We start from the raw sequence: 142,608 nt of genomic DNA, 5'->3' as shown, positions 1-142,608 counted from the left end.
GGTGTTGTTAATTGGCAGTCTTCTCTAGAAAACTTCTTTTATTTTTTTATTTTATTTTTATTTCCTGCTTCAAGAAAACTTTAGTTTTACTAAGCTAGTGAAGCCCCCTGTGCATACAGAAGGAACGTTCCTTGAGTCTAATATCCACCCAACTATACATACCCAAAAAAAAAAAAAAAAAAAAAGTCATAGTGGGCATATATGCAAACATATATATATATATATATATATGGGGAAGGAAATTGTTCATCTTCCATATGGAAAATGTATTTTTCAATGTTTTTAGCTAATAATTTCGATGAATAAATTTTCTTACGGAATATTCCATTTAGATTTCAATTTTGTTGTAATTATATTTAGATATTATATTTATGAAAAATCTATCATTTTTTTCCATTTATCAGTTTTTAATAGTTAAGTTTAATATTTAAAAGCTATAATTATATTTTTATAACATTATTTAATCATATCATATTAATTTTTAATATTTTTGTGATTTTTAACTATAAAAATTAATTACAAAATAGAAAATGAGCTTATTTCTATACAAATAGAAAATTAAAATAATGTTAATGATATTTAAAAAAAAAATTTAAATGAACTTATTATAAAATTGAAGGGGTCTAATTTTTGATGAAGTGGCCTAATCTAACTTGAATAAAAAGTTCACAAGTTAAAAACCTTACATCCACAGCCGATTTTAAATTCTCACTTAATTTCTATAGACTGTAGGATTAGATATTTTTAATGACAGATGATTTGACAAAACATACTGGTATATGAGACAGGCCACATATAAATTATATAAGTGTACATATGCAGGCATGCCGCATTTTATGTATCGTGTTCCTTTGGCATCAAATAAAAATAGGGTTGAAAATTGTGTACCGTCCTTTGAAGATGTTAGGTGTTTACTAGGGGCATCAAACAAAAAGAGTTGAAAATTGTGGATCTGATTTGGAACATACAAGATGTTTACTAGGAGCGAGTTTTGGTGCTTCCCCACATCACTTCTTCCTCTTCTCACAAAGAGATGTGATCCACATATTGATCCTATCTATGGCCCCACCTCATGCAGTGTTTTTTGGAAACACTTAAATTTTTTTATTAACCGGAGACATCAATTTTTTTTAAAATAAAAATATTACTAAATTATGAAATATGAAATGTACATCTTTTTTAAAACATTACTAAATTATGAAATATGAAATGTTATTATTTTACTCATTGAAAAATTAATATAAGTTAGAAAGTTTTAATGTAGATGGCTACTTAGTTTATTGTACAGTGCATGATATTAATATGACAAATTACTAAGTTGAATAATAAAGAAAGTGCAAAAGAAAAATTCGATGTTATTTATACATAATGTAACAAATTAATTGATTGTCATAAAAGGGTTTTTTTTCCTTATCAGATTTTTAGTATTAAAACATAAAAATTAAATATAAATGTTGTAAATTTATATTACAAATACATTATTTACCAATTCTATTCTTGATAGTTGACCATAAGGTGGATTAAGTAACTCATTAAATTATAACTAATAATTTAGATATGACTATATAAACTTTTTAAATAATAAATGTAACTAAATATAAATGAATCAACTGTTCAAAATATTTATATACACATATATAATGTTATACTCAAATTAGATCCTTAAAATAAAAAAATAATGTCATAATTTCATTTTTTAGCAACTTGATCATATTAATGGAAGAGATTAAGAATATATTTATTGATTAGCGCTCCAATATGGTTTACTTTTTTTAAATAAAATTTTAATATATCACTAAAGAGAGTGACTATGCTTCGGACATCCGGATGGGAGGAAAAAATGGGTGAAAAACATGCTGCAAATGTTGACCGTTGGATATCAATAAATTACAATGGATGGTCACGATTAGAGCATGTTTTTCCCTCCCATTCATTCTCCTTCCTCTCCCACCCCTTTCCACCCGACACCATCTCTATTTCAGTCAAAATTAGAAAGAAAAAAAAAATTTGCCTCCCATCTCCTTCCTCTCCCACCCCTTTTCCACCCATTCAACACCATCTGCCACTCTCTTCTCTTCCATTTTCGGCAGCCATCACCCACTATGAGCCCAATCGCCCACATTGCCAAGAAATTTTGCCTCCCATTTCCTTCCTCTTCCACTCCATTCAACACCAATTGCCATCGTCTTCTCTCCTATTTTCGGCAACCATCAGCCCCTGTGAGCCCATACATACCGACGAGCAAGAAGGAGCCACGGCCCAGGTCATCGCTCAGAGATCATCGACGTTCCCAAATCCGAACGAGCTAGGGTTTGATCTTGCTTTATTTGATTTGTTTCAATTTTATTTTTTGAATTTTTTTTTTCTTGGGTTTGGATCGATTTCTTTGTCTATGTATATATATATATAGTTTATATATTTAGGGTTTGTGATGGTGTGGTTTTGGAGGAGAAGTTTTGTATTTGTTTAAAATTTATTGTTTTTGTACTGTGGCATGAGGACCTTGATGACTGGGAAGCCTAATTCATTTACTGGTTAGATCAAGTCCTTGGTATAGGTTGCATTTTGGATGAAAATGTCATGAACATTTTGATTCTATCTGATGCAATTCTGATCTCAAATAGAGATTAAGAGGTACATTTCCTGGGGGCTTTGATTTAAAGGTTAATATTTATGCTTTATAGGTGTTTGCTATGCTATTTATTCGTGTATTACCATGAATTGTTCGAATTCAGCTATTAAAAAAACCACATGGTATACCGTAAAGTTCAAAGTTCAAGCCACGGACAATGAAGTATCAGTTGCACCACTCTTAATTAATACTAGTGTCATTATGAAAAGAACACTCTTAATTAGTGCCAAACTGGAGCCTTGGCCATTTATTATTCACTTACAAATTAACCAAAGTTAATTACCAAACAAGGAAATTGACAAATAAAATGGGAGAGCTTAATTTCCTAGTTGTTAAGAGTAGAAATATTTCAGTAGAAAGGTTGTTGTTCTTGTTGCATTTTCTTACATTGTGTAAAATTTAATAGATTATTTAATCTTGTATTGTCTTCTTTAGAACTTACAAGTGGAGATTAATTGTGTAAGAATGTCATCAAGTACTAGTGAGGTACAACCGATGCATGTTTGCTCTTGTGGACAATATATGCATTTAAAAACTTCAAGGACATATAAGAATCCAAATCGTCAATTTTGGAAATGCTTAGATGGAGAACAGGTCTTACATAATTGTAAATTTTTAGAATTTTCATTTGTTTTCACCTATAAAATAATTTAATTATATATGTTTAATTGTCACAGGAAAAAAATGTGGTAAATTCATTTGGGCGAAAGAAGGAGAAGCTAAAGTTGACAAAATGGATGTACTTATCAGTGAAGTTCGTCGTTTATCTTTGCAAGTTGAAAAATCAAATTGTACTCTTGAAGTAATTTAAAATAACACTAAGAGGTGTAATCAAAATGAACTTAAAATTGTTATAGTTGTTGTAATTTTATTATTTATTTTGTTTAAAATATTTGGCTAGTGACCATATATGGGGCTATTATTAAACTAAACATGTACTAAATTCTACTTTATCCCAGTTAAATACTTTATTACTTGTTTTGTTGGAATTGGCTGGTGAACTTCTGCTTTGTCATTGCAACATTTTATTTTTAATTACCTTCCTCACTACTTGTATGTGGTAGTGTACTCTTTTCTCACTTAAACTCTATCTCATACATATGTGCTACTTGGTAAGAGGGACTTGACCTACTTTGCAGCTATTTGCAATGAGAAAAGAGCTCCTAACTTGATGACATTCATTTGGAAAAAGTATAGGAACCAAACAGAAAGGTATGACTTTTTTTCAATTGCTGTTTTTTTCAATCGAAAAAAGCGATTTGAATTGCTGTTTCATATAATTTGTTTGTGATGTGATATATTTATTTATCTTAGCCTTGTTGTACGGGATAAATATTGAGATAAGGGTGGTAGTTTGGGTAGCAGTTTTTTTACGGTAAAATAGTATCGCTAGAAGTAGAGTTTTGTGGCTGTGCGAACATGATGGATAAACTATATAATTTATTTGATTCTTGTGCTTATCATATGTTACTAGAGATAAAGTTTCATAGCTTACTTTTGGGTTTAATGTATCTGTCTAGGTTGGAACTGAGATTTCCTTCAAGCTTCCTCTAGCATCTTCATTGTCCTTTACAATTGTGTTCCAACTTCTAATTCTTGCTGTTGTTTTGGTTCTTGGTCTCATTTTGCTCAAGCTCAAGCCACATCCTGATCAGCAGTCTGTGACCTTTACAACCTCAATTTTTAATCCTCTATTAAGTGGTGGTGGTGGTGGTGGCGGTCCAGTGGTGGTGGTCCAATTCCTTTTAACTTATCCTGGCCAATTGCAAAGGAGGTTTGTCAACCATTAATTATTTACTTCAACAAGGAGCCTATGAAGCCAGCACTTTGAAGGATGCTGCAGATATATCAATTCGGTTATGTAGCAGTTCCTATCAATTTGTTTGCAACCCTAGGCCATTTGATTTAGTACTCTATAGCTAAATGGTCATTTGATTTGTGCCCTTATGTCAATAGAGTTTGTAACATTTTTTTAAGTATTCATTTGCAACTGTGAACTAAAATTATTCAACACTAGCTACTTGTTGATACTCTTCTATAGCCATGGATTTTATTGTATTTTATTTTATTATTTTTTAATGAAGATCCTTTATTACATTCATTCAAGGTTTAACTTTTCTAACAATTCACCCTGTTAATAACTATCTATTGGCAAAGACTCCTGTAAGAAAAGCCATGAAAGCAGAAAAGCACCATATGCAATTGGTTCTAAAAATCTTTACCCAAAAAAAAAAAAAAGTTTCTAAAAACATCTTTACAATTGCTAGTATAGCTAAAATGACCACTACAACCAAAGTTTTTTTTCTCTATATCAAGCAGACATAAAATGTTCTTCAGAAATGAAACATACTATGTTGTAAAACTAAAGAAACTAAGTACTAGATATAGAGAAGATTCATCGATGTATATGAAAAAATTTGCTCTCCAAAGCAAACTGAACAATAAAATCTCTAACCCTCAAAAAAATATTATTTCCAACATGATTAGAATTGCTTTTTTCAATTAACTGAAACCTCAGCAGACAGGTAACTTGGATGAAGTGCATATTGGCCAGGTACTTCAGTGACTCCAATAAATGCAGCAATTCGAAGTTGTCCATCTCCAGAAGCATCCTGGTAATTTTTGCATCCAGATCAGGCTGCAGACAAGATTAAATTAAATGAAATTAATACTTCTGGCAAATCAATTGCTCATGAGCATCCATGAAAAAAAAAGAATGAAACTATATTAGAATCTGGCCAATAGTTTGTTGACGGAAATGACAAACTAGTTTTAGTATAAAATTATCAGAATGCAACAAGTGAGATACAATTTCACTTTCAAATCCTATGCTAAATGCACAATGAAAACAGAATGATTGAGTGGTTTTTTCTATTCAAATTTGATAATCCATTCCCAACCTGAAGTATATACTCTCTTTGTGTTTCTTATGTTTTAAAATGTGCCAGAATAGGAGTCTTAATACATGAAAATGAAAATGAGAGTGCCAAAAACAAAATATTCAATTTATCTATCAAAACGAAAGTGCCAGAAACTAGAAACCAGACATATAGAGCCAGTGGCTCGATGAGTTACTTGTTGACAACACAAAGTGGAATGCCAATTTGCAACCAAAACAAAATAATACATAAGGGAAAAAAAAATAGTTTCTACATATTTTTAACTTCATTTATTTATTCTAAATCAGAAAGTGAAAACTTCAAAAACAAAGCTTTCAGTTTGATCAAATAATATGATATCTCAAGGCACATTGCATCGGCTTCAGGTTAAAATATAGCTTTCAACAACCATGATCTGAATGCTCAACTCCTCCAATATCCTCTTGTAAGAGGCTAGAGAACTGTAATGCCAACCTAAAAAGCTGTTCGCAAAAAGAACTAGAATAACAAATCCACCATAATATCATAGATAGCTTACTAATGCAGATCATTTATCACACACACCCAAGAGGTCATCCCTCATGAAACTAATGCAAACCTACCACAACAAAACAAATTTTAGCTGACTTGCAAGTTCAAAAGCAAGTTGTCAGTTCAAAAAAATGTTGAATACTATATGAAAACTACTTTTGACAAATGTATCAACCATAAAGACAAGATTAAGTTAGTTTCATACCTCCAGAATTAAAACTATCAGCTTCAGATTCAAATTCCGAGGCTTGTCCTCAATTTGTGAGGACCTACATAAAAGTACAAAATAGTTTGTATATTAGCACATCATTATAATTCCATAAAATAATGATTGGACAGTTTCTTATTATCAAATAAATGTATACTTTTCTTATTGATTGTTAAGGGCTAGGTAGTTTCTTTTGTCGTGCGATTGACCAATTTTTCCACATCCATTGCAACGTCGACCCATATACTTTGCAGCACTTGTTGCCTTCTCTTTTCCCCCCTTTAATCTTCTTCCACATCCTTTTGCCCTCACTTGAGATAGGTCTTTCAATGCTGTCTCATGTACGTTACTACCTTTTTCATAAATGCCTCCACTCTTTGTGCTACGAACTACGGATGTAATCTTATCACAAAAAGTTTGAAGATCATCCTTCACAATTACACTTGCATCTTCATTTATTATGGCTTCATCAATAACTTCTACAGCAAGTTGGAATAGTTTAGTTCGCCACATAAACATTGAACTACCTTTTCCATTTGTCTCAACACCATGCTTATCAACTACTACTTGAGATTTTGCAACTTTAGTCCACCTTTTCATTATATATTGATTTGGCAATGGAATATTACTAAAGAATCGCAAATATGACAAAAATGTCTACATGGAATTCCTTGACTCTCAAACTTTTTACAACTACAAGATGCAACAACTACAAGATGCAAAGTCCAAACCTTTATCATAAGCAATTTTTCATACTATTGGGACCCCTTCAGTTGGACTACTATCGATCTTATACATTTATGAGTGTCATTTTCATGCATAAATTGTACGTTTGTTACTAAGCTATGCCACAACTCATCTTGGAACTTGTAAAAAATCTTGGGTGTGTAAATTTCAGCCATCTGTTTTTCCATTTCCAATGGTAGTTTCAAAATAGGCTTCTCATTAACATCGACATGATCAGCACTTAACTCTTCGTGACGTTGATGTATAAGTGCCCTATTAAATCGAAGTATAAAATCCATCAAAAAGTTTTTCGTCGAAACATACTTCTTGAAAAATGCATGAGAGCTTTTTGCACGTTGGCTACTTAATATTCCAGTTGAGAATATATGATTAACATATGCAGGCACCCATCTTGAACGTATATCAAATATCGATTTTAACCAATTATTCTCACATAAGTTTGCCTTGTCAATGATACTCACCCACCTTCTTTCAAATTCTTCTGAATATTCTGATTCTCATATGCATTTCTGGAAGTCCTTGTAAAAATCTCCATAAGTGATTGCATCTATCTATATAGAGAACTTCCCAAGTATATGTCAACTACAATACTTATGAAATGTATTCGGTAGGCTATGAGCTATAATATTTGTCATTGCAGGATCTTAATCGGTGATAACCATCTTTGGACTATTAGTAGGCATGGTCTTCTTTAAGAGCTCAAATAAACAAATAAAAGATTCGATTCTTTCATCACTTAAGAATGCACATGCAAATAGGATTGTTTGACCATGATTGTTAACCCCAACCAATGGTGCAAATATCATGCCATATTTATTAATGTTGTAGGTTGTATCAAATACAATTACATCACCATAATATCCATAAGCTTTTCTAGAATCTGAATCAGCCCAAAAACACCACTTTAGTTTACATTCGTCATTTACATCAATTTCAAAAACAAATGATGGATCCTTTTCTTGCTCTATTAGGAAATATTCCTTTAACAATTCTGCATCTTGTCCTCTCATTTCATTACACAACTTGGTTTCATGGTTGTAGATATCCTTCTTCGTACACTTGATATTTTCTATACCTCCAACTTGAAATTCTAGAATACTTATTTGCTGGTAGGTTGGTATATTTGCTGCTGAAAACTGCTAAGTTAGCGATTTTTTTGCTTCAAACACGTACGATGTTACCTCAATAAATGTACTTTCTTAGGGGTTGACAATACATGACTATGTCCTTCAATAAATACACTGACACCATATTTCCCCGATTTTGATCTCACCACAGCAAGCTTTGCCTTACAACTTTCTCTTGTCATCCCCCAACACCTTTTTTTCTCACCAGCTTTAGTAGAAGATATTCCTTCTTTATAGCACACAATTTTTTTCTTAACAAATTTATTAGTATCCTTATATCTTTTACTAGAATTAGTACGAACATCAAACCCCGCCTTTTTTGAATATTTATTGTAAAACGCATGAACCTCATCTATCGATCCAAACTCTTATCCAACCCTTGGTTTGCAATCTTCTGACACTTGGGGAATGTAAACATTATCAATGGAATTCAAACATGACAGCAGTGTTATTTCTTCAACTCCTATATGATGATCATTTGCTTCTAACTCTAAATCATTCTTATTGCCATCTAATATCAAAATAACATAATTATCAAAACAACAACCAGCAGTGTCTAAATAATATACATTTGTATAATAACATAACAACAGATCAACATAACAATATAGCATAGGTGTCCAATATCTATCAAAGTTTGCATAGAATTCCAAATTGCCAAGCATGGCATATGTTTGTATGTATAGTTGGTAATTTCAATCACATAGCCAGAAAGCATAGAATTCCACATTACTTTTCCAGAAAGCATACAGTTTAGTATCGATCAATGAATGATATCAATAAGTCATTTCTTGTATCTAGCTAAGTTCAACTCAATAAATTATTTCTTCTATACCAAACAACTCGACACACCTAAAGTGACTTATATACCAAACTACTAGGCCAACAGCAAACTTGGAAGCAATAAAATTAAATCAAACTACTCTGCACACCTAAAGTGACTTATAAGACCCAGTCATATAATTAAATAAATTTCACTTTGTGAATCTTTTTGGCAACAAATACCTTTGTTTTCCGACATTGAAGCTTCCTCTATTCCATTCATTTCCTATGTTGGATATTTCCTCTTCTCCACTGTCTCCCTGTTTAAACTTTTTTTTTTTTTTTTAACTATAGCCGGGATGGCAATGTGGTATATTGCTCACAGGGGCTGATGGTTGCTGAAAATGGGAGAGAAGACGATGGCAACTGGTGTTGAATGGGGTGGAAGAGGGGTGGGAGAGGAAGGAAATGGGAGGCAAAATTTCTTGGCAATGTGGGTGGTTGGGCCCACAGTGGGTGATGGCTGTCGAAAATGGGAGAGAAAAGAGTGACAGATGGTGTTGAATGAGGTGGAAGAGGAGTGGGAGAGGAAGGAAATGGGAGGCAATTTTTTTTTCTATTTTTGACCGAGCTAACAGGTGGTGTCGGGTGGAAGATGAAGGAAATGGGAGGGAAATTATTATTATAATTTTTTTTTATACAGGTACAATCTGTATCATAATAGCTGGTGGCTGGTGGCTGTTTTAATCACAGTGGATGATGGCTGCCGAAAATGGGAGAGAAGATGGTGGCATGTGGTGTTGAATGAGGTGGAAAAGGGGTGGGAGATGAAGGAAATGGGAGGGAATTTTTTTTTTTCTAATTTTGACCGAAACAGAGGTGGTGTGGGGTGGAGAGGGGTGGGAGAGGAAGGAGAATGAATGGGAGGGAAAAACAAGCTTTAATCGTGACCGTCCATTTAATTTGTTGATATCCAACGGTTAACATTTGCAGCTTGTTTTTCACCCGTTTTTTCCTCCCATCCGGATATCTGGAGCATAGTCACTCTCTATCATTAAATTCATATTTGTTCATTTTGAATTTCAAATTTCAAATTTTGATTTAATCCAAAAGCTAATAAAAGAAATTTTGGTGTTAAAATCGTCAAAGTTGTCATGATATAAGCCTTACTATATATATATATATATATATGTATAAGTGAATCAAATAATGACATATAATCATTTAGTAAATATTTTGGTAAATTTATTGATTCCTTAACTTTATTATGAAAAATTATATTTGTCTCCTAAATAATGTTAGAGATATTATCTAATCTACTATAATGTTTATAAAATTTATGATACTATTATTTAATTATTTATATTTAATTACACTTATTTCTTCAAAAATTCATTTACTATATATGGATTATATTAATATATTAACCAATAAAATAATGACATAATATATTGAATAGATATCTTGGTAGACTAAATATTATCTTTAGTATTATCCTTGTCACCACTAGTAATGGAATACTAATAAATTCATAAATTATGTGAAATTTAATTAACTGTTTCAAAAATGTTCTTTTTCCCATATTAAATTTTTAAAATTAAAAATCAATACATAATTAAATATATACCCATTAATTGTACAAATTAGCATAGACTCACTTCCATAGGGTAGTGTGAGGTATAGCACGAGTTTAATTAAGAAATATATGAAATATCAGTTTCTTTTACAGCGTCACATGAATATTCAAAAATTGAATTAAACACAACTTTTTAATTTGGGTAAATTTCATAGTGTTCCTAATCTCTTTTTCTTTTTTCCTTTTTTTCTTTTTTTATTGGTTGGATTTGATATTCTCGGGTCAAAAAGTTCGGTATTAATGTATTATTAGATCAAATTGGTAAAAATCACTGAGATTATAGAGCTTCAAATCTAGAGTTCAAACCTTGGCTGAGTAAAATCTTCCCTTCCCAATTTTAGTAAGTTTAATATTGACCAAAAAAAAAACAAAAAGTAGGTATTGCTGATAAAATCGCTTAATGCTAACGGAATCCTAACAATTCATCCATTTTAAACCCTAAATTTATTTTTTCATGTTTTTGAAATTTATGATATATATATTTTTTGGTAAAAAAATTTCTGATATTTTAACTCATTCCAAATAATTCCTAAACTCATAATTTTTTTGGGGAAAAAAAAAGAGAAGGAAATGATTTAAGGTTAAAAATGGAGATCTATTATCATTGAGTGATTTTGTAACCAATACTTAACTTCTTGAAACTGGAGAATATCAAATGCAAAATAAATAAACAAATTTAGAGATCTGAAATGAAATTTACCCAAATTAAAGGATAATAAAATGTATTTAACCCTTCATTTTAATCATGAGTAGTACAAATCACAAAGTCCAGCAAAAAAATTAAAACATAAAAGTACAAATCACAAAGAATGAATTGAGCTATTTGAAACGATGTCGTATTGGATAAATCATAATGGGAAGATGAGATGCTACTTTTCAAAGAAATCATCACACGCAAACAGTTTTCCAAAAAGTAAAACTAAATAAACGGCACAGCATCCGCTGAGAGTTATCCATAAATTTGTCGACGGATACGCATGCTAAATTTTCAATTTCATCATTATTGTTTTTCTTCGGTGCTTTCTTTCACTTCAATATTTATACAAGCATCTTTACCATACATGTAGCGTGACAATATACTTATACACTTCCAATTTTCTCTCATTTACCATTTTTTTTTTCACATGGTACATTTTGCATCACAAAACTCAAACTCAGAAACGGTATGTATTTGCTAAAATATTATTTTTATATTGAAAAATGTCAATAAATGTATGATTTCTTTTTCATATTTTCTTTCCGTATATATAAAATAATATATATATATATATATATTTTGGTACAGATCCACATACGAACCGATAACAACCTAATCTTTTTCTATATATATATATTTTCCTCTCTTCTACAAACTACGAAATCTTGCAAAATCTTTATAAGGTTAAAATGATAAACTCTACATCAACATTGCATTCTGCAATTTTTCAATCAAATATAATATGCTAGTGGGGAAAAAAAAAAAAAAAAGAAGATTAATCAACAACCATAGAGGAAAAAGGGTAGAAAGCCACCAAAGCCTTTCCAAACCAAATAGCCTGTCGATATTGAAAGAGAAGAGAAGCATGGAAAATAGATTCCACAAAATGCATAGTTGATGGAAATTAATCAATATTATTTATATAAAATGCTGTATGTTTAAAAGGTTCCATTTTTTTCTCTGTCTAAGGCTTCAAATGAAGTTTGACCTGCCTTGCAAATATGTAAACCTGCTAGAGTTTTTGAACGACAACTGAATTTGCTATGCCAGCCTGCTCTATCGTCTGGTCCAGATCATTGAGCTGCTTGGGAGGAAACCCCATTGCCTGCAGTTGGTAACTTCTTGGCCCACCAGGCCTTGATGCATCAATGAAAGAACGGACATCTCGGATTGTATGATAGTAGTTGAAGCGAGAAACCATGCGTGTTCCATCTGCCAATCTTAGCTGAACAGAGGTCAATGGTGACGACTCGTCTACAACTAAACCCATTGATGGTAATGGAGCAGTGTTCAATGAAATGGCAGCAGCAGTTGGCTCGGAGGAAGCCGAGGATGTGCTACTGGTGCTACCTAAAGTTCTTCCCAAACCCTGAAAAGGGGTGTGTTGCTTCACTGGTTTCTGGAAGCAAAGGTAAAACACCATCAGAAATAAGGAACCAAGAATTTGGATAAAGAACAAATATACAGAGAGACAGCTGTGGAAGAACAAACAGGGTAGTCTTCATCCCGCCTCATCAACCGAACATGGACGGCTGTCCTCCTATCTGCTGGTTCAAGCTCTTGTGGACACTCGGAATTTTTTATGCTCTACATTCAGATATCACTGATAATAAGCACATAACATTTATGCTACAAGAAGATGATGTAATTTAAACCTGCACATGTTGTGGCAAGTAGGGAGAAGCCATTCACTCATTCAGTAATGCTAATAAAAAGTTCAACTATTGGTGAATGGAATGTATATCAATATGAATTTCTAGAAGTGTCTACACCTCGAAGGTAGATAAATAATCCAAACACTACCGAATTAGATTCTGACTACATGGAAAATACTTCAAAAACTTCAATAATCCAAGAAAAAGAAGCAATTTATTGATATATGAATAAAACGAGCAATTAAGTGGAAAGCATTAGCTGGGGAACTTCAAAGGTAGGAAGAATATGTCATCCCTGAGACTTATAGTCTCCTTTTCAACATGCCAACCCTCCCAGTTGCATGCTTTGAAGTAAAAATTATACCTTAGAGCCTCAATTCAACAACATGGTGACACAAAGGTTGGGTAGGCCGGATTATAAATGCTCTCATAGACACAACCAAAATACAAATACAAATTCTAAATCACAGTGTATAAAGGGCAAAAGAACAATTAAAAAACCACTCTGCAAGGACATCATTAAAAAGTACCTCCAAGAAGGGGGCATTTTCTGGATCATCCAACCTCCGCAACGGACCATCGTCTACGGAAAATCCATTCCTCCAGAAAGTAATGGTGTGGGTTACTTCATCAGGTGGTGGAGGGGCAGCCGAGACCGTCTCTCCTGAGAGCAGCCTTGCTGTTCCAGTAAAGCTTTTTGTACTGGAAGAAGGATGAAAGTGCTCAGCAGGTCCTGGTACAGCTCCAGACCGACTAGCTTGATTAAAAAGTGCATCTACATCATCACCTTTGGTAGGATCCTGGACAAGCATTCCACTGCCATAGGCAATTAAACAAAAATAGCTAGCTTAAGTACTTCATTAAGCTGATAAAGTAAGTGTGTTGCAAATAATATAAACCATCACACACGGTGAACCTATAAATTTTAAATGGGATTGAAAAACTAGATTTTTCCAATCATAGAAAGCATTGTGATGCATTGTTTGTGATTTTGAGCATACCAACAAGCAACTAAGGCAGTCAAAGAATAAATATAAAGAAAAAACTGCTAAATGATTATTTTCACGAATTGCTAGGTACCCAAACGCTAAAATAAGGGAAACCGCAAATAATTAGGGCTGTATTTGAATTAAAAAAACAAAAATTTTGCCAAAAAACAAAAATATCTTCTCAATTTTCCACTACATTCTTGGCAAACAAACAAGTAACATCAATAAACAAATACAAGAAGAATTCAAAAAGAAACAAGAGCGAGAGAGAGAGAAAGAGAGGATACCTTTTCTCACCGCCCGTGTAATATTCCTGAGGCTCATCCGAGTCACTTCCGGAACCATCATGGGCCGGCAGGTTAAGATCGGCAAGCGTACGTATTCCACGGGAACGGGTACCGGACGGCATTTTATCGGCCTTGTTGTCGGTCCCACCGGCGGCGCGTCTGGAACGCAGCTCGTAGGGAAGCCGAGAAGGAGAGGGTGAAACGGAGCGAGAGCGCGACGGAGAACGCGAAGGGGTGTAATCGGGGGATTGGGACGGGGACGGAGAGCCAGAGGTAGGGATCGGGGGGACGACGGTGCCGGAGACGGCGATGGACGTGTTGGTGGTGGTGGTGGTGGTGTTGACGTCGTTGTTGTTGATGTTGTTGTCCAAGAAAGTCGAAACGGCGGCGTCGAGATCCCAATTGTGGGATTCCAAGAAGAAACTGGCTTCTTGCTTGGAAGAGGAGGTGATCTCGCTGAAGGAATTGATTAGGGATTCTTGCAACGCTTCGGTTTCCATGCTTTTCTTGCACACTCGGTTTTTTTATGCCCCAGATTCCGTTTAAACTCCTACTACTACTACCCCTCTGCTACCTCTCTCTTTTGGCTTACCATTCTCTCCCTGGCATTATTATATTTGACCCTCTGATTACATAAAACGGCACCGTTTTTCTCTATTGGCTTATCGCTTCCCATTGGATACATATCGTTTTGTTTTTGTTCTACTATTTAATTTATTAGATAGGGAAAATTCTCACAATTAAATTTGACCCAAAAAACAAAAAAAAAAAATCTTCATAGTATATATGTATATATATATTTTGTTAACGAAAATCCTCATAATAAGAAATCATATTTTTTTAAAGATTAGAAATTCTCAGAATGTCAATACCATTGCTATGGTTCATTAACAACTCTTTGAAAATAGTTTTATGTGTACTTTTTTTTTTTTTAATGATTATACATATTTAATTACATGAAGATTGTTAATCTCACTTACTAGTTATTATTGGCTGAATGTCATGGAGTATAAACTATGGAATTGAGTAGATTATTATTATTTGTTTTTTTAACATGAAATTGAGTATAATTAAAGGATGAGAGTGAGGGTGAAAGTGCCTATTAGTTAACATAAATAGTTTATTATTGATATTAAATTAAAATGAAATAGAAATGTTGACACTTGAATTAATATCTAAAATGAAATAAATAAATAAATAAAAAAGAATCAGTATCTATAATTTAGTAAAATTTGTAAGAAATACCGAGCACAAATTTATCATTCCAAAGGGCAATGCTCATTTTGAAAAAAAGATATAATGTTCTACATTCAAAGCTTAACACTATTTTTTTTCAACCAATGTTGCTAGAATCTTTGTATTCTCGAAGCACTCTTTGTTTTCTATTAGTGGTATTATTATTATTAATTTTTTTATCATAATTATGGATATAGCAATTCAAATTCTGGAGTGAGTACAATACTTATTTACAAGAGAATGAGAAAGAGAGAGGTAAAAGAAAAGTTGGAAACAAATAAGAAAAATAAAAGAAAGAAATTCAAATAGCAACCTATACAATTAAAAACCAAAAAAAAAAAAAAAAAAAAAAAAAAAAAAAAAAGCAAATATTTGATGGCTCAGTAATTATCAGGACCATGCGGATATCTTTAATTTGATTTATTTATTTATTTATTTTTTTCAGTTGTTAATTGGGATATAATAGAACTAAATACCCAATAGAACTCATTTAGGCTATTGCAGCATTAATTCCTAACTTCCAGCTTGGCTAGGTTTGTGCTCCAAGCTCCAGCAACAGTCTCATTGACCAAATTAGCCGTTAGGCCCACAAATTGAACGGGACGTGATAAAAAATACAGAGAGATCAAAGGCTTTTCCATGATCAGATTCATCAAAATACTTTATAGTAGTTCCAAAGAACAGATTGAAATTTGCACCTAATCACATCAAAAAAGAGAAAAAGGACAAAAAAAAATATTTAAGTGCTAAGTGGTGCCCATGTTATGCTACTCTATCTGCAGCACCTGGAAAACATGTTTAATTACCATCTATCAAGTTTAAATCCCAAACGAATTTCATCAGAGACAATAAATTGAAGGTAATACATGAATTACCTTCAAACTTTCTTAATCACAGGCTCGAACTTTTCTGCAAAATTTGAAATCTCAGAAGTTGGAAAATGAGAGAGAGATGAAGGTCAACTTATTTTCTAGTAGTCTAATGTTTATTACCACGTTCAATATCATGATTAGGTACCCAAAAAGGTAAGTGAAAACAGTAAAAAGAGAAAACAACATAAAGTTCCATGGATATGATGAAAAGGGCAGCTGAGGGTGTACCATGTCTTTTGTCCACGTCCATTAAAGAAGTCATTGTTATGCCACCTACCATCCATTCGTCAAATGGAGAAGCCAGATTTCCCACCTGGATGCTCAAAAAATGAGGACTAAAAAGATTACGATCCCTGCAACTTTATCGAACGGAACTTGTACATACTTGAATTCACAAAAGAATGATTTGTAGAATGGTTAGTATAAAGAAACAAACCGAGGAAATTAACCAGTCTTTCCATAACCCAATGCATAGCAGTAGTTTGCATTGATATTTGAAGGCAAACCGCATCTTCCCTTATAACTGAAAAGTAAAACTCATCAAGTTACAAGTAAGTAAACATGTATTATAGGTCAAAAAAAAAAAAAAAACGTTACATGTTCTAGGAAGAAAATAGACACTATAATATACTATATTGCCTCCTGTCTAAATCTAGATGCATTTAGATATTACATTATATTTGGAACATAAGAGCTATAGGGAATTGAAAACATGAAGAGATAAAAAATCTTCACTTGTTTTCCCATAACATATGATTTTAAGAATATATATTTTCTCATTTTTTTCCTCGCAATTTTTTTTTAACCAAATAATGAACTTAAATCTTCATATATATATATATATACTATTTTCCTCACCAAAGATTATAAACTAAAAATGTGACATAAATGAATGTTTGTTTCTACATGAAAAAGTGGAACTGTCCATGGAACTGACCATTATATTTATCCTATTTTCTATCTTTATCTTTAGAGTTTGGATTCTGAGATAATGAAAATGAGCACATTTTCATTGATATCTTTGTGTGTGTGTGTGTGTGTGTATACACATTATAGAATAACGATTTACATTCTATATAAGGAATTTAAATTCGTGTAAATGAAATCTATAGTAATATAAGAATCAATATGAGATTATTAACTTTCATATCCCTGCAAGATTGAGCTTCAATCATGGATGCCCACCTTGGAAGGATTTACTTAAAATAGTTGACAAGCTAGAGTTTTTGTCAAAGCGTTTGCAAGTTGATCAAAAGTGTGAACATGAGTGACTCGAAATCTATAGTAATGTCCTTTGTTTGAGAGTGAGACATTGGATTGGCACATAGATAAGTTGCTCCGACATTGTCACAATCGATTATGAGGGAGTAGAGAGTACAACCCAAAGTTCTTGAAGGAGATTCTGAATTCAATCGAGTTAAGCACAAATGGAGGTGACAGCCTAATACTTGGCTTCAGTGGAGGAGTGGACAATTGTCTTTTGCTTCTTTGAACTTCATTTAATAGGATTGGGGCCAAGGAATATAATATAGACGGTTATAGAAGAGCGATCATCAATGTTACTCACCTAATTAGCATCAACAAAGGTGTGAAGTTGGAGTTAGTTGACTTCTGCAAATGAAGACCAAACTTTGTAATACCAAGTAGATACCGTAAAATATGCTTCATAGCAGTAGAATGAGCGACTATTAGAAGATGCATGAAATGAGATAGTTTGTTAACTGCAAAAGAGATGTCCGGTCAAGTTAAAGCCAAATATTGCACAGAGCCTAATACTTACCATTATTTAGTTGCCGATGTCCTAATCTGATTCGAATGCAACAAGAAATAGAGTTTTTAGTTTAAACACATTATTCTTAAACCTAATAATCATGGGGTAAATGTTTTATTTTGGCATGAGAGAAGTGGAAATAGAATTAGATGAAGAAGAGGGAGGTACCTATGATGGCGTTGAGGAAAAGGCATTCTTAGTGTTTGGCATTGCTTTGGAATTGGGTTCATGACTCAATGGAGGTGCAGTAATGGAGTTCAGAGGTAGGGATTGATTGGATGATGAAAAAAAGGTATTTGGCGTGGGAACATTGCATGGTCCATGCAATCTTAAGATGTAGGCAGAGTGGGTAGATATGGAACGAGAGTAATTTAAGTCGATGGGGGAGCATTTGAGACAAATGGTTTAATAGGTGTAGGAGATATGAGATTGGAGATGGGATAAGTCCAATATGTGAATGTGTCTTGTGCAACAGAGTTTTATGACAATTGGGAAGCTTTGCATGGAAATTGATCCTCAACAAATACAACACGATGAGTGACATACATTTTAAATGTGTTGGGATTGAGACATTTGTACGCATTATGTTTTGTTAAGTAGCCTATAAAAATAAATGGTTGAGATCTAGGTTCTAGTTTGTGTGAGAAGTAAGGTTGTAAATAAAGTTAGTAATAGCAACCAAAGACACAAAATTTGTTGTAATTGGGAGTGAGACCAAACAAGGATGCAAAGGGTGAGTTGTTATTAAAGACAAGAGTGAGAATTTTGTTGATTAAATGTGTGGCAATTTGGAAAATAAGTGTGTAGAATTTAAATGGCATGAAAGAATGATGAATAAGTGCATGCTCCATCTCAACAATGTTATGGTGCTTGCATTCAATTGTGCCTACAAGTGAAGAGTGTATAGTGGGGATTTTATATGTTAGATGCCATCCGAAATCTTTTGAATTCACCACGTCCATTGGCATAAAAAGTCTTGATTTTAGTTTTAGAACAATTCTCTACGAGTGGTTTAAATACAGACACGACACTTGATTTCTTTTGCAAAGAATAAAACCATGTGTATTTGGTAAAATAGTATACAAAAATCACAGAGTATTAAATTTATCAAAAGACCAAATGGGAGTAGGGCATCAAATATCTTAATACAGAATTTTAAAAGGTTTAGAGCAAGAGATTAGAGACACATTAACAAACAATGATTTTTATTGCATAAACATGAATTATACAAATTATTCAAAATTTCAGACTCATAAATAGGTAAACAACATTGAGAACTAAGTTTGTTAAAAGTTGCTAAGGATTGAGGTTGCAGTATTGATTAGCATAGATGGAGAGGTATGTGGAGTATTAGGAAAAATTGGCTGCTCGTAGATATGGCCATTATTCTAGTCTTGCCCCAAGGATGCATGTATTCATATCCTTCACATGAAAAGAATCATGAAAAAATTCAATGGAGACATTATTTTAATTGCTACTCAAAGCAAATTTTTAGTAATGTAAGGGGCATATAGAACATTATGCAATTGCAAAGTGTGAGTGGGTGATTTAAGTGAAGTTGAACCAACATGTATGATAGGAATTTTTTTACCATTGCTAGTGACAATATCATCGTTACCATTATAATAAAAGTGACCAGATAAATTCTAAAGATCAGAGTAATGTAGTGTGAAGCACCAGAGTTAACAATCTAGTAACTAGACCGACCATTAGAGTTTTTATTCATGTAATTCGCTTGTGGAAGAAAGGTTCAATTGTTTTATGGTTTCAAATTCTACCATGTAGAGTTAGGATTTTGAGAAAAGAAAAATGAGTACGCTTTCATTGAATTCTTTATGGGTGTGTGTATGTTTATATATATTATGAAATAATGTTTGTGATTTTCTATATAAGAAACCTACATTTGTGAAAATGAAAATATATAGTAATTATAAATACACCAAATATATATATATATATATATAAGAAGTATGAGGTCAAATCAATTATAAGATTTTGAAGGGTATTAGATGATATTGTTTGACATATGTGATGTAAAAATTTATACAAGAAATAAAAAACAACCTATAAATTCCCATGTGGATCCCTTTTCAAAAGTAGCCACTCTTAAATTACTTCAGGTAAAAACTCAAAAGATTATAAGATTGGCTGTGAAGTTTTTTATTTTTATTTTTTTCCCCACAACCTTTCTTCATCAACAACATCTTGATCTAAGATGTCATTAAGCTCTGTGTTAATTGCTGTAATGCAATTACAAAGTGAAAAAAGAGAAAGAAAGACAAAACATAAAACAAAAATATTGCATCACACTATCAATATTAAAAGTTTTCATGATATAAATAGTCAAATTACATTTGCACTCCATTCAAGAAAAAAGATAGTAATGGACTAGAAATTGGGAATTTTGTTTTCGTTCCAAAGGTTGTGTTTTAAGTTATAAATATGTTAAACATCTTATTTTGATTATTCCATACATTTTTCCCGATGCTTCTGATTTCTTATTTGACAAGATTGTATTTTTATCACAGGTTGCTACCATCAAGTAGACATTCAAAAGTAGACCTGGCAATTTAGGTCATGACACGGTGACACGACTCGAAAACGACACGGAATAAATGGGTTTGGGTTTAGTATAAATGGGTTCGGGTCATAATCGGGTCAACCCGTTTAACACGATTATTAATCGTGTCATTTTCGGGTTGACCTGTTTAACTCGAAATTGACCCGTTACGATCCATTTATTAAACGGGTCAGTTTCAACCCGACACGATTATACACCTATTACAACCCATTTAAATTTAATATTAAATTAATATTTTATTACTAATATAATATTTAATAATTAAAAAATATTAGAAATTAAAAATTTTATACAAATAATTTTCTATTATTAATTTTTTAAAAACAAAAAATATATTTTTAATAAAAAAAAAATTCAGATCTAAAACTCAAAAGTCGAGAGTCAAGCCCTATTTTTCAATTTTGCATCTTATTCTCCAGCACACAACGCAGCCACCACAGACCACACCAGCCAGCCCCATCTCCAATCTCCATCAGCCATCAAAGCCTCCTTCCTCTACCCCTGCTTCTTCTCTCTGCCTCACCAGCCAGCCCCATCTCTAAACTCCATCAGCCATCAGCCATCTCCACTGGGAATTGGACGACCTTAAGCTCCTGGAAAAGCCAGGGGAAGGAGTTGGGCTTGGAGTTGCTGGGCTTTAAGGAGAAGGCGAGATATTTGGCTCGAGACAAAGGTGATAATGGAAAGGCTGCTCTTTTGGAAAGTGCTGTTGGATTGAATCTCTCTTTGGCTATGAACGTTGCAAGGTATCTTTCCGCTGAATCGCTTCCGGGTCTTGTTGATAAGGTAAGAGCAAAAGCAAGAAAGAATTCGCTATATTGTTATTATTATTTTTTTTTTTTTTGGGGGGGGGGGGGGGGAAAGAAAAAAAAAGGGGCATTTTTATGGAGATTTTTCAGTTATGGTTTCATTTCCATCAGGGAATTGTAGTATGTTGTTAATGGTAGTACTCAAATACCAAACATAAGTAAGTACAAATTATTCTGAGAGGAAAAAAAAAAAGTAAGAAGAAATTTAATCAATATTTGTAATTGCTTAATTAAGTAAGACAATTTAAAAACTTTTAGAGATATTCAGTCTTGGAGATAAATTTTAGGCCATGACCCACTTGGTTTTGTGATGGTGTATGCTCTGCTAATAAGCTCAGGCACTACATCAATATCTAATGCTATATAGGTTCTAATGCTTTTCTTTCTATCTGTTGCGGATCTGTCGCTTATTATGCATTTGGCTTGTACAGGTTAAGTATATGAAGGAAATATTCTTTTCTGGCAGTAATGGTAGGGGGCTTGTAGGCAAAAACGCTCACCAAATGATGATGCAGCTGTCAATTCCAATTAGTGAAGATTTGCAACAAAATTTGTCATTTTTCGAAAAGGTCTGGTATACCTATTCCAAAATTGAATAATCTATGTTTTTTTTTTTTTTTTTGTGAAACTGCAATTTTCTTTACCTTAGTAGGTTTATGGTGACTTTATCACAACCTTTTGCTACTGGGGTCAGAAATATATTTATATATATATATATATTATAGCTACATATATCTCGGGGATTAATTATTTGCTTCTTTGTTTTTCTTTTTTCTGACATTGAATTATTAATCGCTTCCTTTTTTTTAATCTTTTCCAAGCATCAACATGGAATGGGACCATATACTATGACTTCCAATAATTTGGATAAATAATGAAAAAAGGGATAGGACGATTGGTTCTCTGAACCCAAGTAGACAAGGCATGCAGCATACTTTCTAAGTGTTTGGATAATAGATCAACAAAAATTCTTCTTTTTTCTTAAAATCTTATTTTTGTTTGCCATAATTTTTTCTTGTTTTTTAATTTGTTAGGATATGTAAAAGGATAAAGTTCCGTTCCCTTGTACCTTCTCTCTCTTTTTCCCATGCAAACTTTCCAACTTCTCTAACTATTGGTTGTAATGTAACACTTCCAACAAACTTCTATATTTAATTTTTCCAACAAGTCTCTATGTGCATTTGCTTGCTAACTCCTCCAACTCCAGTGATGATAAAGGAAAAGTTATTCAGAATATATATACGAAATAATTAAAATTAGATAAGGTTGAGTTTCTGGGATGTGCTAATTCTTTTTTTGTAAAGAAGGTTATTACCTGTGGATTTCTTCCACTGGAGGACAGAGAGAAGTCACTCAAGGTGCTTGCTGGATATGGCTTTTTTGGTGGTTGTATACTAACAAAAGAGTACCTATCAATTATTTACTGACATTCAGCACAGTTAAAACATCAGTGATTCATTTTCTGGAGATATTTGAACTTATTGAATACTATTTGCTGATGCTTCCTATACACTTATCATAGCTTAGACTTGCGGGTTTGGAAAAGAAAGCATTTAATGATATGTTGTCATATTCTCTGATGTGTGGCTGGACAATGAAGAGGTGATTCATTTCAGATTCCTTCTATCTTCCAGTAATTTTTTTTCTCGGGAGTAGTCCTGCTGCCTGCGTAACTCAGATGCTATTCTTTCTATAGAGAAGGCTTTCTTGGTGTTTTTAAGAATGGATGAGGTGGTTCCTTGTTTGTGTGTTCATGGGGAATTTTTGTTCCCACCTGTGCAACCTTTAATTTCACTCTTTCTTTAATTTCACTCTTTTTCAAGTCTCAGGTGAGCAAGACATTGAATATCTCTAGCATATTTTTAATTGATCTCTTAATAATATTTCCGTTGTTCCATATACAAAAACAATAGTAATCAACCTGGTTGTGTAGATCACAATTTGGCAAGCTTGGCCAAATGATCGGAAACCATCCATGGCCGAAAGAGCGACAGTTTCTATTTGTCCCATGATAGCAATAATATAAGTCTCAATAAAAGATTAGATGACATTTATGAAGAGTTACTATTTCTTGCTTCTTCTTCAATTAATTAGTATTAATCTTATAAATTTGCTCTATATATTTGTGGTTCTAAATGGACAGATATGGTTTTTAGATAATTTTCTTTTCCTTACTCTCCAATTAATTAATGTTACTTTTACATATTTATTCTTAATATTTGTGGTTATAAAATGAATGTAATATGATTTTTTTGGTCTTTTTATTTAATCTATCTCCTATATATGTAAATGCTTATGTTAGAGTTGGTATTTATCAAGAAACAATTTGAGGATCTTACTGAAGATGTTTTGAGCTGTGATATATCAATAAAGAAGAATCTTCAAGTCAATGCTCTAATTATGCTAATACTCAAGCATAAGGTAATATCAATGTTAAAATTTATTTAATTTATTTTATTTTATTTTAACATTTTAACTTTTGTATTATATTTAATTGATTTTTTATTTATTTATTTTGATATTATGATCCCAGGCTGGATTGTTGAGCACCAAAGATCGACATATTTGGTTTGGAATCTGGACATCGATAAATAAATTTGGAGCATAATGATAGTTATGTCCTTTTTTCTTTGGTTTTATATGTATTATGATAACAATTTGATACCATTTATTTTATTTTGTATTGGTGTTTTACTATTATTAGGACATTAAATTTTATGTTGGTGTATTGAATTTGTCTTTTTTAGCACATATTAAGACTTATGTATTGTGAATTATAATTTTTGGCATTTTAAATAATTTATTTTAATAAATAGGTTAGTTTTCGGGTTAATAGGTTAATTTTCGGGTTAACGGGTTAATCGATTAGTTTTCGGGTTAATAGGTCAATTTTCGGGTTAACGGGTTAATAGGTTAATTTTCGGGTTAATAGGTCAATTTCAGGTTAACGGGTTAATAGATCAACACGACCCGTTAAAATAATCGTGTTAAACGGGTCGTGTCGTGTTGACCTGTTTATAAACAGGTCGGGTTAGTGTTTTGGATACCTGACACGATTAATAAATGGGTCGTGTTCGGGTTAGGCATTTTTGACACGATTATTAAACGGGTTGACACGAACACGACCCACGAACCCGAATTGCCAGGTATATTCAAAAGTATTGCAGGTTATATTAATCTATAAACATTCAGAATTTGGTTATCGTATGGTGTTAACTTACCAAATGGCTTGGTCGATTTCATTCTCTAAGTGTGATAATGAAATAAATAGGTTTTCTTAAGCTCATAATAGCTCTTAGATTATATTTCCTTCTCTCAATCTACCAATTAGGTTTACCCAAACACTAATTCTTCACTTTAGACAATGCTTAACCAAATGCTCAATCTAATTAGGTATATTCTTCAATTAACCCAAGAAAAATATAAATAATTGGATAGAAATTATACTATTAATAAACCAAATCAATCTATCACAAACATAATCCGAGATCCATTAAGGTTATAAATAAAAGATTTAGCCTCTAATAAAAGTAAAAACAAAAAAAAAAAAAACTCCATAGATTTAAATTTTATCTCAACACAAAACAAGAATTCTATTATAAAATATATATAAAAAAAAATTTAAGAAGAGATGAAAAGATTAAGAGATGCTCAATAAATGATGGCTTTCTTAAAGTAACCTAAAGTCTTAGGTTCTTTAAGAACTCTAAACTCTAAAATTTCTCTTTCTATAAAAACCTTTCTCTTTCTAAATTGTGTTGTCTCTCCAACCTTCCTCTTTTTTTCATCCCCAAGTCTTGCACCTTTAAGTAAATATATATAGCCATTTCTTAAGAGTTTTCTTTAATCTTTACCCTAGATATCTAAATCTCCACCATTTGATCTTGATTACTAAGCTATCTCCAAAATTAGTTACATCCAAATCTCATGATCCTTTAATGATTTAGCCTTGAACAATTAAAATCAACATTTAAGCTTCACAAATGCTCCGCATGTAAAAATAAACTTAAATTGGCATGTTCATGCGCAAAGGATGCTGGGCACACCATGCATTCTTTCTCTTCCTCAACTATAGTTGGCATGTGCACTAAATTGAATGAGTGAGCACGCCATTGCTTCCTCCTTCCCTTGATAAAGGTGGCATTGTACACCTTCTAGAATGAGTGGGCACGCCAAGCTCATTGAGTTTTCCCTCTTTGAGACTTCATTTTGGGGTGTACACCTCTTCAAATCTAGTGAGCATGTCAAGCTAGCTTCCATAAAGCTTTGTCTTCATGTCTCGATCTTAACACTCTAAAGAAGCTAAAAATGTTCAATAATTTGTAAATAATCTTAAAAAAACTATAATTGAAGCTTTTCCTATGTAAGAAAATGAAACTCCTAAAAGCAACAAAAAGCTTGATAAATCAAACAAATAATTAAGTTTACATAGCTAGATTAGTGAGTAAAATGCCTACTGATCGCACCTCCAAACTTAAACATTTGCTTATCTTTAAGTAAACAAGTACTTATTCAAATTTAAAAACAACCAAACATCTAGCACAACTTATAACATAACAAACAAAATTAATGACTTAGAACTTAAAAACAAATCAACTTAACTACAACTTTAAAAACAACTACATTTTAAAAACAAACTTAAAGGTTAGAATTTCAAAAACAAATAAAATATTTTATTCAAAATTTGAAAAATTTTGAGAACAAGTAAATAATGCGATATGGTGACCTCGAAATTTACTCTTTCTGTCAATTGTAATCTCAAAAATAACTTCAAAGTATAATTGCAATCTGAAACTTATCTTCCATTCAACATATCTTTGCTTCCACATGTGTATGTGAATATAGCCAAACAAATATATTAAATGTCATGCTCATGAATAAACTCACATTAGCTAAGGCCTTAAAATTTAAGAATTTGAACTTTATATTCTCATATAACCTAATGATCTCTACCAGTGTACATTACTAAATGACATGCTCATGAATAAACTCACATTAGCTAAGGCCTTAAAATTTAAGAATTTGAACTTTATATGCTCATATAACCTAATGATCTCTACTAGTGTACACTTTATGCAATGCCTTAACTCAATGCCTTGTAATGTACATGCTCAAGTATGGGTGAGATTTTATGAATTGAACTGTGTTTATTAGCATCGATAGATATTATCTAATCTTGCAAGGGGATATGGTGTCCCTTTAAAATTTTCTCATGCAACTCTGAATGGGGATGTTGGTCTCTATGCCAGAATTTTTACTAATGTTGATTTATCAAGTCAATTTCCAACTTTGATAACGCTGGATAAGAAGTGTGCTTGTTTGCTAGTCTCAGTCTACAATGAAAACTTGCCTAAATTTTGCTCTGCATGGGAATGCCTCGCTCATGATACATCTTATTGCAGGTCTCCAGAGAAATGAAAAGATCCTTCAATTTTAGAAGATGAAACCAAATAGCAGAAGTTGATACAAACCTAGAGCGACTTTGCCTCTAAACCCGTAACAAAGATTGAATTGGACCATTTAATTACAAATTATCAATGGAAGACCTCGACTCTTTACCTATATTTGAGATAAGAACCTTGGTATGGTGAAAATGCCACAATAGGGTGCGGAATAACCTATTGATAAGTCAGTTTTGAACTCCACAAGTAAAGCTTAAAAAGTTCGATATAGTTCTCAGAGTACCCAGAGAATCACTCTCACCTTTAATCAAAATTGTAATCTGATTTTTATTCATGACTTTTGTGCTTTTAAATAGGCAAAATAAAATACAAAGCTTTCCTAAAGTTGCTAAAAATAATGATGGACGAAAATTAGGTTTAGAAAACTTAATTTGGTTAGGTTTAGAAAACCTAATGTGGTTCCTCGTTTCCTAATTTGAATGGCCTTTAATTTTTTGACCAATTCAACTCTAATAAAATTAGGAAAGTAATTTAAAAACCTAATAAAAACTAAATTAGGAAAGTAAATAGGTAACGTGCCAAAATCCAATCAAGACATAAATAAAAAATTAATGTTTTCCTAATTATAAAATTCGGCCAAGCTTAGTTGGAAGCCATGTAGACGCATATCACCCTCCATATGGCAAAAGTGTCATGTCACCATAAGATGCCACATCACCATCCATATCATCAAAACGTGCCACATCACCATGTTGTAGGATTCCTTGCGTTAAGCTCTCTTTCATGTTGGCATTCACCGTCCCAATCATATGGACCAATTTTGGTTCATCTTCAGTAATGAACCTGCTTCTTTGATATGTGAATACCGCCTGGATTAAACAATTTAATGCTTCTTTAAACCTCTTTGCTCTTGCCCTGGTTATTGGTCCCATAGAGATTTGAGTGGGTTTGGACTCCATAGCTTCTGAAAAGTGCTCCTATAGTAATGGCTAGGTACAAAACACTTCCTCATCAAAGCCTTCATCTCCTCCTATGTATCTATAGGTCTTTGACCCATTTGCCTCCTAGAAAGTGTCTCTTTGTCCCACCATCCAATAGCATAATCTCTTTGTCCCACCATCCAATAGCATAGTCTGTGAATTCAACAGCGGCTAATTTAACCTTTTTAGCCTCCGAATAGTTCTGACAATCAAATACTATCTCAATCCTCTTCTCCCATTCAAGATAAGCTTTTGGATCACTTTTACCTTGGAACGATGGTATTTTCATCTTAATTCCTCCATAGTCATTGCCTCGATCTAATCTTTTTCTCCCACGAAATTAATTGGTACAGGAACCAACATCTTCTTCCTCCTCATAGTCATTTCCAATTCGCTCCAAATCTTCCCCTCTTGGAGAATGTCTTCCTTTACCACGACCATGAGTGAATCTTTGTGGTGGCCGTTGCTGCAGCGTTTGGATTAATGATTCCATCATATCCAACCTATCATGGATCTACCCAATCTCCAACCGTAGTGCTCCTTGGAGTTCTCCTACCAAAGCTTGAATGTATAACTTCGGATCAGCCACACTTGGAGTTCCTTCCATGCTTTCTTTGCTTTTGTCTTGTGACATGATTTTTTTCCAAAACTTGTTAGTAAAAAAAAGACCTCACAACACTCCCTCACGTGTTTCGCTCAAATTCAAGGTCTCAATTTACTCATGTTTGTACTCTAGTTATAGTTTGGCTTTACCCTCTATATTCTCACCTCTCTTGCCTTTTACCACTCTAGTAATTCTATTTGGTTCTTTGCAAACTAATTTCAAACTAAATCAAACTAGCAAGTAACAATCCAAATAGACCTACCAAACAATTATGAAAATAAGGCTAAGAAGACAAGTAGAATGAAAAGTAACAAGAAAAAAAGGCAACGGTGATAGATTCGGTTTTCAACAAGAAATTTGGCACAAACACAAGAAACTAGAATGTTAAGAACAAATTGGAATTAGATTTGCAAAGTGAAATTAGTGAATATTCAACAACCCTTATTTTCGGTATTGATTTTGTCTTATTTTTGGTGCTCCTCAAATCAACCAAAAAAAAATTTCACTACCTGTTTTCTCTTGAAATATCAATAATACAACACCACAAACCACGAGAATAAGAAAAATTTTAAGAATGATTTTTTTTTTTTTGGGGTTCAAGCAACAATAACAATCTTTATTAAACTATAGTAATACCAATTGCACCAAAATTCAATGAAAACACACTAAGTCGTCAACCACAAAGGTTAGGATGCAAAGAAGAACAAAGAATTTTTTTTTTTTGTTTTTTTTTTTAATATATGTAAGGTATGATCGGATGAATGAAGAAGAACAAAAAAAAAGAAAAGATGCAAAGAAGAACGCAGTGACCAAATGGATAAGACAACCAAAGAAATCAAAAATGCAATTTCTAACCTAATGCTAAAATCACAGAAAGCCAAGAACAAAGAAAAACAATAAAAATAAAGATAGATAGATCAAACCTGTAATTAGAAACTAGCTCTGATACCAAATGATACGAACCTAGGATGACCTACGCCTAAACTCGTATTATACTAACCCGGATCTAATTATATTCAAGTTTAAATGGTCACCTTAACCCCTAACCAACCTGTGATTAGAAACCTTGGTATAGTGAAGATGCCAAAATAGGTGATGGATATCCTATTGATAAGTCAAACTAAAACACTCATTCACTAATGGTGTTTTAGGTGTTCAAAAGAACAAAGAGAAATTCAATCTCACAAAATAAATTCTTAATATTATTAAAGGTTTGTTCTTCCTTAAAAAAAAAAAGCCATTTTATAGGCTAAAAGAAAACAAAATAAAACCCTAAAAACAAAAGGAAAAACCGGCCAATAGGATTAGGAAACTAAGCATGGCCGAATGTTCTCTCTCCTTTTCTAAACTAATTTTGATTAATTAATTTATTTATTTTGAATTAGGAATTAAATAATTTATAATGAAGAGAATAAAATAATAACTTTCCTAAACTTATTTTTCCAACAAATAAATAAATAAAAACCAAAAGTAAAGGTAATTTCCTAAAACAAAAAGTAGAAATCAAATTAGGAAACTAAAATACTATACTTTTGACTAAGATGGCTTTGATCAATCTTTGACCAATTTAAGCTCCAAATCAGCTTCCATATGCTTTGTAGGATGACAAATAAGCTGATCATGAAGTCCCACATGTTACCCTTGCTTGGAGGAAAGAGAAAAAGGCAACTAAGCAAAATAGAGTAAAGTTAGCGGGTAATACAACAAAACCGGCCAAATTGTCATGTTGTGTGCACAGCCCCTTTTTGGATGTCTTGACTTGATTCCATGAGATCTTAGAATATGTATTGAATCCATGAGCAATTGGAACCATTTCATGCTGCTCGAACTCCATAAATGCACCAAAACTGTTACCCAGGTCCGTATCGGTTTCCGCCACTTGTATGCTCAAAACAGGTTTTGGATCTTTGGATATGGACAAACCCTCTTGAGTATGAATTACTCCCTAGAAAAAGGCAACAAGGTTGTCCCTAAACCTCTTAGCTTGAGTCCTAGTGATCGATCCAGTCTTCATCCATATCGGGTTAGCACCCCAACAGGTTATTGGTTGTGTGGGCACGGGTGGATTCGCATCAGATGTAGATCTATGTGGCTAAATCAGTCAAAGAGAAAGTTTCTTCTAATATCTCAATTTTTGAAGAAACAACTAAAGAAAAGTCTCTTCTCCTGCACATGAAGGGACAAGTCAAATTAAGCAGACTCCTGATGATAATTCTATGGACTTTTTTGAAGTTCTTTCTCACCTTAAAACTGTAAAGAGTTGAGTGGATGTTTCTGAAGGAATTAAGAGTGATGATGATATTTCATTGCTAGAATCTCATAACTCTCCAACTAAAGAAAATGAACCATAGCCTTCTTCAACTCTTCCTTCTCCTCTAAATCTTCATAAATCCTTCTTAAATCCTGTTTTCTCTCATGAAATCATAGGATTCTTCTGTAGCGATTGATATCTTACATCTTTCTTCTTCTCTTGATCATGAAAATCTCCAATTAGTTGCCACTTTTTAGGGTGTTCATGAATTTCCTAGTCCTTTTCGGTCTTTAATGAAATGGAAAGTGGGACTGCATATGAAATTTAAATAGTAACAATGGGAAATTTGGGAAAAATAATTTGATGATAAATTCAAACCTACTCATAAATTGGTAACTTGGTCCTTTCACACTTCTACTTAATGAATTTAATTTTCCAAAATTGTAGAGCCATTGGGAACTCTAGTTCTAAATGTGCCTTACAATTTTTTTGTCACCAGCATCATTCCCAAATTTTATGCTTAGCTGAACTTTTAGTTGCTTTTCAATCAGTTCCCACAAATGTTTGGCTCTCTCTTAATAAGGGATTGGTTGTTGTCAATGTGAAACCAAGTGTTCTCCATACCATTTAGTTGTTTGTTTCTTCTCTTATTCTTCATTATAAGATTTTAGCAATTCACAAGCAATTTTTTTCAATAGAAATCGTTTCTATCATTGGACATCATGCCTTTATGCTAATGTCTTGCATGTTTCCAAGCGCAGTCTCTGGTTTCCCTTAGTTAATTTTGCTTGTGATTTATCTATGCCATGGCTAGTTGTTGAAGCCTTCAATGCCTTGTTTGCACATAAAAAAATTGGTCCATCCCTTTCTCACATCTCATGTAAGGCATTTATGGATGTTATTTCTGCTTTTCAATTACTTCCTAATGTTACTTAAGGATCTTTTTTTGCTTAGGCAAAAAAGGGTGCTTGTAGCTATATGGAGTGTAAGTTGGATTGTGCTTTCTATTCTTCTATTTGTTTTGAAACTTGGAGAAAAAACGTTAAGCTAACTTTAATGATAGTATAATTCAATTGAGCCTCATTTAAAGTCCTATTAGAATAGTAGATAGCTCTAATCAATATCGCCTTGCATATTTAAAACCTAGTGTATATCTTATAACTTTATGTCTTGTAACCTAGGTTATATGTCATAGAATTGAAACAAGTTTATCATAAACCAAAATTGTTTGTATTTAAATCATCTTACCATAGATCGATATTTTACTCTTTGAATTAGGGAGTAGATAAATGTTGCCATCTCAAAGGGGTGGGGTGGGAGTAGGGCAAGGGCCCACCATACGGCTGTTTCTCTTACAATTTCTTAATTTAATACCTTTCTTACCTATCATCAAGTGTTTTCTTTATTTTATTTTTCCTTTTTCTTTTGTTTATCCTATACATATATTTACAATATTTAATATAGTTGAAATATTTGTATATAATTTTTTTAGCAAAATCTTAATTACTCTTTTTAATATATAATTTGTTATTTTCTATTGTTAGGCTATATAAATACATGCTAATTGTAAGAATTCCAAACAATGAGAAGGCATTATCTTATGCATTTAAACCCCAATAAAAGTTTGTTTAGAACTCAGGAAAGAAAAAAAAAAAAAAAGATAAAAAAAAGGGTGAGTTTGGACAGAATTCAATGTTGGAGTTTGGTATGGTTTTTGGTTCACTTGGCAAAGAGTGTTGTACACAAGGTATTAGTCTTGTGCACAACACTTAATCCGATTTTTGGTTTGGTGTTTAGATGATTTTTGTGTTTGTTTTTTGTATGGTGATAGTGAGGTTGTTTAGAGTTTTTGTGTGAAAGAAAGAAGAAGAAGATAAAAAAGAAGAGAATATACTAAGAGTAGGCCACACAAACTAGACAGCATAATTCATCATTTCATTTCGTTCATTTGTTGCATTATATGGTTACAAAACCTGCTCACATATGTGAAGTTTGTGTGAGACCAAATGAAAGTCTTTAATATTCAAAAATTATACATTTCCCACTCAAAATTCTTATACATCACAATTCAACCACCAGCTCACATGTGAGTGCATAAATGTGGCAAAGATTGGTGAGATTTTGAATTTTAAAAGATTGTCTCCACCAAATCGAATAGTGCTAATTTGACCAAATAGAAGGCTAGGATATCTTCATCCAAATTGCTCGAATTTTGACATGTGGTATGTTGAAATATTAAAGATGAAATTTGGAGAAGACCAGTCCAAAAGAATTGGGTAAGGCCTCCAATTCATCTCAAACATGTGAGCCGCTGGAAATCTCAGCAGTAATGCCAACTTTCAACATGCATGTCTTGGGTTTCTCAAGTCTTTTTTGAGTTGTTCTTTTTGCTATATTTTCTTTTATATGTCTATTACAACAAATCAAAAAATCATTACCTGGTTCAAATAACCCAAAATATGTCAGCCCCCACAATAGACCTATATTGGTAGAAACATAATTTCCAGCACATGATCATTTTATAAAACAAAATCAATACCCAATAAACAGATAATTTCTAAGCTAAATACAACAAAATTTAGACATTCAAAAGACGTTAAAAGGAACATAAAACATAGACATAAATATATATTGCATTAAGTCATTCAACAAAATATTTCTTATAAAGAAGGAAAGAGAGTGCAAACCTTGGTAGACTTTGGCTTGTACAAGATAGCAAGATTACCACATTTTCAACATTCAACTCCTTTATCCAATCAAGAAAAAAAAAAAAAATATATATATATATAGTGTCCATTACCACCCTTTTAGTAAACCATATCCACGTGTATAAGTTATCATAAAACAACCAATCGAAAAAGTAAACTAAAATAAATTATCATAGAACAACCAATTTAAAAGAAAAACTAATATAAGTTATCATAGAACAACAAGAGGAAAAGAGAAACTGACATAAGTTATCCTAAAACAAATTTAAAGGAGAAAATAACACAGCTATCGTAAAACAACCAGTTTAAAAACCTAAAGTAAAAGGAAACCTAATTAAACTAGCAAACTAATATCTTCCTTCCTCAATCTTCATAGTAGGATGATGTGAATAATTTTTTATGATAAACTTCTTCCTTGCTTGAATTCCATATTAAATTGGTTACTTAGATTAACACAACATGTATCTTAATTAATATTGAAAATTTTAATTTGGAATTGGATAACCGCAAAAGAGAGAGCTCAAGGCTTGAGGATTTAGGAATTTTATGAAGGAATATTTAATTTTTATTAAGGACTCATAGATTCTAATTTCACTTTGGAAAAAGAAATTAGATTTGATAAAAAATTCTCTGGGTTAGATATTGGATAGAATTTGATATTTTGTCACCTTATTTGAGTAAATATAGGAAGTGTAGAAGGTATATCAAAATCATATGCTTCTAGGTTCCTTATAATTCCATTTTAAATTTTTAAATTGTGCGTTTATGACCTGGATTTCTTTTCTCTTGTCATTTACTTGGATCTAGTTTACAATTCTATTGTTTAATTTCTTGTCTTGTTTTTAATTTTAATTGTCTCATTTCAATTGTGTGTATATATAAAAATAATTAATCAAAATTTTGATAATTAGTTAAATATTAAAATCAATCTTTTTGGTGCAATACTTTCTCATCATTTTATTACTTTATATGACTTCGTATGCTTATGGAAATCGTGCTTCAAGTAAGAAGAGATGGCATGTAGTCTGTTTCAGCATGTTCAGCCAGCATAATAAATAAATAAATAAATGAATTTTTAAAAAAAGGGGCAATAACTTCAAATACTTATTATCAAAACGTTAACTTATTCTAATGAAATTTCCATTCCACGGTCAAAACTCCCCAGAAAAAAACAAGAAAAAAAAGGGCATACCTTTTTACGATTAATTGAAGGTACAACCTGTAAACCTTTTCGTTCTCTTTTTTTTTTTTTTTGGAGGCAATAACATTTTCATTGTTTTCGAAGCTGGCCATGAACTCTTCCACCATTGCCGTTCGATTAATTGCACGACCAATTTTCGCTTGGGCTCCCAAGAGAGAGAAAGCAAGAAGTAAATGTTCAACATTTACAAATGGGTGACCATACTTTTCCTTATATTGGATGGCTCGTTGAATAAGTTTTTCCAAACAAGGTCCAACTTCAGCTGATTGGTCATCACCAACAACCTACCAATGCCAACCAAAAATCTTTAAAATTTGTTTACAAGAAATATAAGATACTTTTGGGCATAAAAAAGAATTAAAACATATGCAATATTGATACAAATATTACCTTGGCCTTGGGTTGGAATTGGATGAATTTATCGGTGGCCTCAAGCAGATAGATTTTATCTTTATTGTTGACTCCAGCTTTAGAGAATATACCCAAGGATAAAAAATAAAAAAAAATAAAAAAAAAAAAAAAAAACCGTTCCAAGAGGGCCTTCATCAGATGCCCAGTCTCCACCATCTGATACTGTTTCTTTTCTGCCACTTGAGCACAAAAAGCAATTGCTTGAAGCCGCCACTGTAAATTCCTTCTAAGTAATCTGGCTTTGCAATAATTGCAAAATTCAGCAAAAACACTATATCAATTATTAAAATGTAGAATTATAGAAAAATAAATGTACATTATATATATACAGTTTAACTATGGTCCATATTATGTATGCACCATAATATGCACGTCTAACATCAGTAAGCATGTTGCAGACACGCATATTATGGTACACACTTGTAAAATTATATATATAGTGGAGACTAAGCTTCTGTTTTAAGGCAATATATATATATATATACTATCTGTAGCCTGTATTCGTGTTTGGAAGAGGACATAACAATTGCTTGCCAAAACGGGCCCGCAAGTTCTCTAGCGCCATCTATTTTTCTATGCTGCCATGTAACCTTGGAAAAAGGAAATCAATTTTCGTTATATAAATCATTTTGTAACGACCAAAGACTAAAGCGAACTTCAAAACAAAATCAAAAAAGATTTTATTTGCTTATATATATATATATATATATATAAGCATATAGCGTATAATAAAGCTGTACATACCTTTGGAGTTACAGACGAAGCTTTGCAACAGAAAACAAACCGTCTCGAACTCGGGAACAAATCTGGGGAACCCATTTGCCAAGTCATTGTTTGGCTTCAACTGCACTAATGACTTAGCCATGAAGGATTTGGATTTGGAATTAAAGCTCTGCCGGCGAGAACTTGCATGAAACCTGTCATAACAAAGGGGTGGCTGCAGAACACTAGAGACCACTGCTCCCAGCTGTAGCAAACGATGTCGCAGAGGCCATCATTTGCTGCCGGAGGACACAAGCTGTTACTTGTTTCTGTTCTTTGAGTAAACAGTACTAGTACTTAGGGTATGACTAATTAGCCGAACTTCATCTTCAATATATAAAGAAAAATATAAATAATAACATAATTATATGATCAATTATAATTATAATAGCAATAATCATAATAAATGTACGTAGCAACTTTACGTGCCAATCAAGCAACGAGAATAAAGACTGGACTCTTGCCAGTCAAGCAATGTAGTAACTCTTGCCGGTTATATGGACACTTGAATAAGTCAAACTTCTCAATCAATCAAGTAAACCTGGAAATCAGAGATTTGGGATAGTTTTTAATCATTTAATGAGAATCAATAGGACCGTATGAAGCCTAAAGACTGGACTGTGTATCGGCGTGTGTTTAGTTTAGGAGTAAAGGAGTGTTGACAATAAAAGCCTTCTTTATTTTTTTATATTAAACATGGGGTTGTCAATGCAACGAACTTGCACACCATGTTGCTGGGACTCACGATTCAAAGCAGCGTTTCTTGAAGCTCCTGATGTTGGTGGGTTAAATTTCACCATTTGCTCTGGTGATTATTGTTTCAATGGACAAGTATATCATAATTGATGTTTGTGGATGGTTAAAATTTGTGGCAGAAAATTAGGAGAAGAGTGAGGTTGAGTTGACTACTTACCTGCATGCCAGGAATTAACACTTGAGCAACTTAGAAATTTTTTTTTTTTATATTTTTAATGAATATACATATTTAATTACATGAAGACTGTAAATCTCAATTATTAATTATTGTTGGCTGAAGTTACGGAGTATTATTGTATTACTGTCAAATTGAGTAGTTTTTTTTTTTTTTTTTGTTTTTTTTTGTTTTTTGGACATGAAATTGAGTAGTATTAAAGGATGACATTTAGGGTGAAAGTGTCAATTAGTTATGATAAATAGTTTATTATTGATATTAGATTAAAATGACAGGAATATTGACACCTGAATTTAATAACTAAAAGATATCTATAATTTCATAGAATTGGTACGAAACACTCCATTCCAAAGGGCAGTGCTCATTTTGAGACAAAGATACCATGTTGCAGAATTGGAGCTCAAACATTCGTTTTTCGCCATTGGAGCTTGCTTCTTCCTACTCTTGAAGCACTCTTTGTTCTCATTTATTATTTTTATTATCATTATCATTATTAATTTTTGTTTCATATTATAAATATATTGCCACTCAAATTAAGGATTATTGCCCAATAAAATAGTGAATACAATAATTATTTGAGAGAGAGAGAGAGAGAGAGAGAAGTTGGCAACAAATAGGAAAAATAAAAGAAAGAAATTCAAGTATCAACCTATACAATTCTTATTGAGAGATAGAAAAGTTAAAATCAAAAAGGCAATGAAAAACTTGCAAAAATTTGATGCGTCACTAATTATTAATACCGTATACGGATATCTTTAATTTGAAAGAAAACCGAATATCCAATAGAACTCGTTTTGGCATTCCAGCATAATTCCTAATTCCCAGCTTCGCTAGGCTTGTGCTCCCAGCTCCAGCAAGAGAGTCTGATTGATCATATTTGCTGTCGGGCCCACAAATTGAACTGGACCTGATCAAAAAAACACAGAGAGATCAAAGGCTTTTCCATGATCAGATTTGTCAAAATACTTGATGGTAGTTCCAGAGAACAACTTGAATATATTCTCCTTATCTTTGTCATAATCCAATTCTCATCTTAACCAATATACCAAAAGGTGTCTAGATGAATTGAAGATGCAGTATGACCACCAAAACAGGTTCAGAAAAAACCTGGACTGAGATATCGATTCATCAGCGCCCAATCATCCCGCAAAGATGCAAACTTTTTAAATGGTGCACCTGATCATGTATCAAAAAGAAAAAGAACAAAAAGTTTAAGTGCTAAGTAGTGCCCATCATATGCTACTGTATATGCAGCACGAGCATAACATGTCAAATTACCGTTTAAATCGGATAAAAAAGATTAAAGCCAATAAAAAAGTCAAAACACAATTGATTGTACTAAATGTGACAATATATTGAAGGTAATAAGTGAATTACCTTCAAGCTCCACCAATGCTTTCTTAATCACAGGCTTGAACTTTCCTGAAAAATTGGAAATCTAAAAAGTTAGACAGTGAGAGAGAGAAAAATTGTAACTTATTTTCTAGTAGTCTAATGTTTACCACGTTCTGTATCATGATTAGGTACCTAGAAAGGTGAGTGAAAACAGTAAAAGGAGAAACAAAAAAAGTTCCATCGATATGATGAAAAGCAACACTGAGCGTATACCATGTCTTCTCTCAACATCCATTAAAGAAGTCAATGCTGTTCCACCAACTGTCCATTCTTCAACTGGAGCAGCCAGATTTCCCACCTGGGCGCTCAGAAAAATTAGTACTAAAATATGATGAACCATGCAACTGTATCAAACAGAAAGTGGACAGACTTGAATACCCCAACGAATGATTTGCAGCATGGTTAGTATGAAAGAAACAAACCGAGGAAATTAATCCAGTCTTTCCAGATTGAAGGAGTGCTCCAGCAGCAAAACCCAATGCATAGCAGTAGTTTGCATCAAAATTTGAAGGCAAACCGCATCTTCCCTCATAACTTTAAAGTAAAATTCAAGTTACTAGTTAACATGCAATATGGGCTGAAGGGAGGGAAAAAAAAACAAAAAAAAAAAAAAAAAAGAAGCAAGATACATGTACTAGGAAGAAAATAGACACTATAATAGCCTCCGTTGCCTCCTGTCTTGAGGATCAAGATGCAACATAAGACCTATGAGGAAAAGAAAATATGAAGAGAAATAAAAATTCTTACTTGTTTTCCCCAAAACATATGTTTTTTAGAATATACTTCTCATTCTTTTGTTCTACTTTTCTCCTTGCAATTTTCTTTTAACCAAATAATGAAACTAAATGCTTCATGTATATGTGTATATATATATATATATATAATTTCCTTAATAAAGATTATAAACAACAAACATGACATAAGTGAAACAGATAAATGAATATGTTTGTACCCGAAGAAGTGGGACTGTCCACGGAACTGACCATTATATTTATACTCTTGTTTCCTTTCATTCAGTTCATTTTCAACCATTTGAATAAGCATGTTTTCTGTCTCTATCTTGGCAACCTAGAAGTATGAGATCAAACCAATTATAAGATTTCGAAGGATATTAGACAATACTGTTCAACATGACTGACACAAAGATTCACATAAGAAATAAAAAACAACCTGTACATTCCCATGTGGGTCCCTTTCAAGAAGCAGCTGCTCCTGAATTGCTTCAGGTAAAAACTCAAACAGCTCATGAGATTGTCTGCGGAGCTTCTTTTTCCACAATCCTTCTTTATCAACAACATCTTGAGCTAAGATCTCATTAAGCTCTGCGATCAGTTGCTGTACCTGCAATTGCACATAAAAAATAAAAATAAAAATAAAATAAAATAAAAAGAAGAAGAAGAAGAAGAAGAAGAAGAAAGAAAGAAAAAATACAGAGAAAAAATGTTGACTCAAACTCTCAGCATATGAAGGTTTGTGTGATACAATCTATAGTCAAACTATACTTGCACTCCATCAAAAAAAAAAAAAAAAAGAAAAAAAAAAAGGAAAGACAGAGTGATGAACTAGTAAAGAAGTAGGACATAGATTGTGTTCTTTCTTATATTATTCATTATCACACCTCAGGAATGAAATCAATCAAGCCCTCTGGTATAAGTATCACACCGTAATTGTAACCAAGTTCTGAACGTTTGCAGATTATATCTGTAATATAACCTGTAACACTCTTGAGTGTCTGTTTGTTGGCAGCAACCTGCAGCAAAATACAAGCATGTCAAATAACAAATCAGAAGCATCGCGGAAGATCAAAGGGATTAATCAAAATAAGATGTTCGACATATTTATAACTTAAGGGACAACCTTTGTCATGAAAACAGAATTCCCAATTTCTGTTACACGTATGATAAAAAGACCATAAAGCCTATGCATATAGCTAAAGCTCACTCCATCACATTTTCTGCCACTATATCATATATCACCGGGACATTTTAAGATTCAGAAAAAGGCAACATAAAGAAAGATCACTTATGCCAAAGAACATAAATACCACACAAAAAGGATTACCTATCTACCTTTTTTAGTGATATCAGCAGTATGACTCTTTTTGCTAAAAAAGCAGCACATGACTTTTATCTATCAACTTACCTACTATACTTTCTTACTAAGCAAAATACTTTAACAAAAACACAAGTAGGATAAAATTCAATATCGAGAGTAAGTTTGGTTTTATGTAACTAATATGAGGGAGATGAGTTTTATTCAGTTTGGTTTTATGTAATTAATATGAGGGAGATGAGTTTTATTCTAATAAAGAATACAAGATCAGAAATCACCTCTTCTCCAATAATTGCAATGTTTGGATGAGTCTCCAAAGCACACTCCAATGTTATATGAGAAGCTGCACGACCCATAAGCCTTACAACTGCATAAACAAACAATTGGGATTATAAGCAACAATGATGTAAATGTAATAAAATATGCTAAAACTGTAAAAGTATGTTCATTCACAAATAAGGCATTTTCTAGACTTGTCCCTAGATATATACATATATATATATATATATTTCTTTTTATAATGGTTGATGTTCAGGAACAGATGCTTCAAGTTATAGAAACCAGGATACCCTGCTTGAAAATTTCACAAATTCAGAAGTAATTTTGGCTGTTTTAACCAATGCCGAAATTATGAGAAAATAGCTTAAATGACAGTGTCCAGGATTTGGCTTCAAGAAGTGAATGCTTCTGCTTCTATTTATATCTTCCAAAATGATACTGGATATGTCTTTAGAAAACAGTCGATGAGTTTGCAACAGTCGTATCATTAGAGAAGTATAAAAAATATAATGATCCAATCTATTATTTTATAACAAGAGAGCTTATAAAAAATATAATGATCCAATCTATTATTTTATAACAAGAGAGCTTACAGTGGTAGTATTTTCCAGTTGAACGGGCATCTTTCATCACATTTCCGATCATTTCTGCATATAGCTTTCAGTTTGAAGTATGACAGTCATTAAAAAAATATTCACTGTATTTGTTAATAAGTTCAAAAATAAGAATTAAGGAATCTTCTTTCCATAACACAAACTAATTTGAGCTCAAGCTGTACAATTAGAGAAATTATTATAAGCTCAAGCTATATGATGAAGAAAAACAAAATCACTGTAAGGTCAAAAGAGGGATGAAACTACCTTGCCTGCATGTGAAATCTAAAAGAAAACTCAGGGAAACCAAAAAACTTGAAATCGACTAGCAGATAGAATGCTAAGAGTTGAAATAGAAACACAGAGAAATAGAGAAACAAAGAGATGTATCCAAAGTATGTTGTACAATTCAACCATACCACAGGGTAAGACGACATATCCATACAAATCAAAAACCACAGAAAAAATGTATAGAATTTACCTTGCATGCAGTGTCAAATCCAAAACTTGCAGGAACCTCTTTGCATTTCAAATCACCATCAATGGTCTTTGGACATCCAATAACCCGTGTTTTCATATTTTTAGCCCTAGGTAGAATTAACAAAAGAAATAAAAAGTATACATGTAAGACCTCCACATGATTACCCATTTAATTACGATGAAAGTCACCACACAATTTGGAGAAATTGCAGAAATTGACACACTAGAATTATATGAACTTGGAACATATATATATATATATATTTATATATAAACTGTACCTGAAGTTTTGTGCAAGAAGGCAAGCATTAGTATTTGAGTCATCTCCACCAATGACTACAAGTCCATCCAAATCAAGCTTCCTTACAGTTTCTTCAGCTTGCTTGAACTGAAATTCATTACTTCACCAGCTCAGTTCCTATTACTAAGAATTGCATGGAAGACAATCTATGTATACATGGGGTCTAATGAAAAATATAAATAATTAAAAAAAAAATTAACAATTCTTTAGGAGAAGTTGATTGAATTAACCTGTTCGGGAGTCTCAATCTTGTCTCGGCCACTACAAATCATGTCAAAACCACCCTATCAAAAGAGTTCATGTCATACACAAATCCATGGTAGATAAGTTGTTAAACATGCTGCAAAATGAAAGCTAATTAATTTGATAAGCATGCAGGTTGATATACATGCAGCAAAGTAATGCAGGTTGATAAACATGCAGCAAAGTAATGTTTCTTAATAATTTTGTTCTTTCTAGGTTCACTACTACCAAAATTAGACAAATAAATATCCATGGAAAGATACACATTTTAAAAAGAAAAATTGCTTACAATGCTATCTTTGATGTACTGAAGCACAAAGAAATTAAAAACTGAAGTTGATTGAAAGCACTACTTCATTAAATTATCTTTTGCTAAGTCACTTATTCAAGAGCATTCTATTGGATTCTTACCACAAAAACACAGAGAGGGATAAGAAAATTCGTCATGATGATTATATATAAAATAAATAAAAATCATATATACCTGATTTCTATAAGGATAGATAAAGTCTTCTGTAAGCTCTACATATTTACACTTCATGATCCCAATCGGACCACCCCTAAATCCATATAACTTGCTTTTTCCCTTCGTGCGTCGCTGCAAGAAATCTAAACCAACCCAAAAATTAAAAAAAATATAAAAATTCTGAAAAATGAAAAAGTTTAAAAGTCAATTTAAAAGTATTTAAAAAAAAAATACCAAAAATGCCAGAAATGACATTGTGGCCACCAGGAGCCTGCCCTCCAGAAAGAACAACACCAATCCTCAAACCCTTATCCAGTCTTTCAGAAGAATCACCAGGCATTAGCATTGCCGATGGCTGCCCAAATAGGTTCGGAAACAATTTGGCAATCTCTTCTGCAATAAAAATATCAAAAACAAAATCAGCAATATCATGAAAATTGATGACAAATCCATTTTTTGAGAAATAATTTACCTGGATTTCCAGCAGTGAAGCTTGGAGGCCCATCGACAACGTCGAAGGGGTTCTTGAGGACGGAAGGCAGGGGAAGCGAAATATGGAGGCGACTGGTTTGGACCTCACTGTACTCCGAAGCAAAACGCCCTGGAACAGCAGCCGGAACCGGAAAAACCCTGCCATTGCCGTTGGCCTTTGTGTACGCCATGGAAATGGAAGTGGAAGTAAAATGTTTGTGAGAGTCTGATAGTGAGCGAGTGAGTGAGTGAGGGGAGTGGTGGTTCTGGTTCTGGTTCTGGCTTCCGAAGCGGATGGTTAGTTACATGCAAAAATCCCCAAAACACCGCTTTTCCACTCCCGCCTAATAAATTCATTCTCGGCTTAACAATTTGTATTTCGTGTGAAATCGTTATATAATAGAAAAAATGATTTTAAAATGTTTTTCGTATTACCTAAATCACCCTCGTGATACATTCAAAATTTCATTTGTATCCATTATGCGCTTTATACCCTAAAACCTCTTATCGGCTGCCCCAGAGCGGCCTCTCTGGCTCTCTTTCCCTTGTCAGTAGCCACCTCACTCCACCTGCAACGCATCCGCAGCCAAAACCTTCGGACCACCGGCAATCCGAGCTCCGTTGAGATCAGAATCTCTCTGTAAAAGTATGCCTTCTCTTCTCCTCTCATCCCTCTCTCTCTCTCTCTCTCTCTCTCTCTTCTCTCTCTCTCTATATATATAGATATATATATATATCAATATATATCTCTTTTGCTCATTCCCTTTCGTAATATTATACAAGTATTTTGAAATCATGGGTTCTTCCTGAAATTGATATCGGGAGCTTCACAATTTAGAGTTTTCGATTCCTTTTAAGCGAACAAAATCATCACTATTCTATTACACCTATTTGTGGATCTGACTAATTGCAAAAATCAGTTAGGTTACCATTCACTCGCCTAGGTGGGTTAATCAAAGTTCAGAAATTTATAATTTTTTTATTTAAACTTGAGCTTTAGTAGGTTCTGTACTAATTTTTACATAATCTGAGCTTCATGGGATGATTGGCTTTTGAAATGGGTTTTATCAGAATTATTCTGAATCTTAGTATGTATTTTTGTTCTAGTTGGGTCTCGTAATTTCTCTGTCGTTATCAGATTTTTATTAGTGAATGAATTGTTTTGGGAAATGGGTGTTTTTACCGTACATATACTTGAAATTCATAGTGCAATATGCAGGGCTATCACTAATGTTTAAAACAGAGTGTGCTTTACTTGTTGTTATGAATTATATATATAAATAGATGATAAATTTTATAAAAAAAATCCAGCTAAGTTATGCTTTTTCTCATGGTGTTTATTGCTATCTATGCTCACTCCTGTTCATTAAAACATAGCATAGACATTTCGTAGATCACATTATTTTCTAATGAGTAAGAGTTGTTGAAACAGTTGTTATGTTGTTTGTATTTGTGTACAATCATGAGTTGAGAGAATTTTCTTTCTTTCTAATGGTAGCTTTTTCTTGTGGTTTTAGTGGATAATGTGCGCCATACTTGTGATAGTTTAGAATATATTGAAGATTATACCCTTCTATTGTATCTGTAGGTTCCAAGGAAAAGAGAAATGAACGCCTTCAAGGCTTTCAAAACTTCTGTCCCAATTACATGGAGCCCTAATCTATATATCACTTTGGTGAGGGGCATTCCAGGAACGAGGAGACTTCATAGGCGTACCTTAGAGGCATTACGTCTACGCAAGTGCAATAGGACTGTAATGCGATGGAATACTCCTACTGTTCGGGGAATGGTTCAGCAGGTTTTGCCATAAGCTTGCATTTATTGCTTGAAATATCTTGTCAATATGTGGTTGCTAATATTTAAGATGTTGTTATCATCACTCAGGTCAAAAGATTAGTTGTGGTTGAGACAGAAGAAATGTATAAGGCTCGTAAAGATAAGGAAGCAAAACACCGTGCTTTACGTCCTCCCTTGGTCGTAGATCACCATCCTGCTCCTCCTGCAAGTGATTCTCCTCAGTAGCCTATGTAATTGTTACTGGGAGATCAGGTCTGAGCTTGTTATAGATGTAGGTCAAGACAATTCTTCCAATAGTATAATTCTTTTTGAGTTCCAAATTTTGATCAAGACGATTTGTGCCTGCTTTTAAGATCTAAAGTTTTGACAAAATCTTTCACCTAGCTCTTTTTATGGTACTAGGAATTTGTTTCTTGAACTGTAAACTATGGCCTAGATGCCCCATTATGCATATGCAATTGGTGGTTGATTGTGTTTATGATGGAACTCCTGGTTCTCATATTTGCATCATGAATCTGTCATTTTGTAGTAAAATACTTTTTGGATATTCCATTATTGCATTGCAGCTTAAATAATAACTCATCTAATCAAACAGACAAAAGAAAAGAATGAACAAATACAAAGCGACAAATGAACACCGGGGTCGTAATCTCTGTCTCTGTCACTGTCTCTGTCTCTGTCTCTCTCTCTCTCTCTCTCTCTCTCTCTGTCTCTCTCTCTGTATATATATATATATATAAACTATTAGGATTTATTAAATTAAGCATACTAGGGCCCCTCCACTGCTTCAATGCTTATTTTCTCTTCTATCTTTTCTACCGCTAACTCATTTTTACTCTTAAGTTCCTTTTCACTGCCATCAAGGCTTATATTGTGTTTGGTTTTGTACTGGTGACCAATTGCGAAGACAAGAAAAATCAAGAAGTTCACAAATCCTAACACAGCGAGCAGCCAATAAAAATTTTCCAACTTCCCTTTGTTCAAATTGCTCCTGAGCCATCTTTTCTTGGTCACTTTATCGACAAGAGACACCAACAAACTGCTTACGAAGAACCCCATAGATATTGTGCTAAGGAAAAGCCCTGTACTCATAGACTTCATCCTCTCTGGTCCTTCTCGGATGAAAAATTCAAGTTGTCCAACATATACAAAAGCTTCCCCAGCTCCAACAATAAAGAACTGAGGGACTAGCCAGAAAGCTGATATCATGCCATTTCGTTGAACGGCAAACTCCCTTCTTTTTCTTTCAATTGCTGCAGCAGCCACCATAGCAACCGCCGAGAAAATAAGTCCAATTCCAACTCTCTGGAGGCTTGTGAGTCCTTGGGCGTTGCGGGTGATTTTTCGAGCAAGAGGGACAACGAGTTTCTCATTTAGGGAAGTAAAGAGGAGAATGGTGATGAACAAAAAAGTAGAGAAAGAGCCAGAGGGGACAACAAGGGACCCAACCTTCCTATTCATGAAAGTGGCTTGCTCAACTGTAAAAGTAGTCATTTGGGAGTAGACGGTCCAAAAGAGGATACAAGTGGACCATATGGGGATAAGCTTAAGTACCATTTTTACTTCTTCCACTTGGGTCACAGTTGATACTATCCAAGGATTGTTTTTGTTTACACCAATACCAGCTTGATCATCTATAATTGCAGCTTTGTCAAGACACCTATGAATTTCACAAGCAGAGGTAAATATAAAACTTGTGAGTGTCAAGACTTAATGTGAAAATAAGAAAATAAAAAATAAAATAAAAATAAAAAAAGATTTATCAGATGTGATAGGGAAACAATTGTGTGTCCATCAATTTTCTTTTTTGGAATTTTGAAATTTTGATTTTGAAATTGTTTTAAAAAAATTTATATTTTTGTTTGCTTGTTTCTGAAAAAGGAGAAAGTTTTGAAACTATAAACCAAAAGGGTTCAGAATAAATCAAACGATAGAAGAAATTCTCTGATCTTCAAATAGTGGTTCAAAATTCCCTTGAAGCTAACACTTACTTGAATCCCTGTGTGTGGGGGACCTTGGCGTCATGGTAGTCATTCAAAAGGCTAGGATGAGAAGGATAAGGCTGATTTCTCTTCTTCCAAGCCAACAGTATCACCCTCCATATCACTGTCAAAGGGCTTCCTTGTGGTTTCCTGAATCTATAAAGCGTTGTCCCGCTGAGCAGCACAAGAAGTGCAATAATCATCGTTCCAGCCGATATACCATAACCCCATCCTCTGCCCACATTATCTTGTATATAAACCAGCACAACCACAGCAAACAATGACCCAACGCTTATACCAAAATAGAACCTGTTGAAGAAGAAGATCATGGCCTTTTCCTCCTTCGGGTCCGAGTCATCAAACTGATCAGACCCGAAACCAGAGACATTAGATTTGATCCCACCTCCACCAAGCGCTATGGTGTATAAAGCTGCATAGAGAAGGGCAAGTTGGTTGCCGTTTGCTTCAATGCATTGATGATGTTGATTTCTGTAGTTGTCACATTTAGGGGGCCTCATGGAAGGGATGGTTGTAGCCAATGTTAGCAAAGTAACACCCTGGTGAAAGAGATGAAGAGCATAGATGATAAGTGGTTGAGTTAAACTCTTTTTTTTTTTTTTTCTTTTTTCTTTTTTTAATTTGGTTCTATTTTTGGTTTTTAGGTCTAGAAGAACTTACTAGAGTAGTTATTGCTGCAAAGATGGAAACAGTTAGGTACCTCCCTAGTTTAGCATCTGCTAAGAAACCTCCAAGCAGGCCTAGAAGATTGAGAGTGCCCATGAAGTTGGTCACTATTGTTGCAGATTTTGCTGATGGAATATGCAAAATTTGAACCAAGTAAGTCACCAGATTCATTGATATTCCCATCACGCATATCCTCTCCGAGAGTTCTATTCCTGCGCATATATATATATATATATTTGTGATATACGCACAAAAATTCTCAGGTCATGGCCGTCCTAATAGAAAATTTTTAGCCAGGAGTCAAGCAGGTAAAATTAGAAAGTACCTAAAATGAGCCCTGCAGCAAGCCATCCACCAGTCTTGGACTTATCCGGAGAGTTTCCATGAAAATCAACCACAACTCCATCATTTTCACTACTTTTTCCATCATTTGATGCAGCCAAAACCTGTCAAAAGTTGAGAGAAAAAATTGGGAGCAAAAAAGGGAAAAAGAAGTCATTAAATAAGTACAAAAGTTAATTGCATCATTTAGTATTTTAGCAGCTTGAAAAAGTATAGAATGCTACCATGTTTGGAGCTAGAGAGGAAGAGAAATCTACTAAAAGGTTGTTGCTGGCTCTATGGCTTACAACGGCTCAGCAATATTTGTGAAGGCCACAAAGATGAGTTGGGTTGGAAAATGAGAAGAGCAATATAAAGGGAAGGCCATGGCATCCACAATTTCTAGTGGTCAAGAATGGTTTCAATATGTACTACAACTTCAAGTGAGACATTTTTGGAAATACAAAAATCAAAGCCTTTGGTTTTGATGGTTTGTATCCACAACAAAACCAATTATTGAGAATGACAACTTGCTTTTAAAACTTTTCTTTCTCTTGTTTCTTTCTCTCCCTTTATTATTACGAAAGTTGATAAATAGGAGAAGAGGTTATTACTGTTAGGTGCATGACATGTGGACAGGAAGATTACAAAGGATTGTGAGTGAGAATAATGAGATTCAGCTCCAAAAACTTAATCAAAGGCTAAACATGTCGGGTGATAGGAACTTGATGGGTATCCCTTTGAGAGATTTGGACGATGGTCCATGGGAAAGCAAATGGCATACAGAAATCTGCCTTATGTGTTATGGTGGGGTCGTAAACATTAGTCTGTTACGTGCTTAATTTGAACATCCTGATTAGCCACTGTTCCAATCTTCATGCATGGCGGTACTTGATCTGTCATAATCATTTATATCACTCAACAAGACAAAAAGGCAGAGTAAAATAAAATACATACATACTTTTGCAACCGGATCCTCCCCTCATAACCTCATCTAAACTCTATTTAAGCTTTGGAGAATAGAGTGATATATGGCTGCTATTAAATAGATGATCAAGATTTATTTATTATTTATTATTATTTTGTTTTTCTATTTACATAATTTAGTGACATGGGGCAGCTACCAAATTAAGGGCCAAAATTTATTCTTTTATTTATTTATTTATTTTGTTTCTTTTAACTTTAAGATTTTTTTACCTTGGGAGACTTGTTTTAATGAATTGGGCTTCTCTTCATCTTTGATTTTCATTTTTTCATGTGAGTTTTCTACCTAACTTCAATAACATATTTGTAAAAGAAAATCTATAGTTAAATACAATCAAAATTTCAATAAAAAATTTAGCTGCTGGAGATTTATTTTACTTTTCTTTTGTATTTCAAAGTTTTTAAAATTTCACATTAATGGATATCGATATTATGAAAAAAACTCTAACAAATATTTTATGTATTGAGGTTTAAACTATACTGTTATATCAATTAATTCGTTATTTGTTTTTTCACTCATATATATATATATATATAAATCATGTTCAAATCAGATTGATTTGATAGTTTTATTATCAAGTTTTTCATTGTGAGATGTTGGAATTTAAAAATAAAAAAAATAATTAAATATAAATTTCGTAATATATTAAAATTCTATTTAGGAAAAATAAACTAGAAAATTGTTAGTGAACCATATTAAAATCACAAACTAAATTGATTTTACATATGTCATCAGATTTTCAAAAGCTTAGATTAGATTAATTTTTCATCTTATATTAGACACCTAGATTAGATTAATTTTCATCTTATATTAGGCACATATTAATATGACAATTACTAAAATTATTACTTACCTAGTTAAGATTTTAGTTTTAAAGCATTAATTGATATAACATTTTTAAGATTTAGCATATTAATATATTCCCAACTTATATTGAAATTGTGAATAAAAAAAACTGTCGGAAGGATAAAATTTGAGTACTCTTGCAACCCCAAATGATAGATCCACTCGGATGGACCAAACAATCTATGTACACATACAAAAAACACAAGGTCAGAAATGATTAATATGCGATTAGGGTTTCTCTTTTCTACCGTTGATAAGCGATCAATGGGTCTATCAGTCCGGTGATGGGGATGCTTGCAATACCTTCGTTAATGGGCAATGGTTAATTATGGTCGGCTGATTCAATTAATTAGGTGTCGGTAGCTTTCAAAGATGGATATATTTCTTTCAATTACCCAAGTTACATGAAATCTTCTTTCTTTTCTCTCTCTCTCTCTCTCTCTCTCTCTTCTTTTTTTTTTTTTTTTTCCAAAACATAAACTATAATGCATATATATATATATATAGATATCAAATTTAAACAAATATTCTTTTTAGAAAAATATTATTTATCATCGTTGACAAATGATTATCAACAAAATCTACATATCACATAGCAATTTAAATAATATTAAAGGGTTCATTTTTAGGATTTTATAGCATTTTAAATGTTAAATATGTAAATATGAATTTCTACTTTTGTAATAAAGAAATTGACATCATCTAAATCTAAAAAAAATGTACATTCAATTTTAAAATCAATTTTTAATTGTAATTTGCATAAAAACTATATATGTATATTAATTAATTAAATTTTTTACAATGTATTTTCTTTTCTTGAAAGAATTGAATTTAAAAAAAAAATTATATTTTAAGAAATTTTAAAATATTTGATAGATCCTCTACTCATGAGAAAGATTTTTTTTTTTTTTTAATAATGATTATAGAGTTATTAGAAATTTTGTTACTATAAAAGAAATAAGAGTAGATTTCCAAACTATGATAGTGATAGTTATCAATAGTAAAAATAGCAATACTCTTCTTTTGATACATTTTTTTGTTATTTTTCAATAAAAGCTCCTATTGATCAATGGATACATATGAAAAGTTACTACAAATTCTTTATTAAGTATTTTCCACAAAAAAATACACTTCCACGTTTCATATTTAATCTTTGATCATGGTTAAAAATCTCTCTTCCCCTAGTCATCAAAAAAATAAAATAAAATAAAATAAAGTATATCATGATTAAGATTAAGTGATCTCTCTCTCTCTCTCTCTCTCTCTCTCTCTCTCTCTCTCTTCACACACACATGCACACACGTACTGATACTCTCTCTCTGCGCCCAAACACACGTGCACGCGAGTATCAAGCCTAATTTTGTTTCAATGATCTTATACTGTTTTGTAATTTCATCTTATTTTAGGGTTTTAGATGCAAAAGTACGTTGATTTAAAGTAAATTAAAAAAAAAAATTATATTTGTTATCATTTGTGAATGGTCATAAGTAAAATCTACAGGGTAAATGACAATTTATTTTTCATATATTAAAATAATAAATAATAAAAATTAAATGTTTATATATATGTACAGCGGGCATAATGTAGAACCTCATATATGGCCATTTTCATGTAGATATAGAATCAATCATAACAATTCTATCATTATATCATAGAAATTCTATCATTAGTTATAATATATTACCAAAATTTTTATTTTCAAAGTTCGTTGTTATTCAACAAAATTTGGCCAAACAAATACTAATTGTGAAATTTTTAAGTTATTCAAAACTAGTAATAATTTGGAGTACCATCCATATCATGATTGCTGAGTAATAATTCATGTAGAAAATATACTGTTTTTGGAAATAAATATGTACCTTATCAAATTAAAACCAAAATGACAAAAATATGTAATGTAGGATCATTCAGAGGAAGTTTTCATCATAGTTTAGAAAAACTTGTCATTAATTTGGTGTTGCGTCTACCTCTTGCCCAACTTTGAATTGGTGGGAAAATTAATGGAACACTGTCTTGTCGTTTTAAGTCCATGAAAGAAAGAAAATGGGCAAGAGTAGGTCAATAAATTACGTCACATGGAGAGTACTGATATTAAAAAATAAATCAATCTTTTATGTTTTGTAATGTCACACTAATGTGAAAATTTCAGAGAAAAAATAAACAAGCAAATATATAAATAAAACTATAATAATAATAGAACCGATACCCTATGATTTTTTTTATTTTTTTATTTTTAAAAAAGATAGTTCTTCCTTTCTATGAAATCGAATTGGTGTAAAAATGTATTTATTATTTATTTGTTGAGTGTTGTTATTTTGTCATTAATAATAATTATTAATTTGATTATATTTAAAACTAAAAGCAAATACTGAAAAAGTGAAATGCTTTCATGCTGTCAACAAAAAATTTATGTCAGGATAAATTAAACATTCTAGAATTAATGAAACCAGAACGTAGTTGAATAGGTTCTAACAGTGAAAAAAAGAAATAAAAAATAAAAATAACAGTAAATGCTGATAAACACATACATCAATGTCAATTGTCAAAGTGTTAGGCTAGTAGCATATTATCGTTGTTTAATTTCGCTCTTTTTTTCTGTCCAAGCTCGAAAAAGTTAATAAAGTTGAGAAGGCAACTTTATTTGATTTTATGGAAAGGAAACAAAAGTGAGAAGGGACGAAGAGAGACACAAATTAACACTTCCAACACCACACTACTTCTGTTGTTTTTCCCTAGAAAATAAATAAATAATAAAAAATGGAAGTTGCCCAAAAAAAAAAAAAGAATAAATAAATAAATCCATGAAAGTTGCATTTTCAAACTGTAAAACATGCATATTGTACCACATCTTCATAAGTTAATCTTCAATATTTCACACAATAATAATGACTGCCTACCTATTAAAAACCAAAAAAAAAAAAAAAAAAAAAGCAACAACAACAATAAAAAAGAAAAAATGACTGCCTACAGTAATTCTCTTTAAAATGGGCCAGCCCTCATGCTATTGGGCCTCACTACATTAGCTTTTTAGATGTTTATTGGGCTTCAATTCTATATTTGTGAACGGGAGGACTACTTTTTATACAACCAAATTTAATGAAGAATGTTATTTTTGAAAATTTATATGACATGCAATAGAAAAAATAAATTTAAAAAAAAAAAAAACAGTTGTATAAAATGAGTGCCTCATATAAAATAGTATTTAGTACAATTGAATAATATTTGCCTCTTTATTACAGGGATTAAAAAAAAATTCTGCTCAAAAATCAATCTCTAGAAACAAAAAATTAAACGAAGATAAAAGAAAGCTCCATAATAGATGACCAAGTAAAACCCATACAACTAAAAACATCAACAGAAAAATAAAAAATAAAAAATAACAAAAAGAAACATTTAAAAAGCCAATAATTTCATTGGAGAATAAATTAAATTAAAGCTTTGATCAAGAATTGCAAAAAAAAATTAGAAAAAGAAAAGAAAAATTCGAAGCAGATTAAAGCTCATAAAAAAGAAAAAAACTCTTCCAAGTCAAACTCAAATCAGATCTAGTAGTGGGGTAATGTCGCGGTAGATCAAGATTGGAGGTAGCATTTCCATGTTTGAGTCCTTTTTCTTTCTTTCTTTCTTTCTTTTTTTTTTTTTTTTCTGGGATAATGTGTTTTAGACTTTTTTGTCTTTGGTATCCTAACTTCATCCTTGAAGAGAAAAAACGTTCTAAGGAGGAAGGAATGACACGTGTCACAGTAGTAGAAGAGACATTGTGGGTCTTAGTCTAATATATATTTTAGTTTATTAATGAGTAAGTTGTATTGTAGTCGGTTAATCTGTTGGTAGGCATTATGGTTATAATTACATAAAGTTGTAGCTGTATATGTAATCTGAACGAGTTCAATAGGGTTGATCAGTTAATTGCCCAATCAACTCTCTTTCCTCCTCCTTCCCTTTAATTCAAATTCTCCCGTATTACAAGAAGTCTACTAATATATTTATAAAGATGATGTAGCAATATAACATGTCAGTGTTTTTTCAGTTGAGAAATTAATATAAATTTTTTTTTTAGATAAAAGATATATTAATATAATTTTAATATAGATAAGTGAACATTTAAAAAAATAAATATAAATAAATTTATAAGCCAATTAAATATGACAATTCATCATTTGATATACAAGTTGGTAATGTTTGTTTGGAAAGGTGATGTAAATAAGTAAGGTTTTTTCTTATAGAAATTCTCACAATGAATCCTTTTTGAAAAAGAGTTTTTATTTAAAAAACTAATGACCTTTTAATTATCAATTTAGAAAATGTTTTTGCCAAAAAAGCTTTTCATATTAAATTTTATGGCACTATAACATAAAAAGTGCTTTTGACCACACTTAAATGCTCATAAATAAAATAGTAAGGACCAAAATTGGTATTTAGCTCTCTTTTACTTCACATATAAGCTCAAACTATAGCTTTTTAAAAGAAATGAAAATTTTGCATTTCTCTAAAATGACTTTAAAAAAACATTTTCTTAGTCAATTGGTACGTATGAAATTTTAATCAAACACTTATTATTTTGAACAAAATCGCTTACGACCATCTAAAAGAGCTTTTTGCTTATGACCGTCTAAAAGAGCTTTTTGCCAAACATTTAAAAATAAATAAATAAAAAAATAAAATAAATAAAAAAATAAAAAAACTATACCAATCAGAGGGATAAACTTCTTAGTATTTCTAATGTTATTCAAAAATACATTAAGAAAAAATATTTTGTTTTATATTGAATATATACAATGTATATTTTCATTTCAAGTTTATTTTCATATTGTATATATATATAATATATATTTTCTATCAACATTAAATACATTACAATTATAAAAAAAGAAATTTATTCACATCAAAATATAGTTTTAACCTGATCTGAATATGTATTTTCAATAGTTTTTACCACTTGGTCTAGCCTACAAATAATATACAAAGTCATTCATAACTTTTTTTACTCCCAATTCCCCGTTCATTAACCCTTTCTTTTGTTTTTCTTGTTTTTTTTTAGGTTAAAGCAAATAAATCGAAAACTATGAGCCAAACGCATTAAAATGGACATTCTTTTCTCCTTTTTATTTTATTATTAAGCTACATCAGAAGGATACCTCCCACTCGACAGAGGTACTTAAGAAGTGGGTTTGAGTGGTCCTTGCTGTAAAAATACAGGAAGCAACATAAAGGCATTAAATATTATTCATAATTTGCAAAGGTAAAGTAAAGGATAAAGAATAAAGCAACAAATTTTGAGCTTTATACTTTACTATATATATTATGAACACATAAAACAATAAAAAATACATATATAGGGGGAGGGGCTACAACTTGTTTCAGCCACCAATAGAAAAATGCTTACAAAGATATAAACACCCGTTTTCTCAAAAAGAAGCAACCAAAAGAGATTTATGGTTCTCTTCTAACTTTTGGCCCTCCAATTCTAACAATTTAGCAAAAAGTCCTATCAAAGGTGCTGTATTATAAGTGCATGCCTCAGTTTGCATATAATTATCCCTTTGGTCCATAAAATCATCTTGAGAATCTGGTCCTCCAACCAAAGCTCCCACTAGAACATTAGGGTTAGCTTCATCCCTGCCATACCAATTATCATAGCCTTGGGTGCAACCTATAAACCCCTTATTCTCTCTATATGAAACAATTGAGGCTCCTCTATGGTGCACCCTTTTGGGATAATTTGAACCATAGCCCACTAAGTAACTCATGTTTAGTGGGTTAGAGCCTAAAATGTAATCAACTTGTGATTTAGCAAAACTGAAGATTTCCTCATGACTCACAGTTCCTCCATGGCAGGTTATTAGCTTTTGGTTTGAGCTTTTGAGGAAATCAGAATAGAGTGTGAGAAGGAACGCGGAGGTTGAAACATATTGCATGTTGTTCCATTGCCGGATATATAAAAGCCCTGCCGCAGTACGTTCCACATTATTGCTGCCATTGTTCTTGTTAAGGCATGAGCAGATGTAGTACTCAGCTTTTGAACGATATTGTTCAAGTATTTGAGCATGCTCCTGATGTTTTTCTTCCACCAACAACTGCCAAAAAAAAAAAATTAGAAAAATTGCTAAAAAAATATTTTTCTATAAAGTAAAATTATAATTAATCAGAGATTCGATATGCTCTAAACAACATCTCAATTCATAATTAAAGATATGTGAATGACCAATGTTAAATTTTGTTACACTTCTAATTTTTAGTTTTAAATCATTAATTAAAATATTATTTGTACATTTTACCATGTTATCATATTATTTATCATAAATACAAAGGTGATTCCAGGAAGAATAATTTTCTCCAAATAATCAATTGTAATCATCCACTATACTATATGCCAGCCATGTAATGTTTATGTTCAGGGGAATATTCTACATATATATTAAATATATATATATATATATATATATATATATATATATAACTATTGGGTTTTGATGCATATTTCTTTACTATCCTAGAGAGCATGTAACATTACCAAAAAAAAATATATATATATATATATCCTAGATAACATGAAGAAGAAAAATGATAAAAAGGTATATCCAAGCTCCATATGATGAACTCATTATGGGCTTTCTCTATATCCATAAACAATCCAATAATGACCCAAATTGGAAAAGTTGGATTAACAGTGACAAATTTGTGGGGTTGATGATGCGTTCATGATGACCATGTTACCGAGATTTGAATGATATATGTAATACATATCCATGAATCCCAGAGTGTATATGTACCCCACTTTACCAAATTTCAAAATTCCCATTAGAATAATCAAGCGGTGGACTCCTTTAACAAGCCCAGGGAAATTTCACTGCAATGATTATCCAACATATGTGGGTCTTCCCTAATAAACAAGCTTGTGAAGTTGTGCCTGATCCAACAGCCTAAAACCCTTTTTTTTTCTTTTTTTCTGTTTTTTTTTTGGGTAAAACAGCCTAGCACCGTTAAATGAAAAAAGAATTGCATCCATCCACTCACTGTGTTTAGTAAGTAGGCCACGCCTTAAATGTAACATCATCAGGGTCCCACTTGAAAGTTGAGACAAAAACCTATCAGATTATCACTGCCTTGCTGGTTCATGATGACACTACATGCACAATACCAGTTCCCATATCTACTGGCACAAACTCAGGTACAATGCTGAACGACTTTAAAGACGGTCTTTGACCGCTTATAATTTTTTACAAGTAGCATATTTTTTCCACTCTACAGAGCATAAGTTAGAAAGGTACTAAAATTATATGTTAATCGATCATGCAAATAATAAATTTTCTTTATGCCTCTATAAACCCTAGCGATGAATCTTAACTAGAACTTGCTCAATTGTTTGAATCTTGCAAAGCATAAAGCTGATTTTCAAAGTTTTGAGTCATTATTCCATCTTTGAATTTAGTAAAAAGCAAAATCCTGAAAAGATCTGCTAAAGTCTCCTATTCCATAAAATAAAAGGAAGAAAATTTTTTTAAAAAAACTTAGATATTTTTTTATAGATGGTGATCTTTTATTCCATTTTTATTATGTTTATTTATGTTGAAAAGTAATGTTTTAAAAACCATTTTTATTGTTCCTATTTATTTTTTACTGATAATAAAATTTCACCTTTATTTTTAAAAAAATACTTTTTTATTTACTTATTTATTTTTTCTCTTTGCTATTTTTAGAAGGAAATGAAATTATATTAATAATTAGACATAAAAGGAGACCTAAAAATAGAATAGAAAGATTGGAATCCCTCATAATTTGTATACTTTCATAATTTAAACCCAACAATTTTGTAAAATATGGTAAAAAGAAAAAAAGCAACTTTATTTAATTACCTTGGAGGCCATGAGTTGAAGACCAGCATACTTAACGTCCCAACTGAACTCCGTCATGGCCCAGCCGGTTCCACCAAAGCTATGAGCTTTGTTTATGACGTACTTGAAATACTCTTCATTGTCGGTGGCTTTGTACAGCCACAAAGCTGCCCACAACAACTCATCCATGTATCCACTCACCGACGCATAGTAGCTCTTTACTACGCCAACACTCCCATCATATTTTCCCTTATATTTGTCCCCAAATTCAAACAACTACACCATACCCAAATAAAAAAAAAAAAACCACTAATTAGAAATATATATATTTATTAGGTTTGAACTAAACCTTGTCCCACAAAAAACCAATACAAATGGAAAAAAAAAATAATAATAATAATAATAGTTTAGCATAAGTTGAGGTATTAGTTAAGATGTAGAAGTTCCGAGGTTAAGGAATAAATATATTAGTTTAGTATTAAGAGTATTCCTACTTTTACACTTTAAATTTGTAGTATTAGGGAGATATTTAGGTTGACATATTATGAAGTTTCCTTTAGTTATATGTGCGACAACTTTTTTAGCAGAAAACAATACAAAAAACTTCTAAATTCTTGAACAACCCCATCTAATCTCAAAAAGCAAATTCAAAAAATTAAAAAATCTTGTTTGTTTTAATGGAAATTAACCTGTTGGGCATGGTGTAGGAGTAGATGAGAGTAATGTGGGTTCGTTGTCTTGAACACTATGGAAGCGGCAGCCATGGCGGCGGCGGTTTCTCCGGCGAGATCCGACCCTGGATTGTTCTCATCAATCTTGTAAGCTTGTCTTGAAGTGGTCATGTCCTCCGGTCGCTGCCAACAATAATGGTCGGTGTCACCATCACCCACCTTGATTTGGGACAACAAAATTCAATGTATGAATAAATTAGAACCGTATGGTTGTTGTAACATATATAGTTAATTAAATTAAGAAAAGCATATTATAGTGGAAAAAATAAATAAATAAATAAAATACCTCTGCCCATAACACATTTGGGCTGGTGTGAGCTTTGATGAAATAATCTGTACCCCATTTGATTGCTTCCATGGCATGCTCTAATTCGCCGGCGGCAGAAATCTGTTGCCGGAATTCAATTACACCCCATGAAAGCATTGTCATTGTAAAAGCCATTGGTAGACCAAATTTTACATGGTCACCGGCATCGTAGTATCCTCCAACCAAATCCACCTATAGACCCAAAAAAAAATAATAATAATAATAATTAAGTTAAATTAAATTAAGCTAAAAAAACACAAAAATAATATGCAATTAAGTACCACATTTTAGTAGAAATTTAATTTTTGGGCAATTGGGTATTGTGAAATGGGATCATACTCCTTGTTCTAGACCATCAGTGAGACCGGAATGGTCACGCCAAGTGACCCTTTGATTGTATGGTAATCGACCAGAACGCTGTGATTCAAAGTAAAGAAGACTCTTTGAGAGAGCGTCCACGTAATCAAAAGCTCTAGCGGTGGTGAAAATGGTGAAGATATAGAGAAGAAGAAGAAGAAGAATAGTACTCCATTGCCCAAAAGTGAGGAATTTTGAAGCTCCATAATGTTGTAGATTCTTCTTCTCTCCCTCCATTTCCCTTCCCTCCTAAAGAACTTTTATCTTCTATAGGAGTGAAGGGAATAGGAAAAAAGTGATCATGAAACTCTCTTATTTCCTTCACTTGGGAAGAGGGAAAAAAAAAAAAAAAAGAAAAAAAAAAGAAATATATCTGTGTCTATTATGGGTCTGTTATTGATAACTGGTGTTTCTTACTTGTACATGTGAGTTTCACATGAGAGTGAAAAAAAACAAATGAAAGCTCTTTACTTTTAGCATCCCTTAGAAGCGTGATTTTTGCAACGGTTTGTTTACTTTTGTTGTGCTAAATGTGGAAAATTGTGTGGACCATGGAACAAAATTAGTGAGAGAGAGAGAGAGAGAGACAGAGACAGAGTATCAAGAGCACCATGTGTTATAGATTTTGCATCTCGGATCAATGAAAATGGATCGCCTATTTATGATATTTTTCTAATTCAAGGCTGATAAATAAAATACCCCAAATGCCCATGATTTTTTTCTAAAATTGCTTTAATTAGAGGATTACATATATAAATCCCAAAAGGGTATAACGGACTCAAATGGATGTGTAGCTTAGAAGTTTCCACAACTAGGTTTATATGGTTGATCTTGAACGAGATTTTGCCAAGTTGTCTTAATAAATGCTTCAGGAATTGGTTTTATATTTCTTTAGTGTTTTAAATAATATTGTTTTAAGATTGAGGTTTTATAGGTAAAAATTATATTATACGGTTATGGTATCAAATAACCAAAGTGTTTTAGGATTCTAAATAACATGTTAGACACTTTTTTTTTTTTTTTTTTTTTGGGGGGATGAATTTGATAAGTCTGGTTTTTCAGCATCGAAAACTGGGTATTAGAAAAATGCCAAAGCCTCATTTTTATTTTTATTTTTATTTTTGGATTTTGGGAATCTGAAGAATTTGATATTCTTGCGGGATTAGGAATAATTTCATAAATGCTGTAAAAAATATTTAGATAGTTCCTGCATAGGGTTTTTATTTTAATCTAGATATTATTTCTTAATCTGTAGAGATAAATTGAAGATACTTGCATTTAATTGTCGCTCTTACTTCTTATGAATCTTCTTTCTTATTCAATCAACATGAAATCTCCAATGAGTCAATGACAAAGCATTTTTTTAGTCAAACTATCTCAGATCAAACCCCTCTATCAATAATAACATAAAAATAAAAAAAATAAAAAAAATCTTCCTATTTTTCACTAGCAGAATTTATTAACATAATTATTATTCATTGATTGTATTTAATTATGTAATAATTTTTTTCTTTTTAAAAATCTAATTAAAAGACAGTAACTTGCTTAATATTATGTGGTGACATCTAAAATAATATAATAATAATACTAATATAAAACCTGAAATACCCTGATCTCCACCTCAATACAAAATTGAAAATCCTAGTATTAATCAGCTTATCAATTATAATTTAAAAAATCATGAATAAGGACCCACCAAATGAACAAAAACAATAAATTCAAGATTGTCATACAAGATCTCGGCCATGGATCACAAGATTTGGATGTGATCATCAAGGGGCCAACATCCTATCATGTCATAATCATTCATTTTTTTTTCTAACAAAGCAGCACATTCGATTACCATATCAGATCAAAGTGATTACGTGAAAATATTTCAAAAGTTGAAAGAGAGCATGTCCTTGAAAAAGCATACAAGACCAAATTAATCTATAAATCTATTACATAGTGCTCCTAATGATAATCACACCCAAGTCATCTGAGACAATGTTTATCTCCTTTTTAATGGGTTTGCATGAGTGGCATTGTTTTTTTTTTTTTACCCAAAAAAGAACCTCAAACCATCATTACATTAATTCAACTACCCCTTTGCCAACCCCAAGACCAACTTTATCTCGACAAATAAAACAACAGTCTTCCATTTTATATATTTATTTTTTAGTATGCTTTATCGAATACTGAAGATTTCCATCTTATCTAGATTTAAGTTTGACCAATGAACTCAATTTAAAAGGAAAAAAAAAAAAACTGTTTTTTTAATAAAAAATGATGTATTCTATTATTGGTAGTACGCAAAAAATAAAAAAGAAGATCTTCATATATTTATTTTAATTATAGTTAAGTATCTCATATCCTTTCTTTAAAAAAAATTCAACAGAAATCAAACAAAAATTAATTTTAGAAAAATGTAATGCTTTTTTTTTTTTTCCATTTTAATCTATTTACACCAAATGTTAATGGAGGTGGATTTTTGCTCCATGCTTCATGTGAGATCGATCAAATGAGTTTGCAAGTCAAAAAAGTATATACTTTCAGCCAAAAAAAAAAAAAAGTCAAAAAAGTATATATTCCAAATCAATAAAATATAACATCTTTAGCTGAATAAAAATATAATTTTGTTAACATTTGTTGGGGCAAGCGCAATTGATCGAACAATAATATGAATAAATATATTCGCTATTATTATTATTATTATTATTATTATTATTATGTGGAAGTAAAATACCCACTGTATAATGGGTATTTACTTTTTTGTACTGAAAGGTGTAAGTGTATATATGGAGGGAGAGAGAGAGAGAGAGAGAGAGCATGTGGCTTTTATTTCGATGTCGTAGGTTCGGCTAGGACTTACACAGTGTCGGTGTAGAGACTCCACGTGTAAGAAAAAAGAGCAGTGTGGTTTGTTGGACGTGGACGTAAGGTCCTGCATTTGCGGTGAGTGGCCTGTCAAAAGCGAGTCAAGAGGAAGCACCGACTCCCGGTGGACCTGCCCTTGTTCCCCTCGCCGACATCCCCTACTCCACCCCTTCACTTTTTTCCACTCCCTTAAAATTTTAACATTTCCCTCCAAAAAATTATACCGATTTCAAAAGTTTTTTTTTTTTTTTTTTTAATTTTGAATTTATTACCACCAAAAAAAAATGTATATGATTACTAAAAGTTAAAATTTTTAATTTATGTATTTTCCTTTAGAACCGTTTGATTTTGTGTCAAATTTCGTGGAAATATAAATTTTTAGAAAAAAAGTGAAGTTTTCCATATGTTTGAGTAATAGAGTACCGGGTTTATACTTTATAGAAATTCTTTTACCAAAAAAATAAAAAAATAAAAAGAAAAATAGGTTTATAGAAATTAGATTTGTAATAATAAGAAAATTTGGCTGTAAAGTATATTTTTTGAAAAACGTGTTGATCCCTTATCTTTAAAAGATTAAAAATTAGTTTATATATATATATATTGAAGATAGAATTTGAAATTTAAATTAGGATCATTATTTAAAAAATAATATTTTTTATTAAAATTTTTTAAAATAATTTTATTAGTACTTCTAATATGCATATTTTTAATTACATTTAACTCTCTCTCTCTCTCTCTCTCTCTGTCTCTATATATATATATATATTTTTTTTTTCTTACAGCTAATCAAGCATTAAGAAATGAGCAGACTAGGAAATTACGTATTTATAATTCAAAAAAAAAAAATTAGGTGATATTTTTTATACCACTTCCTAGAGAAAAAAAAAAATCTATTCAGCATTTTATAGAATCATATTTCATACAGGGTTTTAAATTGATTTGATTAAAGTTTAAAATAATTAAAATATTTCTTCTGATTACAATGTAGAAGATGAAATTTTTTTACATAGGTTAAAGTTTTTAACTATAAATTTTAAGATGTATCATTAATAATTTTACTACTGAACCATGTCTAAAGTTTTCAAAATTGATAAACTATTTAAATCTTTTAATTGAATAATAAAAATCACAGCAAAAAACTTATACATGTAAATTTTTCATCTGTTAGAATTTAAAACAATAAATTTTGAGAAGTTTGAAATTCAAATACAATAATTAACTGTTAAGTGAATTAAACTTAATAGTAAACTGCTTATATTAATCATATCGAAAAGTTATGAATTTGAAATATAAAAAATAAAAAAAAATTATTGTAAATACAAAAGAAATATTATTATAAATGAAAAAAAAAATTACAATAATGAGCTGATGTTGAGTGGAACTATTTTGATGAGCGGTGGAGGAATTGGTTGATTTTATTCCAACTACTAAATGTCAGAAGCATCCCCACAAATTTGCTCTTGGCCCTCTCCTTTAGGACTTGAGCTTGCAATGAATAAACCACTTTTTACATAACAAGCTACTTACTTAATAGATGAAAAAGATTAGTTTTAGTGGTTGAATATCTCTATTTATATCCATGAGATATAAATTCGAATCATAAAAATAGAAAAGATTAGTTCTAGTGGTTGAGTATCTCTATTTATATCTATGAGAATATAAATTCGAATCATAAAAAATAAAAAATTTTAGATAATTTATAATTTAAGTAAAATTATTCCAAAAAAAAAAAAACTACTTAGTAGCATTTTTGTGGACACGTCAACCAATAGTATGTCAAAGTAATTAACGGATAGCATAATTAAATTTCCACAAAAGAAAATTCACAAGAATTTCTTATTCGTTCCATCTCTTTCATCTCTCACAGCATTATTATATGCAGGCTTTATGCGTGCAAATATATTACATATATATATATATATATATTTAATCTAGGAAAAGAAATGTCTTCTTAAATAAGAGACTCAGAGAGAGATTGGTAGCAACTGCTCATGCACATGGACGCATAGCACATGGACCAAAAACCTCGATTTAAATTTATGATTTCGATTTTCAGTGGCAAAATTAGTAGCTTATAAAATTTTTCCCTTTAAAAGTTTTTATGTCCTTTTTCTTCTTTTTTTTTTTTAATGATTGTAAGATTGTAAGTTCGTATCTCCTTGGTATTTCCGTTAGAAGAAATAAAAAAACAACAAACCTTCATAATTAAAATAAAGAAATATAAAAACATTTATAATTATATTATACAAGGAAAAAAAAAACATATTTTTAAAGTATATATTTCAATTGTTATTATATTGTACTTTTATTACAGTAAAAAAAATAAAAATATATGTATTTTGTTAGAATGTTTAAATCCTAATTCTTATTGGCTGAATTTTTAATACTCAGTATTTGTCTTCTTCATTTTTTTTTTTTTATAAATATTTGTTGCTTTATTTGTAATTTGAATTATTAATATTCCTTTTGAGTCGGATTCTCAAATTTTAAAAAATGGATATCAAAGCTAGATCGAATCCAATCCAACAGTGGTGGCTAAAGAATTTGACCGACAATAATATATCTATATATATATATATATTTTTTTGAATTATTCATATTAAGATTTGATACTTGGAAACGCCAAAATTAAAAAGTTTATATTGTTTCCCTTCATAAAAATAATAATAATAATAATAATGCAGCTGGCAGAGTGGAGGTGGTGGGACCTGCACTTATCAATTCGAAATCAGAAGTACACGAAATTAGGAGTACACGTGGTACTCAAAGATGTAGCTGAAAAACACTACTCATTTTAACTTTGTACGGTCGTGGATCCCATATCACCCTTTGGCCAATCACGTGGACATCACGATCTTTCTCAAATCCGATCCTTACTAGTCCTTGGGAAACGTACCAAAACACACACACACACACACACACACACACACACACACACACGCACACACACTGTTTCTCTCTCTCTCTCTCTCTCTCGCTGTCTCTCTGATGACTGAACGAAGACTGATCCGATGTGGGTGGCTACCGTACTCCACCAACCGGTAGGTCCGCTTTCGGCGGTCCACGTCTCTTGTCCAAGTCCCAAACTTTTTGCTCCCTCGCTACGCAAAGTCGACACGTTTCGTTTTCGTACTCGATACCCGTTTCGCAATTTCAAAGTTTCAGCGGCAAAGAAGCAGCTGACTCGGACTCGGAAAACAGGTCCTCAACTCACCTTAACAAATAACGATGCTTGTTGTAATTATTATTATTATTATTATTATTATTATATGATATAGAATTATGGGTTGGTGGTGTTGCAGAGAGTGAAAAATTATCAGCACGAGAAGAGGACGATGGAGGTTTCGATATCGGGTGGTTGCCTTCTTTCCCTCATGTATTGGTGGCTTCCATGTCCAATTTTCTCTTTGGGTATCACATTGGGTAAGTGTTTCTATTGGGCTACAATGGATTATGAAATTGACAATTTTGCCATGTAAAGGCGTGAGAGTGGAGCTTTGTTGAATTTGCTGAATTGGGTTTTTATTTATTTATTTATCTTTTTGTTGGGTACAGAGTGATGAATGGTCCTATTGTTTCTGTTGCCCGAGAACTTGGTTTTGAAGGGAACCCAATTCTGGAGGGACTTGTGGTCAGTATATTTATTGTTGGTGCGTTTCTTGGAAGTATATGCTCTGGGTCAATAGTGGATAAAATTGGCTGTAGACGGACCTTTCAAATTGACACCATTCCTTTAATTCTCGGTGCATTAATAAGGTAAGGACTAATAGGAATATTTTATATTGTTATTAATGTATGTCAGGATACTCCCTTAGAATAATGTCGTTGATTTTTTTCTTTTTTGGCTCTGTTATGTTAAAAGTTTTTTATTAAATGAAGCTTGAATGACGACGTATCTGCATTTTAAAGATTATTGAATTAGAATTTAGACGACTTCCCCTTTGCTGGTGCAAAATACTTGTTTTGCATTCGCGGTTTATGGCTTCTGTATTTGATTTAAAGCTTTTTTGGTTATTGACTGCTTTCGTTTTGTAATAGTGCACAAGCCCATTCCTTGGATGAAGTAATTTGGGGAAGGTTTCTTGTTGGCCTTGGTATAGGTGTGAATGCAGTTCTTGTACCAATTTATATCTCGGAGGTACTAGTTCATAACATGTTGCTGCATTTCAAAAATTCTATCAGCTATCAAGCACAAGTTTCCATTACATTCTACTCAAAAACTATGCTCAACATTTTAGTTCCTCTAAGATGAAACTTTCAATCTTGGAGAGACTACAAGAGGAGGGGTGATTGGAGTTTTAACTTGTGTATTTGCAATTGCAACCACATAAGTTATTGGTCAGTTTGGGCGGGTAATAAAAAAGGACAGGGAATTGGTTATGAACCTACGATCAGTATAACAATGTTACAAAGAAAACAGTGATAGAAGTGGTCAGAATTCTTAAAAAAAAGTGAACTGCCAGGGATTTTATATCCTGTATGCAAATTGTTGCATTTAAGTCAATCAAAGTTTCACACTACTGATGGACAGCTATTCCTTCAACAATTGGTGCTTAGAATTTAAACAACTTTTTCTAAAAGCAGTTGACTTCTGAATTTCATAACATGAGATTGGTATCACATCTACTGTGGATCTGGAGTGAATATAACTGAACTTATCGTTACTCGTCTATTTCATATGGTATATATTACAGATTGCTCCAACCAAATATCGGGGTTCACTGGGAAGCTTGTGTCAAATTGGTACATGCCTTGGAATTATTGCGTCACTTTTTCTTGGCATTCCCTCTGAATCTGATCCACACTGGTGAGTTTCTTTCCTAACCTCCTTGTTGGTATGTAGTGGTGAATGACAATTGATGTCAACGATCAATCTTCCATTTTGCCCACTTTTATGCACACCTGCATGTCTAATCATCTTTTTTTGTAATCCCATGGTAAAGATGTCATTTGTTAGTAATTTTTAGAAGTTACAAAAAATAAGTTGGGAGGGATTTGGTGCTGAAGAAGGTAGCTTTCATGGTGGCTAATTTGTTACCGTGCATTTATTTTCTAGCCTGCTAGTATATAGGACTTTGTTCTTGTATGTTATGCTTCAAGTATAAACCTTTTCTTCTGTTCAATAATAGGAGGATTTTGATGCTTACAAGGATGGATTAGTGTCCTGTAACTGTTGGTTGAACTTTGATGGATCATGTTTCTTAGGTGGAGGTTGATGCTTTACACTGCAAGCGTCCCAGGATTTATTCTTGCACTTGGTATGCAGTTTGCAGTGGACAGTCCCCGTTGGCTATGTAAAGTAGGTTTCTATTTGATTTGTTAGCATAGAAGCTGTTAGGTTATGTTTCTTGTCGTGTTGTCATGTGCCTTTCATATGTTGATATTGCAGGTTGGGAGGATGAGTGATGCTAAAGCAGTTATCCAAAGCCTTTGGGGAGAATCTGAAGTTGAAAGAGCAATTGAAGACTTCCAGTCGGTAATCAAGGATGATGGAAGTGATATGGAGAGCAGATGGTTGGAACTCTTGCAGGAACCGCATTCTAGAGGTTGTATAAAGGTGGTTCAGATATGTCATGTTTAAAAGGGAATTCCATGTTGGACTGCATATTTCTTATAAGTCAGCCTTTGTTCATCATTGGAATTCATTACAACTAGAGTTGAAAAGCTTTCTTTATCTTCTTATAGATTTAAGAGCTATAAAGAAATAAGCATTTCTAATATGATTGGCATTCTCCTTCCCTTGATGATGTACAGATGGAAAGTTCTTCTTTCAATTATAGTACTTGTTTCCAATCTAGTTTCGTAATGCATGCAATAAACCCCATATAAATTGTAACATTTGGTCTATATTCTTTTATGGTTGCAGCTGCGTTTATTGGAGGTGCCCTCTTTATACTTCAACAGTTTTCAGGTATAAATGCGGTTCTTTACTTTTCTTCTTTGACCTTTCAAGATGTTGGAATTACAAGTAGTGCTTCAGCAAGTGTGCTTGTCGGTATTACCAACTTTGCAGGTTTGGATCTGAAACCTTTGTTTATTTCTTATATGGAACATGATTTTTGATTAAATTCTGATCCTTACCACTCTGTATTCATTCCAGGTGCACTGGGTGCTTTATACTTGATTGATAGACAAGGGAGACAGAAACTCTTAATTGGAAGTTATTTAGGAATGGTGAGTTGCAGTAGGAATTCCTAATTATGCAGTACACACACATAGAAAGGGGTGTTGAGAGAAGATATCATTTGAACATATCACCATGCAAACTTGGAAAAGAGGAGGAAGTGAAAAATGAGAGAGGTTCTGGGTTTCTTGATATTGCACGCTTTCATGCCAGTTCTTTCTCTATGCAGGGAGTTTCTATGTTGCTTGTGGTCTTTGCTATAACTTTTCCATTAGATGGGGAACTCGGTCATAATTTATCAATACTGGGAACTCTTTTGTAAGTTGCAGCATTTGTTTAGTTTATAGCATATACAAATACTTCTTCTTTTTTTTTTTTTTTTTTTTTTTCAAAAGAAAAAGGAAAAGCTCATGGTTAAGTCTTTGTATGAAAGGTACTTACTATCTAAGTTAACCAGCTTGCAAAATTTAACGGCGAGAAAGCTTCTATATTAATTCCCTTCAGGATGAGTGGAATTTCATATGCTCTGGATGATGATGTGAATAAGAGATTTTTTTTTTTTTATGATTGCGAATTAGTTCTGCTTTGATGTTATAATGTCTTTTCCTCTTTCACAATTCTTTTTGTAGGTATATATTCACCTTTGCAGTAGGAGCTGGCCCAGTTACTGGTCTTATCATACCAGAAATCAGCAGCAGCAGGACACGTGGGAAGATTATGGGGTTCAGTTTTTCTACACATTGGGTATGTATGAAACAGATGTTCTATGATTTACCGTTTAAAACAACCCGGTCTATTCAAAATTTCCAATTGGTATATGTACTACCATTGGTTTTAGCAGCATGGTTGTTTCTAGTCGTGTTAGCATTTGAATTATTTAAAAAAAAAAAGAAAAAAAAAATAAGTTGAGCGAATTTGACATTTCCTCTGCTTCTTGCACACCTTATATGTTTTGGCTTATTTTGATGCTCTAATGTTATGTCCTTTGCTTTGCTCTATTGATGTGCTTCGTGGAGCTCTTGTTTGAATTCAGTTTGAAATTGAAACCTACTCATCCGATTTTATATGGACTAGGTTTGCAATTTCTTGGTGGGTTTGTTCTTTCTTGAATTGGTGGAGAAATTTGGAGTTGCTCCAGTTTATGCTTGCTTTGGTGGAACCTCCTTGTTGGCAGCAGTATTTGCTACATACTTCGTAGTTGAAACTAAAGGCCGCTCACTTGAGGAAATTGAGATGTCGCTGAACCCCAACACCATTACTAGAGAAAAGTGAACCTTTTTGTGCCCAAAATGAAGCAGAGTTTAGAGAAGATGAACTGCCATGATTGATCAAATTGCCAACATGTTTTTTGTAGGAAGAACACCGGCTTTCATGTGCATATAAAGTATAATCTTTTGCTCACCAACCCGATTCTGTAAATGGCTTTTTTTCTTTTTTTCTTTTTTTTTTTTTGTGAAAATTTATAAAATCAAAATTCATTGTTGAATTGGGATTTTTAGATTGATTGGAACCAGCTCTATATCTCAATACAATTTGATCATTAAAAAAAAAAAAAAAAAGCAATCAATGAAACAGTTTGCATAAAGAGGAAAAAAAAATTGGTTTTTTTAGTTAAATTTTCTGCAATGGTGTCCATTATTGGCTCTCCATGTGCATGGTAGAAACATCACCAAGACCCACTGGCTAAGTAAAATGAAGCATTTTAATTAATCAATTAAAATTTAAAAAAGAGTGTGATACAATTTGGTAAAATGTCACTTTTCTTATGTATTTATGAGTTTGGATCGTAACCGGCAAGTTCAATAAAATATTTCACGTGTTGTTAGATTAAGGTCAGTATCAGCGTCATAATATGGAAAGCAAATGTTGCTTTTGTTTTCATTTCTGTATTTCGATAAAAATTGACTTGGCAAATTTTTGGCACAAAAATTCTGAAAAAAAAAAAATTATATATTAAAAATTTTAAAATTATTACGGTAAAAAAAAATTAAAAATGAACCAAAAAAATTGTCAAAAAATAATTAATTTAGATGATAAAAACTTATTTTTGAAATTAAAAAAAAAAGGAGGATAAAAACTAATTTGAAAAGCTAATTCAAAAGATTAAATAGAAGTAATTAATATTTTCGTTAAATTTTTAAAAGATTAGTTCGAAGATATGACAAAACATAGAAACGTTTATTGCAAGGAACAAAACGACAATTAGCCCAATTAATATGAATGAAATCATTAAGCAGAGCAGAGTGAAAACTGAAAACGACGATTTTTAGCATTTGAAATTAGTCAACAAAAACGTAAAACTCTTAAAAATCAAAGGGTGGGGGGGTTTTAGATTAGACAATGGGGGCATAAAATAGGTTTCGGTTGGGTCAAAGTCCAGAGAGCACACACGCCAAACTTGACCGTTTACGCGTCACTTTCCAACGAACAACACTGTAAAATTGGGTTTTTTTTTTTTTTTTTTTTTTTTTTTTTTTTGTGGGGTTGTGTCCTCTGAAAACAGTTTGAAGCTGCTGTTTTGGGGTGTAGGGGTTTTTGTGAAATTTCCGTTTCCGCGATAATGGCGTCGACGGAGATGGGCGGCGGCGACCATACGGTGGAGCTGATTGTACGCGATGTGTCGGCATCGGAAGCTGATGCTGTTGGGGTGTCGGATGAGATAGCCCCTCTTCTAACGCAGGCTGAGAAGCCCAAGATTAACATTTTCACTGTCTCTTATCCCAGGAGAAAAGCTGGGGTACAATTCTAACCCCAATTTCACTGCCCTTTCACAACTTTGATATTAACTCTCTTTTTCTTTTTTTTCTTTTTTTGGCATCTCTAATTCGTTCCCTTTTGTTGGTTCTCATTATTAATTGTTTTTTATCACTGATTTACTGGTGTGTGTGTGTGTATATATATATATATGTGTGTGTATATGTGTATGTATTTATAGAGTGTGAGAGTGGTTATGTCAAGAGTTATAATGTTGGATGATTTGTTGGAATGCTTTCATTAAATCCCAATCTGCTTGCTGGACTAAATAATTTGAGGAGCTGCTAGTTTTGGTTCTAAACATGTAAGCTTTTGAATGAGATAAAATTTTGGAAAAAAAAAAAAAAACAAAAATGCTTTGACTGGGTTTGATTTGCCTCTATTTGATTAATACAATTATAGGGGGTTTAGAATGATCAAAGAGCTCGTATTAACTATCTACCAGTTGGGTAAAGTTGAGTTAATTGATTGAGAGCTAAATTAGAATATTGTATTGCCTTAAGAGAGATATGAAAGGTTGCATATGTGCTTGATCACGATGCTTAGAAACAATAGAGAAAGGAGCAAGAAAGAATATAATAATAATAAATTTGAATTGGCTAAGGTACCAGTGGTTTGGTTTATTTTAATTTATGTTGGCTATCTTATTGCAGGAACAATTAGCAAGATTACCCGAAGTCGAGACGTTTACAGTTTCTCAATTGATATTGTGGGTATGGAGTGGTTCTAGATACTCTGGCCTACTGTGTATGGCGTTGTCATCTACCATTTACTTTGTCATGGGAGTTCTTTCTGATGTTTTCTCTGGTTAGTAAGTCCCGTACTTTACATTGACCATATTGAGTGTGATGTGGCTCCTGTCTCATAAACATGTTTGTTGAACTTAAAGGTGTGATGTAATTTTTTATTTTATTTTTTTCCTTCTGACATTTTGTTCACTAATTAGACAAAACTATCTCTTCATTTTCCAATTCATTTCTATGATCAATCATTCATTTAATGACTTCCACAGACCAAACTTAAATATTTTTTCTCACCTGAAAAACAATTTATCTTATTTCTATTTGACTTTTTGTTTTGTTGTGACAGTTCAGTCAATTCCTTTGTTTGAGACTGCATTTGTAAGGTGTACAATTATCTTAGTATCGTCATATTTTTGGTTAAGAAGGAGCGGACAGCCAATATTTGGGCAGCCAAATGTTAAAAATCTCTTGATTTTAAGAGCTTTCATGGGATATCTCTCGTTGATGAGTTTTATCTATAGGTAAGGTGCCTCGTTACTTCATTTTCCATTATAAGTGGATGCTTGTAACGTGTTGAAACAATCCCCATGCTCTTGTGGTAGCTTTTTTATGGTATGTCTCTTGGATAGCAGCAGTTTCATGTACTTTCCGAGGGATTTGCAACCTATATGCATGTAGTTTCTTGACTTTGTATGATTTTGTCGAAATGTGGTTATTTTCTCTATGAGAGGTGGGGAAGGAAAAAATGAAGTACCATATTTTATATGGCCCTAAAACTTAACATAATGTCATCCATATCAAATATCTGTGGACTGTTCTCTCCAGCGAAACAACGGTTGCTTTGCTGCATTATATACTGTTTCCAAGTTTGACTTGCTTATACTTTTCGTTTTGGTTTTTCATTTCAGCATTCAAAGATTGCCTTTATCTCAGGCTATTGTTTTAAGCTTTACTACTCCGATTATGGCTTCAATTGTGGCAAGAATCATTTTACATGAAAAGTTGAGAATTGCAGACATTGGAGGTATGTTGCATTATATACTTATGATTATTGCTTCTTTCTCTGATATTTTATTCAATTACTTTGTACAAATAAATTACTGCTCTGGTTTTTTTGTGATGGATCAGAGCATTGAAGAACAAAAAGAAAAATAAAATAAAATAAAATAAAATATGACAGCTTATATATATACCATCTTCCACCTTTATGCATTGGAGGAAATGCATCCCATGTGTTATGTTTAAATTCTCACCATGTTGGAATGGAGGACAGGAAAGAGTCAGTTTCTCCATTTCCACCTTTAATTTATTGAACCATCAGTCCTAGAATGAAAAGATAACCCCATAAAATTGTGGCTGAATCTGTAAATACCTTAAATGAAAAGGAAGCATTTGAGCTCCGACTATTAAATTTCAGTTAAAGCTAAGAAAGTGGAAAGAAATTTAACTAGATCTAAGACTAAGAAGAAATTATTGGTGACCCTCAAAGGCAATATGGCTGATGAAAACCTTGAAGCTTCCTTTATGAAGCTTAAAGGTGATTGATGTCCCAATATACAGATGCAGACTACTATAATGAGGACTGAGTGTAACTAAATCACTTCAAGCCTAAATTTAGCCCCATCAATCACAATCACAAGAAAGTAACAGTTGAAACAATAAGTAGGTAAAAAGGACAAGGCATTTCAAAGGAGATAGCAGAAATCTGCATAATAAGAAATGAGGGATACAAGTTAGGAAGAGAGGGGCCAGGGCCCGAATCCAACCAAGGAGGAGGTGCAGACTGGAAGAGCTGCTAGGATAATGAGACCAGAAATGAAAACTGCTAAAAGCAGAACAAATGTGCAATACAAACATGATACCTTGTTATATCTTACATTTCAAAGTGCGATGATGTTCCCTAGCACATGTGAGTCATGTGACTAACATGCAAGATACCATGTAGGCATGTCAAATCCATAAATGCTTACACACCATCTGTTGACATTGAAGGTGTATGGTAGTTAATATTCACTCCTCCACAATTTTGTTTACTTATGTGCAATGCAATTCAATGTGCTACTTTCATACTCATGCCCCAGGTGTTAATGTATCTAGCTGTTGACTAGTTTATTTTATTTTTGTTTTCTTTATGGGGGAAAAAGATTAATGCTGGGGCTTAGTTCTTCCATCCAGCTATGATTTTCCAATTAATAATCCTTTACTTTCCAAGTAAAAACCTTTTATACATCCCTTTCCTCATCTCAAAAGGAAAAAGAACAATTAAAGAAAGGAACTAAAACTAGAATCTAAGCTACATTTTTCATCCCTTAAAGATGGTTTTTCTTTGTCTAGATTACATTTCAGATTCATTGATCTAATTATGAGTATGGCCTTATCCTTCTGCTTTTCTAGTTGGTCGTGGTTGTCTTGTTTCTGCTCTGTCTTGATATATAGAAATTTACTAACTTTCTTAGGCAGGGATTAATTTTTTTTCAACTGTTATTATTTTCCAGGTCTTGCTTGCAGTTTCTTTGGTGTGCTCTTCATTTTTCGGCAAGTACTGACTACACAAGGTATGGAAAATAAGTAACATCAATAATCTACATTAGAAACTGTATATGTATGGGTGGTAAGACTGGTCAAAATCCTACAAGTTGTACCCTAAAAGAAAATAACAGAACATTAACGTGTATAATATCATATACATCTGTATGCCTTTAAAATGCTTGTTCTACTTCAATTTATGCAAGAATGCTTTTATTAAGATAATAATCCAATAAGTTGTGCAAGGTTTCTCATTCTCTTATGATGGAGCATCATTTGATTTAAGTACCAAAAATTTTCTTTCTGAATTTATTTGCACTTATACTCATCATGGTAATTTGAGTGCAACTTCTACTAATATTGTTAAGAAGGCGAGAACTATATTATTTTAATGGATAACTACATTTTACCGCCCTCAGCTATTCTACTTTTTGCAATTTGCCCCCTATATTACAAAACCCTCACATTGCCCCCTAAACTATTACATTCCTGTTGGTTAAGTTGAATGATGCATTTTGATAGATGAATTTGATGAAATTAATAAACTCATATAACTGTGTTTAGAAACTGACTATTTCCATTTTATTATACTTTTGGACATAATCAATGGCTAATTTTGCCAAAATTATTCGGAATATTGCATTATTGGACTAAACTGAGAGGAAAATAATAGTCAGGGGCCAACATGAGGGGTTTTGTAGTTTGGAGGCAAAGTGCAAAAGGTGATATGGTTGAGTGGGGTACAATGAAGAAGGTGTCTGGTGATGATATTTATAGGACTTTTCAGCTAGTCCAGAATTACTGCCAGTTAGAACTAACCAGATTGATGCTTGTTAGAGAAATATCATAGAATTTGTATTTGGTCTACTGCAGAAACTCTCAATTTTTTCCTCTGTGGCCTCTATTTGGAGCTCATGTATTCTTTTTGAAGTCTATTCCAATTTATCTTCTGCATGCTTTTGTGGAAAGGATGGGTGTCTGTATTTACCTTGTTGATGGTGGATGCATACAGGAGGGTTAGTTAAAAGTGGGGGAGGGATCAATGCATTTGTGAAGGGAAGCAACCAGTTATATGCAGTATTGCTTGGATTATTGTCAGCAATATCTGGTGGAATAAGCTACTGCCTTATAAGGGCTGGGGCAAAGGCATCTGATCAACCTATGTAAGATCACTATTTATGTCCTTATTAGTCCTACTTTTCAATGAACAGAAATTAAGTGTACTTTTTAGCATGTTGACCTACGGTTATCCTTCTTTTGATAATTGTCATGACCTATATCCTTTTCTACTTAATTTGTAATTGTAATTTTTTACTGTTTCATCCTCGATCAAAATAAAGTCATGATATGCAATTATGTTTTAGAAACTTGATGTAGTCTCTTCTTCTCCTTTTTTGATATATGGTATTTTTTCTTTTTCTTTTTCTTTTTTAATTTTCATGCTCTTATGGTTCTTAAAAAGCATTCTGTAGGAAGTTAAAATGAACCATCTGGTTCATTTATTGATTATCTGGGGGACAAGGGAATCTTAGAGAATATATGTTGCATTACTAAGAGAAGAATAATTAATGCACATTTTTTGTTCAAAGTATTCCAGTCATGGTACTTTTATGCAACTGTTCCTCAGTGAATTATCTACTCAATTTTCAGGGCTACAGTTTTTTCATTTGGCATACTTGCTAGTCCTGCTGCAGGAATTTGTTCCTTTGCCTTTGAGGTAAGCCGATTATATGGCCATACTATTTTCTTTTATGTTTTGGACATCTTCATGATATTTCGACTCAGACTACCTAATTACTTTTGTTTTGGACATTTCTGCATTGCAGGATTTTGTTATTCCAAGCTTCTATTCGTTTCCACTTATGCTTGTACTTGGTGTCCTGGCTTTTTTCGCTGAGGTTTCCTGCTGAAACATATATATATATATATTTAGCCACACTATAATGCAACTAGTACTTAATGAAAGCATAGTTTTTTTTTTGTTTTTTTTTATTTTTTTATTTCCTAACCAAGCACCTGCATAACTGGGCTTTTAAATGTCCACCTCAGGTGTTTTTAGCACGTGGACTTCAGCTTGAAAAAACTAGCAAAGTTGCGAATGTTCAATATATTGAGGTACAGTTAATCTGCTATCTATTTGAGATCTAGAATTTAGTTGCTTGTAATCTTTCAACTGAAAGCATGGAGAATTAGGACTGGTATATGTAGCATTCCTGTATGGCAACTGTTGCTTTACATTTAACTTTTTCCCCATGTTCTTCACTGGGAGTTGAGATAGGAAACTAGGATGTAATATAACCATGTAGCATCAGAAAATAACATGCATGCCTGTGTGGTTCGAGTCGGTTGGCGTCCCAGCAAACTATTCACCTGCATATTGATTGCACACAATTTCTGTGCATGGATTTCTCAAGATAGTATCGAGCAAGGCAATCTCCTTGTTTTCATGTTGACTTTTCTGCCAGTTGCTTCTTTCAAAGTCTATACCATATCTAAACATAACTGGAGCAGAGAGGCCAGAATGATGGTCTTTGTTTAGTTCTCCCATACCTGGGGATCAAAAGAACTTGGTTGTTTGAATGGTCGTAAATCCAAATGTAAACAATCAACTTTTCTGCCAGATGGTTCCTTCCTTAACTGGTAAGAAGGAGTCCTGAATAATAATCTCGTTTAGTTTGCATGTCATAATGATTTCCTTGTAATTTTTTTCTTTGCATGTACTCTAAATTATACCTGGTATATCAATGCAATGATGGGGATTTGTAGATATCTGCTTCTTTCATATGAATAGTTGCACCTCTATGCAATATCTTTCTCAGTGTCGATTAAAATCTTGATGTTTTTTTTTTTTTTTTTTAACCATATCTTTCAGGCTGTTCTATCACAGTTGTGGGCGATGAGTTTGTTGAGGATAGCTCCATCATTTGGTCGACTTGTAGGATGCCTGCTTATTGTAGTTTCAGTGTGTTGCACTATGTATATTGGACCTGATAAAGAAATCGAATAAAAGAAAGATATACGGTTTTTTTTGTTTTGTTTGATAGGCATGCATCGAATTTGGTGCACTCATTCTTTGTTGTACTCAAACTTGTTAATCTATAAATCTGAAATGTATCTACTAGCTTATATGCATTCTCCAAATGGCAGATGTTCAAGTATTGGTTTGATCCTAATATATCCATTTTATATACCTTGCGAGACGGTGGCGTGAGCTCCCCGAGTATGTTGTAATGCCATGTTGAGCAATAAGCAGCATGATATTTTTTGGTCCTACTCTGCCGTAGATTAAGGAAAACACAATGTACAAAAGTACCAAATGTGAACTGGGTGGGGTTGGCCTGGTTTATATGTATTTAACAGTAAGAATAGTAGAATGCCTAGTGGCAATGCATACTTCAAAAGGGTTGTATAAACCCACTTGGATGAACAACTTTTGGTCTTGTTCAGATGTTCAATCTATGCAGTCCAACGTTCCAAACAAGTCAGTATTTATCAAAAAGTTTTACTGAATGGGCTTATAAATGGGCGTGGATACTGATCTTATGCTTTGAGAGCAATGGATGTGGTTGAAAATCTATAATGGCTCATGCCTAGATTTAAGAATTTTTTAGGGATTTCTTCAAGTTCATTGAAGCTTTTTCCTGTTAAATTCTTTTCAAAAGAAATCTCTATACACTTTCTTTTTAAATTTTTAGAAATCTAAGGAAGTACAGAATCCCAGATTATCATTATTTTTTCAAAATCTCATTTAGATTTTTCTTTCTTTTTGGTGAATAAAATCTCATTTAGTTTGAATATCAATTGGGACTCATCAATTTAATCTTTCCTTATATTGCTATATATAGCATTGGATTTGAAATTCAAAACCTCAAAAATGGAGAATGGTGTGTTGGGCAAAGGTTGATATGTCGTTGTTGATTCATTAATAGAAAGAGAGCGACAACTCCATGTCAAAAAGCAAATATTTTTTAAAGCCGAAAACCATCAGATGCTCCTCAGCTAGGCTGCCTGACTTTATTCCATTTCCACCTAATAAATTAAACCATATCTTATTCCACAAATTGCCATCATAGTTTTTATATATATAAAATGCCACGTGTCAACCAGCAGAAGAGTGTTCACTTTGCATACTCATTGTTGGATTAGGGTACGAAATAGTTTTTTTGGGGAAAAGGATTAGAGGTTTAGTTTCATTAAGATGTAGCATTTATTCCCATTGGAACAATTGCTGCAAATTATTATTATTTTTTTTAAATGTTTTTTACACAAAAAATTGGGGTCAAAGGACCCAATTGCTGCATTTGATGCACTACACAAAAACATTATGAGTGGTATCAACTACCCAAAAAAAAAAAATAATAAAATAAAAAAAAATTAATAAAAAGATAAAAATTGCCAGTCTCATTATATTCTACACATTCATGTATGATTTTACTTTTACTTTATACACTAATAAAAAATACTTATTTTTTTTACTTTAATAAAAGAAAATTGATAAGAAGATAAGACCTTGTATGCAAAATTCGGAACCCAATCTCTAATCCAGATTTCACCGACCGAATTTGCTGCCTGCATCCCGCTTTTATATACCGAACCAATAAGATTTGTTTTCTAAAAAAATTATTAAATTTGTATGGTTTTCATGTACCACATCTCTTCTTTGGTTCTTCTATTGTTCGTGACATTTCGTATGGACTGTGAGTACCATAATTTAGTTTTTCTCTGGTGTATATACCAAGTTTCTTTAATTGCTTTGGAATAAAAAAATATAATTAGAAATATAATGGAGTTAGCAAATATTGTAATATAATATATATATATATATATATATTAAACTTGTAATATAGTAGAACCACACAAACATTAGTAAAAGTATTTATAAGCTTGGCTTAATGGTTAAACTATTGAGAATATATTTTTAACTTCTGAATTTGGTTAGGTTTAGATGAAATCATTTTCAACCTGAAAAACAAAAATACTCAGCATTGGCAAACACATGACTAGGTTTTGGAATATGCCTCATATATTAGAGCTTATCACACAATTATCAATTCCAATGTTAAGGGATAATTAGGTAATTAACCGTGAAGAACAGGGATTTTGTGGAAAAATGTGAAGGCTTCTAACTTGTTGGGTCAGGCAATGAATGCATTTAAAGAGGTGGTTTGGATGGTGGTCTTTGGAGGCTGACCAAAGTTATTCCAAATTCCAATATATTAAAACAAGTGAGACTTTATTTGTTTAATTAGTTTTTGGCTCACATGCTGAGGGACAATATACATATATATATATATATATATAGTTTTAATGTCCTCTTTGCAGGGCATTTTGACTTGGATGGAAGAGATTTCTTCTTCTTCATCTTATTCTCTTTATTGTTATTTTATGAATTGGGTGGATAGATTTCTTAGAAGTGGGTTAATTCCTTTTTCCTTTTGAAAAATCAAAAGTTGCAGAGAAAACCTATTACATTGGATTTTACTTTACTTTATTTGGAACTTACCAAGTAGTTTTATTTACTTCAAATCATGATTCCTACCCACTTTTTTAAATTTTGAAAGAGAAACAGCATTCAAATAATCACCTATAACATTTGTGTGACGTCAAAATAAACTACTTGATTACCATCATCTTGTTGCACCACAAGCTTTATTCATATTACTGTTACATACACGTTTTAATCATTTCAAATGTGATAATTTAGCTTTGTTTTCTTGAAGGGAAAAATATAAAAATTGCAAAAGCCCTTGTTGTTTACTCAAAAGGTTCAAACTCCCACATTTTTAGGCTAGGAGTGCATGCAAAGCTGCAAACAAAACAAAACCAGATGTGTTGTGTGAGAGAGAGAGAGAGAGAGAGATTCTTATCTTGTGAGGTTTGAAAATGAGAGAAGGAAGCACGTAAGAAATGGGTTGGGTTTGTTTTTAGTATTCCATGGGAATCGGGTTTTGTGTGGAGGGGTTGGATAATGTCATGGTCGTGGTTTGGGGAATAAGGACTACCAAGGCAGTAATAGCAGAAAGCTCTCTCTCTCTCTCTCTCTATATATATATATATACATGCCTCGCACGTGCAAGCAAACTCATCTCCCTTACCCTTCTCTTCCTCTCTATTTGACCTTCCCTATGTCTCTTTCACCATTTGGTCCTCCCTTCTCACACATTTTATCACTTTTGCCCCTCTTCCCAAAAAATTTCAAAAAAGCAACCAACCCCCCCAATCATACTGCCAAAGAACATATTCTTCCTCCCCTTTTTCCACACCAAAAAAGAAACATAAGAAAAAGAAAAAAAAATCCAAGGTAAGAATAATAAATGTGACAACGAGTGCCCCCACTGTTTCATTTAATGTCCCCATCAACTTCTATCACTAAGTATTCACATTTGGTATGAACAATAACATAAGGACCTCTGAAACAGCATTCAATATACCCTTCTCACTTGTCATTCTTTCTGTTTCATCAATATTAATTCTTTTCTCTTCCTTTAATCAATAACTCTATTCAAACAATCCATTTGTCACACCTCATGATGATTAGGTGAGATTAAAATCCATTGTTAGCACAGTAACTATTAATTTGCTAAATTTATTTTATTTTTAAAATTAAAAATCTAATATCCAAAAGTGATCAAATCAATACTTAAAAAGTAACCGCCGGTGACAGTGGTGACATAATGGATAAAAGCTAAATAGAATTTCACCTACTCAAAACTATATGGTGCAGAATTGGTTTTTTTTTTTTTTTTTTTTTTTTTAAACAAAAAATTTAATTAATTTTTTATTTTTTTATTTTTATTTTCAACCTTTAGATGTTGAGATTAACACTCTGGCCAGTGGGGACTACTGCAGTACTCAAGAAGGGTCCCACACTTGCATCACAGGTGGATCAGCCAAGTGGGAGATATAGAAAAGATTTCTTGGTACTAACATTTTGTACAACCATGACCACCATAGACCTCACAATATTGTATCTATGTCTAAACTCCTTATAGGATTTTTTTTTTTTTTTGGGGGTAAAACTGATTACATTAATATTAAAAAACACCTTACAGGGTTGTGCAGCTTTTGGTTATATTGAAAGATGCTTAAAAAGAAGTTGAAAAAAGAAAAAAAAGTTATATTAGTGATGAATTGATAAAATATTAAAAAAAAAAAAAAACACACACACACACACAAGGTAAAATCCATGTACTTCAATCTTAATCAAAAAGATTTTGCCGTACGATGAACGAGGAGGACAAAGTGGTAATTGTATTATATTATTCTGTTGCAAAAATGTGGGGCTGGAAGGGCTATTTCGTTGTTAAAGAAATAAATGGAGGGTAATAATGTAATATGGAGCCCACTGATACAACTACAGGCTAGTCGACGATAGCAGAGGTGCTTCACAGAGAGGCCTTTGCTTTGCATATTGTTCTTTCTTTCCCTTTATATATATATATCTATATATTAATTTTATTTTATTTTTCTTCCTTACTTGCTTTTATTGTTCACTTTATATCTGTACTTTACTTTGATCCAAGTTCTTCTTCTTCTTCTTCTTCTTCTTCTTTGGCTCTCTGTTTCACACTAGCTCTCTGAAGCTTCAACAATGGCAGACATTATCCACCCTCCCATGGAACAACTACAAGACCTCGAATACTGTATAGACTCCAACCCACCTTGGGGTATGCTCTGTCTTTTTCTCGCTTGGTGTTGTTTTTGTTATCTTAAAGTTATTTGAATGAGAAATGGGGTAATGGGCTTCAAGTGGTCTTCAAGGAGAGTCTCTCTGCATTTTTCTGTTTTCCTTAATGGGCGTTGTGTGGGAAAAAAAAAAAAAAAAAGGGTTTGTGGTTTTTGATGAGTTTTAAAAACTGAATACTTTGAGCCTTGAGAAGCAGTTGTTTTTGTTTCAGGGCGTTTAAGTTTGAAGCACTGTCATTTACAGACTAACAGACCAGTAGAAGAAGAATAATATATATATATATATATATATATATATATATATATATTATTATTATTTCCATTTGAAGAAAAATGTTGTGGTTTTAGATTCTTTTTCGCCTTTTTTTGGTTGATACCAGACGGGCGACAGAGACAAATGGATGATGATACCGTAACTTTAAGTTTTATGATTATTGTGAAAATTTTGAATTTTGAATTTCTATTATTTTGAGACCAGTGAAACTCTCCTATAAAGCGCTTTTGTTTATTTATTGAGAAATTATATAGCATAACAAATGGGAATATAAATCACAATAATGGGTGGTTTTGAAGTTTCAAAGTTTCTTTCAGTTATCTTTCGTATATGAAACAGAGCTTTTGTAGCCATCAGACTTTGTATTGTACAAGACTTGTTAATGGCGTTTTTTATTTACTATTCTACGGTCCAAAGCAAAGCTTCTTCGTTTGCTTGTGGAATTTCTCTCATTCTGTATCAAGGTTTATGTTTTATGTTTTAACCTCAAATGACTGGTGTGGTTTTGTTGTTTGCTTGGAATAATTTGAAGGATTTTCAATTTAAAACAGGCCATTCACCCAGTTTATGCTGCTTGATTTGTTGAATTCTCATTGCTATACCTTTAAATTTGTGTTGCAGCTGAAACCATACTTTTAGCATTTCAAAACTACATCATGATGCTGGGAACAAGTGTAATGATACCCTCAGTTCTTGTCCCTGCAATGGGAGGAAGCGATGTAAGCTTGTTTTCCACTAAACTACCTCCACTTTCCACCGAATTTTATGTCTTGTCTGATTCATACTTGGTTTAGAGATTTGCTATCCATACCCCTTTTTTTCCTCACGTACTTAAGTGAGATAATGAAGATCTTTGGACCAGCAACACCTTAGTACTGATTATGATACTCTATATTAAATTTTCACTGTTTCAAAATTTTGTAGTTCCTTGAGCCTCTTTTGCTTTTTTGTTTTCTCTGAGAAAAGTTCCCTAGCAATGCTGTAGGTTGCATGTTTGTCAGTTTGTTCCAAATTTCTTTTCTGAATACATCTTTTCAACGATTTTGCTGCTGACAACCAGGGTGACAAGGCACGAGTTATACAGACTCTACTCTTTGTAGCTGGAATTAATACTCTTCTTCAAGCCCTTTTTGGAACCAGATTGCCAGCGGTTGTTGGAGGCTCCTTTGCTTATGTCATTCCCATAGCTTACATAGTAAACGACTCCTCATTGCAACGGATTAGTGATCCTCATGAAGTAAGTCATTTTCATGGTTTAACATGTCAGAAAGAAAAAATCAGTTTCGTTATTCTCCCACTATTTCTATTATTAATGTTTTTGAGAATTGCATGGAATTAGAATATGAGACATATATCAAAAACTTTCTATCTAGATAGTATTTTGAATTAAAAAAAAAAATCTTTAAGAAGATTTGACAAAGAAGATTTGACAGGCTGAAAATAGATACTTTAGAAGACCAGAATTCTACCTCTTATCCACATCTTCTACTAAGGAATTTCTTGCAAGCTTAATATTTCTAAAAGTTGATTGATGTATGAGCCTTAAAAATATCAGCCTTCAAAAGGAATGTGTAGAAGGGTGCTTAATTGCAAGGGTACTTGCAAAAATTAAGTGAATGCTGGTGTTTCTGGAGTCATTGAAACACAGAATATTAGATAGATCAACGAGATTTCTCGCACAAACAAATTATCTATCTATATTTAGACATCTATATAAGCCTCGATTTTCCTGTCCAATGTAATATATATGAGACCCCTACAATAGGATATGGAATGATTAATTCACGTATATTGTGAATGGTATTACTTCTATGTCAATGTGAACCTAAGTCCCATAAGATTATGTGAAATCTATTCCCTTTCAGCTGTCGTACTTAAGTATGTTTTCTATTTGGTAGGGTATTGAAAGAGATCTTCCCATGTCATTGGTTTGCAGAGATTTATACAAACAATGCGAGCTATACAAGGAGCACTAATTGTAGCTTCAAGCATACAAATCATCCTAGGTTACAGCCAACTTTGGGGTCTCTTTTCGCGGTATGTTGATGGCATGAGAAATTAGTTAAGATTATAATACAAACAGCTGAGTGATTCATTATTCTATTCTTGGTTTTTACTTGTGCAGTTTCTTCAGTCCTCTTGGTATGGCACCTGTGGTTGGATTGGTAGGCTTGGGATTGTTTCAACGAGGGTTTCCCACTGTAAGTTTTATTATAAGATGCAATTTATTTTATCCTTTGGTCAACCCACCCTTGTGCAGCTTCCATTTGATGTGGTAAATGTGTCTTTGGAGCTGAATATTTGTTCTGGAGTCTAGCATCAGAAAACCAGACACCTGAGGCCTCGTAATTTTGTTCTCAATATCTACCTTAAGGCATTTTGAAATATATTTTATGGATGTCCAGATTACTATATTTTCAATATTAGCTATTCTCTTTAATAATATTGAAGTTTTTTGTCCTCACTATGTTTGTTTCAGTTGGGAAATTGTGTGGAAATTGGAATTCCAATGCTGTTGTTGGTCATTGGATTATCACAGGTAGGTGATTTTATCTTGTGCTTGGGAGTAAAGCCTTTTACTCTATCTAAAATTCCATTATTTTACACAAGAATGAATTTTTGATAAAATGCAGTATTTGAAGAATGTGAGACCATTTAGAGATGTTCCCATTTTTGAAAGATTTCCAGTATTGATCTGTGTCACAATTGTATGGATCTATTCCCTCATCTTGACTGCCAGTGGGGCCTACCGAAACAAGTCTGGTAAAACCCAAATCAGCTGCCGTACAGACAGAGCAAATCTCATATCTACTGCCCCATGGTATATAAAAGAGCAACTTTACTTCAATACAATTGCCTTTTTTACCTGGTTCAGAAATCTCAATATGTTACATTATTTTAGGTTCAAGTTTCCATATCCTCTGCAATGGGGGCCTCCTACATTTTCTGCAGGTCATTCTTTTGCAATGATGTCAGCTGTCCTTGTTTCAATGGTCGAGGTATGTAGCCAAATTTAATAGTTCCACATAATTGCTATTTGTTGTTGGTATGCTGTATTTTGTATCTCCAAAATTATGTAATATGAACAACTCTTTCTGTCCATCATGGCATGTCATCTGTTTGTGTCTTTGATCTCCAATTACTTAAGTTGCTTTTATATCATGACTATGGAGTAGTAGATTTCAAGTTCAATGATTCAGTTATGCCTTAACAAAAACAAGTCCTGACCAGAAATTTTATGCTTCAGTCAACTGGCGCATACAAGGCCGCATCAAGACTGGCAATTGCCACTCCTCCTCCTGCTTATGTATTGAGCCGGGGTATTGGCTGGCAGGTGAGTTAGTCAAAATATATAGAGAATGTAATTTCTTTCTCAGATTACTTAGACATGGTGGTGCTTATGAAGTATATGAAATGATATGCTTGCTTTGCTGCTAAGTATGATAGAAAAAAACTGTTCCCTGCATATCATTGAAGGTTAAATATCAGCATTGCCTACAACTGTGAACAGCCTTATATTGAGCATGCAAAAATACGTTGTACCACAATTATAGCTTGAATGCAGATCATAATATGCACAGTTTCTAGTCACGTTTATGTTTTCCATATATAATGCTAATTTTCACTAGTCATTTTATAATTAAATGTGCTAAATTGTTTTTAAATGTGTTTGCAGGGAATTGGTATCATGCTTGATGGTCTTTTTGGAACAGGGACTGGTTCAACTGTTTCTGTGTAAGATGAACAATTAATTTTGGCTTCAGAAGCTTTGTAGTACGGTGTATTATTCTGAGTTTGACAGGAGAATCTTGGTTTGTATTCAAGGGAGAATGTGGGACTTCTTGGATTGACCCGAGTAGGAAGCCGTAGAGTTGTCCAAATTTCTGCTGGCTTCATGATATTCTTCTCTACCTTAGGTTGTTATAAACTTTTTCAAGACTTGAGGGTCATTTGTAATTCAAAAATATCATACATGGTTAATTTCCTTCTGTCAATTGCAGGTAAATTTGGAGCTGTATTTGCATCAATACCCTTCCCTATATTTGCTGCACTATACTGCATTCTCTTCGGTCTTGTGGGTATGTCATGGCTTATGAGCTTAAGCAATTAAAATAAGAAATTAAATTATTCTTTGCTTAACTTCACAACAATTCCTTGCTTATTTTCAGCTTCAGTGGGTATATCATTTCTTCAATTCACAAACATGAATTCTATGAGAAACCTCATCATTGTTGGACTTTCACTGTTCCTTGGTATATCTGTCCCACAATTTTTCAATGAATATTGGACGCCATCACGTGATGGTCTGGTTCATACTAATGCTGGTTGGGTGAGTACAAATACTATTATTTTAAGTTTTAAACTATGAAATGGATTTACTTTGTGATATTTCCTATTAACTTAGTTCAATTTTCATATTATAAGTTCATATTACCGTGTGTTCTTTTGCAGTTTAATGCATTTTTGAATACCATATTCTCGTCTCCTCCAACTGTGGGTTTGATCGTTGCCGTATTTCTCGACAACACATTGGAGGTGGAAAAATCAAAGAAAGATAGGGGAATGCCATGGTGGGTGAAGTTCAGATCATTTAAAGGAGATAACAGAAATGAAGAGTTCTACACTTTGCCATTCAACCTCAACAGGTTTTTTCCACCTACATAGCAAGTTTCATCAGAGGCAGCAAAAGCTACTCAAACCCTTCTGCATTCCAACTCCGAGGTTCTAACATAATGATGAGTTTTTCCTTAGAATAGATAAAACCAAAGATCAAGCTAAACATCCTAGAAGAGTTACAAAGTTCAAGCATCAAAGTCATTATTCAGCAGCATTTCATTATTATTTTTTTTTTTGTGGACCTGTGTTTAAATGGGTCTGAATACTAGGATTGTAAAGCATTTGATCCTTGCTTTTGTAGATCCAATAATAATGTAGGCATATCAGTTCTCTCCTTCAATCTCTCTCTCTCTTGCAATGTTTGATGTGACAATGATCTCTTGTTGCTAAGCCAAAGCTTTTCATATTTTATATGCAAGAATATACAAGAATATTGAAGCAATGAACATATTTTCAAACAGAAAAACTCCCCCGCAAAGGAGGAAATCAAATATATTTTTCTATTCAAACAATACTAATTCATTAATATACATATAAAAGATTGACCTGAGTACAATTCTCAAAAGATAATTTTTTTTTTTTAATATCAGATTCTGTATGGTTAAAGAGATAACAAACAAGATATCAATTTATTATTTGAATAGTTATTCAAAAACAAATTTATAGAAAATTGTTTCTTTGATCATTCAAAAATTTTTTTTAAAAAAATAAAATTTGCTTATCAAACATTTAAAAAAAAATAAAATTGCTTATCATACAGTTTTGGTACAGATTCTAGCGAAGTCTCTTTTGAAATATCTTCCACTATTTTGACAATTTTATTAATTTTTTTAATTAAATTATTAAACTTTCTGTTGTGTAATAGAAAGTATATAGAAAGTATAGTTCATAGAAACAATGAAGCCTCAGAAAGCAGTCTGCATTTGACATCAAAGAATTCAGCCGGTAATTCCAACTATTAAGCAAAACTAATCCTCATTGGCTTCATAAAAATTCAATCTTTATTTACAATTAAATTTATTTTAAAAAAACAAAATTTCGAAAAAAAATATTTATCAAATTTAATATGTAATCGCACAAAACGGCTCCGTGGAAAACCAGTAAAAAAGATCCACAGGTTCCTATCAAGATGCGAAACACAGAAATCGATCTTGGCCCAATCATAGCATCGCCGGTCAATGCTCTTTGAGCTACCGGCGACGTGGCATTGAGCCCAAAAAATCTTTAAAAAAAAAGAAAAAAGAAAAAACGGTAATTGAATAGCGAAACCCTCAGAGACCCGTGTCAAATCACACACACAGAGGAACACCGAATCCACGGCATTCCCGGCCAATCAGCAAAGACTCATAACCGAGGCCGTGCCGAGGTGGAACGACGCCGGAGAGCTTCGTGATTGGTGGATGGGAATTTGAGTGGTTCCTGAAGCGTTAAAACCCCTGGCTGTTTAAAGTGTCATACGGCACTTCCTATCAATTTTTTGGGATGTCTTCCTCATTGGATTTTTCTTTTTAAAAAAAAAAACCACTAAACCCTAAACCCAAAATTTTCATCGCCCACTCCTTCAAACTGAAAAGCGATTTGGAGGAAGAGAAATGGCGGAGGCATTTTATAGAGACGAAAGCCATTCGCAACCCTAATTCGCGAGCCATTTTATTATTATTATTATTTATTATTTATTATTTTTAATTTTTCACTTGTATAGAATATGGGCTTGCGTTTGGTGGGCTGGGCCCACAGTACAAAAACCCGGTCTTTTGAATGGGTCCAAATAGTTTCATCGCATCTTCTTCTTTCCCTGCCGGCCCGGGCGGTGCGACTGGTGAGTACGGTAGCTGCTGCTTTCGAAAGTAGTTAAGAGGTTTTTGGCGATTCCGAGTAGCCGAGAGAGAGAGAGGAGCGAGGGAGTGCCAAAAACGACAATTGGTTTGAATTTGGTCTTTCGGAGCACCGAGAATGTCGATGGGGAGTGACACTTCTTGGGTGGGGAAGAAGCCTCTGCGCCGCATCGGAGGCATGTCGGATGCTCTGTCTATCGCTTCGGATCTTGGTTTCTCTGTCGCGCCTCCTCCTACCCAGGTCACACCCAACTCTGTTTTTATATGCATTTTCTTTATAGAATTCTTTTTTTTCGTGATTTTGAATACCCAATTATCATGGAGGAGAAAGTTTGGTGGTATGGATTGCTCAGTTTTAGGTGGTGGAAATGAGCTTATGGAGGGCTTGTGAAGGAGATTTTGTTGTGAATTCTGAGTTTGATTTCGAGAACAGAAGATGGTTTGTAATAATTGTAAATAATAATAGAAAACGTTTATTTTTTCATGTCTGAGATTAAAAACAGCATTCTTTTTGCAAATAAGCTTATATGAATTTGACAAAATGTGAAAAGATTGCAATCCAAGTGTTAAAGGAGGTTTCCAATTGGTAAATGGTACCCATAATTTCTGTGATTAATGATGTGAAATTATATATAGCATACAAACTTAAGTCGCCAAGACTTAAAAATAAAAAATAAAAAATCCTGGCGGTAGTTTGTAGTTTTATATTCGTAGCTGCTTTTTGCCCTAGATCTAGCATGCTACATTTCTTAAACTTGGGATTGCCTTTTTGTGTTTAGACTATATAATCATTGATAATTTTGGTAGTGATAATATGTATGTAAGGTTAACTATAGCGAATACTTAAGTGCCTGATATGATCGTTCAGTTTCTTTATTTTTTGGATTATCTTGTAGTATTATGTAAATGTTGAACTACCAGGAAATGGTCCAGATGGTAGGAAATTACTTCAACTTTTCTTTCAGATTTGCTGATGTGTTTCCATGACATATTTGTTTCATCATGCTGTTGTTGTTTCATTGTCTACTTGTAGGTTAGTTGCTAGAATACAAATTTTGTGCCGTAGCGCTTTTAAAATATCTGGTCAATTATGTAATGGACGCTTGAAATGTCAAATAAGCTCATATTTTTCTCCAATAGGAAGAACTTCAAAATTTATCCACTACCACTGGTGAAAAGGGTGATGACTTAATAAGGGTTTTGAGAGAACTTACCACCGTACAGAGAAAAATAGCAGATTTGCAAGTGGAACTTCAAGGAAGAAAGGTGGGACTGCAGTTTCCTTTTTTTTTTTTTTTTTCCCTGTTTGAGTTGCGATGTAGCGTATGTAAGAAAAAGAAATGAAATCAATGCTTATGTAAGAAAAAGAAATGAAATTAATGCTTAGGAGCACACTTGCATTGTATTTGATCTTAATGTACCTGCTAATAACATTTTCAGGACGACAAAAACGTTGCACATTTGACGCATGTGAGTGAAATGGAAAAGAAATGTGAAACTTTGGCAAGGATTACTACTATTTTGAAAGATGTCATTCAGAATAAGGTAGTTTATTTGGTTTCAATTTTGACATCACTGTCTTACTAGAATGGATGTCCATTGAATTTTTTGTACTTTATGGTTGGAACTTTTCATGTTCTCTCCATTTTTGTTTTGGGAGGGGCGAATAGAAGAGGAAGACATCAATGGATTTGTTCTATACAATGGATTTGTGTATTCTTCCTAAAACTACTCTTTATCTCTGACAGGATCGCATCATAGCTCGTCTCCAACAACCATATTCACTAGATTGCATTCCAGTGGAGGCAGAGTATCAGGTTGGTTTACACCAGATTAAGAATTGTAAAATCTCATAAGTCATAGGAAATTTTACTTGTTAACATTATGTCAAAAGAGAATCAGTTTACTGTGCTGTGAATATCTGTCGTATTATCTAATATAATCAGTTTATGGACTTGAGAAGTTACTCAGATTATGACTGTATGAAAGGAATGATGATAGATTAATTTTCATCTAGGTCTATTGAGAGCTATTCATAATTATCTGTTGATCTTAGAATAAAAGTAGTTTATTATCTCACTGAATGGAAAATCAGTATTCAGCTTTTTTTGTTAATCATTTTACACTGAGTGTTTTATCTTGTTCTCAATTCTTGAAATGCTGAATGTTGATGATCGTTGTTACTAAATCCCATGCTCTGAATATCAGTAGTGTTATCTAGTATAATCAGATTATGGACTTGAGAAGTTAACTTAGATTATAACCTGCAAGAGGAATGATGACAGATTAATATTTCATCTAGATCTCTTGAGAGTTATTCACAAATCACAATTATCTATTAATCTGAGAACAATAGTAGTTTATTCATCTCATCGACTGGAAGATCAGCATTCACATAGTCTTAAAGTAATCCTTCTACACCATGTGTAATCTTGTTCTCAATTCTTGAAATGCTGAACCTTGATGATCTTTGTTACTTAATCTGTGGAATTGTAAGAAAGTAGGTTTAGCAGTTGGCCTTCATGTTTGCAGTAGATTGGATTGATTCTAATTTCAACAAGGACAAAATATGATGGAATTGAGGTCTATAATTCCATCTACAACTTTAATAACAAAGTTCGGTTCCACAATCACATTTAACTGTGTTATAACTAGTTACACAAAGGGTTAAATGGAATAACATAATAAATAATATCTTCTAGCTACAGTTTAGATATTCTTGCAAAATGAATAGTGGTTTTTTATTTTTATTTTTTTCCCTTAATATTAAAAGGATGTAATCAAAATACTTATGGCATCTTTTGCTTGGGTTTGAACAGAAACAATTCTCTGAATTACTGATGAAGGCTGCTAGTGATTATGGGGCTTTGACAGCATCAGTTGCAGATTTCCAGTGGAGTCAGACCTTTAAGGAGCCTCCAGCAGTATGGGGGGTATGGCTGCAGAAGCATTGCATCTGTTTCTAGTTCAATCCATTGTTCATTGACTAGCATCTTAATGTTCTTTTCCAATCTTCATTTATTTTATTCGTCTTCTCTGCTTTTCTTTCTAAGCTCTGAGCTACTTTTTCCCTGTTCTTGGTTTAGAATATATAGTTGGTGGCAATAGCCTGTAAAAGACTGCATTTTGCCTTCTGCATTGTCTAGAGAAACAATCTAAGCAATATCTAGAGAAACAATCTCTCGTTTGGATGGGTTTTGCCTTTCAGAAAGATAGTTAGAATAATAGTGAAAGGTGAACTTCAATAATCACTTTAAGGTTGCCTGAAAAAGCTCCGATCTTGTAATAAAGTATATGTATTAGCAGAATGTTAGGAATTGAGGACAAAGTTTTGTGAAATGCATGATGATGAAGTTATAAATGCTAAAACTTTTTGAGTTTTGGGACATGGTATGTTGGATAAAATTATTTCAATTCCACCATTTTCATTTGTCTTCTTGCTTTGCAACTAAATACAATGAATAATACCTCAAAACTAGGTTAAGAAGTTTTTTCTTGGTAAATAGGAATGGACTGCTCCATGATATGATCTTAATTTTGTTTAAATGATGCAGGAAATGCTTCGCCCAATTCCTGTTGCTTTAGCATCATGCACCCGATTTTTTGAAGCAATGTCAGCAATGAGGGAATCATTTGCAACGCTACAAAATCTGAGAGTGGGCCATTCAGATTCAAGTTTGCCCATGACACCAGCCAATGATCACTCCCAAAGAGTACCAGGGGATTCCGAATGTGTTACTCCAGCTCCTTGGAGAACTGAACCAAGCTTTGATGACTTGGCTATCAGAAGCTCAAGGAGACAAGATATCGAGCAGCAAGAAATTGAAGACGAAAGCGTTGCAGATGGAACAGGCCACAGGAGATTGTCTTGGCCTCCAATTAAAAAGAATGGCACTTAGTCAACAAACTTGGTTTCATTCTTTGTATGTTACTGGATGTACGCTGTTCCAAATTTGTTTGTGTGAAATAGTGACTGACTAATTGCACTTATGCAATGGAATTGTTTACCTTCCGTTAGCATGATCATACTAGCTGAGACTCATCCCTTGTGTAGTATATAAATATACGTCTGTATGTATACTGGCTTTTATCCTTGGAAAATTTTAGGTGATGCCTTCATTCTCTCTCCCACTCTTTCACATTTCCCTTATCAATGGAAAAACTCTTACATGCAATTGTTGTACAGATGATATGGTGTAATAAACTATTAGACTCAAAACATTTCTACTCTTTGATTTGACATTGCACAAGACTATAAATTGTTTAGTTTATGTTGCGGTGATAATGATAAGTTGGAAATCATATGGGAGATATAGCATGATCATTACAGGGAATGCTTTTTACACTTTCTTTTATCAATGAGCTTAGCTGGCCAAAGCTTAAATACCAAAAAGAAGTTAAAAGAAAAGTAGTTACATTTATTGTTTACATAGTGGGTGCGTTGAATGTTTCCGTTTGTTAGATGATGGGTTACATTCAAGCAGGCCTCATCGTAATATGATATGGTGAAAAAGGGTGCAAAGCAAAAGTCCTTCTTTTTCGATAAACAAAACTTAAACGCAATTAATAATCATAAAGTTTAGATGCTTCCTGTTTTATCCTTTTTCTTTCTTTACCTTTCCTAGGAAACAAACAATGCAATAAGGTGTGGGATCCTAATGCATCTATATGGCCCACCTTCTTCACCTTCAACATTGTCTTTATTTCGCATTTCAAAACATGATCAAACTTAGCTTTTGGATACATCTTAGCTGTAAAATCAGCGCATTTTCTGAATTCTAGACGTCCAAACAGAAAAGAAGAGCCGAAGCTTTCACACCTTTTCATTTAAAAAAGCTTGCCTGGTAGACTTCACCTATTTTTTTGGTAATGTGGACTTAACCTATTGAGTAAGCTTGAATTCATAGCTGATAGTTTAATTTCATAGCTAATAGTATAATTATAAAGCCTAACAATAACATAGGCCAAATTTTTTTATTTTTTTTCTTGGGATAAAAAGAATGTAATTTGACCAAAAAATCAAAAGCATGTATCCCAAATTTAAGAGCCTGTTTTTTTCATGGGTGTGCATTTATTTTTGGCCCGTTGGGCAGTGATTGCTCAGAATGCAATAAATTCAGCCTATTTTATGGTTGCTGTGCCCACACAGTTCAATGATTTTACTTCTTCAAGGCTAAATATAATCTAGTCTGGACTCCAAGTCCTAGGCGGTCTGGGCATGGATGTTTTGTGGTAAATGGTTTAGGGATGCATGTTCTGTAAATGCTCTTTAAGTCGGGTTGGATATCTCCATTTAATATCATGGCCTGTTTTAAATTTTGAGTAAGCCAATTCTTTTTTTCTTTTGATTGGTTCTCAAAATAAAGGCCTTAAGTAGCATCCCTTTGAGCAAATCACGTTTGATAAGAAACTCAAAATGCTGTGTTTAAACGTGTGATCTTTAAAATACATATATATATATATATATATATATAAATATATATAGCTTTGATATATTAAAATATAATTATCATTTTATGCAGGGTATTTAGTAATATGATAAATGTTAAAGATTATTATTTTTTCAATTAAAATTTCAGTATTAACTAATTAATTATGGTGATATATTTAGCATTTAATATGTTATTAGGTATATTTTTTATATTGAAAATATGTTCCTAATGAAATTGCTACATATATAAAATGACAATTTTTTTTACCAACATAAATTTATAAAGTAACAATTTTTTTTCTCTCCTAGACTTTGTAGCCCAAGTTATAACAGGCTCCAATAATTTTTTTTTTTAATTTATATGAAATTGTGATATATGATAAAGAAAAAGATCGTTCATGAGTAATAATATTGGAAAAGTCCAACAAAAATCATTTGGTTTTAATTGGAGTCCATTGTAGCATGGACTCTAGAATGGAGGAGAAAAAATTGAGTAAAACAAATCTATGTATATGGTAAATTGATTTTAGTATATATAGTGTATCTATTCATTTATTATTTTGTATCTTGAAAATGAAGAGATATAAATTTAATTTTAATTAAAAAAAAATAGATTTTGACTAGGCTATCTCCAAAAAAACCTCTAATGTATTATCTTTTGATTTATCTGGTGCTTTTGCTTAATGAATTGATCCCTTCATTGCATGCAAACCAAAAAAAAAAAAAAAAATACATATATTAGGGTAGCATTCCTCTAAATTTTAGTCAATGATGATTAATTTAGTCAAAACAACCTTATTAATACAACATTCCAAATATGATTTATAAAGTTAACTTATAGAAAAATATTATTTATCACAATTAATAAATAATCACTTAAATAATAATTTAAATAGCTAACATTAAAAGATCAATTTTTATGGTTTTAAAATAATAAATAATAAATTTAAATATCTCAATTTAAATTTGATTTATAAAATAGTGGTTATTATCAATAATAACAAATAATAAAATTCTAATTTATATCCTTATATGATCATTTAAGCATAAGCAACTAATAAATCGATCTTCCCTAAATATCTATTTCACAAAGAATTTATTTTTATATGTTGGATATATTTCTATGTTTTTCCTTATCACCACTTGTGTCCAATCAATAATTTTATATCATGAATAATTTTCAATTTAAGGCATTTCTTTACCTACTAATAGATTCTCTCAAACAACAAATTTGCCTTGTTGGCAAAGAAATCAACTACTTTTTTTTTATTTATTTTCCGTTAGTGTTCGTTTCCCCTTTTATGAATTGACCTCTAGTATTGTTACTTCACCCCCCTTGTTTGTCACTTAAAGGGCGAAGTCGCTGAAGCGAGTCTAAAGGCCAAAGAGTGCTCTTTGAACTTTTACTAAACCATGGGGAGCCCCGGAGTAGTTAAATCCGAAGGTTTCATCTCTTTAAGAAGGAAGGAGATAATGAAACCTCGAAGATAAGGAAGCGAAAGCTCACTCTGCCAAGCCACAATTATAATGGATAGTCATTGTGACCCCGAGGCTTGGTGTACATAGCAAGAACCCGCTCAAAGTGCGGAGGACTAAGGGATATATTTACTCACACAGCCGGAAAGGGTCAACAACAAAGTGGAGTACGGGGGGGGGGATCCATAACGGACTACTACTTCAATTTCCCAATTCAAACAAAGTTTTACACAAATCACTATCAAAAATCCAACCCCAATACAGCTAGCTTCCAGCTAATATTTATTTTTCAAAAAAAAGGTTAAATTTTTTCAAATATTATTACTGGATATATATATATATATATTATTAGTGTAAAGTTAGCCTCGTCTTTTTGGCAATATGGGGAAACCAAACAATAATGATCCTACCAATAGATTTGCTTACTAAATTAATAATCAATTTAACCAAAAAAAAAAAAAAAAAAAAAGGAAAAAAGAAATGACCCTTTAATTGGGTCCCACATTTTAAGTCTGAAAATCCAATAGCTTCCAACCTCTATATGCATGGTTCTGCTAAACCAGCTCACATGGAGAGCACGGCGACGATGATTCCCTGCATATGTCTTATTCTATTATTTGATACAACTCCATTAGGAACCCAAACTCTGCTGCTCACGAACGGCTAACTGGGCCCTACCACGAAGCTGCAGGTTGTTAGGGTCTCAGATGGAGCCAACAGGAGTTTGAAATGGGTCCCGCATTCAATCATTTCAATTTTGTCAGTGCGGTGGGGTCAGCCTAAAGTGGGTTCCCTTTGGGGGACTTTTTGGGGCAACTTATCCGATCCATAAATGGAGGGACCCAACAACGTGGCCTTCGTGTTCTGTTTGGGGATTTTTTTTTTATTTATTTTTTATTTTTTATAAATGTAATGCGGTTTGGCGTTTCTCTAAAACTAGTTTTGTAGTACCGTAGGTACAGCTTTGCTTTTGAGTCAGAGGGATAATTTTAAAATGCAAACTCATCTATAAATGTTAGTGACTATATGTAGAATATCTTCCATGGAAGAAAGTTTAAATTAATTTTTTAAATATTTTTACCTGGCTTTGTACATCAAAGAAAGAACATGTCATTTCTACCCAAAGAAAAAAGAACATGTCATGAGGGACAATTATTTTCTTCTGATTGATGGGATTGTGAGGTAAGGATGTTCGAGAATCTAACCAAAGGAAGGAAATTCATGACCGATTCACTCTTATATATAAAAATATATATATATATATATATATTTATCTCTAAGGGTATGAGATTCAAATTCGAATGGTTGACAGAAGAAACATTGACCACCGCTGGACTATCTCACGGGGGAAAAAATTTACATACAATGATGATGCCATACCATTTTCAAAAATATTCTGAAAAAACCTTTTTTCAGAAAATAATAATAATAATACCATTTATGTCCCTTTCATTTTCATATGCCTAATTTTAAAATAAAATATATGAATTATATAAGAATTTTTATAAAATAATTTTCAAATTTTGATAAAAAAATTATTAAATTAATTACATTTTGATATATTTGATTTTTAAAGTTTTAATAGCCCTAACTCTCCGAAGAAGTAATTTGGGTCATTAATTTTGCAATATATTGTGTATTGGTTTTTACCTCCATTTTGGCTAAATAAATTGGTAATAAGCTGTAAATTGATAACAATTTTTTCCAATCTATTATTTTTTTATTTAATTACCACCTTAATTTTTCTCTTTATAAACTCTTCTGCAAGTTTTTAGACAAAATCATTATTAATTTGTTTGACAAAATTGAATATTAGATCAATGTATAACAAATTGAAAATTTAAATATCTACTTTTTAAAATTATCGATTTAAACCAAAAAAAATTATAAGTTAAAGAGTATCAAAATATAAATAACCTTAAGTTACTCATTGCAATCACCTAACCTTATATAAGTTTTTCTCAGCCCACGACCTGGAGGAACAATTTAATTTGGTTAATATTTATAATAATAAAACTCTATTTAATGTTTATATATTTACACTATTTAATATTATACATCCAATATTCGTTTATAAACTATTAATTCTTTTATTAAATTATATTATCTAACATCTGTAAATAAGATGCTAAAAGGGATCTAATGCTTAAATATAGTATTGATATTTTGGATTTTCATCTTTAATGGATGTGAAGTGTCAAATTTTGAGAATGCTACATATACGAAATAATATAGTTTTATAGACAAGTATTATATAGATTTTTCATTATAGATAATGCTTTAAAATGCCATATCACATGCGAAAATTCGACAAAAATTAAATAAAATAGTATCTTAATTTTTCAATAATCAAAGAAACCAATATTATAATTTCCATTTTTTTCCCTTCAAAAAGAATATGTTATTTATTTATTTATTGTAAATCTTTCCTGGGGTAAAATATGTATTATGTATTTAGCACTAACAATCAGCTCTAATTATCTTACAAATAACCTATAACTAATGAAATAATCACAAAAGTAATTCTACACCCATTATAAAACTGCTAAGTACGCTACATTTTTAATATTTTTTTTTATTTTAAAAATACCCATTAGTAAAGGTCAAAATATTCTAAAGCACTTAAACAAATACTGTTAAAGTTATATATATATATATTAGATGGATCAATATTGTCCATGTTATATATACTATAATTTTAGTAACAGATAAAAATATAAGCACAAATTGTATGGATTGGAAGAACATATACATTTTGAAATAAATATTAAACGGTCAACATTATTGTGGTTATTCATATGGTATTATCAACGATAAATGACAATATAAATTTATATTAAATAAACTGAAAGAATATATGCAATCATTTAATATACATATGTTTAATGAACTTATAATATTCAGTTTATGCATACTGTATTCTCAAAGATAAAATTAAAATATTTTATTAGTGTAAAAATTAATAATAAATAAAAAAAATGTAAATATTATCATAAGGCTTAATTTAGTAATTAAGGGTTGCGCCATGTGTTTTTTCTTTTCCTTTTTTTGTATTTTTACACTGTGGTTAAAGGATATTAAATCAATATAAATAATTATTGTAATCGGAAGGGAACTGTCTCAACCAAAAGCACAAAAAAAAAAAAAAAGAAAAAAAAAGCAATGAATTGCAGAAGCAGCCCAACAACTTTAAAAGTGTACACCATGGAAGGGACATAAAGCATATGCTATGCAGCCTAGTAATATTCTCTCTCCATGCGCCAAATAGTATCACGCAAGTTCCGATTACACTTCTATATATATATATATATATATACGTATAGTTATCACAAGCTTATGTAAAAGTTCTATTTTTAAGGTAATATGTAAAATTTCTTCCTTTTATTTACAAAAACTAAAAAAATAAAAATAAAAAAACTTCTTCCTATTAATTTAAAATATAATTGAGTTTCTGGTGGGTATAGTAACGTATTTAAAATTGTTTGACTGGTTCATTTTATAAAAGTACAAGTTAAATTTAAATTAGTATCTGAATATCGTAAATTAATAAATGAATTTGAACTTGAATTATTATAGGAAGAAAATATGACTTTTACAAGCTGGTGGTGTATCTCTTTGTATGGCACTTTTATAAAATTAAGTTAAATCCTTATAAAAAGTAAAACATTAGAAAATGTTTTGTCCATACAGATTTTTAATATATTAATAAACCAAGTACTGATAATAAAAAACTAAAAATACGTTTTCTTATAAGCAGATATATTTAAAATTAAATTTTTGTCGAAATTTTAGGACGTTTTGATGATAAACAAAAACAAGGATTAACAATATCTCAATTTATTTTTTTAAAAAAAAAAAAAACAATATCTGTGGAGTGATTCAGCAATCTATGTTGGATCACTACCATTCCCCCCAAAAAAAGAAAGGTTATATCGTATTGGAATTTAAAACTTTCCATTCCATTAGTTAATAAATCATATTTTCTCATCGTTATTGACCTAATATCACTTCTTTTTTAATTTTCATACATTTGTAATACATTGACCAAAAAATACATCTGTACTATAAATCTATATTGATCTTCATTGTACTAATTTTATAAATTATTTATTTTAAGCATACAAATTTACGAAGATTCATTTTTCATAAAAGAAAAAATAATTCAAAGATAGAAAAGAATTGTAATTGCAAAAAGAAAAAAAAAAGAAAAAAAAAAAGAGAAATAATTGCATTAATGGCCGTATGAGTAGGTACTTAAATATTACAGCTTACATTTAACGTCAAATTCAAGTTTGAGTTTATTTAATGCTAGTCAACCTATAATTTTGGATTATTAATAAACTTTTTATTATATTATTCTTGAAAAAAAACAAAAAAAAAAAGCGATAATTATTTTTATGTGAAAGTTTTTCACTTTTTAGATTAGTATATAAAAGTATCAAATCATTACAATGTTTTACACGAAATAGTGTAATAAAAAAAAAAGAAAAAAAAAAAAAGAAGAAGAACAAGAAAGGTTGGTCTAACAGATTTATTTATTTATTTACCGAAATATAATTTTCAATGTAAAATTTATTTAATTATATCTAAATTTTAGTAGGTTAAAGGTTAATATCATTTAAGCTTATTTGAAATATGTTATCAATTAACTCTGGGTTTTGGTTTTAAAAATACTATTTTACGTATTTTTATTGTTTCAGCCAATATATATATATATATATATATATGCACATTCATGTACCTTCCTTTGTTGTTTCATTCACAAGACTCCTTATAGATGAGATTTGGTTTGAAATAAAGACAAACTTCACAGTTACGTGGATAAAATTATCTCTCATAAATTAATAATTAAAAAATATTCTTATTTATTATTATTATTATTTTTTTTTTTTAAAGTTGAGGAAGTTTATTAGGAGAAGAATGGTATAACTTGAAGCAAAAAATAAGCAGAATAAAATATTTGAACTTTAATTTAAAAAACCCAAAAAAAAAAAAAAAGTTTCAAAATATGGGATATTATCGAATAAGGAGGAAGGATCGTGGATCCACGCGGAACAGAGTATGAGGTGTAGGATAATGAGCATACGGACTAGAACACCCAAGACTTTTCTCCGGTGTTTCAATGTCGCGGTTAATTCCCGAGGCTTTATCCCATCTAAATTCCGACCCGTTTTCAGAAACTTCTCTGATTCTCTTGTCTTTCTCTGTTTAAAGCGATAACAACGACGAATCTGGCGGGAAGCATTTAGAGATTAGATCCCCACCCACCCCCAACCCACCGAATTTACCGTTTTATCCTTCTTCATCCGCCACCAAACGCCTCTTTGTTCCTCGTAATTAAATACACCGACGTCGTCTTCACACACAACACCCACGCCTCTACGCGCCTTAGAAGCCAAGCATATCTAATTCCCTTTTTATTTAAAAAAAATAAATAAATAAATAAAAAGAAAAAACAGAATTCATTTTAAGCTACTCTGAATCGGTACAAATTTATATAATTCTGATTTCTGAGCTGTATTTTTATGAGTTAGTTTTTTCTGGTTTTATTTTATTTTTTGCTCTTCTGGGTTTGTTTTTGTCTAGATGTGCGTGTCGTCTGTTGTTGCACTACGTCTGATCCACTTGACGTCTTTCAATCTTTGCCGTTGGTTTGTACAGCGTGGATTCCTTCTCCTTCTTGTTCTTGCACATTCTCGGCGTGCCTTTTTCTCAATGTTATGAAGCTCGCCGGTGATTGTTTCCTTTTCTTCTTCTCCTTCTTCGTTTTCTGATCCACTTGACGTCTTTCAATCTTTGCCGTTGGTTTGTACAGCGTGGATTCCTTCTCCTTCTTGTTCTTGCACATTCTCGGCGTGCCTTTTTCTCAATGTTATGAAGCTCGCCGGTGATTGTTTCCTTTTCTTCTTCTCCTTCTTCGTTTTCTTTGCTTCTCTTACTTGTTCATGGAATTTCCTTGACAAAGAAGGTCCTCTGACTCTCTTTTTCTATCTATGTTTTTGATATACTCTCTCTCTCTCTCTATATATATATATATAGGTTTGTTTTATTAATTTGGTTAGTCATTTTGTGAAAAAAGCAGTGAATTCTGGTAAATTGGGCTTAGAGCTTGATTTTGATGGGGAATGATGACGAGAGGCGGTGCATATTCCCCTTGACGAGTTTGCAAATTGGGTAATGGTTTCAGAATTTTTGCTCTTAGTAATTCGAATTCGATTAAATGCGGACCAATTTTAAGGTTACGATATCACTTAATTTCCATTTTTTTTTTTAATAAAAATTTTCTTCCCTTTTTTGGTTGTTATATTGCGGAATTTTAATTTAGCTTTTTTATATTGATGATTTTGCTACTCTGAAAGAGAATCTGATTATGGTGGTTTATGTTGCTTCTTTCTGGGTTTATATGAAGTAAATTTTTTAATTGCTTTGTACGATGAATTAAGTCAAAATTACAAGAAGAACAGAGTTTGTTTTCGAAATTGTAGCTGCTGTTTTAACGAATTTTTGGTATAAATTTTGTTAGTGTCATGAGGTGTGACTAACTTTGGCTTTGGCTGTCAGTCCTATTGAAAACCTGTCTGACTCATGACCGCAAATGCAATGTCGGTTTTTTGATTGTTTGATGTGGTGTTATGGTTGAGTTCTACACTCTTCTTTCTTTCTTTTTTTTTTAATTTTTAATTTTGTTTTTGTTTGTTTACTTGTCTAATATTTTCCACCATGCTTGGTTGCAGAGACTTGCAGTCTTACCTTTCTGATCTTAGCCTTTTTATTGCCATTGAAAGCAACAAATTCTATATCTTGGTGGATAATCGGCCATGGCTGAGAGATCGTTCCCGGCCGGCGCACTTTTGGCAATTTATGGTTACTAAGGTTGCTTTCAATATCTTGATAATACTGAATTGAATTTTGTTTTTGGATTAATCATGGAATTTTGGTAACTTGGTTCAATATTTCAGTCACGGTTATCTCCTTTTGCAAACACCAAAGCAAGGAAGGAAAGAAAGGAGGATAAGGAGGCTTGTCCTGTAGCTAACACGGGCAAACAAAAGAGGTTTTCAAGATGGTTCCCATTAATTGACGCAGCATTGTCTCAAAAGAAGGTTTTGCTACCTGTAAAGAAACTGCGCAATTCTTTGCTTTCGAGCAGTGAGTTGCATAGGACCTTGTATGGTTTTATTGTATTTGAAGTTGCATGGAGTGATGTCCGAGGTATCAACTACTTAAATGAGCTTCAGGTACTGCTCTGTGTGTACATGTTTCATCTTTTGTTTCGAAGATCATGCCAGTGTTGCTATGTTCTGATTTTCATGTCCCTTGCAGACTGATACTTCACTTGCTATAGAGGCTAAATTCATGCAAAGGTGGGAATTTGATAGTATATCTCAAGCTGCAAGCTGTATATCCTCATGGTTCTCAGGAACACTCTCAGATCAACTGCTGCTGACAGAGTATCTGGATTCTGCGATTGGTATCTCTTGCCTGCATGATTTTGAATTGAATGAAACAGAAACAAACCTGCTTTTATTTTCAGACGCATATATGATTCTTGTGCTTCAAAACTGGTGTGGTTTTGGATAGAGAAACAATATATCATTTAGATAGCACGATGTAGGTTTAATTTCAATTTTTTGGGTCCTTTTTATGTGTTTGTTTTCTGTGTGCATGTTCATATGGGAGTGACATAGAGATGCCCTTGATAGATCTATATCTATATGTACAAGTGTTGTGTAAAGTGCATAAGTCCGGTATAAAGCAAGCCTTTAAGAACATCTTACGTCCAAATAAGGTGTATATCATATTCTGATCTAGATTTGTTTGACTCTGGGATGGACCCAAAGGTGTTTGTGGAAAAATATAGTAATCATGGATACCATTTTTCCCATAGTGATCTATGCAATAGGAAGCAAATACAATGATTTCCTAGGACTTTATGAAGCTTACTAATTGAACCCTGCATACAGCAAGGTATAGAGATTCTGCACTGGGCCTCAATTTATGATATGTTGATTAAAGTATTACCTGTATCCTAGTTTAGTGGTTAATATATAATTCCTTAAATCCATTGTATTTTGTGCACTGCATAATTTTCTTTTTCTATTGAAGGTACTGTTCAAGGATCCTATCTAACGAATAATATGCTTAAATGAATATCGCCATTGCTTAACCTGCTTTATGTGGTGTACTTGAATAGTTATAAATGAGTGAAAATCACCATATATCGATGCCAGTTTTTTGTTTACCAGTCTGCATCAGCTATTCTTTGCTAGCTAGTTCACCTTGTTGATTATCATATAAGTAATTATGTAAATTTTAATTTATTCTAGTAGTCATAAGTTAAGTAACTTTTGATTTATTCAAGTAGTCATAAATTTATAGAATTATGTTTACCTGAGTCGCTGCTGTATTTGCTGTACTTCATATTGAAATGAGCATATGCTAATAAGCATGTATAAATTTTCAGGAGAGGTCTTCTATGATGCTGAAGATGTATCAAAAACAAGTTCTGTTGATGATGATGGTAATATCAGCGATGATAATCTGCCTACCGAGGATAATGCTCTCCACTGGCTTGGTAACAAGTATAGTATTAGCATGTATCCAAAAACGAGTGAAAATGAGACTGGTGAATTGCATACACCACCTCCTCCCACTGGGCCATATAAGAGAAGGAAAGTATCAAAGTCTATCGGTACTCGAGTTGAAGTGGGCATGTTTTCTGAGGAAAATGGTGACTCTGAAACCTACACAAGTAATTGTGAAAATGCAGTGGATGCTACCCAGTACAGAGATGTTCTGATTTTGTTCAGGTTCAATGACCATGACCTTCCATTTAAGCTAAGGCAAATTATAATGGCTGATTTGCGATTACTCACTTTATTAGAAGCCGGGCTTCCATCTTGGGTTATCTTTCTTCAGTCATACCCAGGCTTTTGTCATCTCTATCGCCCATGGATGTGCCCTTTGGCAAGAGCTTTGTATGTACTGATCTCGATTATCACTGTTCTTATTGGATTTTACGATCTATACAAAAATGTTCCAGTTCTCAAAGCAACTGCATCTCGTTTGTGTGGGCCTCTTTTGGATTGGATAGAGACTTGGGAGATGATATCAAGGATCAAATACCTGGGAACAATGCTATTCTTACATAACTTTCAGAAGGCAGTTCAGTGGTCTCTGACAATCAGGCGTACCACTCAATCCTTTCTTTCAGTTCTCACTCAACCACTAGCAGAGCCACTTGTGGAAATTTTTGGGTTCCTCATTCCAACATGGAATATGTTGATTGACTTGCTGGAGAGCTTATGTTCACTTATTTGGATTCTAGCAGAGTCTTGGTGCAGTCTTGTGGGCGACCTGGTAGAGATTTTACTTCTGCCTGTTTGGTTTGTCCTTTCAACTATCTGGAGTATTGGTAGGTGACTGACCATTTTCAATTACTTATTTTGTACTACATGTGAATAAATGTATTAAAGAATTTTTAAGATCTAGAATTGATTAAAAGCTATGTTCTTTGCTCTGTGTTGCAGCAACTTCAATTTTATATCCTACATTTTGGGTCCTCTGGGAAATACTATATGCTCCAATTCGATTGGTTCTTGCCTTAGCTAATCTCATAGCAATTTTATGTGCCTGCATATGTGATACCCTTGGAGAAATATGGCAGTTTTTTAATGGCATTTTCCGGGTTGCTTCAGCCACTAGGACAACAGTGAGCACCTATGAAGTATCCATGTGGCGCTCATTATGGAATGACCTATTCTCCCAGGTAAATAGAGCATATAGTTGAATTTTCTTGATGTATTAAAATTTCAATAACTTGTTTGATTGATTCCTATAATCTCATTTTTTTATTTTATTTTTTCTCTCTCTCTCCCCTTTGCTTTTAGGTTTTTCGTGCCCTCAGGAGTATATTAAATGGTTTTGTTGCCTTCTTCACTGCCTGCAATAGGCATCGCCTTAGGTACTTATACTATTGTCCATCTGATGTATTAATTCTTTTATTTGCCATGACATAATTACTTGCATCTTTCTGCTTTTTGTGGCTTGTTAACACCTGTAGATTTTTGTAGATCTTGGGTCATCATCACTGATTATACCTAGTTGCCTATATTTTAAATGAAGTATGCATATGATTTTTAGGAGGAGATTTAATTAAAAACACTTTCTGTCTCATTTTGGCTCATAGTTGAAATTTTATGTGTCTACTTATTGAATTAGTGATGTTATTAACTTATTACAGGACCAGTAACTGCAATTGGTGTGGTAAGTTAAACTGAAGTATGCATATCATTTTTAGGAGCAAATTTAATAAAAAACACTTTTCTGTTTCATTTTTGCTCATAATTGAAATTTTATATGTCTACTTATGGAATTAGTGATGTTATTAGCTTCTTATCGGACCAGTAATTAAAATTAGTTTGGTAAGTTTTCATTTGTTGGTTTGGAGAGACATTAAATATATAACTTCAATAATGGATTTTGAAATGCGAATATTTGCTTTTTACTGTAACTTTCCAATATAAATACTTCATCCTTACCACTTAATGTAAAGAATTGTGCGTCTCTTAAATCCATGTAACATTTTTGCTTTCATAGCTTTGTACAAATTGTAAATTATTGTATGTCTCTTAAGTAGTTTCAAATGAGCTAAATTGGATCTGCAAAAGATAATTATTCAGTTTGGTTTACTCCAGCAGCGTTTTGAACATTGCCTTGGTAATTTTTTATCTTATGTATTTTGGTTTAAATCTTTTGGACTTCCACAAACTTCATTGATGCATCGCATTGCACATATTAATATCAACTAAATGATTATTTCTTCTCTTTTGCAATTTGCGAGCTACAGTTTTAGATATTTTTTTTTATGGCCTAGCCAACCTGTTTTATAATGAGTTTTGTCATATGATGTTGTGCAGCATTTATAATCATATACAGGAGTTTATACGAAGATTATTTGGTCATAGCCAGAGATCACGGCATGAAGATCCAAGACGTAGAAGACCAAAACATGAGAGTCAGAAAGTGGTTAGTTGTCATAAAGACATATTTTCTAAGTAGACTGATATATATATATATATATATATATGTATGTATATTGCCTGTTTCCCACATAAACATAATATTGGGAGATGACAACTATGTGGCAACCACTTTCTTTCTTGCTTATTTTTCTTCTTCTTCAATTATTATTATTATTATTATTATTATTATTATTTTCATCCATTGCTGTCACATAAGCACCTTTACAAGAATACCAAGGCTATGAAACTAATGATTGGATTTTTTTATGCGATCCATATCCATGCCGTTGAAACTCTTTGTAGTAGTTGTGAAGGATAACATATTATATCACTGGTATAGTGAACAGTGGTATTGTATAGCTAGCTGCAGGATGAATGTATCAAAACTCAACGAGTGTTCTGCTTGATATTGCAGAAAATTAATAAGGTGGGGGAAAAAAACAAGATATAGGTATAATTATATTAATGAAAAAAAAGATATAGATATAATTATATTAATGCTAGTGAAAGCTAGATGGTATTGAAATGAGTCCCTTTTTTCAAATCTTGGACTTACGCAGTCTCATCTCTCAGTTTGTTGTAGGTATTTCAATCGTAATTTTTCGGCATTTATTTAAAAATTATGTGCTGCTGCTGACTCTAATTCTCGCTTATTAAGGCATGGAACATTTATTGTTCTCTGCTGTAGATGTAACTGCATCTTAACAATAGCTTTTATTTTCATTTTCTTTTGGTTCCTATACATGTACATGTTATCATACAACTTTATTTCTGGCTTTGCAGTCGCGAGTAGCAAGGGAAGTTCACATTGGTTAAGGTTACAACATTTTAGAGGCTAATTGGATCAACGTGGTGCTTCTCTCTCGGGAGTTCCAAATGTATGGTCTACTTTCAAGGCACATTTGACAACACGAGAAAGCTAACTTTCAATGAGTTTGGAGGAAAAGGGTACATAAATCATCCACTTCGTTTACAGTGATACATTTCAGTGAAACCATATTTTCTCTATAGGAGTTTGATTCTTTTATTTCACAATTTTCATCAACTTACTTCTGTCCGCTTCCGTCCCTCCCGAATTTAGATTTTTCATTCATTCTTTTGTTTTTTCCCCTTTTTGTAGCCGCAGTTAATCTTATGCTCGGTAATCATCAAATTCTGGAATGTAAATAGTATGCAGAGGAATGTTGTATATATTAAGTGTTAATAGTCATCATAAAGGAAATTTTTTCTTGCTCATATGTAGTCCTGGAATTTATGCATTCTGATTGCTTTCTGATGGGTCTCCCTATGGTTTGTATTGAAAACAAGCCGATGTATTTTGCTCCTGTTCTTGCGATCGCACCTGTGGACCATCTTTATGTGCGTGATCATAATCATCTTTCATTTTGTTTAGATGCTCATAGAGAAAGGTAAGTAATACGGGCTAAAACTTTTTTAATTTCTTTTTCTGAATAATTTATGCAAAAACTTTTAAGACAATAGATATTACTAATGTAGATAAACAGGCGTAGAGTACATTATGATCTATTACATGATTGGTGAAACTTGAAATGTATCAGGCAGAATATTGTTAAATGGAGATTATTTCTAAAAGTGAAATATTTGAGAAATGAGATTTGACCAATCTAATCTGCATTGCATGGCTAATGGAACTTAGTAACGGTTTTTAAAACAAAATTAAGAAAAATTTATGCTTTTGGAATCCACATCCAACTTTTCCTGTTATAAATCAACGGACAATTTCCTGAGGGTGCAGATTGTCTTTCAAAATTTAAAAAACCTAATCTTTTTACCTAAACCGGAGAGAGTTATATTGCACCAATATCTAGGTACTACATAAATAGTAGTAAGTAGCATATGATCATCACAGGTGGGCTCCACCAAGCTGGTCCACCATTAATAACTGTGTTTATGCATGTGCATATGAGATAGAGAGAGAGAGAGAGAGAGAGAGAGAGAGAGACCTCCTGAGGAGTCTGCTGTCCACGAAGAGGATGGCCATCAAACAAGAACACAATAGACTTAAGATCAACAGATTGTCTATCACAATAAGCAGTCACAAGTTTCTTCAGTTGAGTGCTTCTTTTGATCCTGATAAGTACTTCATTTTCAATTCTACACGCTCAAACAAAATAACTAATCAGGTCTATAAGTTCATCATGCTGTTTGATGAAATAGAGTAAATAATCAAATTTATTATATATAGCTATTTCACAGGTAGAAGAGCAGAGAAATAAAGCCAAATATTTTCTTAACAAAAACAGGCGGATAGTTGCAAAATACCCTCTGCATTTCACCAAACACAATTACCAGGCATAGATTGTACAGAAGTTAATCTAGAATACAATTTTTTTTTTTTTTAAAAAAAAAAAAGGGAGCAGAAAGCTATTAATAAAACTACCTCTAAATCACACCTAAAGTTCAAGAGAAAAAGAAAAAATATAAGGTATCCAACCAATGAAACATCGTCCATAAAACAATTTACACTATAAATTTTATTTACAATAAGGGAAATAGACTTTATAGCCAAAAACAATAAAGTATTTTGCATTTTGATATCCTAAACTTTCAGGTTTTGCAATATTAAATCTTTAATTTTTTAACTCAGCAATTTAAATTGTTGATTTTTCAATTTGTTCTTATTTAGACTTTTCTTTACTTTTGACAATTAGATATAACCGTTGTTCTTATTTAGACTTTTCTTTACTTTTGACAATTAGATATAACCGTTTTATATGATTAATATTAAATTATATAAATTTTCAAATTAGAATGTATTAAAGTATAAAATATTAAAATTATTTTAAAAATTTTATATTTTAATATCTTTTTATTTTTTTTGGGGATCGCAGTTTGAAGAAATAAAGAACAATTCAAAATAAAAGGGCAAAAAACAATATTTTTTTACAGATAAGTTTTTTATAATATTATTTAACCATATTATTAGCCATAAATACGAAGGAAAATGGTAAACATAATTGTTTCGTGGATAAGTTTTTGTTTTTTTTTAATGATTTTGGAGCAAATCCAGATGAACCTCCTAACAACAACACGTGATAATTTTACTTAGTGACTACTTAACTTATGTATATATATAACTCTATGACTTCCTAAATATAACCTTATTTGCGTACATACATTTTACATTAAAATAAGTATATTTATTTATTTATCATCTTACCCTTGTATGAATTAACATGCATTTTTGTGTATTTTAAATCATATGTGTACTTCGCTGACACATAGACACATACTCTCCAGATTTCAAAATGTGTTAATATGTGTGTTTATATAAATTTTTACATTCATGTTCTGACGCAAAGTACAGCTTGGGCATCTTGTATATATAAGAAAATAATATTTTATGTGGGAACTGAGTTTCACAAGGAGAAAACCCTTTGTCAAATTTGCTTTCTCTTTAACCAAGAAGGAGAAGATCATTTACCTTCCCAGAGTGCTTTTGTCGGCCATTAAGTTACTGTAGCGCAGAGAGGGAGAAAGAGAGAGATAAAGAGAAGAGACAAGTTGTCCCATTTGGATCTCTTCCTTAGCTCAAAGCTGAAAAAGGCTTTGAACCTGTCCGAATGCCCATTTACATGCATTAATCCTTCTATCTTTATCTTTCTTGTTGTCAAATATAAAAGGGCAAATTATCCCTATCGTTCTATTTCTCTTTTAACCATTATCATTATTAAGAACATGTTTGGCATACAAAAGAACACAGAACTAAAATGGCTATTACACAATATTAATTTTTTCTATATTTGATACATTTTCAAATAATCCAAGGGACTATATAATCGGTCGTTTCAAGGTTATTCTTTTTCAAAACATCAGAATTGTTATCTCCAAAGTTTTATCTATAGAAGCTTTAAATATATTTTTATCAATAATATATATATATATATATCTTAATCATATTTATAATATATTTAAATTTAGATAGTTTATCAAATTTAAAAAATACATAAATAAATATAAAAATTAATTTTTTATTGATTTTAACCAAATTTGGTATCTTTAATGGTTGAACTTTGAATTTAACTTTTTATTATTATGAAACATATAAATAGGATTCATTATTCTTTCTTTTTTTATTATTATTATTATTCCTATGAAGAGTTATTCCCATTTTAATGTGAATAACTATTTAGTAAATCTAATGTGCTCTAAATTTTTTATTTTTGTTTAATGGATTAAACAATTTATTGGTTAAAAGAGTAATTTAAAGAGGGCTTTAGCTCCACTATTTAAGGGGAAGCCTCACCTTTAGGAAGGATCTTCTTTCCTCTTTTCCCACTCTTTGTGCCTTGTTATACAGAATTAGGAAACACTCATTTTTCATTCTCAAGAAACTCATCTTTCTCTTTATGACTATTGTGTTTTAAGTTATCACCCTTAATTAACCATTCATAAAAGGCAACCCTTGGCTGTATTGTAAAGTTTGCTTCCCATATTTTTTTTAAAATCATTTTCTCTTATTTTGCTTGAGCATGAACATGATTTGGTATATGGTAGTGTCACATGAGCATTTATAGATTATATAAAGAAGCGATATATATATATATATATATATATATAGAAACATTTTATGATGCGAACGATTCTCATGCAGATCTCAATATTGATTTCGATTTTTGAAAAAATCATTGTCAATATTTTCTCTATATGGTAGTATTGATGACGGTTTTTTAAAAAACCATCATCAATATTCAAGGTCCGCATTGGATTGTTCATACTATAAACGGACTATATATATATATTGAATTTTTCTACTATTAGGACCGTCTGGATACGGACAAAAAAAAAGCAAATGCTATTCTAAAAAAAAAAATTTAAATAGCATCAATTTTTCTCTCACATATACACAAAAAGCCAATACTATTTAGAATTTTTTAAAAATAACATCTGTTTTATCCTTGATCCGGATGCTGGAAGTCCTGAACATAAAAATCATCATATATATGTATATATATATATATATATATGTTTCTTTTAAAATATTTTATATTCTTTTTTCTTTTCCCCCTAAATATGTGATTAGCTGTTCATTCAAAATAGTCCGAGCTAGAGGACATCTGAATTGGCTCCAATGAATCAAGAATCCAGGCGGTTTAGTATAGACACGTGGAACGACTATTCATACGGGCCCATATCCGAATGCACGTACGAAAGCTGAATCACACGTTTAAACCCCAACAATGGGTGAACCCGTTTATCACCCATTAACATGACTAGGTCTTTTATTCCATTTGTTTCTTTTCACTTTTTTATTTTATTTTTTTTATCTCGTTATTTATTTTGTTTTTTAATTTCATTATTTTTTCCTAATCTTATTTATCTATTATTATTTTTTATTTTCATCTATTATTATTTTTTATTTTCATTTGGTTTCAAGAACCTAAGACATATTGCCTTTGTTATTTTTTATTATATTATTATTTTATAAATGAAGAGTTTATATTAAATATTGAAGAAAAAATAAATTAATTAGATAAAAATTTTAAAAAATTATTGAACAAAGGACTTATCTTTTTTTTTTTAAAATATTGGACTTATATATTTTAAATCATTTTCTTTAATTAAAAACCATAAGTTATATGACAACTTATAATTCTTTTTTATAATAATTCTATATATATATATATATATATATAATTAATCTTGTCCTATTAATACCAAATATAAGATTGAATTATTTCTTGTCTCATTTAATCTCTATTCCAATTCAGTCATATTTAATGTGCCAAACGGGGTTTTGAAGGAAAAAGAATGATTCCACAGGAATTACTTCTTTCTAGAAAGTGATTTATAAAAATAAAAAAAATTACCTAGTTGGTGTTTCTAATTTCTTTATTTATTTAGTTTTTGCCGAAAAGATTTTAAAACTTTACAAATCACTCTTAGCTTCATAATCTAGTTTGGATACAACTTTTTTTCTTTTCTTTTCTTTTCTTTGGTAATATAGTGTGGATACTGCTTAAACATAACGTTATAATACGATTGGGACAGGGCCCGCTCAACCTATTTGGGGGCCGAAGTCAAGAATTCAGAAGGCCTGAAATAATTTTTTAAAACAAAATTTAATTTATATATAACTTTTTCTTCTGAAATGAGAAATTACAGGTTAGAATTTTAGAATACTATTTTTTAATTTATTTTTTGAAAAAAAGAATTATGTTCATCACATGTAGAAAGAACAATTAATGTAGGAGTGCCTAATATATATTGAATATGAGAGAAAAATGTCAATTTAATTAGTTTAGCTATTTACCAAAAAAAATTTATTAATTTATTACCCATATCTATGAATGAAGTGCTTGAATGATTCCAATATAAAAGTTTAGGTAAATTAATAAATTTCAATGTTTCAAAAAAAAGGGAAATTTCATAAAATAAAAAAATAAAGAAAAATACATAAATTAGATATATATATATATATATTTTTTCCTTAACATAAATTAGATATATTTTGAGATATTATTCCTTCGTTATAGGATCCTATGCAATTACACTATTCACGTTACCGTTAAACTGACATTGGTTTGGGAGTGATTCTTGAAGATCCAAAACCGTTGCCACGAGATTACAAACACTTCAAATAGTGCTCGACAAAAAAATCATATGAATGATTTTCCATACTTTTATTATATAAAAATCATTTAATTGGCATTGTTTTAGAGATTTCTCACAAATAAAGTTTAAAATTTTTGTATCGACGAAGATATTAAATGTTTAAAATATAATTTTTTTTATAAAAATATCAAAAAATATCTAATATCAATAAAAATTTAAAAAAATGATGAAAATTTACTTTAAGAAATAGAAAATTTTATTAAAATTTTACCATTAACTTAGTTAAAAAATCAATTATAAATTGATTATAAAAATTACAAAAATATTGAATAGATATTATATTTTTCTTAATCAATTTAATTTATAATAAACGGTAACAATTATAAATAAATTATTATTAATAAAAATATAAAAAATGATATATTGGATAAACTATTTATTAATTAAGATAAAATAATCATTACAATTATATTATATTTCATAAATATAAGTTCAATACTCATAGAACTTTTAGATAATTGAAAATTATTAATAATTTTCTCATTCTAATTTTGAGATATAAAATATGAAAAATAATTATTAAAAGATATATTTCCTTAATAATTTTTTATGTAATTATTAATATGTCAATAATAAAGATCTTATATTGAATATAGTTGTTCTTAATATTTAGTATAATATATTTTTTTATTTTTTTATTTTTATTCGCTTAATGTTATTAATTTAAATGTTATCAATATTCATTTTATATAATATTGTATATCCATATTATTATTTTTCACTCTTATATAATCAATTATTATATCAATTCTAATAAATCCATCTTATACAAAATGTAAAGCAAGTATATATATATATATATATATTATCAATGAATAGAATTTCTTAAGATTATTGAATTTAATTTATTTCATTTATTTATATCATTAAATACTTAAAAAAACAATTAAAAAGTTAAAAAAAAAAACTATCACTAAAGTTAATTTGATAAAATAATTTACAAAACATCACTATTATTTTTGAATTTCTTATAAAAAAATTTAAAAATTTTCATAAATATTTCAAAAGTTTTCATGAAAATTTAATAAATTTATATGAAAATTTACAAAATTTTGACAGATATTATAGATATTTTAACTGACTTGTTAAGGATTTGATATAAATATTTTGACTGAAATTTTTATAAAAATTTTAATAAAATTTTAAAATTTTTGATAAATATTATAAAACTTTTATCCGTTTCAATTTAAAATCTAAATTTTATTTTCATCATTAGAATAATAAAAATTTCAAAAAATAAATTTAAAAATTTTTTTTATATGAAAACCTTACTCACAATCACTCGCTGTTGAAGAAGTGACTGTCAAACAATCATTCTCAAACATTATCCTTTTTTAGGCCCAGCCCACCACAAGTTTTGGGCTTGTGGGGCGCTGAGTCCAAAGAACCCTCACATAATATCCAACTTCGTAGATGACAAAACGCCACACCAAAATAAATAAATAAATAAATGAACACCGGAAAAAAAAAAAAAAAAAAAACATGTCTGCTAACTTAATACCTAATGAAAATGACATATGCCACAATATAATATTGAATTGCATAGAATTTTTGGGCCATCTAAGATTGGTCATTGGATTGTTTCACTTAACGTACAACATGTGAATGATACTGTTTTTCAACCCGATTCTTACGCAGTTTTATTTGTCAATTTTTGCAATGTACATACATGAAAATGAAATATATATTTACATATTTACAGAATTTGGTCCCATATGACGAACAAAGTAGCCGTATACATCACTGTCAAGAAAGTAAGACGAAAAACATTTTTCTTCAAAACGAATAGACAAGAAATAAGATAAGGGACATGCACTTTTACTTTCCTCGTGGTTTGCATTTAAGTTTTTTAGGAAAATATTATATAATTGACAGAGTATTTTGTTTTGATGAGGGTTTAAACCCACAAATTTACCAGTAAAATTGATCCAATTGATAAAGCCTTATATCTGTAATTTTATATTGTAAGTATGAATAATCTCCCTTTTAATGTAAAAATATTATAATCGAGACCAAAAAAAATCTTTAGAAAAGACCATTAAAAGGAAATTAGTTTTCCAAAATTCAACAAAAGTAGTCCATTATACATGTTTAAAACCAAAAAAAGGCATAAGGAAGTAAGGGTATCAATATTGGAATATCTTATTTACTCTCAAAATATATATATATATATATATATATATATAAGGATAAATTTGTTTTTTCTTTTATAATAATGGTTTTCAGACGGGCGCAGAGAATGCTTTCCAAAACCCACATGCATGCAAATGAAGCAATTCCCGAAATCAGAGATGAGTTACTTTGCAAATGTCAAGACTCAAGACCGGTTACGGCAATATTCAATCTTCACTACGAGACAAGAAATTCCAGCTCAATTGCCATTAATAAGTAGACCACAAATTCACAACAGCTGAATTCAGAATTCGTATTAAATTTTACACTTGCAGTTGCGGACAAAGGGACCGTTTCACTTGGATGTAAGAAGATCACTGTGTATGTGGATCTACTTTTGGCACCCCTGCAGAGAAATCCCTGTACAAAAAAATAAAATAATAATAAAAACCTATACAATCTCAACAATGGCAGGAAAGGAAGTTTCAATCCTCATGCATTCCATTGATCTAACACCATTCAATCTGCTCCAAACCCAATTAGTCGTGCAGCTAGATATTCAGGTACAGTAGAGCGCACAAAAACCTCTTTCTTTTGAGTTTTGACGATCACGCTCTACCAAAGTGATATTCTTTTTCTATGCACATTTAATCATTTTTAGTTTCAAATATATATATATATATATATTTTATTTTATAACTTATAGTAATTTTTTCTCATCTAAATGTTTTAATCTCCGGACATGCCAAATACAAAATATAAATGATTTATCAATTAAGTTAATTGATGTTTATACAATTTTAAATAATAATAAGTAAAGTTATTTTTCATTTTAACTATTAATTACCATAGTATACCACCTTCTCGGTTGGAATCTAAGCACATTATCATTTCATCTGTTAGAGTTTGGTTCAAGTTCTATTTTCTTTTTCTGTACCCCCAAAAAAAAAAAAAAGAAAATAAAAAAACAGGGAAGAAAAATATAAGAGAAATAATAGAGTATGGTCTTATATTGGTTGTCAATTATATCGGCATAGTACGATGATAAATGATACCCCACAACTATCCGTTGGTACCATGATTTATGAACGTTAAAGGAGACATCCTCATTGACTTTAAAAAAATTCACTTTGATTAGGTGACATGATTGCATAGTTTGGTCATTTTCTCCAACTTCCCACGTAAACAATTAGCTAATTTTTCCTGTTCCCAACGTTCAAAACCCTCTTACAAAACAAAACAAAAATAAATAAATAAATAAAGAATCACCACCACCACCATCAAATAATTCCTCTGCCATACTTAATAATTATTCACACCAAACTTTACTAATTGCTCTCTCTCTTCTTGCTATCATGTGCTGCACCACCAACACAACCCATGGACGGCACACCACTCGATGAAACTCTGTTTTGATCTTTAAGCATTAAAGGATACGTGGAGCAATCACGTTGGGTGGTTCATTGGGAATGATGAAGGAGATGAGTATTTTTAATGGAGGGGGGAACGGTCGAGTTTTGTGGGACATCGTGAACGGGGTGGGCCACGTGGGTCCTTTTTGGGCTACATTGCCCAATACCCATCTCCAAGTGGGAAAGGTGGTCCGGTTCAGCACTGTTTCTCTCTCTCTCTCAGTCTTTTGTTCTTGTCAATGTCTGACAGTACGGGTCCCCCACTATTTTCTCTTCCTCACCATCTCGGTCTCTTCAATCTCTCTCTCTCTCTCTACCCCCCCCTCCATAAAGCTACTCTCTACTCCCACTCTCTCTTCTTCACGCTAACTCCCACTTTCTCGTCGTTTCCGTACTTCCGTGAACTTCTCTCCATTTTCTTCTTCTTCCTCCTCATTTCCTTCTGATGCTCTGTTTTACTCAGAACCGGAGCATGGAGCGGTTTTCTCTTTTCTTATGCTTTCTGGGTCTCGTTTCCATCTCAGCATTTGCAGGTAAACCTAAATGCTGATTAATTTCTTACTCATTTGCAAAAGCATTCTTCTTACCATTAACTTTTATTATTATTATTATTTTTTTTTTTGCAGATGCGGGTTCAATCGGAGTGAACTATGGAAGAATCGCAAACAACCTTCCGTCTGCAGGGAAGGTGGTTCAGCTTCTGAAATCGCAGGGTTTAGAGCGTGTTAAGGTCTACGATACAGATCCTGCTGTTCTCAAAGCCTTGTCTGGGTCCGGAATCAAAGTGACAGTGGATCTACCCAACGAGCTTCTGTTCTCGGCAGCCAAACGTCAGTCTTTCGCCAACACATGGGTTCAGAAAAATGTTGCCGCTTATCACCCATCTACCCAAATCGAATCCATTGCGGTGGGTAATGAAGTATTCGTGGATCCCCACAATACCACCAAGTTTCTAGTACCCGCCATGAAGAACATCCATTCGGCTCTCGTTAAATACAATCTTGACTCCGCCATTAAAGTCTCATCCCCCATTGCTCTCAGTGCTCTCCAAAACTCCTACCCTGCTTCAGCCGGGTCATTCCGACCCGAACTCGTTGAACCCGTGTTCAAACCCATGTTGGATTTCCTCCGTCAAACCGGGTCGTACCTAATGGTTAACGCATATCCATTTTTCGCTTTTGAGTCAAACTCTGACGTCATTTCCTTAGACTACGCTCTGTTTCGGGAGAACCCGGGTGTTGTGGATTCGGGTAACGGGTTGCGTTACTTTAGCCTCTTTGACGCCCAAATCGACGCCGTTTTCGCCGCTATGTCTGCTCTGAAATACGACGATATCGAAGTGGTCATAACTGAGACTGGCTGGCCGTCAAAGGGAGACGAGAATGAGATAGGTGCGAGTGTAGAGAACGCCGCCGCTTATAATGGCAACCTTGTCCGTCGGATTCTCACCGGCGGTGGGACCCCATTGAGACCCAAATCAAATCTAACCGTCTATTTGTTCGCCCTCTTCAACGAAAACCAGAAAAACGGTCCCACTTCGGAGAGAAACTACGGCCTATTTTATCCCACCGAACAGAAAGTTTACAACATTCCGTTTACCGTCGAGGGAGTGAAAAATTACCATGATACCCCTCGTGCACCGGCAACCGGAGGTCAGCATGTTGCAGCCCCAGTCAAAGGTAACGGCGGGGTTTCAAAAAGTTTAACGGGGAGCACATGGTGCGTAGCCAATGGACAGGTTGGGAAAGAGAGGCTACAGGCGGCTCTAGATTTCGCTTGCGGTGAGGGAGGTGCTGATTGCCATCCGATCCAGCCAGGTTCCACGTGTTACGATCCTAACACGCTTGAAGCCCACGCTTCGTTTGCTTTCAATAGTTATTATCAGAAAAATGGGCGTACAATGGGGACGTGTTACTTCGGCGGAGCGGCATACGTAGTCACTCAACCACCTCGTACGTATTCTATCACTCCTCATTCACGTTTAAAATAATGTGTTTTATTTTTTTTGACTTTTTGGTCGGATATATTTTGTCGTATTTACCGTAAGAACCAAAACTTCGAATGGCGCGCAATTCGCGGAATTTAGCGGGCGATGACAACACAATGAGCTGGACTCTGGTCCACGACACATGGTTGCAATGGTGCACTCTAGGTCAGAAAAATGTCAACAAAAAAAAAAAAAAAAAGAAAAGAAAAGAAATCACATGGTGGTGAGAGTGTTTTGCCGACGTGGTGTGGGTTAATTGGGTGTTGATTGTGGGTCTGCTTGTTGTTGGTTAAAGTAGGTGAAAATTTTAATGGGAAAGTAATTTAAGCACGCCGTAGATTTTGACTCTTAAAGATTGCATGTGGGTTGGAAAAAATGGTAAAGTTTGTTTGCTTGATAATTGATAAAAGTGCAAGTTAAAAATGGAAATTTGTCGTCGTTGAGTGGGTGAAATTAATTATTTTCTTGCCTTGAAAGTATAAACTTGAAGTTACTGTTGGTGGGGTTTCCGCTTTTGTACTAATTTACTTGTTTTTGCTTATTATTATTATTATTATTTTTTTTTGGTCTATCTTTACAGAGTATGGAAAGTGCGAGTTCCCGACTGGATATTGAAGAGGATACAAAGGGGAATATGATGGATCAAAAAGATTGGAAGGGGATTGATCGGTTTTTATGTATTTTTAGTGAAATTTTGGGTTCTCTCCTTTGTATGTAATCTTGGGGTAGCTGTTGTTGTAGACCATTTAACTTGACTTTGTTTGTGTCCATATATTAATTAATTAATTGCTTTCACTTTTCCGCTATTTTAAATTTTTATTTTTATTTTTAGCAAGATAAGAATGAGAAAGTAATTATAGTGTCTTTTGATCCCATTCTTGCAATCAATTCTGGGTTTCCAATGTTTGTGAACTAGAGATTATTTTTGTGCGACAAAAAACAGTGATGTAATCTTCAATTGTGGTGATAATGATAAATATATTATTTGCACTTTAGTGTTGTTGAATTTGAGTACGGTTGCATGAGCAAAATTGTATACTTAATGATTTGGCATTGCATTAGTAATGACAAAATTACATTATGCATGATTTGCACTTTATCGTTGTTGAATTTGAGTTCGGTTGTGAGCAAAATTGTATACTTAATGATTTGACATTGCATTAGTAATTGACAAAATTATATTATGAAATCATTGTTTTTAATGGATAAACTTAGTAGACTTTGAGTGTGGTTTGGAGTTGTTTTTAAACCTTACTTTTTATTTATGAAAAAATGTTTCATTAAATATGATAATAAATCTATAGATATTATTAAATAATTAAATTAATTTATATATTAAAATTAAAGGATAAATTTATATTTAAAAAAATATGTAATATCAGTTTTTCAGAAAATTTTAGAAAATTTTAGAATGATTAGAATGATATATTTTTAGTAGGATTCACTTTTTTTGTCAGTTTCCTACATTACGAGATTTATTTTCCTCTCGATCCACGAATTTATTTTTTTAAAAATTATTCAAATTCCTCTGGATCCACAAATTTATTTTCTTAAAAATTATTCAAGGAAAAAATTTCACTTGCCTAGAAAATTTTAAATTTTCACAAACATCCCATTAGTTCTTATTTTCAAAATTAATCAGCATCAAAATTTCAATTAGCTTCGATCACTTAGTCTATGCAATTTTGTCTACAAGATCATGGTCAAAATTTTAGCAGTAAGACTTAACAATGTGTTAGATAAGATTGTTTATCCCAATTAAGGGGTATTTTTCAAAAGAAGATGGATTATTGAGAATACAGAGGTCGTCTAGGAAATACTCTATAAAGTCCGAAATCACAAAGGAAAGAAGGGACTTATGATTATTAAAATAGACCTTAAGAAAGCTTATGACTGGCTTGAGTGGAACTTTCTAGATAAGGCGTTGGAAGCTTGGGGCTTCTAGACGAATTTCCAATGATTGATTCATAGTTGTGTTAGCTTGGTGAGATTCTCTTTTTTATTGAATGGAAGTATCTATGAATCCTTCAATCCGGAAAGAGGCCTCTGTGAAGGTGACCCACTCTCCTTTCGCCTTTTTATTCTTTGTTCTGAGTTTCTATCAAGATTAAAAAAGAACAAGGAAAGCTACACGAAATCAAAGTTACTCGGAATGCCCTAGCAGATTCCCACCTAAGGTATGCAGATGACCTTCTCATTATGTGTCGTCTCGACCCTCATGAAGCTATTGTAGTCAATGAATGCTTTAACAATTACTGCAGCTGGTCGAGAGAACATGCTAATGTAGAAAAGTTTAATATTTTTTTTTTCCAAATATAACACCTGAAAGGATAGAAAGGCTATTGAGGATATTCTACGTTTTACAGACATGGCATCAAAAGCAGTCTACCTAGGAACTCCTTTATTTGCTGAAGAAATAAAACACAGGAGTTTTTCAATTTAAAAGAAAGAATTGAAAAAAGGCTGGAAGGGTGGAACAAACACCTTCTATCCAAATCACGCAAAGCTAATTTGACTAAATATGTTATTCAAGCTATGCTAACATACACAATGGTCACATTCCACCTATCTTTAAGGAATTGCAAAGATTTAGGTGCTCTTATCTACAGATTTTGGTGGGAGACCAAGCCAAAAGTTTTAGGTTATATGGCTTTGGAGGCCTGGAAAGAATTATGCAAACCCAAAGAATTGGGTGGACTTGGATTCCGAAAGTTTAAGGACATGAATATGGCAATGTTAGCCAACCTAAGGTAGAAATTGGGTAATAGAGAAGATTGCTTGGGAATGAAGTTGCTAAAAGCGAGATACTTACAAAAAGAAACCTTTTTTAGTTATAAATTGAAGAAAGGGGAATCATGGGCCTGGAAAGGAATTTGAAGTCCAAAAAACTCTTGCGTGAAGGATCTTGCTTTTGAATTGGAGATGGCTCATCTATAGACCTATGGATTGACCCCTGGCTCCCTGGATTTCCTAATAGTTGCCCTATGGTGAAGGAGGAGATTGACACATCAGTTTGGAGAAGGGTATTCGAAGTTTGGGATTTTAACAACCAAGTTTGGAATGAGAGCTTGCTCCATTGCTTGTGCACTGCAGAGTCGACGGATGCTATTTTGAATATGGAATGGCCTCACATCTAGTGCAAGGACAAACTTATGTGGTTGGGGAATAAGACATAAATATTCTTAGTTAAAAGTTGCTATGATTTACTTTTTTGGAACATTTCGTCAATTCATAACAATGGAATTTGGAAGAAGCTCTGGAGGCTTAAAATCCATGAATACTTAAAAGTTTTCCTTTGAAGAATCCTCTCTAATGTCATTCCCACAAATGTTTTGGTATCCAACGAAGTCAGGAAAGGTGACCATACTTGTGTGATGTGTGACTCAGTAGAGGAAACAACCTTCCATATTTTCAAGGAATACCATAATATGAGAAGACTTGCATTTGCTAGCAAGTAGGGTTGTAAACTGGATTGCTGGGTGGTTTTGAGTATCGAGGAACTTGTGGACACAAGCTAGAGGCTTGCATTCAAAACATGGAGAGTAGAGAAATAACAATTTTTATCTCTTCCTTAATGTATTTTGTGTGGAGCTGCAGAAATGAAAAGCTATTTGCTAGTTCTAGATCCGTTCCTAATGAAGCTTTTTGCTTTAATCACATGGTTGAGTAATTTTTGACAGCAGTTGATTATCTTAAGGACTCTCCTAAAAAATCTAAAGATTTCTGAAAGCTTTCCCATAAGGATGGTGGAAGATCAATACGGATGCTGCTTTTCATAATGATCAGGTTGGTCTTGCCTTCGTTGTCAGGGATTGGAAAGGAATGCCACTCTTTCTAGCTTCAAAATTAATCAGCTATAATTCCCTGTTGGAAGCCAATTGGAAGCCGTGAGGTGGGTGGAGATTAGGAGTGGGCATAGATAGGGTAGGTTCAGTTTTGTACCAAAATACAACCTAATCCATATTTTTCAGTTTATCTAATATAGAATTCAATCCAATTCAAACCAAATCATTTATGATCGGTTTGATTTTGATTGGTTAAATGGTTTGAAACTTACTAGTCTATAAATATAATACAAATTAAAAGTTTTTCAAGCATAAAATATAAATAATAAATTATAATTATCCAAACATAAAATACAAGAGTAATCCAACATAGAATAAAATATAATATTGCAATATATAAGTATGTAATCTATAATATCTTGCAACACTTATCAATGTTAAAATAATTAAAAAAAAAACACTCTTCAATAGAAAATAAAAAAAAGGTCGCAACTGATACACATCATGCACTTCATCAGGTAACAAGTATTAATAGTCATCATCTCACTCCTACAAAATCAAATTAAAATTGCTAAAACAAATAATGTAAAATAATACATTCATCAAGATTTAAATACTCAAAAGTCAATGGATTTTTTTTTTTTACCTTAAAATTTTGATAAATCATAAGTCAAAATTAACTTTGATAAATTCACTAATTTTAGTTGATTTTGTAAGTTCTACAAATATTAAGATTATAAAATTAGCAATAAATTATATTTAAATATTTTTATATATATAAGCAACAATTGGATACAATATATGTAGATATATAAAAATATATCAAAATGAAAAAAATTATATATTAAAAATTAATATATAAAAATGAAAAAAATAGAAAATATATAATTTTTTAATTATATAATATATGATATAAGTTGGATTAAATTTATATTTCCAATCCAATAGCTAATTTAAATTGAACCTAACTTAATGCAATTAATATAAAAATTTAATCCAAACTGTTAAAAATGAATTGAATTAGTCGGTATGAACGGATTTAATTGGTTGCTCATCGTTAACGGCAACCGAGACAGCTGAACATAAGTGGTAAAGGCTCACATGGTCTTCAGACTTGATCACGGTGGCTGAAGGAATTGCAAGTTCAAAAGACCCAACAGGCTGGGATACCAGATACGTGCCCTTTCACCTCCCATCCTTGTTTGCAGAGAACAATTGGAATATGCTTTGGAATTCTAAAGACGCTAATATATTGGCAAACTGTATTGCTAAGTAAGCTTTATATGCAGACGTAGTTTTTGATTTAAACACTTGCTGTTTTGACTCCTTCCCAAGCGATATTTGGGATATTATGGCCTTTGAAATGCTTAGTATCGGCCTGGCTTTGTAATCCTCTTCTGTTGGAGGTTTTTTGTCGTGTCTTGTAATGAATTGTTTTACCATTAAAAAAAGAAATAATCATCCATATTTATTTTTATTATTATATATGATTAAAATAATTAAATTTTAATTAAACATTCAAATTTTAATTTTTAAACTTTTAACTATTTCAAAATAATAGTTTATTAAAAATTAATCAGAATGTAAACAAAAAAAGTTTTTACTGATTTTTTCATAATTTATAGCAACATCAGATTAAACTTTAACATTATTAATTAACTTTAGTTTGGAATTAAAGTAAAAGTGCAAGGAATTACTCTGCCGAAGTTGGAACAGTGCCCAAATTTGATGGATAAATTTAGTTGCCTTAGCATTATTAATTAAATTTACTCGCTTAAGAGGCTTTGGCTCCAAATATTGGTGAACTATGGAGAGTTGCACTAAAATGATTGAAAAAAAAAAATCTCTGTCAAAATTGGAACAGTACTCAAATCAGTGCTCTCGGACTGGCCAAAACATTTTTTCATCTAAGTCAATGTGAAAACAACATTATCTCATGTTGAGAGAGAAATAAGCAAAGAGTGGAAAGTACATTGGTAGGTCCCTGATAATCGATGGGACAGAGTATTTCTATACTTTGTGATTGCTATAAAGTAAGCAACATTGGATCCAAAATATTGCTTTAAAGTATGTAACATTGGATCCAAAATGCATTTGTTCTTTTTTATATATATTGAAGATGAATGTAGAAACATCTAAAAAAGAAAAAAAGAAAAAAAATGAGAATGTAGAAAGTGTGTGGAAATGGAATATAAATTAATTATGTAAACCATCCTCGATTTCTAGTGATTTGGTAGAAGATATAATTGTAGCTTTAGAATCCTATAGAAGAGATAATGGGGTTCTTGGATTCATGAATCATATCTTCAAATGTGCCTCCGATCAACTGTCTGGGTTGCACGTAAAAGAAATCCAATCAAAGAAAAAAAAAAAAAATTGAAAATTTTTTATGAGAGAAAAGTGCTGAGCATGGCGTGGAGTAGCTAAGATAGCAACAATTTTGTAAGATAAGAGCAATTAAAAAGCTTACCTAAAAGAGCCGTATATTCTCTTCCCAAAAAGCGAAGTGACGTTTTGACACCTAAAAGTTTAAATTTATTTCTTATCGTGCTGAGAGTGTTGTTCCCATGTGCTCAAGGGACCACACAAATTGATTACAATTTTTCACATCCAATTAAGTTGACAAAATGCCTAGTTTAGAATAAAACACACTCCTTCTCAATGAAATTACACCATAATAATTATGAAACTTAGTGTGCATTTGGCTGTGCTTTTTTCTTTTTTCTTTTTTAGCTAAAAAATATTTATTAAAAAAAAGAAAAAAGAAAAGCATTTGCTTATGAATTAGAAAAACATAATTGTTTAAATTAAAAAAAGTACTTTTCCAAAACAAAAATTGCTTCATGTTTTAATTAAAAAAACTTTAAATGCTTAAAAATTTGTATTTTACTATAAAAGTGTTTTTTTAACCAAACACTTGATGCTTTTTTATGAAGTACATTACTATTTGACAGAGATGCTACAAAACAAACACTTGTGAACTAACATATATTACCAAACCCTCCGTCATGAAGGGAGTTATACATGAAATTTTATTGTTCCCCATTTTTTTTTCTCTGGAAAGCGTTTAGGAGTGGTATAAAGCTTTCCAACTCAAATATAATAATGGCTTTTAGACTTCGTACTAATTTGATCATCCAAATAACAAGTTGTAAACCCTCCAATATGATTTTTATCCCAAAGGGGGGAGAGAGAGAGAGAAGAAAAAGCAAGCATATTTCCCTAGGCATGATGTTTAGGTGGAGGAGCACCAGGCATGTCGGTTGTCTTATTCTCTGTGAAAGTGCTATGGAGTTGCATGGGGGTCAGATTTCAGAAGAGATTCTGGTTGCTTCCTTATCTCCTAATTGACATGGACTGCGCATACTCACATGTATTATTGCATCCAGTTCCATTATGAAATCTCCTATGCTTTTTCCTTTGTCTATTTCAATAACTTCAAATTCCCCAGTTTGGCATAGCTTGGACTTTCTGACATTTTGTGTGGTACATTCAAGTGGACCTAAACCAACCCAGCATCTATTCCCCCCAAAAAAATAAAAAACCCAACCCAGCATCTCCTAGACCCATCAGCAGGTTCTATATATTCCCTCTAAGTGAACTTTATACACTCCCCTGCGGACCCAACCTATCAAAATCCCAAAACAAAATTCACTCCTACTTAGATCTGGCAATTTGGATCATGACACGACAACACGATTAGAAAACAACACGGAATAAATGGGTTTAGGTTTATTATAAATAAGTTTGGGTCATAATCGGGTCAACCCGTTTAACACGGTTATTAATCGTGTCATTTTCGGATTGATCTGTTTAACTCGAAATTGACCCGTTACGATCCATTTATTAAACGTGTCAGTTTCAACCCGATACGATTATATACCTATTACAACCCATTTAAATTTAATTTTAAATTAATATTTTATCACTAATATAATATTTAATAACTAAAAAATATTATAAATTAAAAATTTTATAAAAATAATTTTCTATTACTAATTTTTTAAAAACAAAAAATACATCTTTAATAAAACAAAAACATAAAAATAAAAAAAAAATTTCGGGTTAATAGATTAATTTTCGGGTTAACGGGTTAATAGGTTAGTTTTCAGGTTAATAGGTCAATTTCAGATTAACGGGTTAATAGGTCAACACGACCAGTTAAAATAATCGTGTTAAATGGGTCGTGTCGTGTTGACATATTTATAAACAGGTTGGGTTAGTGTTTTAGGTACCTGACACGATTAATAAATGGGTCGTGCTCGAGTTAGACATTTTTGACACGATTATTAAACGGGTTGACACGAACATGATCCACCAACACGAATTGCCAGGTATACTCCTACTGAAGTTTTTTCTTTTCTTGTTTTTAAAGCGAAACACACCACCACTTCAGTCGGAGAATAACCAATGACTTATTGGATGGTAGTTTTGATCATGCATATCAAGTGTCCACCTTGTTTGAAAGGCTTAAAAAAATAAATTAAAAGTTGAATAAAAAGGGAGTAACCTATCATGTGGGGTTTTAAGTAATTTGACACGAATTAGAAGTTATTTAGTTCAATCAGTTGTGGTCTGTAGCCTGTTTGAGATGCAGGATTCGATTATTTAAGGTTCAGTTCAATCAAATATGGGTAAATTTTAAAATAAAAAAGCATTCATGCACCAAAATATTTGATAAATTATCTTAGTTTTTCGTTGATAAGCATTAAAAAGTTAAAATAATTATGATGAAAAACATTCAATATCTCATATGATTTTCGTTAAAAATCTTTATTAAATATGTTAGTATTATATATATATATATATATATATATATATCTTGCTAATTTGTTCTTTTTTATTTTGTCGGCCCAATATATCTTGCTATGTTGAAACGGCCCCTTTAATATAATAGAGAGTTTGATTTGGTTCAATTTAGTCCGGTCATGCCTCTGAAACAGGCCTGAAATGTATTGGCTTTGTCTGATTACTTAATTATCCCCAAAAAAAATAATAAAAAAAGAAATTGGGTTCCAAGCACAGCCCATTTAAAAAGAAGGTGCGGCCCAAGTCACATCTTGCACAAGTGATATTGCAAGCAAGCAGGCACTGTCCGGTTGCAGTTGGCAATAATTAAAATCGAATCGAAATCTAAGATAAATAATAATAATAATAATAAAAATAAAAAAAACCGTTGGGGCAAACGCGGTTCAGATACAGGTGTTTGTTGAATAGAGCCAAAACCTTAACGGTTTTTCAACGACTTGGTCAAACAGAAAGCGCGAGTCACTTCCACAAAAAAATAAAAATAAAAATAAAAATAAAAAATTACGAGAGCATTTCAAGGCCCTCTTCAATCTCAACCAACCAAAATTATCATCCTCTCCAAATCAACAATCATCATCATCATCATCATCATCCTTATAACCTTATTATTTCCACTGCAATCCCTCCTTATTTTCCTTTTTTGGAGTTATCAGAATCGAAAATGCCAAGCAAACTTAGGAAGGCAATCGGAGCAGTAAAAGATCAAACAAGTATCAGCCTCGCCAAGGTCGCAAGCAACAATGCCGTCAACCTTGAGGTCACGATTCTCAAAGCTACCTCCCATGACGCTGTTCCAATCGACGATCGCTACGTCAACGAGATCCTCCAACTTATCGCTTCCAACAAAACCTACGCCGCTGCTTGTGCCCAATCCATTGGCAAAAGGATCGGCAAGACTAAAAACTGGATCGTCGCTCTCAAATCTCTAATGCTCGTCCTCCGAATCTTCCAAGATGGCGATCCTTATTTCCCTCGTGAAGTCCTCCACGCCATGAAACGCGGCTCCAAAATTCTTAACCTCGCGAATTTCCGCGACGATTCCAATTCTAGCCCTTGGGATTACACTGCGTTTGTGAGGACGTTTGCTCTTTATCTGGATGAACGGTTGGATTGCTTTCTAACGGGGAAGCTTCAACGTCGTTTCACGCATAAGGAAAAAGAGAAGAAGAAGCAGAAAAACCAGCGAGAAAATGAACCGGTCACGGATATGAAACCGGCAATGTTGCTCGATAGGCTTTCGTATTGGCAGAAATTGCTCGATAGAGCAATCGCTACCAAACCCACCGGAACGGCCAAAACGAACCGTTTGATCCTGATTTCTCTGTATGCGATCATTCAGGAGACGTTTGATTTGTACAGAGATATTTCTGATGGATTGGCACTTCTTTTGGATAGTTTCTTCCATTTGCAATATCAATCTTGCGTCAATGCATTTCAAGCTTGTGTAAGAGCATCCAAACAGTTCGAAGAGCTTTCAGGTTTCTTCAATCTGTGTAAGAGTCTTGGTGTTGGGAGGACATCTGAATATCCTAGCGTCCAAAAAATCTCTGATGAGCTTATTGAAACTCTGCAAGAGTTCTTAAAAGATCAAGCTTCGTTTCCTGGTCGATCACCTACGCAATCGCCTCTACCTGCTTTGACGCCCAAGGATTTCGGATCCACATCTGAGAAAGGCGAGGGCTATGAGATATCGGAAACAGTGTCGGAGGCCTGTTCCAGATGCACGTCGTTGGAGGATTTGATGAGTGCGACAGGAACGAGTCCTTCGAGGTCGGTGGAAGAGATTTACTCGGAGAAATTGGAGAAACAGCAAGAAATTGAACCGGATTTGACCGTTGCCGGTGGTGACGATTCGAAATCAGAAATGGAAACTGCATTTCCGGTTGATCAATCGAGGAATTCCGATTTCGATTTCTTGTCGTTCGATGAGTGGCCGATTCCTGATCAGGAACAGAAAGAGGAAAAGGGGAAAGAAACGACAACGGGAATGGAAGAAGATGTTGCGAGAAACGGTTGGGAGCTTGTGCTGGTTGAGACGGCTTTGCAACCGGAAACGAGTATCAGATTCCAGTCCGGCTTCCCTGAAAATCTGTTTGATCAATCTTTCATGGCTCAAAGCCAGTACAATCCCTTCCTACAAGACTCTGTTGATACTCCAGGTGTTTCGACGGTAATTCCGGCATCGTCGTCGTCGGTCGCCAATTCCAACGGACTAGGAGGTTTCTTCGGCAACGATTGGTTTGCGTTCTCTTTCACTCCTCAGTCATCTTCGCCTTCCTTCTCTGCTCAGAATTCTAAGGAGATTTCAATGGAGCCGACCTTCTCTGCACAGAGTCACAACGCCTTCACACAGAACTCAAGTGAGACGACCACCAAGACATCGCCATTTTCCGCTCAGAATTCTATGGAGGTGAAGAATACGGTGCCCGACTTTTTTTCACATAACTCAACGGAGACGAGGACTACGGTGCCAGATTTCTTTTCGCAGAATTCTAGTGAAGCAACAACAACCATGGCGCCGACCTTCTTTGCACAAGATTCGAGAGAGACGACAGCCAAGGCTCCATCTTTCTTCGCAGAGAATGAAACGACGACTGTGGAGCCCACATTCTTCGCTCAAAATTCCAAAGAGACGACGACCATGGCTTCATCTTTCTTTGCACAAAATGAGACATCGACGTCAACAACGACGCCTACATTTGTGGGCCAGAATTCCGGTGAGTCGAAAGCCATGTCGGTGACATTGTTTGGAGAAAATCACAATGAGATATCATCGGCGGCACCAAAATTCAGCAGTGCACAGAGTAGCAATGAGGCATCAATAGCGCCGACATTCTGTGCATGGAATCCAAAGGAGATGACTGCGTCTGCATCTGCATCGCCAACGTTCTACGCGCAGAATCCAATGAAGACAACAACAACGACGACGATGGGGTTATTCAATGAAAATGATCCGTTTAGAGAATCATTTCCGGTGACACATGAACAAATGTACAGTGGGTCAGGGAATAATCAGCAAAGTTTGGTACATCAACAACAGTTGTGGTTGGAGAACCAAACTAAGATTATTGCCAAGCATATGGGTAGTTGATATTCGTTGATGAAAAAACTAGAGTTGTTTTTTCTTAGCTGAATGTACATCCATCCATGCACCTTTGTACATATATATATATATATTTATCTAAAGTGACATTCATGTAATTGTCCATGCAAAAAATAGTTCCCGTAACTAATATTATAAGTATAAAACTAAACCAATCGAAATGGAAAACTTTATGGTTAGTTCGAATAAATATTATGGTGATCAGGAAATTTGTCAAGATACTCTATGTTTAAAAGGATGTAATTAGCTGAGTTGCCATATGTTATATTTTTTTTTATCTTTTTCTGTTCAAATTCGAATTTGTGGCAAATTCATGAAGCTATTAATTGCCCAAAAAAAAAAAAAAAAATCCTCTATGCTTGCTCGTTCACTTCTTAAACTATTCTATTTAATCTAATAATGACTCAAATACCGTATTATTTAAATGTCTTATGACTGTCATATAATCATCTATTATATTTAACTAAAAAAACCTTATTATAGTTTTAGTTAAAGTTTATTAATTTATTAGCAGGTATTATTTAAACATAAATTATGCATAAGTGTTCTTCTTTAAAAAATAAAGTACATTTAGCGTTTTCACTAATAGGTTACTCCATTGCAAACTTTGATAGAAGAAAATCTCTTACAACATTTACAATATCTTTCAAAATTCAAGAGCATCAAAGGGTAGATCAGATTAAACTTATGAGAAAATGGGTTTTTTAATTTGTTGAGGTTTGGAGAAACTGGAGAGAAGGAATAATGAACCCTTGAGAATGGAGAGAGCAAATGGGTAAATGGGTCATTGCAAAAGCATGATAAGAAGTATTATTAAGAAGGAAGAGAAATAGTGATTGTGAAAGACAGATGCTGAGAGTAAATCTATGTTGTCTCCTATGGGAGCTTACCCAATTTTCCTTTCCTTGCATGATTTTCTCTATTTTTCTATTCATTTTTTTCAACGTATAGGAAACCAACACTATGGTTATATATATTTTTTATTCATATTTCACAGATCACAAAGGTATCCTTCATTTTATAAATATGTTGAGTAACATAATTTAAAATTATAAAATAGCTTTTTTGGTTTAATGATGTACAATAAATTGCTCTTGTAATAAAAGGAAAAATCTTACTAGGAAGATTTTGAAACTAAAATTAAAGAGAAAGGTTATTGACCATATAATTAGTAAATGGAGACATGTCATTATATTTTGAAAGCTTAGCTTCTCTATCGAATTTTTTTATTTTTAAAAGCATAATGAACGGATATAATTGAAACTAATTTATTCTTATCATATAGTATTGGATTTCATAAATAATGATCACCAATGGTAAGTGATATGAGCCCTAACAATCCAATCTAGATTCGTACAATCTAATATTCGATTATCTAATTGTTTCAGGTTTTGTGGAATAAATGATACCACGAAAGGGTTGATAAGTCAAGGTTTGAATTTTAGTTTTCATGTTAGAAAAGTTCAAAGGATTATTGTTAGAGGGCCAAAATGTTTAACTCTCACAAGATTAAATTTATTGAAGATCAAAAGTTTTTATATTAATGAAATTTAAGCATTTTTTATGGTAAAAGTACACGCAAATAGACTTAAAATATTTGGCTAATAATACTTTTAGGGTTGCCAAATTTTAATATTTTCTAAAATTTTAAATTCTAACTTATTTCCTAATTTAAATTTGACTAGTCAATTTCTTTATAGTTTAGAAAAGTGATTAGTTACATGACAAATTAAGATTAGGAAACTAGCTAACAATTAATTATCTAGCTAAAATAATTATAAACATACTAAAAATTAAAGGTTTCCTAATATAGAAGAAAGACTAAAATTATAAAACATGGAGAACAAGTAACTTGGTGAACAAATAAAGCACATAATTTGGCTTAAGAGGAAACAAGCTAATTCTTTCTCTTCAAGCCACATTGGACAGCCATTTAGATGCCACCACATATGCAAAGATGCCATATCATCAAAGTGCTATGTCATTATGCTCTTGAAAAATAACCAAATTGCCCTTAACATTGGCGGCCTTCATGCCTTCATATCCACAACCTTCAATGCTCAATATTACTGTCAATTTTGATTTTTTCATAGAAAAACTCTTGCAAACTTGATTGATTTGCACCTCTCAGATAACACCATTCAATGCTTCTTTAAGTCTCTTTATGCAAGCTCTTGTAATTGGTCCAATTGGTAACTCCGGTGGCTTAGGAATCCATCTTTGAGTGTTTCCTGATGAATCTCATCAGTAAGAATTAAAGATTTTGAAATAAATTTGGATTTGAACAATACCTTAATGAATGAGTTGTGTTTGTGAACTGTAATTGCATCCTGCGCTTTGATCACATGTTTCATTGAGGCTAAATGTGAGATCTCAACTTTGCGATGTTTTAGGATGCTAAGAATTGTAAGATAGTTTTCCCTTTCCTGTGGCTCTGCAACATGGTATAATGCTAGATGTTGTCGTATGGCCAATTTGGTATGTGATATTGTACAAAAGAAGTTTGATATTTTGAATTATGGATATATTTTTATATATGATATGTTAAACCATAGATAAAATGCTTATTTATAATTATGGTATTTATATGAAATCCAACTTTTATTTTATTTTATTAAAAGGTTGTAGTTTTAACCAATATTATTATATTTTCTTATGAGATAAGTGACATGCTTAAATTTGGATTTGAACAATATCTTAACAAATGATTTGTGTTTGTGAATTGCAATGTCATCCTGTGCTCTGATCACATGTTTCATTAAGGCTAAATATGAGATCTCAGCTTTGCGATGTTTAGGATGCTAAGAATTGTAAGATAGCTTTCCTTTCCCCGTGGCTCTACAACACGATATAACGCTAGATGTTGTTGTATGGCCAATTTGGTATGTGATATGGTACAAAAGAAATTTGATTTTTTGAATTATGGATATAATGTTTATTTATGATATGTTAACCCATAGATAAAATGCTTACTTATAATTATGGTATTTATATGAAATCCAAGTTTTATTTTATTCTATTAAAAAGTTGTAGTTTTAACTAATAATATTATATTTTCTTATAAGTGACATGCTTGGGTTTTGGGAAGGTATTTAGGTTTTACGAAATTATTTTTCAAAACAGGGAACTTTTTGAAAGAGTGATCATGAAGCCTTCAAGGAATTATTTTAATTAAATGTATTTATTTTTCAAATATTTATGTGTAATGATCTATCCAGAGAAAACACTTGTAATTTGAAACTTTTGGTGATTTGACCAATGCTTACTATGTTTGACCAAAATGAAATTTTAAGGATCAAGTTTGACTATTCTTTAGAGATGGATTTATGCTTTAATTCTTGTATAAAGTTCGTCAATATGAGTTTGTAAACTGGTGGCATGCTTAATTTTGAGTTACATTTAAAAAAATATGATTCCCAAAAGTTTTTTTTTTTTAAACATTATTATTATATCAATGTCCAGATTAATCCTAAATTTTTATCTGTTAGTAATATAAGGCTTTATATATATGCATTAGGGAGTGTATACTCACTAAACAATTCAAAAATTCCTAGAAACCCCCAGAAAACATAAGCTAGCCCTTGACCCAGTCAAACCCAATCTAATCCATCGACCAGCAAACCACCACCATGCCTCATTGGGTTTAGCAGAATTTGACCCATCTCTAGCTAGTTATGAACAACATGTACCGGACCGCTGTATTGTCCATCTAGAGAGCAGCTAGACATCAAATTTCAATGCGAACAACTGCTGGACACACCTAGATAAGCTGTCTAAAGCCAATGGTTGCTGCTCACTTTCTCATCAAATTTTGACATGTTTTCTAGCGAAATCTTGATCGACATGCCTTACAGCTAGATTATCCATGGAAATCCACACAAGACTGCCACTAAATGTGCAAGGATCGACCATTTCTTTAGCAGTTGCGTGATTTTCTATTGGTTGGAAAATTTGTTGGATTTTTGTCATTTCAGCCCATGCTTACCATACCTTCTTCCTCCTCTTTTGGACCTTTTGAATCTTTTTCTTCACCATTCATTCGTTAAGATTCTGCATGGTTTGAAAGATCTATCAATGTGAAATTTGACTATTTTTGCAATGTATTTTCTGGCTATCGGTAACCTTTTTGGACCAAGATGAGCATAGATTTTTGTTATTCGTTCTATAAACTTTCTATTGATATAAATTTTGTAAATTTTGTAAATTTTGAACATCATTTGATAATTTTTCCATTTTTAGGTCAATTAGTTTAATACTAGATAAAATTTGATTATGTTTGAAAAAAAAATTGGATAAATTAGACAAAATTGAAGATGGATTTGTGTAATTAGATGCAAATAGAATCCATTAGAAGATTCAATTTTATAAAATTGACCTTTGAGTGAAAAACCTCAACTGTGGATAGGACTATTCAAAAAACCCGGTAACTCGACAAACCCGACCAACCAGACCCCACCCAATCTAATAATAAAAGAAATCGATATAATTTGGGCGTGTTGCGGGTTGATTTTTTTCAACCTAAGTCCATCGGGTTGGGTTTCGGGTTATAAATTAAAAACCCGATTAATCCAACCTGACTCGTTGTTTGGTGGGAACTTATGCTAAATGTGTCATGGGCTTTAAGAAAAAAAAAAAAGGTTTACATAAAACAAAGGACTCACGTGTTTTGCTTCTTCTCTGAAAGTTGAAACCCTTCTTGCCCTTGATTTTGCTTCTTCTCTTAGCACCTCCTCTCTTAGTTCTCATCCCTCTGTCTCCAAAAGCTTAAGTTTTGTATCAGAAATGCTGACCTACCATATCTCAAGCAACAGAGGTGAATCTTAAGTAGCAATTACTCTTTGGAGTTTTGCATTTTTTCCTCTTGAGTCAAAAAAAGATTTGAACAGGGTTTCACTCTCACCGTTTCTAAAGGATACTATGTTTTTTTATTCATGTATTTATTTTTTTTTCCTGGATTTTCTGTCATTTTAGGTAGCTTTTGCCAAGTGTTTTATTAACATTTTCTACTTTATCAAGTTTCAAAATAATTATATTTTCTTAATGGATGGGGGAAAAAGAAAGTAAATTTAGTTTTGCTTCTATACTTAAGTGTATTATTATTATTTGTCCCTATTATTTAGAGAGATTGGTAATAGAGGAAAGAAAAAAGATTGGCTTGTGGGTTTTCGGCTTGCTTCAGCAATAGTGACTAGTGAGAGAGTTTGCCTTTTTTTCTTTTTTTTTGGGCTTTAGGATAGAGTGTGGGTCTTGAAAGATGGGTTTATTTGCTTTGCTGGTATGGAGATCCCAAAGATATGAATTCAGATAAGGTTATTAGATTTCTTTGTGTCTTTTGTGTACTGAAAGGGATTTGTGACTTGGTTAAATCTAGATTTTATTTTTATATTCTTTGGGGGTTATCAAAAGTGCAGTGAGAGTGGAAACAAAAGAAAAGCAAGAGGTTTTTTAGTGTGTTTAGGTTTTTGATTTTTTTGATATTTGTGAAATTTCATACAAAAAATAGACGATGGGTTTTTTAAGATTGAAGAGCTCAAAGAAGTGGCTGTGATGGGTAGTTAAAATGTGCAGGTTGCAAAACAAAAGAAACATAAAAAGGAGGGAAAAAAAGAAAAGGCACGGACGTTAATTATAGTTAATTTGAACCATAATTTTTCTATTTTATTTATATGGTTACACTTGGACAGAGAAATAATTTATAGTGATTTATATATTAAAATCTATAAGAATTTGCACATGGTTTTATATATTTGTACATATTTGCTTATTTATTCTATTATTTTTTTATATTTTATGTTAGCTGCTGCTATATGATATATTTTCCTTCTTAATATGATTTGATTCTTATAATTGTAATTTTAATTTTTAGATGGATGAAATTCAATCTAATGCTTCTAAAACTCCATCAATAACAATATCTACTACACCAACTGAAGCATGTAGTACTACACCAGCCACTTGTGATATACTAGCAATACCACCACCTTCTTCTTCTCAAGTACCTCCACCATCCACTTTGAGCAAGAGGAAATTGGTAAGAACTTCAGAAATTTAGGTTCATTATAGTAAAATTGAAGGAAGTGATAGGTATAAATGCAATTATTATGATAGGGTTTATGCATGTAATACTAAAAAATATGGGACTACTACTTTTTGGAATCATTTGAGTCAATATAAAAAGAATCCACATAGAAAAGAGGATACGAGTCAGAAGATACTCTCTGTTAGAAGTAAAAAAGAAGGTGAATGTGGTAGTAGTAATCTTATTACTAGGAGATTTAGTAAAGAGGCTTGTAGGGTTGCATGTGCTAGAATGATTATCAGAGATGAGTTACCATTTACATTTGTAAAAGGAGAGGAATTTAGAGATTTTTGTAATGTGGCTTGTCCAAAGTTTGATCCACCATCTCGAGTTACAATTGCTAGAGATGTGTATCAGCTTTATTTGGAGGAGAAGAAAAAGTTGAGAAATTTATTTACGAATAACTCACCAATGGTTAGCTTAACCACAGATACATAGACTTCTATTCAAAATATTAATTATATGGTTGTCATAGCTCACTAATGAATGGAAATTATAGAAGGGGATATTGAATTTATATCAAATAGCTAATCATAAGGATGAGAAAATTGGTAAACTAATTGAAAGTTGTTTGATTGAGTGGCAGATTGAAAAGGTCTTTATTATCACTATGTATAATGCATTGGCAAATGATGTTGCCATTACATACATTAGAAGGAGGATTAAAAATTGGAATGGTCTTATCTTAGATGGTCAATTCCTCCACATGCGTTGCTGTGCTCACATCACTAACTTGATTGTGAGTGATGGATTGAAGGATCACATTACCTCAATTGATCTAATTTGTCGTGCTATTGGGTATGTTAGATCCTCACTATCAAAGTTAACCATGTTTAAAGTATGTGTTGAAAAAGAAAAGATAGAGTCTAAAAAACTTTTATCTTTGAACGTGCCAACTAGGTGGAATTCCACCTATTTAATGTTAAAAGTGTAATTAAGCTTCAAAAAGCTTTTGAGAGGATGGAGGAAGAGGATGGATACTACCTTAGTTATTTTAATAATGAACCACCATTACAACAAGATTGGAATGATGCTAATTTGTTCCTGAAATTTTTAAGGAGTTTTTATGATATTACTTTGAAATTCAGTAGTTTTTGGCATGTGACATCTCACTTGTTTGTGATAGATTTTTGCAAAATTCAGCAACAATTGAGTAGGTGTATTTTGGAAAAAAAATGGACCTTTGAGTACCATGGCTGAAAATATGAAGCTAAAATATGATAAGTATTGGGGGATAATTGATAAGATTAATAACTTTTTGTTTGTTGCTGCTGTTCTTGACCCTCGATACAAGCTAGATTATTTGATTTTTAGTTTTGGAAAACTTTATTCAAGTGATGTGTGTGAAAAAATGATCAAAAGAGTGAAAGAAACATTGGGTCAATTGTTTAATATTTATGCTGCAAGTGATACATCAACAATTGATAGTCAATCATCCAAGAATGTCAAAGAAACTAATTTTGAGGTTTATGAGAGAGACAATCATGATGATGATGATTTATTATGGGAGTACAAGAAAAGGAGAGTGGACAATACGTCAAAAATAAAAAATGAGGTTGATAGATATTTAATGGAACCTATGAAGGATTGCAACAACCAGCTGTTTGATTTGTTGGATTGATGGAAATTGAATTCCACAAAATTTAAGATTCTATCATCTATGGCTCGAGATATGTTTGCTATCCCATTGTCTACAGTAGCTTTTGAATAAGTTTTTAGCACTGAAGGATACATTTTAGATCCGTATCAAAGCTCACTTACTCCGAAAATGGTGGAAGCTTTGATTTGCTCTCAAAATTGGCTTAGTGCAATCCCACCGTGATCATGCTTATGATGAATGTTTTGCTATTTGTCAATATCTTGGGTTAAGTAATTTTTTAACTTGTTAATTTAACATTCTATTTTAATATTTACATTCATTAACATATTTAAATGAAACTTTTATGTCTTTTGATACTTTTTTTTTCTTCTTTTAGATACAGGATCTGCTGGAACTTGTGATTATGATGCATGAAGAAATTATCTTTTAATTAAGTTTGGTGGTAAGCAAACCATGTTTAAATCATATGTATGTATTTTTTGATGTATTTATGGTTATTTGTGTTGTAAAATGTAAATAACGGGATTGTGATGTGTGTTGTAGATTGAAGCTTTGGAATGATTGAGACTTTAAGCTAGCTTTGGAATTACAATGGCTTGGAGATTGAAGCTTTGATTGAATAATATATATATATATATATATTTATTGGATGTGTGTGTTGTATTAATTTGTGACATGTTATTTAATATTATTGAGTTATAAAGAGTTTACGATAACCATTCTTTGTTGTAATTTGATTGAACAATTTTGGATTTAATTTGTGTCTTTTTTTTAAAGTAATTTGATTTTTTAGGGAGTTAAAAATTATAATTGTCCTTAGTTTTATGAATTTTTATTGAAAAATGATCAACATTATTATTTGGGCTTCGACCTAACTTGAGGCCCAATTTTCAAATTCAACATTTAGACTTAAGCCCAATTTAAAGCCCAACCCGATCATCTAACCTAACCCAACTCGATTATTATTGGGTTGGGTTGGGTTACTATGGGCCATCTGGTTGGATCGGGTAGAAACATGATCAATCCGACTTGAACGGATCGGTTATCATTTTTCTTTCAGCCTGACCCGAGTACACCTCCAACTGTGGATATAGGTGTTAAGTGTCTGCAATATAATTAGACCATTTGATGATCAATTTTGGTAAATGAAGTGCTGTAAAAACTACTTTAAGATAGTTGGTACACACTAATGTCTCAAGTTTAATTTTTGAAAATCTAAGAAGTGTTGTTCTATTTTAGACATCAGGATGGAAACTGTAGATGATTTAACAGTAAATCAGGACTAAGTTGTATCTCTATAAGTGACATCTTAGTAAAATACATATATATAGTTTGAATATTTTATATATATGATTTGATTTAAATGCTTATCGTATACATATATAAATATATAGATATATGTTTTCATTTCATGTTTCTTTTGATAAGTTTTTAAATAATTTTAAATTTTTGTCAGTTCATGGTGAACTCAAGAATCTTGGTATTTAAGTACCGCAACATTTGAATTGATGTTTTAATATTTTTAGGAAGTATTTGGTTTTAAGGAAAATAAATTTCAAAATTGTATATTTTAAAGCATATATAAGTGTTTTGTATTTCAAGGTTTTTACAATGGTTTATAGTAATATATATTTCATTATTGGTATTTATGTTTTGGCATGAAATAATCGTTTGGAATATTTAAATAAATTGTTGGGTTTGACTATCAAATTTTGAATGATTGTACTATATTTGTTTGAAAGAAATGAAAATATGATTTTGAAAGCGTTGTTAAGAATATTGTACTGTTATTTTTAAAGAGTGTACCGTATAGGACCAGTGGTTTAGTTATATATTATTAGCCATGTTTAGGCTTAGTTATCCTATGTGTAGTTGTGATATGAGAGAATGATGATAAATTGTGTACCATTCTCTTGGAGTAATAATGAGTTGTTTGCCACTCCCTCATGACCATAAGATGACAGGTTGTCATGATATAAAAGAATGATGATTGAGTTGTATGGCATTCTCTTATAGTGATTATGAGTTGTGTACCACTTCCTCATGATGTTTATTTTATTTGTATTTCTTTACTGTTTGGTGGTGTTTTGAGATACCTTACACGCACTGGCAGTGCTAGATATATTGTATGATACTAAGTACTAACAGATATACATACATTGGTTGTTTTATTACATTTTCATTATCACTTCTATGATTATTCATATTATTTATTGTCCAGCATTAAATTTATGTTTTAGTTGGTTATTAATATTTTAAATTTCTTAGTTATGAAATCCTCATTTTATCATATTGATTTGAAGTGCAAGTTGAGTTTCATGAAAAAGGTTTTAAAAAGTGAAACTTTTTAAAGAGTAGAAGTGAGATCTTGAATGAAAATTTTTGAAATTTAATGACTATTTTCATACTATTATTTTATTCACTCACTAAATTCATTTCATAATTTTATTTTAAAATTGTTCCTGTAGACCTCAATTCACAAATTATGTCAATCACATCGAGGCATTTTTGTTGTTTTTATGGTATTCTTCTGCTAATGTATTGTTTCTTTTCTCTTGATGCTAATGATAGTAATTATTCTTTCTTTCATTAAAGTCTGATAAATACATTATATTTTATATTTTTGATATTTTTGCATTGGTTCATTGTGCTCATTATATTGCTCTAATAGATTAACCAAATATGTATAACTTTTATATTAGTTTTGATTGATGATTTTGTAAGAATTTCATAAAAAAGAACTGTTTATGTAATTTTATCTGTATTGTTCAGTACATCCAATTATGGAGAGGTTTTATTGGATTTTCGATAGAAAATTTGGTAGATCTTTCCTAAGCGTGACCACTTAGGTGTCCTGAAAGGATTCAGAAGTGGTCCTGTTATTATATTATACACTTACTAAGTTTCACCCATAATTTTATGTTTTCAAAATATCCCCTAGGTTTCAGTGATAGGTTACATATAACACATCCACACATATTCATTGTTCATATATTATTTCCATAGCTGACGTATTGTTCTTTTTATCTAACTTTAATGATATTATGCATTTTTTTTTCGTTGATTCTGATATATAATTTATATTGAACACTTTTGATATTTTGAGTTTGTTCATTTGTAGTTTTAGATTGCTTTGGTAAATTAACTTAATATGTATGACTCTTATACTATCTTTCTTTTTCTTGGATCTTGGGTTTGGAACCATAATGTTATATTGATGATTTTATGAGAATTCTATTAAAAGTGTTTATGATATTTTTTTCTATACTGTTGGGTTTTATATCCAAATCATAGGAAGATTTTATAAGATTTTTGATAGAAAATTCAGTAGGGCTTCTTTAAATATGACCACTTTGAGCATCTAAGAAGGACTATGAGAGCGGTTTATCACTCTAATATCAGCAGCTATATGGAATTGAAACAAAGAATTTTGCAACAAAATTTTCAATTTCCAAATCCACACTCCAATCAAAATTGACTTAAACAAACTGTGTATATGTATATATATATATATATATATATATGCAACTAATCAAAAATAAATAAAATAATGTTTTTTGAGAAGGAACTCGGCCACCCTAGAAAAGTGTTAGATAAAAAAAAAAAAGTTTCAACAATAAATTTCTTTGGGGTCCACTGAAAATAAGAAGAAGAAAGAGAAAATTGAAGATAAAAAATCAGAAGTAAGTAAAGAAACAAACTAGAACAAATCAGAATAAATTTTTAAATTAGGTGATCAACCTAGTTTGAAAAATAAACCCTAACATGCAATGTAATTTAATTTCAAAGTAAAAGAAGAGAAAAAATTAATATATTAATTGAATTCTAAGACAAAATAATAAAAAAATACATGCTTTCCTCGGCAACATCAAAAATTTGTTGTGAGATTTCCACTTACAAGTATAGGAATTAATTTTAAAATGATTATAGGAGTAATTAAGTATTAAACCCATAGAGCAGCTGGTTTAATTTAATTTAACTTTTTGTTTAAATCCAATTATTATATGAGAGAGAGATCATTGGTGTAAACACCGATTGAATTATTACCTTAAAAAAAAAATTACATTAAATCAAAGATCGAATAAAATAAAAAAATAACAATTGACTTGAATATTTGAACGCTATGCATGTTAATAAAATCTACAATACCAGATAAATGAAAAATACAAAAAGATAGTAATTGAAAAGATTAAATAAAAATGAAAACGTATCAAAGGCTCTGCTGTCACTCTCGTCCTAATCCTGCTTCAATGCTATTTTTTTTTATTATTATCTTGAAACTTTATAATATATACATACTATTATTTTTGTTTTTTGAAAAGAAATTATGCGAATCCGCCTGAGCTAGCACAATCGACAACCCGTTGGGATACTGATTCGATATGGATGAAGACCGGACTGATCACTAGAGCTCAAGCTAAGAGATTTAAGGACAACCTTGCTGCCTTTATCTAGGGAGTAATTCATTCTCAAAATGGCTTGTCCATACCTAAAGATACAAGCCCTGTTTTAAGCATTCAAGTGGTGGAGGTTGATATGGACCCTGGTAGCTAGCACCAGACATCATACATCAGACATTTTACATCGGACACCCATACATCGGACATCTGTCATCGGACTTTGGACTTCGAACATCAAACATAACTTAGTTCAGACATCAGGTAGACATAAATTAGCTCGAACATCAGACATAAGTTAGCTCGGACATCAGACATAATTCAGCTTAGTTGTCAAACTAGTTAACTTGTTACCTAATTTGCATTTGACTTTTTGTTTTGTTTTTATTTATTTATTGGCTGGACAAATCAACTTAGGAAAGTTATTATTTTATTGTTTTTTTCATTGTGAATTAATTAATTCCTTATTCAAAATAAAGGAATTAATTAATAAAAATTAGTTTAGGAAATTAGTGTAAAATTTGTCCAACTTGTTTCCTTTTCTTTTG

The 142,608-nt window shown here is 32.2% G+C and overlaps 13 protein-coding genes and 3 non-coding genes across 34 annotated transcripts; 9 read left to right on the top strand and 7 right to left on the bottom strand.

Annotated features, from left to right (window-relative positions):
- Nucleotides 1-12,113: 12,113 nt before the first annotated feature.
- LOC107417097 (plant UBX domain-containing protein 4) lies at nt 12,114-14,742 on the bottom strand. The gene is made up of 4 exons (XM_016025659.4): nt 14,151-14,742; nt 13,405-13,690; nt 12,711-12,806; nt 12,114-12,618 (listed from the first exon to the last, which is right to left on the bottom strand). Exons 1-4 carry the CDS (start codon nt 14,648-14,650, stop codon nt 12,232-12,234), a joined length of 1,269 nt encoding a protein of 422 aa, XP_015881145.1. The 5' UTR covers nt 14,651-14,742; the 3' UTR covers nt 12,114-12,231.
- Nucleotides 14,743-18,279: 3,537 nt separating this feature from the next.
- On the top strand, nt 18,280-22,262 carry LOC132803569 (uncharacterized). The gene is made up of 3 exons (XM_060816795.1): nt 18,280-18,292; nt 20,969-21,396; nt 21,851-22,262. The coding sequence occupies exons 1-3, from the start codon at nt 18,280-18,282 to the stop codon at nt 22,016-22,018; spliced, it is 609 nt and encodes a 202-aa protein (XP_060672778.1). The 3' UTR covers nt 22,019-22,262.
- A 15,043-nt stretch (nt 22,263-37,305) lies between these two features.
- On the bottom strand, nt 37,306-43,523 carry LOC107417106 (pyrophosphate--fructose 6-phosphate 1-phosphotransferase subunit beta). Of its 3 annotated transcripts, XM_016025670.4 has the most exons (17): nt 43,385-43,523; nt 42,951-43,293; nt 42,713-42,871; nt 42,497-42,621; nt 42,000-42,053; nt 41,750-41,856; nt 41,470-41,575; nt 40,989-41,052; nt 40,395-40,483; nt 39,683-39,814; nt 39,235-39,405; nt 39,017-39,132; nt 38,487-38,598; nt 38,278-38,362; nt 38,047-38,091; nt 37,777-37,845; nt 37,306-37,576 (listed from the first exon to the last, which is right to left on the bottom strand). In XM_016025670.4, exons 2-17 carry the CDS (start codon nt 43,138-43,140, stop codon nt 37,500-37,502), a joined length of 1,701 nt encoding a protein of 566 aa, XP_015881156.1. In that variant the 5' UTR covers nt 43,141-43,293; nt 43,385-43,523; the 3' UTR covers nt 37,306-37,499. The 3 variants fall into 3 exon arrangements, 2 of the variants coding, with proteins under 2 accessions (XP_015881156.1, XP_060672294.1); XM_060816311.1 differs by lacking the exon at nt 43,385-43,523 and having other exon boundaries at nt 42,951-43,359; XR_003055665.3 differs by lacking the exon at nt 37,306-37,576 and having other exon boundaries at nt 38,443-38,598.
- On the top strand, nt 43,445-45,224 carry LOC107417091 (uncharacterized). The gene is made up of 3 exons (XM_048471407.2): nt 43,445-43,595; nt 44,538-44,747; nt 44,834-45,224. Exons 2-3 carry the CDS (start codon nt 44,556-44,558, stop codon nt 44,969-44,971), a joined length of 330 nt encoding a protein of 109 aa, XP_048327364.2. The 5' UTR covers nt 43,445-43,595; nt 44,538-44,555; the 3' UTR covers nt 44,972-45,224.
- Nucleotides 45,225-45,267: 43 nt separating this feature from the next.
- On the bottom strand, nt 45,268-48,284 carry LOC107417141 (protein NRT1/ PTR FAMILY 6.4). The gene is made up of 5 exons (XM_016025715.4): nt 47,979-48,284; nt 47,738-47,858; nt 47,407-47,624; nt 46,738-47,285; nt 45,268-46,406 (listed from the first exon to the last, which is right to left on the bottom strand). Exons 1-5 carry the CDS (start codon nt 47,979-47,981, stop codon nt 45,515-45,517), a joined length of 1,782 nt encoding a protein of 593 aa, XP_015881201.3. The 5' UTR covers nt 47,982-48,284; the 3' UTR covers nt 45,268-45,514.
- Nucleotides 48,285-54,812: 6,528 nt separating this feature from the next.
- Nucleotides 54,813-59,224, bottom strand: LOC107417136 (endoglucanase 11). 2 transcript variants are annotated; one of them, XM_016025708.4, is made up of 5 exons: nt 58,777-59,224; nt 58,417-58,629; nt 58,089-58,289; nt 57,421-57,675; nt 54,813-55,641 (listed from the first exon to the last, which is right to left on the bottom strand). In XM_016025708.4, the coding sequence occupies exons 1-5, from the start codon at nt 59,029-59,031 to the stop codon at nt 54,973-54,975; spliced, it is 1,593 nt and encodes a 530-aa protein (XP_015881194.3). In that variant the 5' UTR covers nt 59,032-59,224; the 3' UTR covers nt 54,813-54,972. The 2 variants fall into 2 exon arrangements, with proteins under 2 accessions (XP_015881194.3, XP_060672089.1); XM_060816106.1 differs by having other exon boundaries at nt 58,719-58,843.
- A 5,334-nt stretch (nt 59,225-64,558) lies between these two features.
- LOC107417134 (probable plastidic glucose transporter 1) lies at nt 64,559-69,284 on the top strand. 4 transcript variants are annotated; one of them, XM_048472266.2, is made up of 13 exons: nt 64,559-64,851; nt 64,929-65,073; nt 65,206-65,406; nt 65,689-65,788; nt 66,345-66,457; nt 66,856-66,949; nt 67,040-67,196; nt 67,517-67,561; nt 67,631-67,663; nt 67,751-67,824; nt 68,004-68,092; nt 68,404-68,518; nt 68,849-69,284. In XM_048472266.2, exons 1-13 carry the CDS (start codon nt 64,662-64,664, stop codon nt 69,044-69,046), a joined length of 1,554 nt encoding a protein of 517 aa, XP_048328223.2. In that variant the 5' UTR covers nt 64,559-64,661; the 3' UTR covers nt 69,047-69,284. The 4 variants fall into 4 exon arrangements, with proteins under 4 accessions (XP_048328223.2, XP_024928916.3, XP_024928915.3 ...); XM_025073148.3 differs by lacking the exon at nt 67,631-67,663; XM_025073147.3 differs by having other exon boundaries at nt 64,560-64,851; nt 67,517-67,663.
- Nucleotides 69,285-70,057: 773 nt separating this feature from the next.
- Nucleotides 70,058-76,938, top strand: LOC107417137 (uncharacterized). 3 transcript variants are annotated; one of them, XM_025072310.3, is made up of 11 exons: nt 70,058-70,209; nt 70,304-70,511; nt 71,182-71,335; nt 71,618-71,792; nt 72,180-72,295; nt 73,767-73,826; nt 74,810-74,960; nt 75,448-75,514; nt 75,624-75,695; nt 75,847-75,912; nt 76,670-76,938. In XM_025072310.3, the coding sequence occupies exons 2-11, from the start codon at nt 70,335-70,337 to the stop codon at nt 76,802-76,804; spliced, it is 1,173 nt and encodes a 390-aa protein (XP_024928078.3). In that variant the 5' UTR covers nt 70,058-70,209; nt 70,304-70,334; the 3' UTR covers nt 76,805-76,938. The 3 variants fall into 3 exon arrangements, 2 of the variants coding, with proteins under 2 accessions (XP_024928078.3, XP_015881197.3); XR_001581359.4 differs by lacking the exon at nt 70,058-70,209 and adding an exon at nt 76,263-76,437 and having other exon boundaries at nt 70,229-70,511; nt 76,670-76,838; XM_016025711.4 differs by lacking the exon at nt 70,058-70,209 and having other exon boundaries at nt 70,230-70,511.
- A 4,251-nt stretch (nt 76,939-81,189) lies between these two features.
- Nucleotides 81,190-87,136, top strand: LOC107417144 (nucleobase-ascorbate transporter 1). Of its 5 annotated transcripts, XM_048472041.2 has the most exons (15): nt 81,193-81,464; nt 81,696-82,221; nt 82,379-82,476; nt 82,818-82,994; nt 83,694-83,794; nt 83,883-83,958; nt 84,237-84,296; nt 84,391-84,578; nt 84,660-84,756; nt 85,005-85,091; nt 85,434-85,492; nt 85,583-85,674; nt 85,759-85,836; nt 85,927-86,087; nt 86,210-87,136. In XM_048472041.2, the coding sequence occupies exons 2-15, from the start codon at nt 82,140-82,142 to the stop codon at nt 86,420-86,422; spliced, it is 1,569 nt and encodes a 522-aa protein (XP_048327998.2). In that variant the 5' UTR covers nt 81,193-81,464; nt 81,696-82,139; the 3' UTR covers nt 86,423-87,136. The 5 variants fall into 5 exon arrangements, with proteins under 5 accessions (XP_048327997.2, XP_015881203.3, XP_048327998.2 ...); XM_048472040.2 differs by having other exon boundaries at nt 81,190-81,464; nt 84,391-84,756; XM_016025718.4 differs by lacking the exon at nt 81,696-82,221.
- Nucleotides 87,137-87,271: 135 nt separating this feature from the next.
- On the bottom strand, nt 87,272-87,359 carry LOC112491498 (small nucleolar RNA snoR77Y). Its single transcript, XR_003055782.3, has one exon. It is a non-coding gene; the product is annotated as a small nucleolar RNA snoR77Y (small nucleolar RNA).
- A 79-nt stretch (nt 87,360-87,438) lies between these two features.
- LOC112491501 (small nucleolar RNA snoR2/U65) lies at nt 87,439-87,588 on the bottom strand. The gene has a single exon (XR_003055785.1). It is a non-coding gene; the product is annotated as a small nucleolar RNA snoR2/U65 (small nucleolar RNA).
- A 216-nt stretch (nt 87,589-87,804) lies between these two features.
- Nucleotides 87,805-87,874, bottom strand: LOC112491502 (small nucleolar RNA U49). The gene has a single exon (XR_003055786.3). It is a non-coding gene; the product is annotated as a small nucleolar RNA U49 (small nucleolar RNA).
- A 268-nt stretch (nt 87,875-88,142) lies between these two features.
- On the top strand, nt 88,143-92,333 carry LOC107417142 (AUGMIN subunit 2). The gene is made up of 6 exons (XM_016025716.4): nt 88,143-88,450; nt 89,350-89,475; nt 89,650-89,754; nt 89,958-90,026; nt 91,029-91,142; nt 91,764-92,333. Exons 1-6 carry the CDS (start codon nt 88,328-88,330, stop codon nt 92,106-92,108), a joined length of 882 nt encoding a protein of 293 aa, XP_015881202.2. The 5' UTR covers nt 88,143-88,327; the 3' UTR covers nt 92,109-92,333.
- A 7,855-nt stretch (nt 92,334-100,188) lies between these two features.
- Nucleotides 100,189-107,376, top strand: LOC107417148 (uncharacterized). Of its 7 annotated transcripts, none has more exons than XR_009638654.1 (10): nt 100,189-101,290; nt 101,851-101,989; nt 102,076-102,354; nt 102,440-102,587; nt 103,581-104,531; nt 104,647-104,885; nt 105,007-105,080; nt 106,036-106,141; nt 106,444-106,567; nt 106,924-107,376. XR_009638654.1 is itself a non-coding variant. In XM_060816383.1 (10 exons), the coding sequence occupies exons 2-10, from the start codon at nt 101,235-101,237 to the stop codon at nt 106,954-106,956; spliced, it is 2,028 nt and encodes a 675-aa protein (XP_060672366.1). In that variant the 5' UTR covers nt 100,189-100,601; nt 100,703-101,234; the 3' UTR covers nt 106,957-107,376. The 7 variants fall into 7 exon arrangements, 6 of the variants coding, with proteins under 6 accessions (XP_060672366.1, XP_060672367.1, XP_060672365.1 ...); XM_060816383.1 differs by lacking the exon at nt 106,444-106,567 and having other exon boundaries at nt 100,189-100,601; nt 100,703-101,290; nt 106,036-106,144; XM_060816384.1 differs by lacking the exon at nt 106,444-106,567 and having other exon boundaries at nt 100,189-101,003; nt 101,196-101,290; nt 106,036-106,144.
- A 9,234-nt stretch (nt 107,377-116,610) lies between these two features.
- LOC107417155 (glucan endo-1,3-beta-glucosidase 12) lies at nt 116,611-119,093 on the top strand. Its single transcript, XM_016025740.4, has 3 exons — nt 116,611-116,833; nt 116,927-118,252; nt 118,868-119,093. The coding sequence occupies exons 1-3, from the start codon at nt 116,746-116,748 to the stop codon at nt 118,900-118,902; spliced, it is 1,449 nt and encodes a 482-aa protein (XP_015881226.3). The 5' UTR covers nt 116,611-116,745; the 3' UTR covers nt 118,903-119,093.
- An 8,213-nt stretch (nt 119,094-127,306) lies between these two features.
- Nucleotides 127,307-130,106, top strand: LOC107417140 (clathrin coat assembly protein AP180). The gene has a single exon (XM_016025714.4). The coding sequence runs from the start codon at nt 127,543-127,545 to the stop codon at nt 129,970-129,972; it is 2,430 nt and encodes an 809-aa protein (XP_015881200.1). The 5' UTR covers nt 127,307-127,542; the 3' UTR covers nt 129,973-130,106.
- The last annotated feature ends 12,502 nt before the right edge of the window (nt 130,107-142,608 follow it).

This window comes from Ziziphus jujuba, chromosome 4, assembly GCF_031755915.1.
Source record: "Ziziphus jujuba cultivar Dongzao chromosome 4, ASM3175591v1".
NCBI classification, from domain to species: domain Eukaryota; kingdom Viridiplantae; phylum Streptophyta; class Magnoliopsida; order Rosales; family Rhamnaceae; genus Ziziphus; species Ziziphus jujuba.
Note: the sequence above shows the minus strand (reverse complement) of the source record. Positions and strands in the feature narration are given on the sequence as shown.

Coding starts and splice junctions, on each gene's coding strand:
- LOC107417091 (XM_048471407.2), top strand. CDS start 44,556: ATGAACGCCTTCAAGGCTTTCAAAACTTCTGTCCCAATTACATGGAGC. Junction 44,748..44,833: donor TTCGGGGAATGGTTCAGCAG/GTTTTGCCATAA, acceptor ATCATCACTCAG/GTCAAAAGATTAGTTGTGGT.
- LOC107417136 (XM_016025708.4), bottom strand. CDS start 59,031: ATGGAGGGAGAGAAGAAGAATCTACAACATTATGGAGCTTCAAAATTC. Junction 58,630..58,776: donor CTGATGGTCTAGAACAAGGA/GTATGATCCCAT, acceptor TTGGGTCTATAG/GTGGATTTGGTTGGAGGATA. Junction 55,642..57,420: donor TTCAACTCATGGCCTCCAAG/GTAATTAAATAA, acceptor TTTTTTTGGCAG/TTGTTGGTGGAAGAAAAACA.
- LOC107417134 (XM_025073147.3), top strand. CDS start 64,662: ATGTGGGTGGCTACCGTACTCCACCAACCGGTAGGTCCGCTTTCGGCG. Junction 65,789..66,344: donor TACCAATTTATATCTCGGAG/GTACTAGTTCAT, acceptor TATATATTACAG/ATTGCTCCAACCAAATATCG. Junction 66,458..66,855: donor TCTGAATCTGATCCACACTG/GTGAGTTTCTTT, acceptor CATGTTTCTTAG/GTGGAGGTTGATGCTTTACA.
- LOC107417140 (XM_016025714.4), top strand. CDS start 127,543: ATGCCAAGCAAACTTAGGAAGGCAATCGGAGCAGTAAAAGATCAAACA.
- LOC107417155 (XM_016025740.4), top strand. CDS start 116,746: ATGCTCTGTTTTACTCAGAACCGGAGCATGGAGCGGTTTTCTCTTTTC. Junction 116,834..116,926: donor TTCCATCTCAGCATTTGCAG/GTAAACCTAAAT, acceptor TTTTTTTTGCAG/ATGCGGGTTCAATCGGAGTG. Junction 118,253..118,867: donor CGTAGTCACTCAACCACCTC/GTACGTATTCTA, acceptor CTATCTTTACAG/AGTATGGAAAGTGCGAGTTC.
- LOC107417148 (XM_060816383.1), top strand. CDS start 101,235: ATGGGGAATGATGACGAGAGGCGGTGCATATTCCCCTTGACGAGTTTG. Junction 101,990..102,075: donor GGCAATTTATGGTTACTAAG/GTTGCTTTCAAT, acceptor TCAATATTTCAG/TCACGGTTATCTCCTTTTGC. Junction 104,532..104,646: donor TTCAACTATCTGGAGTATTG/GTAGGTGACTGA, acceptor TCTGTGTTGCAG/CAACTTCAATTTTATATCCT.
- LOC107417142 (XM_016025716.4), top strand. CDS start 88,328: ATGTCGATGGGGAGTGACACTTCTTGGGTGGGGAAGAAGCCTCTGCGC. Junction 88,451..89,349: donor TCGCGCCTCCTCCTACCCAG/GTCACACCCAAC, acceptor TTTCTCCAATAG/GAAGAACTTCAAAATTTATC. Junction 89,755..89,957: donor AAGATGTCATTCAGAATAAG/GTAGTTTATTTG, acceptor TATCTCTGACAG/GATCGCATCATAGCTCGTCT.
- LOC107417144 (XM_048472040.2), top strand. CDS start 82,140: ATGGCGTTTTTTATTTACTATTCTACGGTCCAAAGCAAAGCTTCTTCG. Junction 83,959..84,236: donor TTCAACGAGGGTTTCCCACT/GTAAGTTTTATT, acceptor TGTTTGTTTCAG/TTGGGAAATTGTGTGGAAAT. Junction 86,088..86,209: donor TTCATACTAATGCTGGTTGG/GTGAGTACAAAT, acceptor GTTCTTTTGCAG/TTTAATGCATTTTTGAATAC.
- LOC107417106 (XM_016025670.4), bottom strand. CDS start 43,140: ATGGCGTACACAAAGGCCAACGGCAATGGCAGGGTTTTTCCGGTTCCG. Junction 42,054..42,496: donor TCTATCCTTATAGAAATCAG/GTATATATGATT, acceptor CTCTTTTGATAG/GGTGGTTTTGACATGATTTG. Junction 38,092..38,277: donor GGATGTTGAGAGAAGACATG/GTATACGCTCAG, acceptor CCAATTTTTCAG/GAAAGTTCAAGCCTGTGATT.
- LOC107417141 (XM_016025715.4), bottom strand. Junction 47,625..47,737: donor TGCTGCAGGGCTCATTTTAG/GTACTTTCTAAT, acceptor ATATATGCGCAG/GAATAGAACTCTCGGAGAGG. Junction 46,407..46,737: donor CCCCACACACAGGGATTCAA/GTAAGTGTTAGC, acceptor TGAAATTCATAG/GTGTCTTGACAAAGCTGCAA.
- LOC107417137 (XM_025072310.3), top strand. CDS start 70,335: ATGGCGTCGACGGAGATGGGCGGCGGCGACCATACGGTGGAGCTGATT. Junction 71,336..71,617: donor TCTTTCTGATGTTTTCTCTG/GTTAGTAAGTCC, acceptor TTGTTGTGACAG/TTCAGTCAATTCCTTTGTTT. Junction 74,961..75,447: donor AAGGCATCTGATCAACCTAT/GTAAGATCACTA, acceptor CTCAATTTTCAG/GGCTACAGTTTTTTCATTTG.
- LOC107417097 (XM_016025659.4), bottom strand. CDS start 14,650: ATGGAAACCGAAGCGTTGCAAGAATCCCTAATCAATTCCTTCAGCGAG. Junction 13,691..14,150: donor TACACGGGCGGTGAGAAAAG/GTATCCTCTCTT, acceptor TGCCTATGGCAG/TGGAATGCTTGTCCAGGATC. Junction 12,807..13,404: donor AAAATGCCCCCTTCTTGGAG/GTACTTTTTAAT, acceptor ATCTGAATGTAG/AGCATAAAAAATTCCGAGTG.
- LOC132803569 (XM_060816795.1), top strand. Junction 21,397..21,850: donor TTCCGGGTCTTGTTGATAAG/GTAAGAGCAAAA, acceptor TGGCTTGTACAG/GTTAAGTATATGAAGGAAAT.